The sequence below is a fragment of the Nelumbo nucifera genome, chromosome 3 (genome assembly GCF_055504915.1).
Source record: "Nelumbo nucifera cultivar China Antique chromosome 3, China Antique-T2T, whole genome shotgun sequence".
Classification (NCBI taxonomy): Eukaryota; Viridiplantae; Streptophyta; class Magnoliopsida; order Proteales; family Nelumbonaceae; genus Nelumbo; species Nelumbo nucifera.
This window is the reverse complement of record NC_142651.1, coordinates 22,237,220-22,342,751: the sequence shown is the minus strand read 5'-3', so window position 1 is coordinate 22,342,751 and position 105,532 is coordinate 22,237,220. Positions and strand designations below refer to the sequence as shown.

Sequence of the window (105,532 nt, the reverse complement as noted above, 5' to 3'; positions counted from 1 at the left end):
AAAATAGGTCTGAAATGGTAAGATATGGCCCGATCACTCGATGTGGTTAGATGATTTTCAATGCCTAGCCAAAGCCCTAAAGGCCACTAAAGGTTTTTGAAATGACATGCGTTGCCCCTTTTATAACCATAAACTTTAGTAAGATAAAAAAGGTCGGAAATGGTTAGACATGGCCCGATCACTCAATGTGGTTAGATGATTTTCAATGCCTAGCCAAAGCCCTAAAGGCCACTAAAGGTTTTTGAAATGACATGCGTTGCCCCTTTTAAAACCAATTCAAGCCCTAAAAAAAACACCACCTTCCGCCATTACCATCTACATCACGTCTTCTCCAGTGGGAACTGTGGGCATCGACAGTGATGGTGGTGTTCTGTAACGTTTGGAGGTTGAAGAGGTATGATGGTTCTACTGTATATTGTCATCTGAGAAGGAGTCTAAGGAAAGGAGAGAGAAGAATAATGAGTAGGAAAATGGGGGGAGAGAGAGAGAGAGCGGGGGGGGGGGGGTTACCGCCACTAGGTCAGTTTTGATGGCCACAGTGCAGGGGTGAAGAAGAGAGGTGGTTTGGGTCTCTCCATTTGCCATAGGAGGACGAAGTTGTTTCAGTTACTTGGGTGATTCAGGTCCAGGTTCGATGAAGAAACAGACGAGGAAGAGCACCCTCCTGTTTCTAGGGCCAAAATAACAAAATAGGCAATTGTTAGACGTTAGAAGAACACCCTAACATAAATGCTCTTATATTTTGAACATCTGAAAAGGCATAGAATCTACCACTTTTTAGACCAGACCTGGAAAATAACATTTTGACTTCAGAGTTGTCAAATGCCACCTTAATATGAAATATTAGTTGTATCAATGATTTATTAAGGCATTTCTAGGTGCACAGGCAAGGCCCAGGCATAACATTTCTATGCACTTAAAGTTCAGGTGTGCATGTTTGAAAATTTGTGCATTTATTCTTTTCTGTTCATTTTTTTGATGTCAGACAGTTGGGCAAAGCCCCTGGGTCCTGACCAAGCCCCTTGATGCAAGCCCTAACATGTCCATATTAGAGTCTTAAATTCTTAATCCCTATAAAAAAGATTTTATAATTTTAATTGTTTTTTAGAAATATCTTTTATTATGCTGAATAAATGAGTAACATTAGCAAATAGTGTCATTCATTCATACTAGTAAAAGATATTTTTAAAAAATAAATTAAATTATAAAATCCTTTTTAGAAGGATTAAGAATTTGATACTTTGATATGAACTTGTTTTGGCTTGCCTCACGGGGCTTGGTCTTGTAGAATCAAGAATTCATAATGTTTAACATCACATTAGCTATTGAAGTAATGCAATAGGGAAAGAAGATACAAAGATTAAGAGTTTTACATGCTTAAATATGTTTTATATATTATGCTTAATTTTATTTTTAAATATGTTTTATATGTTATGTATATTTATTTTAATTTTAGATAACAGATTTTTAAAGCATTTATTTTAAAATTTAGGTTTATATTTTTAATTAATATAATGTTTTACATTTTTACTTTTTTGGATTTTTTTTAACTTTTAGCTCTATTTTTTTTTTTTTGCATTTTTTCTCCTTGCTTTAAAAAGGCACATTAAAAGCGCACGCCCATGGGTGCGCATCGCCTCATGCCTTGGGTTCAAAAGCAGATCTTTCAAGACTGGTGAGATGCCCTCAAATCAATAAGAATATATGCAATGCAAACATGGTAACCATCTACAAGGGCTATCCCTTGACAGCTTTTCGGTATTGAGGAATTTTGAGGCATATAAAGCTAGAAAACAGTGTGGTGAAAAAACACGAGTTCAAGGGTGTGGTACTTCAGCCACTTGAATGGCTCTCAAGCTTCTAGTCGGAATTTTGCCCCAGCTGTCCATGTTATTTACTTTTAAGCCATTCCATATAAGAAGTGTTATTTTCACTCTTTTTCATTAAATGTCATTCCTTGCACGTCACCTTCATAATTTCTTAATGACTTAAGCACCCAAATGCTCACTGTTAAAAAGAAAAAACACCCAAGTGCTCACCAAATGTGAACCAGCAATGGAGTTAGCAGACTGAGGAGTCTGATTTCTAGTTGCAACTTATTTGTCAAATGCTTTGCTTCCCTACTCCGGTGCTCAAGGTGTCATGAACCTTTTGATTTTCAACCAGCATTACTGTTTGAAATCCTCTTGTATAAACAGATTTCTAAGGTGCCATCAACCTTTCACCTTTGAACCATGAAGCACTGCTTGGAGTTAAAATTAAGTGCTTATTTTATTTTTGCACTTTCACCTTTGCTTCCCTATTCTGGACCACACCATTAAATACTTATTGGTGTTTGGGAAATAAGTGCTTATTCTAAAAATAGAGGCTTATTTTTTAAGCCTAAATTTTCAGTTTTTTTAAATGTTTAAACGATAAGCATTTATTCAATTTTTTTTTATCAAAACTGTTCCCGTTTAATTTTTATAATTACATTTATACTCTTAGAATGTAAAAATGTAGAGTTTCTTCTCCATTGAGTGTTTCTTTCCTTTGCTCTTTGGAACATAGGTTCAACTTGTACCGCACAGTGAGGGATCATCCGAACCCAAATCGTATTCCTCTTCGTAATGATCCCAGTTCGAAGGTAAAACAATTGAGGAACCACGAAATTGGCAGTTCTTTTCTCTGGTTTGTTTTACGGGTGGCTTCTTTTGTGTCTCCGGCTAAAGTTGCAACTGCTGGCTTATCACTGTTGTTTAGTCATTAGAGCGTGTAATGAATGTGAAAGACTGTGTACAGTGTGAGGCATTGTTACATGTGAGCCAGGTTTAGCTGAAAGCTTTGGCTGTTCAGCAGGCTGTGGAATTAATGATAAGGTTTCATGTCAGAAATAAAATACATGGGGTCTGTACTTTTCAGTGGGGCCCATGAATTTATTATTGGCACAAAATCTCATCATTGATTCCACAGCCCCCTGGACAGCCAAAGTGTTTAGCTAATCTGAATTAGGTGCATATTCTATTTAAGGTTTAGCTAATCATTGGGGATATCTCCTGTGAAATAAAGAAAAGAAGTACAGAAATATTCCTGATGCAAGGCTGTAAAGGCTGTTTGAACGGTGTTCGAACAGGCCTTGTGCTGACTGAAGCCGTTCTCGTTGTTTAGCTATCAACAATATCTCTTTCCCGCAGTAATCAATGGGACAAAAGGAAAAGAGCGTGTACAGTGTTTACAGAGAAGCGTGTTCTCCATTCAGATAAGCTTTCTTTATCTTGACGACAGGAGGCTCATGAAACAACAGTGGATTTATAGGAGTGGAGGAGGAGAAGCTCTGAACTCATATATATAGAGAGAGTCAGTGAGTGAGTTACGGCATTCCGTTGCGGCTCTTTGGGCTGTGGGATATTTTTGCGGGTGACGGTTATGTTCTGACCACCAAACACTTATTTGAAAGATAATTAAGGACAAAAGAGTCACAAGTAATTATTTTTTAAAATAAGCACTTGAAAAAACTGGTTGTAAAATTTTATTAAGTGCTTATTTGAATAAGTACTTGTTTTTAAACACTTATTTTTAATATAAATACTCTCAAACATGTCTTTTATATAATAAATAAAGCTAGAAATGAAATGGATAAAAAACCATCTGACACCAGGGTTGGGGGGTTAAGGGAAAGGGGATGGGTTACCCCCTGTTGTGTAGCCCCATGAAGCGAAAAAAAAAAAAACCCATCTGATATTGATATGATTCTTTTCTCATTCTCATGCACACACAGCAAAAACAGGAAAGAAAGCTAATCCCAATAGTCTACAAATTCCTTAAGACTGTTAAATATCCAATTCAGTTAAAATGGTCATAAATTAGTCAACTGACCACTCACTTGAGCGCCATTTTGATGGCATCGTTAAAATCATGGTTTTCAAAACCGAATCGGAAAAACTGGGAACTGGTCCGTTTTCCCTAAAAATCAGATTTTCCCCAAAACTGTTGATTTTGGCCAACAAACTGCTAAACTGGGTGGTTAACTGTCTGAATAGTTTTGATCGTCTTTATTTTTTTGAATTTTTATTATTTTTTTGTTAGAATGGGCCGAGTGCTCGGTTCAAATGGTCAGACCGTTTGACCCAGTAACCGGACCCCTGACCGGTTTAGTTTTAAAAACATGGTTAAAACATTATGACATCTCCCTTTCATTATATGCATACTAGTTGCTTTAAGCAGTGTGCAATGGAAACCTCCCAAACGCAATGCCAAAGTTACGTTTGATGCTCTCTATGTGATCAAGTGGGGAATGTGCTGTGGGTTGTGTTGCTAGGAATTGGATGATACATCAGTTGGGAGTATTAGCGAAACATGGATATTGCCACGATCAACATGGCTGAAGGCCTGAAGCATGGGCAGCTTTATTTGCCCATAAAATTGCTTTAAATTTCACAAGCATGGTTGTGTTAGAAGCTGAATCGAAGCTTATTACTGATTGCCTTAATCGCAAGTCTGAAGTGCTTTGCACATTGCAAATGTCATCGAAGCTGGTCACAAGATCTGCAACGACGTTAATCTGATGAGCTAATACTGAAGCTAATCAGGCCGTGGATTGGCCATGCTAATGTTTCTGCTGATCTTTCTAGTTCTAGGTGATAAAATAACTATTGTGATTGTGGTACAGAGAGCCAACCGAATGGCTCTCAGACAACATTACAGATGTTGTGCGATGATGATAAAGAACTATTGTGCATTATGTGTTGTGTATTTGGTGCCGGACGAGTATGTTTTTTACTTGTATGTATGTATAACGCATGAATGTATGCTACTTAAAAGAATGAAAATAAAGATGCAGAGAATGCGTCAATGAAATTGGGTTTCAACTTTTTTCCATTCTGTTCAAATGCACGCATCTTTGTCACTGTTTGTTTCATGCAATGTTTTAAAGAAGTGTAAATTTCTTAAATTACCCTTATGGATTAGCTAATTGACCAAATGTATTTTTACTGTTTGAAAATTGATTAATGCTATTTTTACTGTTTCTGACAATTGACTAACTCTACCCTTACTCTTCATTCGCACGGTGATGTATGCATTCTTTTAAAACCTAATTTTACCCCCACTTCTCTCCCCCTCTTCCTCTCTTCCCTTCTTTTTCACCAATACGAGGATTCTCATAGGAGACAATGGCTTTGCTGTACAGGCGGCAAGAGATGGATTCCACTCTAGAGTCCAAACTATCACAACTGCATCTCTCTTTGAACTTGCAGTTATTGGAGGAGTTCTTTCTTGAAACTTTGAGAAAAAAAAAGAATGGACAAATGATTTACAGTGGTCTCAGAGGTTTCCGACTGGGCACTGGAGGTTCCAGCGGCGAAGGTTCCAGTGGTTCCAGTTTTTTTTATTCTCTCCCTTCTCTTTTTCCTCTTTCTCCAGGTGGCACGGCCTCGGTGTTTATCATTCCGACGTTCAGCTTCTGCCTTCTCTTTCCTCTTGTATATGTTTTGTTTCTTTCTAACTTCTCCCTTGAACGAAAAGTACTCCCAAACGCCAAGCCATCTACCTGAACCCATCTTCCCACCTTGCTCCACTGCTAGTATCTACTTTTGTTGGCAATTACAGGGAGGAAGAAATATATGCTATTTTAAGTGATCAATGGGAAGATACCGGTATGGGGGTTTTCTATGAATATAGTTGAGCATTTCCCCCTTCTATACGGTTTGTAGGGTTGAATCTGGGCAGCTACTTGGATTCTAGCCACTGGTCGGCAGTGCCCCCTATGCCTATGGCTCTGCCTCGGGTGGCTAGAAGATCAGTGCTCCAAGTGTTTTTTTATGGCTCTATCTCGGCGGTGCCCCCTGTTTGACACCACTATCTTTTTGCATTTAATTCTCCGACTTTCTGTTCTCCAAGTAATCATTGTTAAGACTGCATGTGGGAAGGAATATAATTTCTTGACGGGGAAGGTTGGGTTCCTCAAAAGGGGGTTGGGGTGCAGTCTGCACTAGGTTGTTCAACCCCTTGGATACGACGAAGTTTACACCTAATTAACAACTCTGCACTGAGTCAAGTAAAATTCATCCCCTGAAGATTTGTTTCTCAAAAGGCTCTGAATTTGCCGGTTGGGTTGAACGGCGATGGATTTGCTCGACAACCCCTCTACACCCAGTTGACAACTCTGCACTGGGTCAACCATATTTGCCCAGTTCCAAATGTGTCCCTATAAATGCAGTTAGGGTTTTGATGAACCAATTTTTCTTGTTCCTTGTTTTATTTTGAAAATTTGAAGATAAAGGATAAAATAGTCTTTTTTGTCTTTTTATTAACCGATGCTAATAGTAAGGGAAGTATTAGTCAATTGTTAGAAACAATAGGGGTAGTGTTAGTCAGTCAATTTTCAAACAGTAAGGGTATACTTAGTCAATTAATTAAATTATAAGGTTAGTTTAAGAAATTTACCCTTTAAAAAATGACTCGGAACCGGAACTGTTCTAGCCACTGGTATCCGGGTCAATGGTTCAAATGGATGGCATGTTCTAACAAAAATAAAATAAAATAAAAAAACAGCCAAAAAACCATTGAATGGGATGAACAGGTCAATGGTTTAATTGCCAGGGTCAACGGGTCATTAACCAATTCAACAGTTTTTGGCTATAGACTTAGTTTGGAGTAAAACAGAATCAGTTGCCTAGATGGTTCCTGGGCCAAACGGTTTGACTGCCCGAATCAATGGCGGTTCGAAAATGTTGGTTTCATGGACTCTTCGATGAAGTTTCCGTGTAGGCACCAACACTCCACGGATTCTGATCAAATTTAAAGAGTTTTTTCCTCATTTTGTCCTCGGAATTATTGGTAGTGAATTATTGTCAAAAACAAAAAAAAAAAAAAAAAAACAATCGCTAGAAAGAATTCTCAAATGGCATGATGCAGCCACTTTGAACAAAACATTTCCAAAGGTTACAGTGGAATGACCAATGGAATCGGTACATATAAACTACTCGGTTGAACCATCAAACTGGTGGCCTGAATAACTTTGTGGTAGCGACGTCAGACTCAGTTTTTGAAAGGTTGGTTTTATCCAATTATATGCCATCATAGACTTTCCTGTAGGTTTCTTATTCACCTTCCAAAGACGAGACAAAGTGCCACCCAGAGACCAAAACCAAGTCTGGACAGACCCATCCTATTAGTCTATTGCTTGTATTTAGTTTCACCTTTCTTACTCTAATGGGCATAGTAGAATTCAATACTAGAAGCAATCAAGCAATAAGTAAAGGTCCCTTTCCTTTAGATTGGACTACAATGTGAAGAAACGGAATTATTTTATTTGGGGGAGAATTGTTTGATTGAGCTATAGATCAAAGGTCATATATGGACCAGCTTTGCTCTGTAGAAAGTTGTATATATTGCTCGATTGTTTAATTAATCCTCCCACTTCTTTTGGTGGAGGAGCATTTGGATAGACGATATTGCATATATGATGTTTTGTGTTCTTTCCACGTCAAGATTTAATCCATAGTTCAAGTGGTTTACCAAAACTGTGAAAAATAGGAGAAATTTATACTTCAAATCGGAACTAACTATCTCCACCAATGCTAAGCAGTAGTTTCTTTCTTCTGCATTGGTGTATAGTAACTTGACTTCTACAAAAGTGAAGTTTGGATACTAATGTGGATTAAACACAAGTGAACAAAGCAAAGCGTCTGTAGTGTAGTGTGTACTAATGAAATAGTCTTATGGGAAAGTGTTATGTTAAACCACAGATAGATATAATAATAGAAATGTCTAAATCATGGCCTGCTGGAAAAGAACTTTTGTCCAACTTTTTTCTGACTGGTTTCAGACTTTAAGTCCTCGGGGTTTCGTGCTAAAAATTCTGTTTCCATTCAATACTTATTGGCCAATGTATTAATTAAGTAATAAGAAACATGTTAATCCATAAATTATTCATACAAGTTACGAACCTTGAGAATATCTTCACAAACAAAACCTTCAATGAATTGTTACAATAAGAAACACACACAATTGTGACTACATGTGGTTGGTTACATCAATCTTATTTCAGCCATTATTCAGTTCTCTATCCATTGTTAAATTATGGACACTTTGAATTATTTCTTACTATTTCAATTCCATGCCCCAAACCATCATCCCCTATGAATGCAATGTGAACAGTGAACTCATATTTCTACATGAAGTACAATTCTTTCTTTCTTTTTCTTGTCGATCATGACCCAACTCTGGATCTCAACTTGCCACGTGGCTTAAACCAGAGAATTCAAAATTCAGAACCAGCCTTCAAGTGGCTTCGCCATAGTTTCAAATGTCTGTGAAATTTCATGAAATTTCGGTTTTGGATTACAACCATCATAATGAAATATGAAATAATGAAAATATCCAAAAAAATGTCTAAATTTTCGAAATTTTGGTCATTCGTTTCATCTGAAATTTTTGAATGTATTATTAAATTAATAAAAATCCATATTTTAAATATCACAAAAAAAAAAATCATCCTAAGTTCTGGAATTTCAAAAAAGTTCATCAAAGACCAAGAGTTCGAAATTGCCGAATAATTAGTGGCCATACCTTCAAGTAGTAATTCAAAATTCATGATTTGTTTCTTCTAAATTCTAATTCAAATATGGGACCCATTAAAATACTGGCCGCGTTTACATGAACAATGGACTCGCTGGGGCCGTGTTCTCACCGCCACCGCCCACTAGTCCACTACGAGGTTACCGCGTTAGAGACATCTCTGTTGCTCCAAACTCCAGGCTCCGTAGTCTATTAGACTCTTAAGCTACAAGTAAGCGCCCGTTTGGGAGAGGTACAGCTTATGGCACAGTGGCTTTTAGCTTGAGGTGGGCTCTCCCTCACACCAACGGCCTATAAACTATTAATTATGTTTGGTGAAAATTCCGGAGAGCCTAAATCGGTGGTCGTCATTGTCCATCTGAGAGGGCTGAAGCACAACTTCTTGCGTTTCGGGTACACACGAGACCGGATCTGCTATTCACACAGGGCGCCTCACAATGACTTCACAGATTGGTGTGAGACGTCCTAGTGAGGAGCAGATCCCAATTCCGTGTACACAGGCAGCAAAGTCATGTTTGGTGAAACATCCGGAGAACCCAAATTTGTTGTTTACAGTCATAAGTACTGTCTGCATTGGTTTCTTTAGATAGCTTATCAGAGGCATTTCAATAGAGCTGAACTGACTTGGCTAAAAAAAAATACTGACAGGTCAATTTCTCATCTAATTAGATTAGCTGAACGTCCTAATTGTGTAGCAGGTTGTGAATAATATTCTACACCAATAATAAAATACAAGGGCCTACGGTGAAATATTGAATGACTGTGTTAGGAGTTATCATTGGTTTCACAGTTTGCTTAATAGCCATTGCCTTTAATTTAAATCTATCATCAAACATTACTTAAGGATGTGTTTGGTTTAATATAAGAAGTAGAGAAAGGTAAGAAAATATTTACGAACCTTGTATGGATTTCCTTATCTTATCTTTTTCTTCAAACCAAACATAACCTAAAGGCAACCGAGTGGGGGCTCAATTGATATGTTAACTAAGTTGTCCCAGCAGAGATGGAGATTTGAATCATGCTACAGCTACCACCTACTTCAGAGAAGATTTGTTAGAGCGTTGTTGGCTTGCTGTACCATGCGACTATGCCCAGTAAAAAGAATTATGCTATGCGACCATGCCCAAGAAAAAGAATTATGACCCCTATGGATAGAAATGCAAATGAATTGAATCAGATTTGAATTAGGGTATATCCGAATCCGATCCAACACTGTTAATTACAGATTCGATCTGATCCGAAAATTCAATTAGATATGATACACATGAATCTGAATTCGAATCTGATTGGAAAGTTGGATATTCGAATCTGATCCAATCCAATTTGTTTTCTTTAAAAATCAATAAATTATTAAAAGAAAAATAAAATATCCCGATTTAAATAAAAAAAAAACAAAAATACAAGTATTTTTTAATTATTTTTATTATGGATATACATATTTTTTTATATAAATAATATATTTATAAATAAATAAATAGTATATATTATATATTTATATAAATATATATATATATATATTGGATCGGATCTTCTGGAATCAAATAGGGGTGATCCGAATTCGACCAAATAGAATCCGATCCGATCCCTTTGCACCCCTACCTATGGGGGACACAGGCATACAATGATACAATTAACCAAGAAAAAAAAAACTTAAAGGCTGTTTGTGTAGGATTCACCTCAAATTAATGAATTTAATTTGAGGGATTCACTTCTTCAGCCTCGTTGAATTATCGGAGGGCCTCAAAATAGCTGGACAAGCTTAACTGAAACTTGGATTAAATCCTCCCTCCAAACAGACCCTAAGTCCGAAAGCGTAAAACAAACGACTGTGATGATGATGATTGATGAGCCCTTCACTCGTTCGTCTTGGTTATCAGTCATCATGTATAAAGGGCAAACGGACTATTCAGCTGATTGTTGGGTTCAGGCACGGACGGACGTCTTCAAAGGTTCTTGAGGAACAGCAATCAGCAGACGCAGCGCAAACATGGGCAAGAAACTGGACGCTCTACTTGGAAGAACCTTCAAGGCGTCCAAGTTCAAAGCTCTTGTTAACCTTGCCATCTCTCGCCTCGCCGTGCTGAAGAACCAGCGTGAGGTCCGTGGCTCCCAAGCCCGGTCAGACGTCGTCCACCTCCTCAACCTCGGCCACCATGAACGTGCTCTCCTTCGGGTAACTTCTCAACCCTCTCTCTCTCTCTCTCTCTCTCTCTCTCAATGACTTGACGTCTCGTGTTACAGGTTGAGCAAGTGATCAAGGAGCAGAACATGTTGAACGTGTTTGTTATGATTGAAGGATACTGCCATCTCTTGATGGAAAGAGTCGTCCTCATTGAGAATAACAAGTCAGTTTCCCTTCTATAACTCTAATAAATTCTCATCTCTTGGCTTAGGATCGAGATCAAGGCTTCAGTTTTCGTCTTGCTCATTACTAACATGTATTCACTTACAAACGTCCATACAGACAATGCCCTGATGAGTTGAAGGAGGCGATATCAAGCTTGATTTTTGCTGCTTCCAGATGTGGGGAGTTCCCGGAGCTCCAAGAGCTTCGTGCCATCTTCACATCAAGATTTGGCAAGGAATTTGCTGCCCGAGCAGTCGAGTTACGCAACAATTGTCAGGTGAATCCTAAGGTAGGGTGTGTTTAATTTGTTCATTTTAAGCTTCCCATTTCTGCTTTCTTCTCTCCGAACGAGTCATTTCTCTTTCTCTGGATTTTGTAGATCATACAGAAGATGTCCACACGACAGCCAAATTTGGAGAGCAGATCGAAGGTGCTAAAAGAAATTGCTTCGGAGAACGGGATCAGTCTTCATCTCGAGGAAGTTTCTTCTGATACGAACAAAGTGATCATATTATGTTTGTAAATAATAAAGTAATTGTATTATATTGTTTGCTTTAAGTATTAAACAGGCACTTTAATCTTGATATGTGATGACTGATGATTGCAGCAAGAGAGAATGGACCAGGAACAGAAGCAGAACCATCACAAGCCTGACTTTTCTGCTAACCTGGAAGGTGCTAAGCTGGAAGAGAACATACATAGTTGGACCGATGATATAGAAAAGGATGAGCAATTTTCTGGATCAATGAGAGCAAGGAAGAAATACAGAGATGTTGCTACTGCAGCTCAAGCTGCTTTTGAATCCGCAGCTTTTGCGGCAGCTGCAGCAAGAGCCGCCGTGGAACTCTCCCGGTCTGAATCCCATGACAAAGATCCCGATGACCATAGCGGTTCTACTCCTCGATGGAGGAATGAATTATATACCGATGGATCGTCCAGAGCTGAAGTTGGGGTTCCCAGTGGGAGTTCTACTGCAAGGGAGGATGAAGTTGAACGGTTGACTGCTGAGTTGGCTTCTGAGAAGATTCATCCTGTTGATGATTCTGGTTCTCAATCGGAAAGTGAAGAACTTAAGAGCAACTATGGGAAAATTAATCCAGAAGAATTCAAAGAGAGTAAAAACAAATCGGAATTAGAGAGATCACCATCTGATTCCAGTGCGGACTCAGATGGTGATGATGAGGGAAGGACTGAACAAGGTGCAATTCTATGGGTAAGGCACTCTTACCTAGGTTTTAATTGGAAGTCAAGATTGCCAGAAGTTGGAGCCCCAAAAGTACGAAAATTGAATGCCACGAGCAATGAATCTTACTCAGAAGACAGTAGCGGTGGTAAGCTTGATTTTCCAACCCAGAAGAGCCCACTAAAGTACCAATCTGATCTGCTTATGAACGCAGAGATAAGTAAGTCAGGATCTGGATATGAAGATGTTCCCATGTCATATTCTGGTTTAGGAACATCTCGGTTTGAAACTACGCATAAACTGGATTCAGATGGGCAAATCTCTCCACATGATCTGAACATAGAAAAGAGGCCCGTCTCTGTGAGGACCAGAGGTACATATCGGTGGTAAGACCTAAGACGTAAACAGAGTAAGAGCCAATAATTTGTTCTAGGGGCTTCAAATATTCAGTTATGGTCTATTGTGACTTGCGGTATGGAGCTTTGTATTATCTGTAACATTTATGAATATGTGAAGTTTAATGTGAATGCTTTGCAAGGATTTGCATCGTTTAGATGGTGACAATAGTTTGGTCTATTTGCGAATATGGAGCTTTAGTCATGGCCAAAATAAGCACCCATTACCAACTCAGACTGTCCACATATTGACACAGCCACGATTGGTCATGGCCCAGAGATTATTCCATTAAGACACAAAAGAAAATCCCAGCTAATAGCGAAGAAAACAAAGAAAATCCTAGCTGTTGCAGAGGAGAGAAGTAGATTAACATTGTTTTGACTTTTGACATTCAAGGATCAACAGGATATTGTTAATTCCAAGCTTTGGTCCATACAAAGCAGGTTAACATTGGAAAGTCTCAATTAAACCATTAATCACCAATACAAATATAATTCTTTATGATTGTAGAGCGGGGCTTAATATAAGGATAGTTTGGAGAATGGATACATGATACTGGTCTGTAAATTTTTTCCCCCTCTTCTGAACCCCAAAAAGCATGTATTATGGCCTTGAGGTATGCCTCAACATTCTAGAATCTAGTTCTACCCTACCCTTCAGCACTGCTATGTTTTGAAGATTATGAACTAAGTAATTAACAGAGACAGGGATTCAGGATGGAGAACCCTAGAGCTATTCAAGCCATGCAAAATATACATGGAGCTGAAGCAGATACTTGGGTACACTAGGAAACCTATACACTTGAATCCCTTGATGGAGTAATATAGCATAGCAGATGAAAATCATTGGCCTCTACCACGCTTCTTACCCTGTTGCACTAAATCACATAATGATTGGAAACTCACTCCAACATCTTCATCATATTCAATTCCAAGTTCCTCCTGAAACAAGTTAGCACCAGTTGTAAAAATCTTGCCATGAGACTAAGTATAGACACATAAAAGGACAAGGAATATAAAGTCAACCTTGAATTCTTTAAGGTCCTTGGGAGAGTTCTCAGTAATTGCATCCCATAGATCTTTGAACATCCTTTTACGCTTTCTCCATTGGCTGATTTTCTCCAAATAAATCTCCTCAACCATCTTCCTTTCTTCTGGTCTCACCAAAGTGACACCTTCTCGCAATTTCTTCAGTTTTCTCTCCATTTCCTCAACCTGATAAATAATGAGAAGGTCCCACAGGTTATCTATATTTGTTTGACATATCTGAACTAGATGACTTCAAAAGATATTGGATACCAATGTATGCCTTACTTCAGCTCTTAGTTTAGCTTCTTTGGCACGTATTTGTTCAAGTGTTAAATTTGACTGCAAGGCTCTAATTTCTGAAACAAAACAAGATGCAACAAGAGTATGTGGTCACACAGCAACAAGACTGTCTTATACTCTTCGTTTCAAATGCCTAAGTTAATGCAATAGCAAAGTCAAGAAACCAATTAGCAATAAACAAGTTATTGTACATGCAATCCTACAACTTCAGTGGATTAACCAAGAGAATATGAAAAAGAATACCTGCTTCAACCTCACTAACTGCTTTCTTTCGATCTTCCAAATCTTGTTGCAGTTTGGCATTTTCTTTTTTCATTCGATCAAGCTCCTCACTGTTGGGAATGTCAAACTGATCTTGCCGAGCAAGGTATACCTTCTGCTTGCCATATTCTTTGAATGAAATTCGACCACTTTCAGAGAGAGAATCCAATGCTTTTTGAACAGCTGTCTTTTTAAGATTGTACTTTTGTAAAGCATCAGCAACATTTTGAGAATTTAGTGGTCTGTTTTGCTGAAGGGAAAAAGAATAAAGATGTTAATGCAAGAACAATGCAACTTAAATAATAGTATCACACAGTCACACAAGGATTTTCAACTGCTTCACTAGAGCAGGAAAATTACTCTTAAATGGTTGCATGATGGAAAAATATTTGAACTTATGAAGTACTCTTGCTGATAGAATAAGTTCAAACTTCATGCTACATCTTTTTCATTTCCGGGTACAAAGGAAAAATAGGCTACACAACACAGGGACAGAAGAACCCTAGCAATCCATCAAAGAGAAATAACAAACATCCTTGGGAAATATTTCATACTACATCTGAATAGGTATAAACTGCCCTTTGTAAGTTGAAGACAAAAAAAAAGTTCAGTATTAATCCACCACAAAAGCACAATTTCAGGTGGAACTAATTTCACCTATAACTCATTCCAGATCCGGACATCTGGAAGCCACTGCAACTGAAATCATTTCATTATAGTCTTCCCCTGGCAATGGATATGACCATCATCTAAAATCAATGCATTAACTGTATACAGAAACTAGAAATGATCTTTCTTTTATGTCCTAAAATAACTATTTCATTGCACAAATCCACTTCAAATACTGATGAGCTCATGCTCTGAAATGTTAATAAAAGGTTCAAATGAAATGGTTTTATTCCATTTTGTTTCCAGCTGCCCCACAACTATCTAATCCAATTTAAGACCATTGTACCAATATTGGCCCATATTCTGGAATACTGAAACATAACAATCCCAAGCTATTTGACACTAATTAATATTAAGGCTGTCATTGCATATGATTATACGGTTTATCTTATCTTCCACTCCGTCTACTTTCTCAGTACAGTAAGATTACTAAAAATTATCATCGTCTATGCCTTATCCCAACTATATGGGGTTGGCTTGTAAGATTACTAAAGATACTTAACCAAATTTCCCCATGACATGCCAGTCCTCACTAGGCAAAAAGAAGACAACCTCTTATTAAGAATAACCATTAGAAGGCTCTGAATCTACTATGGAATAGAAAAGGAATTGTCATATTTCATGAGCTTGGGTATCGGCTTCAACTCTCCAAAAGTTTAGGATAAAGCGTCCCCTCATGTAGTCAACACCTGTTGAACTCTTCATACATGCAGTAGAAGAAATTTTTACAAAAGTTCCGCTGTAACAGACTGGAGAAGCATTAGAACTGACAAATAATGAAAAGCAATGCTTCATCCAATAAATGATTGTAGAAATGGAAGAGGATTCAATCCACCAATATGTTCATATACTAATTTTTTTGGATCTAATAGTATTGCATCCACATCTTGCTCCACCGGAATTCAAATATTAAGCTGCATCATGAAAATAGATAGCTGGGCTATGGTAAGCTACTATTCAAAATGCGTTTTTACTTTTTAGGTCATCCAGCAGTAAAGTCATGAAGTGACAGGTTCTATGAAAAAAAGACATGAACTAAGCAAAACAGATCTAGTAATCAGAACTCCGCAACTCAAACGAACACTCGAGAATTTATAATATAGATTAAGTGAAAACACGAAGAAAAAGGCAAAGGGCCTCATTACGATTAAGAGGTCTACCAGTGGGAAATTCGTTGGAAGATTTACGAGGGGTTCTTACCTCATTTACGAAATTGAGCACGATACCTGAAAATTTTAAATAAGGAACAGATCATTGGTGAGTAACATTACCATAGAAGGCTTCACTGAGTAATCAAGAGAGATTCAAAAATGAATTGGAGCAGAAATTAATAAATGAGATTCAGAAACGTAATGCAACTGCATCGTTGTCCGAAGGAATCGACTTTCAGGAAAATAAATAAAAGATCGCAGTTGCAGGAAAATAAATTAAAATTGGGGAGAAAGAGGGGAAAGTGTTTTGCTATACCTTCAGCACTATCGGACTTTGGTGCCATTTGCAGAAGCGCGGGAAACCTGTTGCTATTTGCGACCCTTTTATCACACGGATCATAGAATTAACAATTAAGGTTAAATTACAGATAACATCCTCTACTTTGGAGTATTGGTACTTAACCCCCGACTTTTCCTTTGCGACAAAGGCCCCCTCAACTTTCATATTCTCAAACTCCGTAACACTTTTTCTCGCACAGTTGCACTCCGGTTGTTTGCGAGTTGCGACAAAGGCCCCTGAAGATCTGCTACCCACAAAATGTTCCTAATATGAATACGTAGCTGTTATAAATTTATAAGCCGTGGGTAAAGAAGTGAGAACTGAGAACAACTTGTGCCTTGTGGGTAACAGATAAGAACCCGAATGCACATATCTACAACTGCAAATGGATCTAATCCTATTCGATATGGGTAGATCGGATCCAAATTTGATTCATTTATAATCGAATTCAAATAGGATAATCGGATTTTATATGGGATTCTAATCGAATCCGGATTGCACTAGTATATTGAAAAGTATAAATAAATTAAGCAAAAAAGTAATCGATATATTATATTTATTAATAAAAATTGACTTTGATACGTATTTCATGAAAAAAATGATTTTTTGGCTATGAACAAAATGAAGGGAAAAATGAATCCAAATTTAATTGTATGAAATTTGAATTTATTATAATTTAGTAAAACTATAACATACTATATAAACTTCATATATATATATATATATGAGAAATTATATTTAAATCGAATCATATTGAATTATATCAAATCAGATAAAGGTGGAAATTTGTTTCAACACTCGTGGCTTCAGTGTCTGGTTGCTCTTTCCCAGGTCATTTCTGATAAAAATGTTCTGATGATGATATTGAGCTTGGAATGAGAGATGTATTAAAGATAGGCAGGTCCTTGTGCATTGGATTGTGATGAGAATGGAGGAAGCTGAACTTCAAACAATCTATCAAGGAGTCATTTTTTGCTAAGCGATTTGCAACGACCATATTCTTATCTGCTCGGACTCCCTGATGGTTATTCAAGCGCTCTAAGATCATGCATCTCTTCCTTCTTCTTGCTTTTAGCTTTTAACTAAGACCAAGAAACTTTTATTGAGCTTATCTTCCTTTTCTTTTTGTTATGTAAATAGAAAGTTTAACGCCCTGGCTCATCCTATAGCCCAAAAAGCTAAAACTATGAATCAGGACTTATTTTCTCTCTTTGTATCCGGATGTAAAGGACTATATCGACTTTTCTGTGGTTGAATAGATCCTTTTATTTATTAAAAAAAAAAAAAAAGATAGAGGTGGAAATTATAAGCAGACAAACAGATACCATTTGCAGCCCTACCATAACATAAGAGCATAGACTGATGAATGGAAATGTAGGAAATGTCGATCCTATCGTTTGAGCCCTTTGGGTGGGGGTTGACGCATTAGAGTCTATCTCCTCTCAGCAAAAAACCCATTACAAGACGTTCCAACATGATCAATGTCCACGCATCTCGTACAGGTCTGGATCACCTACCAATAAAATACATTCCAACACTCTCCCAACATGATCTAACACTGCATATTTCATACATGGTGGGTTTCAGTCTCATGGTGAGTGTGCTGTGTCAGATCATGTTGGGAGAGTGTTGGAACATATTTTATTGACAATTGATCCCAACTCATCTTGTACATGGTTGGTCTAAGTCTTGGGACATAGATCATGTTGGAAGAGTATTGGGACAATTTTTGTTGGAAGAAGATTCCAGGTCGACATATTACAGTCCATTTTATTACAACTCATAAATTAGTTAAAAGCTTATGGTCTGTTTGGTTTGTAGTTGGAATTGGAAAAGGAATCAGAATCGGAATCAGAATGATCTATTCCCATAGTCTGCTTGGTTCAGATAGAAATTAGAATGAAAGTTAGAATTAGCAGGAATGGGATTTCATTCCCAAAGGAGGGGGAGGGAATGGCCATTCCCTCAAATGGAGAAATGCCAATCCACTAGGAATGGGAATGGTATTCCGATTCCGCCCAAACAAACAATTGGAATTGGAATAACCCATTCAGATTCCAATTCCAGGCCCCTGTTCCTGTGAACCAAACGGGGGGTTAATGCATAGTTTGAAAAGCTAAGATTAATTGATTGATCTTAAAGATGTCATTTTGATGGCTTAAATTTTTGGCTTATTTCGTAGGTCATTTTGATAGTTTAGATCTTAAATTTGATACTTGACTTGAATGGCCAAAGATTGGTCCAAGTTTTCTTACATTGAATTGATGGCCAATATTTGCAGAAAAAAAAAAAATCGATAACCGATATTAATTCTTCACTCTAAGGCTATTTAACTGTTTGGTTTGATAGAAAATAAGAGAAACAGAAAATCAGAGGGAAAGTTCTTAACAAATTTCAGAAAATTCTTTTAAGAACCTTCCCTTTACTTGTTATTTTTCTATTAAACCAAATATAACTCTAGGAGACCACTTTGTAAATCAAACCCTTCAAGTATAACAAATGAGGGATCAAGCAACTTACCCTTTGCAATTAGACTGCATCGAGGGGTTTCTCGTTGCCAAATCACGCTAGCCCTTGGCAATCCAACAGTGATCATTAATCCAAAACAATATGATTTTGCTTATGCGGTAGGATAAATGATCACTGTCGGATTGCCAAGGGCTAGGGTGATTTGGCAACGAGAAATTAATGGAGCATCAAAATGAATTCAGTGAAAGAGAAATTAAAGCAACAGTCTTGGGATAAGGTCGAGCCATTATCCTATTGATGCTTTGGGCTCAGTTTGGAAGGAGTACAAATAGAAATATGTAGAGCGCAAAACCTTGTCTTTTGTATGTATTTGCAATGTACATATTTGTATCTATATTCTTTCCAAACTGAGCCTTTAATTCCAAATAATGGAGTAAATCATTTTAAAATGGAGTAGATTATTAGTATTAACAAGGCCACACCTACACGGAATATGAAAATGGAATATCAAGTATTATCAGTGATTAATGAGAAATCCAGTAAGGCAGTAACAACTAACAAGAACATTTCTGCTCTCTTAAATGGATGCTGCATTTGTAAAATGGCTAAGCATCTATTCGTCATTTTAATTTTTAATAAAGAAGTTGCTTTCAACTCAAAGGGAGATCTGGAAGTTGCTGTTCCAGTGATCTAGTTGAATGCAAAGTAATTTGCAAAAGAAAATGTCTAGAAACACTAAAAAGTACCAAGAATAATGGACAACTGTTGATTCCAATTGGGTGATGAACAGAAATATAAAGCAGTGACACAAGAAGTACCAAAACTAACAACTGCCTTTGAATGAAGAATCCTCTAGAGTAAAGATTGCCCTACCACTCTGAACCATTTATAACACAACTCCAGCAGAGTTTCGAGTTATACACAAAGGTTAACATATCCCAAAAAGACACCATTTGCATAGAAGAAATGAAATTAAAGAATAGCCTTGTAGAGGGAAACAACTCAAACAAGACAACCCAAAGAAAGAACTACAAGTCTGCTTTCCAGTGGATACAGATTCCTCATCATACTGTAGCCCCTAACTGACAAGGCTTAAACCAACATAGGAATATATAACCCTAGGTACGTATCAATCAAGAACAGCAAAAAATCTCACAGTACACTTCCACACACATGGAGAAAGAGATTGCAATGAAGATGGAGATCTGACGATTACTGTCTAGAACATTGCACAGAGCATAAATTTGAGATAATTCTTCCCCTAAATATTAAGAGGGTCAACCTTGGGGGTTTTATCCACATGCAAAAAGGATAAAAATAAAATAAGATTTATATCATAAAACCATATGAACTTCCATGAACCCATTCCCATAGAAATATCTAACCATGAACAAGAATGCTTATGGTCTTATGATAAGATCCGCACCATATTATTGTTCTGGAGGCAATCTGATTATGTTGGAAGGTGAAAAGAAAGCTTCAACAGAAAGTTGGTTGCTGAAGAAAGAAGTAGTTGTATTAGCAAGGATAATAGATGATTTGCTTATGAAACTCTATAGCAGTGAACTCCACCCCTTCTATTTGATTTCTATTTTACATTAGAGATTTTTTATGAAATTGTAGAAAGTGACTTTTTTCAGGATCTGATGGACAAAGCATATGACATCCCTTTGAGAAGAAACATGCACCAATACATCTCACGCTATAGTGCCCAGATACAGTATACAGATATGGACACAGACATGGATAGAGGAAATGGGGATATGACTCTCCATTTCCTAAAACTTTGGATACAGATAGAGTAATGGGTATCCTATGTGTAATATGCTTATATCATGCATATTTAAATGTCATTTCTCAAGATTTATGTCTTGCCAAATTTAATTAAATTCCTAACACATGAAGTGCAGATATTTTTATAGAATCATATGTTAAAACATACCACTTTACTTCATTTAAAGTGCTAATGATATAGAGTACATCTAGAAGTATCCAGGCAGTATCTGTTATTGTACCCTATGAGTATCTAGATGTAATGTAAATGTAGAATATAGAAAATACACTGAAAATTATTAAATTAGCAGCCTAAAATTATTCATTGGTTGGTCACTTGCTCAATATCCTACTCTAATAGTTCAATTAAAAAGGCATGCCCAAGTACATGGCATTTTTCTTTTATGAATAATTATAGAAGATTTAGGGACAGAACTGCAACATTTTCTGGGAAAGGAAATGGTATTAAAATCTGCAAAAATACTTTCAATAACTTTCCAAACAATGGAATTCATCAAAGAAACATATACCTTGTTCGAGTTCATCTCACATGAAGGTCAAAGAGTATGCTCTGGGGAAAAGAAGTTTTTTGCACTTCTACATTGAATACCTTCCAAAAGACCCTTACGTGGGTTGTAAAGGCATCCACTACATCCTTATACAAACAAATGACATTGACTGCTTCCTCACTGAGTGGTGGGGTGGGAAGAAGGGAGAAAGTGTATTGCTACATGCAAGAAAAAGAGAACTCAAAACATGCAAGTGTGTTATATAAAGTTGACTTTACCAAGCTTAATTCTTTTTCTTGGTTTGCTCTCCAATAAGTCTTCCATTATATCATCTTCACGTAGATCACTGGAAATGCATCTGAACACATTCTCAAACATCTGCACTCATCTTAAGATTCTGTTCTTTGCCTTCAAATTCAAGGAATTAAATGTAACAAACTTGGGGGGCTAACCATTGAGTTTTGGGACACAATTACTTTATACCAGATAGCTTCTGCCTCCCCCTCCCCCCAAGTTGAATTCTAAACATAACTCTGTCATAAAGAAGAACAATAACCACAAATGCCATGATATTATTTGCACTTTTGAGATAAAATGATTTTTTGCAGAATAACCACCACCTATGAAGTAATACATGCCGAAAATAGAAGACCTAAAATAGCCAACTTCATATATTAGAACCAAATCTTAAGACCTCTGCATTGCCAAAATATAGAAAACTTGTGTTAAGAAAATGATTTCATTAAAAAAAGGGAAATATAAATAGCCCTAACAACTACAGTGTTATAGTTTACATAAACACAAAAATTCAATAATGCATGAGAATAATCTACAAACACAGACATGTGCTGAAATAAATATCCCTTTTCACGAAATATAAGTTATGATAAATTGCCGCCGCTTTGCTGCCACAAATTGATGATGTCAGTAGCCTGATTAAGAAGGATAATCATCCTCTTCTGAGATATCCATGGCTTACTCTCCAACAGGGACTTGAGCTCTTCCCAAGCATCCTTCCTCGGCCAAAAATAGTAAGGACTTAGAGGAATGGTCCCATGGCCTGGTATCTTCTGGTCAAGCGCAAGACCAATGTTCTTCTCCATCCAAACGAACTTCAATACAAGTCTCGGTTTCTCCATCGGTTTCACAACCACTCCAAGCTTCTACAAATTCAACCAAACGAGAAATAAAAAAGAATGAATCACGAATAGAGAAGGGACAAAATTGTTAAATTGATGGATGCAAAGAGAGAGAAGGGGAGAGGAAGGTAGTTATAGACCTCTTTTTCTTCAAAGGGTTCGGATTCTTGTGGCGTTGTAGAGGCTGAGTCCTCAGTGGTTGCTTCTTCTTCAATGGCTTCAGCTGCAGAAGCTGAAGTGGATAGTCTCAGTTGTTTTCTGTTGGGTCTCCGTATTAAGTGGACAAGCGGCGATAGATGTAAAGAAGCGGGCTTGGGGTTGAAGGAGATTGAAGCATTAACGGGATTGAAACCAAATTTTTGAGGAAAGGAGGAGCGTGTGAGAGCGAAGCCATTAACACCAGGTTGAATCGCCATCGATAACATCTTGAGTGGAGAGAGAGAGAGAGAGAGAGAGAGAGTTTCTATGTAGAAGTAGAAGAAACCATGGTCTTTCACAGGTTGTGTTGCGCTTTGGCGAGTTCCCGACTCTGGATAAGGCACCAAGGGGTCAGAGAGTCGGGGGGTGTTGCTATTTTTAGTTTTAGTGACACTTCAGAGCCGTTTTCTGAAGCAACGATGTTTTCTGGAGAAAGGCACCGGTTTTATTTGGTACTATAATTGTTTTCGGCATTGATCCACATATCATGATGTTATGACATGGTACAGTTGGCAACAAGGATTCTGAAAATAAGAAAACAACAAATTCAACGTTTACTCGAGCCATGCTTTTCCAAATTCCAATGCATAGCCATTTTCCAGAATAACGGTTCCAAACGAGGCTGTGTTTCTTGGCACACCGTTTTTCTGATGTGGCGCAGATGTGGAATCGTTTTCTAAACCATGCCAAACACCGCCTTAGTGTGCTGGACTGCTGGATCGGGCATGATTGGAATTTGAGAAATTAAGGGTCCGTTGGCGTTTAATTCACAATCGGAATCAAAATCAGGATGATAGGTGATGGTGCACAATCCGGTCGATCCTAACTGTCAATGACTTTGCCTCTGACTTGAGCAACAGGGGGGCTTGAAACGGAGAAGAAAGTGGGGAATCTCTGGGGAGGAACCCGGTGAGATCACTCTAAAGCTCAAGTTAATATTCTCTCAAAGGCAAGATAAAACCAGATGGCGCAAAGTTCACATACCTTGTCCTCGGGGGGTAGAGAGCCTTTTATAACCACTTCGCGCACTCACTCCTAGGCTCTTGTCAGGTCGGGTATGATTACTTATGTGCTTCTGCCAGTTCGGGTGTCATCACCTCTGCTGAGACAGAACCGCCACTGCTCTTTGTCAGAGCCGTCTCTGTAACTGAAGATGGCGGTGGCAGGTGGCCGTTGGAGTGCGGCTGTCAAGCGTCAGACCCCTAAGTCAGTCAGGTACGCCACCCCTAGATACGGACTCTTTCGGTGTTAGGTACGGTGCGGTTTGCCTAGTTCGGCGTCCTAGGGGCAAAGTGCTGGAGTGGTGTGCGAGGTGAAGTCTTGAGTTCGGACAAAGGTGTGGCCCGAACTGCCGTGGGGCAGGCCAGTTCGGGTTGTTGCCCTTTGTGTTCGTAAGGCTCGGGGCCTAAGGGAGAGCTCGGTCTCCTTACTAGGAGTTCGGGTTCCTTGCAGGGAGTTCGGACCGCTGGTTCCTCCTTTCGGAGCTCGCGCCTTGGCGAGCTGTTGTGCCTGTTACCTTTGCCACGTATTGAGTGGTTACGAGGTCGGGCCAAATCTTCCTTCATCAATAAGGGAATGCCATTCCATAAGAAATGGGAATGAGATTTCAATTCCGTCCAACTGATTAGTTGAGCCATTCGGATTCTAATTCCAAACCTCTAAACGGGCCCTACGTTTGAGTAGTGCAGCTGTGCAGCATTGTGTTTAAATGAATTTTCAATTAAGTTTAATAGGTAATATTTAAATTTTATTAATGTAATTATTTTTGAATGGATTTTAAATTAATAAGAATTAGTTTTAAAATTTTATTAGTTTATTCATTAATTTTTGAAATTTACAATCATATATTGATTATATTTTCCATTTTAATTAAAGTTTTTTTTTTGGTTTCATGGAGCTATAGAACAGGGTAGCCCATCCCCCTCCCTTAATCGTTTAACCCTTGTGGCACGAGATTAATGTTAATTAATTATTATAACATTATTTATATGTTAAATATATTTGGATTTGTCTATATTTATCTATAAAAGTACTAATAGGTGTGGTTGGGTTCTAGAATTTTCACTAGACTAAAATACCCCATCTTGAAGGTTTGAATCAGTGAAGAGCAGTGGTAAATATGTAATTTTGTTTTTTTCATTTAATGCTTACTTATTACAAAAAGACACAAAAGTTCATTCTTTTTGTTCATAATTATAAAACAAATCAGTGGCTAAAATGTTATCTAACATTCCCATTTAATGCTTCTTAGGGAAAATACACAAAAGTCCCTCTTTTTGTTTAATAATTGGAAAACAAACCATGGTAATTGTTGAAACTTACCTTAAAGTTTTTTACCCTTGCCCCCACCTCCCCTAAAGTTTGGTAATTACAATCACTTCCCTAAACTTTTTGACACTGTTTCAAATAGACCCCCTTTGTAAAATCCTCTAACAAGAGACATGAAAATGTCCAAAATACCCATGTATTATTATTGAAGCTGGTTTATACATAAAAAACAATATAAACATTATGAACAACAAAAAAAGAGAGCTTAAAGTTGCAATTTTACCTTTAAGCAATTGATTATGAAAGACAAATTTGGAAATACATCAGTTTTGAAAAAGAGATTAGAAGGAATTGAGGTAGTGATTGATATGAAGCAAAGATTGAAAAATAAACATTTTGGTCAAAAGTAACTACGGGGTATTTTGGACATTTTTATGCTATTTGTTAGAAGATTCTAACAAATGGTCTACTTGCAATTATGTCAAAAAGTTCATGGGAGGTGATTGCATTTACCAAACTTTAGGGGGGTCAACAATGATCAAAAATTTCATAGAAGGTTTTAGCAATTTACCCTTTCATTTATTTAAATTAAAAAAAAATGGAAATGCATCTTATGTTCTCAATATCCAATGTTGAATCACATTAACCACCATGAAAATATTTCCAACTTACAAATGGATGAACAATTTATTCTTTAAACTATTTTCTTGTTTTTAAAATTTTTTTGATCTATTTTTATTAGTTTAGTTCTTGATTATTAAGGTAGAAAATGATTTTCTCTTCTTTATTCCCACCATATGGTGGGTTAATTTTTCATTTCCGTTACATTAAATCCCACATCCTTGGATGGCAAGATATTTGCAAGAGTAAGTGATATTTTTTTATAGTAATTCATTGTAAGGTTTTCAAGGGTTGAAGGAGCTAAAGTTGGATTTATCATATAGAAGTTAATTCTTGCAAAGGTAACAAGAATTCAAATAAAATTCTGATGAAGTTAAATGATAAAAATTATTAATTTTATTAAAGAACCATAGTAAACAAGAATAATAAAAAATTTATTAATGATAAACAAGAACAATAAGAATTTTATTAATTCTCATTACCTTTGCAAGAATTTTATTTGGACATACCTTTATATTAATGAGCCATAATAAATGTAATAAATAAGAATAATTTTTATAGATATAGAAATATAAAAAATTGAAAAAAAATTAAAAATATATTATGGACTATCATCATCACAAAATTTGTCACGTGCAAAACACATACACAAATACCAGTATTATTTAAAAGGGTATGGTAATTGAACATAATATATAAATAATTATATCTAATCAAATATTTCAAATCTTTATATCTTACTCAATTGCAACAATAAAATCTTGTTTAAGTTTATTTTAATTAATTTTTCTAGGTGGAAAAAAACAAAGTATTAACAATTAATATTAAACGGGTATTGTATTAATTTTAACTAAAATGGGTTTTTTGTTGATTTAATAAGTGATTCGTACAAAGAATGGGTTGTTGATTTGAGCAACGTATGAATCCTATATTCAATACAATTAGTAAAAATGGATTGAACCCATATATACAATAAAGGTCACCGTCCAACTTTCAGAACCCGTATCCAATATGGGTTGGTATTCATATTCACTATTCAGCCTCTATTTTCGTATGCAGTACGATCAGTTCAAAAAACGGATCATACCCCAATTACATATTCTTCTTCACCCGTGAATAAAAATCGGGTTTTCCAAAACCCGATATGTGATTCAATCGGCACTTTGTCATCTTCCATTTTCAGCCTTCCCTGCTAAAAAGAAAACTCAGCAGTTGCATTCCTTTGTAATAAACCTCATCTAGTAGGAGCCTGATTTTTTCAGCAAATTTCCCTACATTAGGGTCATGAATTGAAAGCTTTTTTGGGTAATTTCCTATTATATCATAATTTAAAATCTGTTCCCTGCCTACTTCCCTCTGAAGCCAAATATTCTCTGCTACAGGTCGTTAGAAGGCAATCATGGCCTGTTAAGATTGTCATCATTAGGTTGTTTCGAGTGCTGACGTGGCAAGGCTTGTATGAACAAATCTTCTGTTAAGGAAGGCCGAATGGAATAATAAAGCGAGCTATTACTACTTACATTTGTTTTTTTTTCCTTTTCTATCGTCGTCGCCACCATAGCTCGGGGTAACCCTAGTCTGTCTTCTCGACAACGAGAAAAGATCCGTGACATCTTGGTATCAGAGCTAGCAGTAGCTCGGGACGACCAGATGGCCGGCGTGGATGAACGTCTTGGCGGGCTGGAAAGGACGCAAGAGACCATGCAACGGACCCAAGAGGCTCTGCAACGCACCCAGGAGGCCATTCTCAAGCAACTAGCAGAGATCACTGAGCGACTGAATTGCCTGGGCTTTTGTGCCGATTCCCCCGAGGACTCTAACGCTCGTGGGATGTGTGCACAACTAGGGAGACAAGGAGAAGGATCATCTCAGACCGGAAGTGGAGTGGGGAGACACCAGAAGTTCTGGAAGGTGGATTTGCCAAAATTTAGTGGAACCGGCTTAGAAGGGTGGCCACTACTGATGGGGCAATACCTGAACATTCAGGAGATTCCGAAGGAAAGGTGGGTGACAGTGGCGAGCTTGGGTTTTGAAGGCAAGGTGGTGGAATGGTATAGCTGGTTCAAGGAGTACCAGCCGAATCCTTCCTGGGCACAGCTGGTGGCGGCCATGGAAACTCATTTTATCGACCCACAGGGGAGTAACTATGCTGGGAGGCTATCTAAGTTAAATCAAACAGCAACAGTTCAAGACTACATGGAGGAATTTCAGAGGCTGTCCAGTCAAGTAAAGGGGCTGATTGAAGATTACTTGGTGGGATGCTTCGTGTCGGGGATGAAAACAGAGATACGAGCTGGAGTGGAGAAGCTGGAACCCAAGACCTTAAGCAAGGCTTTCCGGCTGGCCTTACTGGAGGAGGAAGAATGGAACGCACGTAGAATAGCGGTGCAGGTGGAGTTACCCAGAAGCTGACCACCCCTTAGAACTTTAGCACCAAGATCTCTCATTGAGGGGAAGAAGCCCATTCCGCCGGACATTCGGAGACTAACCCCTGCCGAAGCCAAGGAAGGAGGGGTTGTGTTTCAACTGTGATGAAAGGTACGTGTCAGGGCATCGCTGTAAACAGCAGAAGCTGTTCTGGGTTTTGGCTGACCCGGATGACACTGAAGGAGAGGACGATGAAGAAGGACTGGAGACAGAGGCAGAGACCTCTCTGCATGCTATCAACGGTACAGACATCCCCCAAACCATGCGGATCCAAGGGACAATCAATTCCTACCTAGTCATTGTGCTCGTGGACAGCGGTTCGTCTCACAATTTTCTGGATCCCAGAGTGGCACACAAGGTTCAGGCCCCAGTATTGGAGGACACCCGATTCTCTGTGACTGTTGCTAGTGGAGAAAAGCTCATCAGGAGTGGTAAGTGTGAGGGAATCAAAATTAAGTCTCAGGGCTTCCTGCTTCAGGCCGATTTTTACTTACTTGACCTCCCCGGGTTTGACGCCATATTGGGGGTTCAATGGTTGCGGACATTGGGGGATGTCACTTGGAATTTCTCCAAGTTGACGATGAGCTTCCTTGACAAAGGCCAGCTGAGATTGCTGCACGGGTTACAGAAGAAATAACCAGAGATGGTGGATGAGAAGAGAGTTCGGAGGGATCTGAATAGAGCCTGCTTGGTATACCTTGTGCAGCTCAACCTGAGGAAGGAAGAAGGCAGACCCAGTTCCAATCTGCAAATAGCCCTCTCTAGTACAACTATTGGAAGAGTATGTTAATGTATTTGAAGAGCCGGCTGGGTTACCCCCACACCGCCTGGTCAACCATGCTATCCTGCTGATCAAAGGAGCCCAACCCGTCTGTCAGAAGCCTTATCGGCATCCTCACTTCATGAAGGGAGAAATTGAGAAGGTTATCAAGGAACTCCTGACCAAAGGTATGATCCGACCCAGTCACAGCCTATTTGCTTCCCCAGTTCTGTTAATCAAGAAGGACGGGGGATGAAGGTTATGTATATACCGAAAAATCAATGACCTTATGGTCAAGGATAAATACCCCATGCCTATCATAGATGATCTGTTAGATGAATGATATGGAGCCACCATTTTCTCGAAACTGGACCTTAGGTCTGACTACCACCAGGTGTGGGTCAGAGAGGAAGATATACACAAAACAGCTTTTAGAACTCAAGGACATTATGAGTTCTTAGTGATGTTGTTTGGTCTCACTAATGCCCCCTCAACCTTCCAGGCCTTGATGAATGAGATATTTCAAGACCTATTAAGGCGGACAGTGCTGGTTTTTTTAGATGACATCCTTGTTTACAGTAAAAGTGTAGAGGAGCATGGGAATCACCTTCAAGAAGTACTTAACCGCCTGTGATGCCACCGGTTGTATGCCAAGAGAAGCAAGTGCAGATTTGGGGTAGCACAGGTGGACTATCTAGGACATGTGATAAGACAGCAAGTGGTAGCCGTTGACCCCGCTAAGGTGAGCTGCGTCCAGGACTGACCTACCCCATGAACCATATCAAAACTAAGAGGATTATGGGCTTAACTGGGTATTACCATAAATTCATACAGAATTACGGTAAACTGGCCAAACCACTTGGGAGCCTGGGGGTGGAATTCAGAAGCGGATCAAGCATTTCAAGAACTGAAATTGTTGATCACTTCAGCCCCGGTGTTGGCTCTCCCAGATTTCACGAGACCCTTCACCTTGGAGTGTGATGCCAACGGAAATGGGATAGGGGCAGTTCTGTCACAAGAAGGGAGACCCATTGCTTATTTCAACAAGAGTCTCAGTGCTCGGAATTTGGGGGGGGCAATATATGACAAAGAGGTGATTACGGTGGTTTCGACCATACAGAAGTGAAGGCAGTATTTGTTAGGACAGAAGTTTGTGGTCCAAACAGACCACTAAAGCCTGAGGCACCTGATGAATCAGAAGATAAACACCCCCTTCCAACAGAAACTGCTGAAATGAATTATGGGGTTGGATTTTGAAATACATTACCAGAAAGGGAGAGAAAACTCAGCCGCGGATGCTCTATCCCGGTTCTCTTCAGAATTGAGCTCAGTATCCGGACCAGTTCTAGATTGGTTTGATATGCTCCAAGCAGAGCACCAAGAAGATCCCCAGTTAGTGGAATGGGTCAGGAAGATTCAGCAGGAAGGGGAGAAAAATAAATACAAGCCAAGGATGGACTAATATGGTGACAGGGAAGATTAGTGATTGGGGAACAATCCCCATTGAGAAGACAGTTATTTGAAGAACTCCACTCTTCCCCTGTTGGAGGACATGAAGGCTATCACAAAACCATGAGGCGTACCCAACAGGTCTATTATTGGAAGGGGTACAAAAAACAGGTAAAAGAATGGATTAGGCAGTGCCAGGTATGCCAGAGAAACAAGGGAGAGAACTTGCCGATTCCAGGGCTGTTGCAACCGTTACCAATGCCAGTGAGGAATTGGATAGAAATCTCCATGAACTTTATGGAAGGGTTGCCTCCATCCAAACGAAAGATGGTCATCATTGTGGTGGTGGACCACCTATCCAAGTATAGTCATTTCATTACTTTGCATCACCCCTACACTGCACAAGAGGTGGCCCAAATTTTTCTCTGAAGTTTTTAAACTCCATGGGATGCCGACCATAATCGTCAGTGATAGGGACCCGTTGTTCACAGGGCTCTTTTGACAAGAACTGTTCCAGTTGCAAGGAATTAAACTCAGTTTGAGTTCCTCTTACCATCCACAGACGGATGGCCAGACTGAAATTGTCAACAAAATGATCGAGACTTACCTTAGGTGTTTCGCGGGTGAGCGGCCTCAACACTGGGCCCGTTGGTTGCCTTTGGCGGAATGGTGCTACAACACTTCACACCATTCCTCCACCAACACCACCCCCTATGAAGCAGTGTATGGACAGCCACCACCAACCCTCCTCACCTACGTGCCTGGCACTACCCGTGTCCAGGCGGTGGAAGAAGAGCTAAAACAGAGGGACCATGCTCTTCGTATTCTCAGGGAGAATCTAAGCCGAGCACAAAACAGGATGAAATGATACGCAGATTAAAAGAGATCTGAAAGAAGCTTCCAGGTAGGAGATTGGGTGTACCTCCGGCTACAACCGTATAGACAGATGTCAGTGACTATTCGGCACTCCCAGAAACTTGTTGCACGGTACAACGGACCATTCCAGATCCTGGCCCGAATCGAGGAGGTTGCATACAAACTCGCCTTGCTCGATAATTGTAAGATCCACCCAGTCGTGCATGTCAAGTTGTCAGGGACCCGATTCGGATCCAGACGACCCTACCGCCCACAGCATCCAACGGGTCTCTTCTTCCTTACCCGAAGAAAATATTGGATAGAAGGATGGTTCGGCGAGGTAACCAGGCTGCCACGGAAGTGCTAGTCCATTGGGAAGATTTACCGCAAGCGAACGCTTTGGGAGCTCTACGACCACCTCCGTCAACACTTCCCGAATGTCCGACTCGAGGACGAGTCAACGATCAAGGAGGGGGGAGTGTCGTGATCCCTACCTACGCCCCTCTGAAGCCGAATATTCTCTGCTATAGGTTGTTAGAAGGCAATCATGGTCTGTTATGATTGCCATCGTTAGGTTGTTACGGAGGTTGTTTCGAGTGCTGACGTGGCAAGGCTTGTATGAACAAAGGGAGACCGAATGGAATAATAAAGCGAGCTATTACCACTTAAATTTGTTTTTGTTTCCTTTTTTTTTTTATCATTTTCTTCCTCTAAAGTTTCCCCTTCGAGCGGTGTGGCTACCATAGCTCGGGGTAACCCTAGCCTGTCTTCTCGGCAACGAGAAGAGATCCGTGACAAAATCGCAATTGATTTGAGTGTAAATGAAACCATTTAGTTGGAGGTGGGAAAGGGAAAGAGGGCTCCTTCTGAGGTGGCAACTTAGAGAAAACTGAAAATGGCATAAGGAGGAGAGGTTAAAAATGTTGGGTTGGGTAAACTGTAAAGAGAGAAAGGAGAGGGAGGCCATATAAGGTAACCAGTTTTGTTTTAATATACAAATAATAAATTCCCCTTACAACTTTTCACAATTTAGCTCGTTTTCTACTTTACCGAAGATTTCTCTCCATTTTTTAACTCTAACCTGGCTCTATCTTTATTCCATCCTTCCTTGACAATGTTGTTAAAATCTTAATGAGTCAATTCTTCAAATTTGAAGAATCCCTCCTTTTTATGCATAATAACAGGATTTGGCTATAATATGAGCCAGAAGCCACATTTTATGAAATGAGAATATCATGGTTAAGTTACCTAAACACAATAGACTCGTTATCCTATTTATAATGTTACACCATTCTTCAATCGAAAATTCTTGAATTTTGATAAATAACCCCTGATTGGCTACCACATTCATGATAATGATACTGGATATCATGATAATGATACCAGATATCATATCAACTGGTATCATGATATCATATCTTTTCTATATCATATTCAAAATTAATCATGTTAAAGATATTATATAATTTATTTATTTATCAATGGTGCTAAAGATGTCATGTATGAGAATTCACTTAATCATTGGTCATTGCACATTGTCCCAACTGAAGCAGGGTAACAGGGCTATGGTTTTTGGATGGCATAAGACTGACTTTCGAATTCCCTTATTATCAGTTTCCCTTCTTCATCAAGTCAGATTACCAGTTATACCAATAAAATAAAGGGATAAGTGGACTGCAATCCATCTCAGAAATCTGAATTGCAACCCCCTCTTAGTCTATCAGTTATACCAATAAAATAAATGGAAAAGTACGGACAGGCCTAATGCAGATTTCTAATTTCCATTGCAAATCTATAAACATTCAAAAAGTCAAAAAATTACACTTCATGCACTCATACCCCTCAATTGGCATCAATTCTGAACTAGCACCTACTCCAACTATACTTTGTACCTATTAATTATGACCCTTCACTAAACTGTCATTCTCCCTAAAATAAACGGATTGGATATTATTATTTCTGTACTGGACTCATAGTGGACCAGATTGATTTGGAACAAATATCAAGACTGTAGTACTACAAACTCCCATCATATCTAATAGTTTATTCAATACTTCCAATAAAATAAATGGAGAAGTACACTGCAGATTTCTGAAATTATAACCCCCCATAGTCTACTAATAGCCCCCCCCCCCCCCAAACCGCATCATGCTGATGGATTTGGCATCAATCCACGGTCAGAATTCATCCAACCTGTACGGCGAGACTAAGATTTATGAGATGGGCTGAATAGTCATTCTCCCAATGGAAATATTCTCATAGGATTTTTACGATAAAGTCAGGGTTAAAAAATTTGATACGCCAGTATGAGTGTATCGAGCGAATCGATAGTGTTTCAAGCATTTTTTTTTTATTTTTTTTGCAACCAGTTCAGAGGGGGCAGTTTAGGTCTCCTCTACCCCCTGAACCGGTCAGACCTCCAATACACCCACTGTAGGGGCATATCGGAGGAGTCCCAGAACGATACGTATCGGCCGATACGGGTTGATACATGTCGATACTTTGAACCTTGGATAAAGTTCAAAACATCAAACGTAGTGATATATCGGACACGATTTTGAACCAACCGAAACACTGTTTACAGGGAGTTAGGGGTGTCTGTTTAAATATAAGAAGCCCTCTAAGTCCTAATATGCTTAACCCTGAAATATCAGTCCGTAAAAAATAATAAAAAATAAAAATAAAAAATAAAAACATTTTTAACCACGTATAATGCCAATCTTACATGATACCCCTTTTAAATTCCAGTCAATTTCTCAAAGGGTTGTTAATTCCATCCTCATTGAATTTTTCTCTGCATACTTTGTATGATCGCTTCATATACATAGCAAACTGTGCTACATTTCTTGTTAAGTCTGTAAACACAGAATAACATTAACTCAGAGAAAGCCTTGTCTCAACTTTATGAGGTCAGCAACATGAACCCTGTTCCGCTCTGTTCAGTACCATATGCATTATTAAATTATGGACCCTCAAATCATATCTTATTACTTTCAACCCAAAATTCAGAATGCAATCTTAAGTCCATTTCTTCTAAGTTGACAAGAATGCCATTGAACATGGGGAAACTGGTTACATCATGACCATGCCTCAACATGGTAATTACCAGCCCTCTCCAGTGCCCCTAGCCACCTCACAGCAGTTTCCCTTGTCACTCCACCTTCTTTTGCTATAATGTCTTCTAGGCATGACAAAACATCCGCAGGCATTTTGGTTGAAGAACCTGCAACATACACAGCAGCACCTGTACTCAATAAGTTCCAAAGTCTTTGGCTTTCTTCTTGCATCTTATGCTGCACGTAGACCTTATGTGGCTGGTCTCTTGAAAAGGCAACATAGAAACCTCCACCCTTGTCTTCAGAGAGTACCCCACATCCTTGTGCATGAGACAACCAAAAATCTCTGTATAGGAAATCATTCTCCTCATTTCTGCAACCAAAGAAGAACATAACCGGACCGATAGACGAAGATTGATTTTGCACTGCTCTTTCCTCTACAAATGCTCGAAAAGGTGCACAACCAGTTCCTGGGCCAATGAGAATGAGGGGGAGCGATGGTGGTGGGGAAGGAAGTGAACTTTTATGGAACCATACTGGAATGCAAACTCCTGCTCATAACAAAATAACCAAGAACATCAGCATAGAAGATGTATAGGGATTTACTGTTTGCATTGAGAATATCACAAGTTCTATTAGTATGCTTGTATGCATCCATACTTTCTTGAGGATCAAGTCCAGCCAACCATGTTGAGCAGAGACCCATTCGCTTTCTCTTGAACGGTGTCACCCATGATACCACACTCACAGTCAGATGTACTTGACCTGGATGAGCTGAAAGAGAAGAAGAGATGGAGAATGCTCTGGTTTTTAATGGAGGAACCAGCTGCACTAGCCATTCGAATGGCAGTTGCACAGATGGAAAGTCCTCTAGCACCTGCAACACTGACAATCAGTTCCTGAATGAAGCAAGTTCAATCTACTGAACAAGTAAAAGCAAAAGGAAAGTTAGGAGGTTATTTAGTATTTAAAAATAGCTTTTTATATATAAAATGTTATACATTGAAAGTCTGAAAATGAAAGCCTAGCCATCCCCTCTTAACATTTCAAGTTTTAGCTTGATTTACTTGTTCCTAAATTGCTATACTTGGTACTAAAGTAGACCAGATTATAAAGAATCAAATGCATGGCTGGACGTCTAAGTCTGAAATCAAAAGATGAACCAAGCAGAAAATGTATATTCATTTAGAACATGGATGAAGGAAAGAAGCTAGTTTACCTCCAGGACAGTTCTGCGTTCCTTCTGATTGTACTGATATAAATCATCTCTCCCTTCAGGTGAGGCAAAATATTGAAGCCTTTCCTTCTCATGCTGTGCAGTTGCAAAGAAACTCATGACCTGGAGACACCGTATCAGTATACTTGATCACTAAATGAAATGCACAACCATTTTCTGGCCTTCAGTAAAAGCAGAACAGTTGGAATAATTTAATAGAAATTAGGAAAAACCATATTAGCAATAAAGCCTGCAATCCCGTTAATTCCTTCAATTAAACAACAAGAAATTGTAGAGTCATATAGGATAAGTACAATTCATTTAAAGGAAAAAAATAACTTCCAAGAAAAATACATACTAGAAGTTGCATCACTACCTATACATGGATGCATGTCTATGTTGGCATGAATATGCGTTATCTGGTAAGCAATAATAAATTAGCCAGCCATAGTTCATGCACAATGTGCACAGGAACTTTTATAATCCAGTTCCATAGATTTTTCTTTTTTTTTCTGATAGTTATAGTTCCATAGATTTTGTTTTTTTTTTTTGATAGGTTATAGTTCCATAGATTTTATATAAGCTCATTTTTCCTTTACCAGATAAGTTGAATCATTTGTGTGCTCTCCTGCTGGTTCAAAACAAAAAAGAAAGCCTTTTTATTGATAACTATAACTTTTAATGATGTAGTGTAAATACATACAGAAGTATTATAACAAACAGTGCAAATTTCAAACCCCTGGACTGCATATTGCAGCCCCCGCCCCCCAAATACACCCTCGATTCTCTATTCCGGAAGTGTTGTATCCAAGAACATCACTTCCCTTAGAGCCCAACCTTTCCAAAGAATCTGCTTGATCATTTACTGATCTTCTAATCCATCACTAATCTAGCTTATATTTAGGTATGGCAGTATTTCCATTGTTATCAGTAATCTAGCTTCTCTTTAGGTATGTCAGTATTTCCATTGACCTGCATTATTTCCTTGCAGCCAGCCTACAACCACTTCTGAATCTCCTTCAATTTCCAACCTATCACAGCCAAGAAAGCCATTTTTCCAATTGTATTGTAAGCTCATAACTAGTGCCACCATGAAACCTTAAAACTAAAGGATCAAGCTGCAAAGTGTGAACACTTAAATATTTTTTATGAATGATAATAAATTCATTAATTCAGAAGCAGATTTAGAGTGAGTTCATACAACATCCCAAGGAGAGGAGCGAGCTGCAGCCCCTCCTTGAATCTTACAAGTAAACCAGGAAAGAAAAGCAAGAATCACAACTGAGCCCAAAACAATTCCTCCCTATTTACCCCTTGCTTATCTAACACATTTGACAAAGTATTTGCTGATCTCCCCACCCACTGTACAGTGACCAACATATTCCTTGTCCACCAACTAAATTTCTTCATTTCATTCTTGTAACGCCACATAGCCTCTTCAGGATTTTTCAACCAACCCACCACCACTTTGGAATCCCCCTCGATTGTTAGGTGTTGTACCCCCAGCTGGTTTGCAAATTGCACCCCTTGCACAGCAGCTAAAAGTTCTGCTCTGATGGAGCCCCCAATTCCCAAGGGACCTGAGTAGAGCAACAAAATCTCTCCCTTCTCATTTCTCAAAGCACCCCCCATTCCGGATAATCCTGGATTACCATGCTATTTCCATCAAAATTCAACTTCAGTGAGCCTTCGGATGGAGGAGACCAGCTTGTAATTGATGTGTCCTTTAGGGATGAACACCTCGCTACTGCTGACCAATTCTCCAAAGGTCATTAAAGAAGAATTGATGAAAGATTTCCAAGGTCTTCAGCCAAGGTATTGCCCTATTTAACACACAGTCTTTCAATTCCTAACTGCTCCTTTCCTTTTCTTGAAAAATTCTAACATTCCTTTCTTCCCAAACAGTCCAAATCAAGGCAGCACGAGCACATCTCCACATAATTCTCCCTATTTTTGTAGGCCAATAAAAGGTAGAATGGTTGAAGAGCATGTGAACTTCTGCTGGTAGACTCCAACTACTCCCAAACAACGAAAGTAGCCAAGCCCAAAGGTGGGAGTTTCTATTAGAGGTTATGCGAAACTGTGGATTTGGGGACAAGTGGTGTAGTTGGATTTTTGGGTGTATCAGTACTTGTCACTACTCTATTCTGGTAAATGGTATGGTGAGGGACTTTTTCCAGCTTGCAGGGGTGTCAGGCAAGGGGATCCACTCTCACCCTTCCTTTTTACCTTAGTAGCTGATGTGATTAGTAGGATCATTACTAAGGCTGACAGTGAAGATGCCATTAGGGGTTGGAGAATAGGGAGACACCAAGTCCCCGTCACCCACCTTCAGTTTGCAGATGACCTAATGATCTTTTGTGAAGGAGGTTTTAGCGAAAAGGTAGCAAACCTAAAGGAGCTAATCAAAGGATTTGAAAGTATTTCTAATTTGAGAATAAATTTGGAAAAGAGTTGCATAGCGGGTATAAATTTGGAGGTAGGGGAGGTCGAGGCTAATGCGGAGTGTCTTGAGTGTTCCACCTCTGCTTAGCCTATGTCATACTTAGGGCTTCCTTTAAGGGCAAATCCTAGGAAGAGTAGATTTTGGACCCCAGTGATAGAAAAGTTTGAGAAGAGATTAGCTTCATGGAAGAGGAATTATGTCTCTTTAGGAGGGAGAATTACCCTAATAAGAGCTACCTTGGCTAACTTACCTACCTATTTTTTGTCTGTTTTTAGGATACCAGTTAGGGAAGCTAGGAAACTGGAGAAGTTAATGAGAGATTTCTTATGGGAGTCGGGACAAGAAAAAAATGATCACTTGGAAAAATTGGAAAAATTGAAAAATTGGGAGGGTAACTAGAAAAAATCAAGCTCTGTTAGGGAAATGGTTGTGGCGATGGCCATTGGAAAGAGAGAGATTGTGGCATGAGGTGGTGGGAAGCATTCATGGGAGGTCAGAGAAAGGATGGGATGTTGGTGTATCAAGGCAAGCTAACCTAACAGCACCTTGGAAGGTCATTCACAACACCCTTCCTCAATTCCTCAATTTTATCAGGTATGAAGTTTGATCTGCCAACACTGTTCATTTTTGGGAGGATATTTGGGTAGGAGACACACCTTTAAAGGATTTGTTCCCTTCGCTATTTTCTGTTTCTTTGTACAAAAAAGAGGTGGTCTCAAAATTTGTCTCACCTTTGGGAACACCCTTAGATCCTACTTGGGATTTTGGGTTTCGTAGAGGACTTAGGGGTGATGAAATTGAATCTTTTTCTATCTTGCTTGGTTGTCTTAATCAGGTTTGTTTGGATCCCTCCAAGCTAGATAAGAGGGTATGGACTCCTAGACCCAATGGAACCTTCACTTGTGCTTCTTTCTTCAAGTCCATCTCTCAACTTTCTACTCACCAACCCTTTCCATCAAAAGAAATTTGGTGCAATCCAGTTACCCAAAAAATTGTGGCGTTTTGTTGGGAAGTATTCCATGGGAAAGTACACTCTAGATAACCTACAAAAGAGAAGACCTTTCCTCTGTATTTCTCCTAATTGATGTATCCTTTGTAGAGCTCACGGTGAGGATTGTTACCACCTATTAATATCTCGTGTGAACACTTAAATATTCCAATACTTTTAATTTCTTATTTTACTATTTTGAATAACTAATTTTTATTTATGCATGCACCTCAATGCTGTGATTTCTAAATTGTTTAGGAGTTATTGCATACAATTCCATGCCCCCATCTTTCAGTGGTTTTGTATATTTCCCTCTATGCTTTTCAATTTTGCATTGATTCTTTTATGTTTTATAGATCTGTTGTAAATGTGATCCTACTGTTAAAATTAGTCTAAAATTGTTATTTCAAACCATAATGTGACAAAACTACCTTTAAGTCACAAAATCGAAAATGAATTGAAATTCTTTTTTATATTTTCTTTTAATTCAAAGCTCTCTGCACTTCCATCTTTCTTTTTGTTTTTCAGTGTATCAATTTCCATTTAAAATGAAAATTTCGGGTTTTAAATTTGAAAATTGACAAAAAAGGATTTTTAAAATAAAACAAAGAACTTTTGTTCACTGTTAGATTTTGGGTAAACTAAAAGTCTATGTTGCCACTTTGTAGGGATGCAGAGAAGACCATCTACAGCACTAATCTGTTACAAGTTGAAGGGGCTAGAAGAGCTAGGGGCAGACCAAAAGGACATGGGGTGTTAACAAAGGACATGGCACTGAACAGAATGGAATGGCAGAACAGGATTCATGTAGCCCATATAGTTGGGACAAGGCCTAGAAGATGGTGATGGCTAAAAAAAGGGGTGTGGATGCAAAGAAGCCCAGTCAGATCAAAGAGGTCTTGTTCAAATGTAGAAATAGTAGAAAAAGTTACACCCCTGCCTTCTAGTATGGACTATGGAGGGGAACTAAGCAGCATACACAATGCACCACAAAGAGAAGAAAATACAATGCTAGTAAATGCCCATATTCCCATAATAACATCACCCTTCACCCTTGGCTTAGCGCCTCCAAAACAGATATATTCCCTCCATGATTCTTGTAAAAGGCCATCAGCTACCTCATCCACATTAACAAGTTAATCAATCTCAATGTCCAGGATCCAAGCTGCAGCCTCTGAAATCAGTTTAGTATGAAGTTACAACTGAGCCCAAATACAATTGTGTCCTATTAATCCCCTGCTTGGTTAAGGTTTCAGCCAACCCATTAGCCAACGCTTGAACCCATTGTATCCTTGTAGTCATTTTGCTACTTAACCATTTGAATTTGTTGACTTCATCCACGTAGACATCACATGTATTATGGTAGCAGGTTCTTTATACTGTATGACCACCCAATGATGCCCACTGCCCAGTACCTCTTACAAAGGATGCTATTTCTCATTGCAAACCCTCACTGTTTGTGTTTTTTTTTTATCAATAACAACTTCAGCAATTTTATTAAAATATCACAAGAATAGTTACAGCAAGGGAAACAAACACTCTTATCTTCCAAAAACAACTTAAGTCCTCAAAGAAAGAAAAGGAAAAGAAGAAGCAATTTAGTTACAACTTAGCCTAAAACATTACATCCCTTTCTATCCCCTGTTTAGCTAGCCCATCAGCTAGAGAGTTAGCTGTTCTTTTAACCCAACTCATCCTGATTTTCATTTCCCGCACCAGCCACTTGAATTTTCTCCTCTCATTGCTGTATTTCCATAATTCACAGTTGTCTTTTCTCAACCACCCTATCACCACCTCCGAGTCCCCTTCAATTATGATTTTTCTAACATCCATCTCCTTAGCTTTTTGAACTCCTTCCATAACTGCCAAGATCTCAGCTCTAAGAGAATCCCCCACTCCAATTGGACTTGAGAACATGGCTGAAATGACCCCATTCTCATCCCTAAAAACACCCCCAATCCCTGATTGTCTAGGATTCCCCCTACAGCTCCCATCAAAGTCCAATTTTAGGAATCCAGCAGGTGGTGGTGTCCAAGACACCTTCACAACTGATTTGGACTTCATGCAGCTTGCAATCTCACCCCACTTCCTCAACATGTCATCCACTATGTAGTCTGTGAATAGCTCTAAAGATTTCAGCCATTGTACAGCCCTGATATGGATCACAGCCCTCAATTCTTCAGCCCCTCTCTCTTCTTCCGAGAAGATTCTAAGATGTCTTTCTTCCCATAAAGACCAGCATACTGCAACTCTCAGTCCTCTCCACATAGTCCTTCCCCTTTTCATGCGCCACCTGAAAAAAGAAGGGGAAAATAGGCTCCGCAAATCTGATGGAGGATTCCACTTGCGCCCAAAAAGAGAAAAAGCCCATTCCCAAATTGACTTTGCAAATTGGCACGACAGCAGTAAGTGAAAACTAGTCTCCCCATCCGCTTTGCAGAGAACACACCAATGAGGTGACAAGCATGTATTAGGTCTCTCCTTTTGAAGCAAATCACCAGTATTGAACCTTTCTAGATAGGCTTCCCAACAAAAACTGCCAACCCTAGGAGGAATTGGTCTGCACCAAACCTCATTGGTCGGGAAAGGGGAGGTTGCAGGACTGGTGAGCTGACATAAGACTTTGAAAAAGGAAGCATAGGAAAAAGAGCCCATGGGGGTCAAGGTCCAAGTTCTAGAGTCCACCTTAGAAGGGTCAATGAAGACATTATCAAGAAGGTCAAGGAGGCTCAAAACACTGGAAATCAGAGTCCCTCACAGCCCTCCTCAAACCCAGGTTCCACCCAAACCCAGAACTAGAGGAGGAAGGGGTGATGAAAAAAGAAATTGGCTTATTTTTAAAGTCAAAGAGAGCATACAAAGAAGGAAACAAGTCCTTAAGTGGAACATTCCCCACCCAAGTTTGTTCCCAGAATTTTATGCAAGTACTAGAATTCAAGTCATACCTGACAAAGTGGGGTGAAGACTGGAAGCAAACCATGAATGGCTTTCCAAGGTGAATTGCTTGTGGACCTTGCTCTGATTCCAGCATCCCATCCATTCTGCTCCATCACATGTATGCTTGCCACTATTCTAGCCCATAGCTTCTCCTGCTCTAAAGGAAACCTCCACAACCACTTTCCCAAGAGGGTCGTGTTCCTTTTCCCGATGTTCCCAAGCCCCAAACCTTCACAAGCTTTACTCCTGGTCACCACTTTCCAACTAACTCTATGGTCCTCTTCTCCTCTCCTGGCTCCCAAAGGAAATCTCTCATTAATCTCTCCAACCTACTGGAAACCTTCACTGAAATTTTGAACACTGAAAGGAAATAAATGGGTAAATTTGCTAGCATGGCCTTGATCAGTGAAGTCCTTCCACCAAAGGAGAGGTAATTTTTTTCCAAGAAACAAGTCTTTTTTCAAATCTCTCCACCACCGGATTCCAAAAACTCTCTCTCTTGGGATTATCACCTAGGGGCAAACCTAAATAACTCAAAGGCCAACCTGAAACTTCACACCCAAGCACTTTTGCGTTCTCCCTAACCTCTCCCTCCTCCATATTCATGCCCACTACACAACTTTTCCCGAAGTTCACTTTCAAGTTTGACATTTGCTCGAAAAGTTGAATCACTAATTTCAAATTCCTAATGAACCTCACATTACCTCCTTCACAAAACAAGATCGTATCGTCAACAAACTGTAAGTGAGTAAGTGGGATGTCCTCCCTACCAACCCTCACTATCTGTGCTTCATAGGTTGCATATATGTAAAAGAGACCTTCCAATTTTTGAAACTTGACAATCCAACACAGTGACACCATATACTATTTACATCTTTAACACAAGCAAGTGATTTAATATAGGCAATCTTCCTTTGTAGTTGAGCTCCTACCTTCAAATTTTATTATTAATTTTTTTTATAAGTACCAACCTTCAAATTATTATACCTAAGCATGTATACCATTTACATAGCTTCCTTCTTTATTGTTCCTTTTCCTTCCCCAAGATTTGTAGTTGCTTCATGTTTGTGTGTGTGTGTTGATCTGGCAAATGCATGTAGTACTTAAAACACCTAAAACAAATGATTTCTGCACTTCCAACTCCCCAATCATTTTTTATCATTAATATAATATTCTTTATGCATCTATGAGATTTATATGGATTTCCCACTTGTATCTGTGCATACCTTATTTTATCCTGCATATCTATGTCATACTAGAAGTGACTTTCCAGCATACCTATATTGACATTGTACTCATGGCAATTATTACTGCCAATATTGCCTTCCCACTTCATCCTTCCATCCATCTTCAACTAGATTTTGGACAATGATACATTTAAAACTTATTAGGATGAAAAGAACAAAATATATGCAGAACTCAATATGCACACAGGGGGTGGGGAGGCATGATATTGACAAAAGTTAAAATTCAGTGTCCTAATAAAACCAAATATGTTGAACATACAATATTCTTGCCTCAAAGAAGTAGTGTCTAGGAGAAGCTGATGCAACATCCATTGTCAATTCCACAAATTTTTTTAGTCTGATGGGCAACCTTGAAACATTTTTAAGAGAATCAGGAAGAATATTCTCAATTCCTCTAGGCTGAACCTGAAATCAAGCAGATTATTCACCTTTCAATGAAAAAAGTATAACCAAACACCTTAGACTCCAATTGAATATTTCATACAAAGAAATAGAAAAAAAAAATACTGTTAAAGTATCCATATCCCAAGAATGATTTGGAGGGAGGGGGACAACAGATATTTTAAGTAACAAATAGCCAATAGGTAAAACTGCTTCTGATATTGTTCTTGATCATTATATATCTATCCATCTATCTTATTGAAAGCCAATGGTTTACTTATAAGAGTACTGTTTTTCAATTGTTAATAATGGGCAAAGATAAATTTTTTCTATCATTTATATAAAGGTTATTGTGCTGGGCATGCAAGTAGACTTTTGCAACAAACCACATTCAATATTTTTATTTTCTCTGTTTCTTCTTATTCTGCTTTTTCTTCTCTCCTCTTCACTATATAAAATCTCAAATCTCTAATAGAGGTCAACTACTTTGTATCAGAGCAGGCCTCTCTCTCATCATTGATCACTGTTAGGTTGATCAGATGCTGACATCATCATTGCGGATTGCTGATGTCAACAGACTGTACCGCTGTACAGTCAGCAACATCCATCAATGGAGAAAAACCAAGCCCTGATCAAGCATAAATCTGGAGTTATAGAAATTATCTATCGTCCTACTATGAGCAACTATTTCTGTCCTGCTATGCTTTTCTTTCAGTATCTATTATTTTTCTATTCCTAGCAATGTTATAGAAGCTATCTGTTGCTCTGAATGGAAGAAATCCAAGGAAAAAGAAGGATGCTTTATTGAAGAATCATACTTGGGAACTGGCTAGTCTTCCACAAGGAAAAGAACTTATAGAATGCAAGTAGGTTCTTAATGTAAAATATAAGACTGATGGATTGATTAAGTATAATTCCAGATTAGTGTCTAAAGGCTACACTTAGATTGATGGGGTGAATTATTGGGAAACATCTACACTTATTACAAAAATTTTCTAGCATCCTACCTAGATGTATAATATGGCTTCTTAAGTGGAGACCTGGGCATAAGTGTGTATTTACCCCTCCACTTCAGCTCCAAGTTCCTGGAAGTGAAGGAAGGTGTTTTTGTTGAAGAACTCTGTGTATGGGTTTGAAATGTATTGATCACACTCTTTGTGGTTAAAGAGTCCCTTTTTGGTTGCTCTGGAACAAATAAGACTTTAAGAGACTCTAGAAGAAATATGAGCTTCTGCTTCTAGTAGCAACGTGCAAATTAATCCATTCTAAGAAGAAATATTTGAATATCAATCTCATTGACCTCATTGGTATCATATCAAAGCCCATCAACAAATCACTTTTTTCAAGAAATATAAGACATCTAAGTCTTACAAATAAGAGATACATTCATTGATAACAAAAAAAAAACCATGAATGGTGACAGATTGATAATAAAATAGAATCTTGGGTCATGAATAGTGATCTAATTGATGATGAAGAAAGAGAATCTTGGTTCAGTTCCCCACCTTAACTACAGGAAAAAAAAAGGATTAATCAAATTCTATCGAGTCTAACTCATAGTGATCATTTATCAAAGAATGACTGCTTATCAAATAGTTGAACGACCAGGATCAATTTATGTATGAAACTTAGTTGGCCAAAAACATAGTTTTTAAAAGGGTGTTTAGAAGATTTCAGGGATAGTGGAGGACATTAATATTTGCATAAATATGGTTAGAGATTCTTTTGAATGCCAAAGGTTAGGACAATACCCAATCTACCCCTCACATGACCTTAGATAGCTGGGACCTAGAACCAACATTGGGTAATGGCCTTTTTTATTCTTTTGAATTACTTATGATTCATGTTTCAAACTCCCGTGATATTATACCATGACAATCAGGCAATTATCAGTACTTTTCATTATCCAATTCCAAGTAACAGATCCAAACACACTGAAGATGGGAGAGAATATCATCTCTAGTTAAGTATTTTTGTTGTTTATGAAATCAAAAAGTTAACTTGATGATATTTTCATATAAGTAATTGTCAAAACCAGGACTAAAAAATATTCTTGACAAGATGGGCATGGTTGATATCCATATTCAAATTTGGGGGTTTCAAGTAATTTATATTATAAATAGCAGGGATTGACTAGGGTGATTTGTTGTGTCAGAACTATGGGCATCTCTCTTTTGTCCTTTGATGATATTGGGAGTAATTGGGGTGAGGTGGCTAAGAGTTCTTCATATAAGGAGCTGGTTTGTGCTCTTTGGTCACCTCTGGATGATGATTCCATTAAAACTAAACTTTGAAGGAAGTAGCCAAGGCAATCCAGGCCCCTCTGGAATTGGAGGGGTGTTTAGGAAAAAAAGGCACATTGTTGCTTTGTTTTCAGGACCAGTAGGCTTGGGGGATTCAATTAGGGCTGAATTCTTGGTAGTACTTCAAGGGGTGCAGTTAGCAAAAGAGTTAAACTTAGACAAGATGATTATTGAAGGTGACTCCAAGATTGTGGTGAGATGATTACAGAAGCTGGAGACTGTTAGTTAGGTGTAGAGAGATGAAATGAAGAAATTTAATTGGCTTTCTAGTAACATGATAGGCCCCCAGTTAACCTTACGTATGCTAGGAGAAAGAAAAGGCAGCATAAGGGGGAGATGATTAGACATGGGGCATTTATGGAGGAGGTCAGAAGGGAATAGGAAGAGTCTTGGGGCATTTATAGCTATGTCAGTTATGAATAAGAAGAGTTTTGGGGCATTTATAACTAGGCCAGCTGGGCATTTATAGAGGGCGTCAGTTATGCTATCAGAAGAGTATAAGAAGGGGCTTTGGGGGATGGGCAGTGACATGTTTTTCTTTGAGTGAAGAATATTGTGAGTGTTTGGGAGAGTCGGCGGTCTCTCGAAGAACCGATCAACTGTTAATGTTTTCTGCTGAATGAATACTAGTTTCTTTGTTGATATTCGAGTGTGTGAACGCTGCTGTAAGTCTGTGAACTGCGTGTCAAATTTCTGGGTCATATCAGTGGTATCAGAGCACGTCTTTCCTCGGCCATGGTGACAGCTAAGGAAGTGGCATCGCAGGTGGAGGGTTTCGAAGAACGCCTGTCTTCTCTGCATTCTGGATTCCGTTTGGAGATGGATGGCTTACGCAATGAGTTTCAGCGACTCGATCCAGATAAGGTAGCTGCTGGACTTTCGAAGATCTCGTCCCTGGAGAAATCGGTACAATCTCTGGAAAGAGGCGTTCAAGATTTGGTGAGACGTTTTGATTTGTTGCTTCAGCAACAGGCCTATTCAGCTCCTTTGTCTACAACTGACATTGCTCCTTCTTTAGTCGCATCGAGTCGTGCGGCTGACAAAGGGAAGAGTGCAGCTTTCCCGACGTCTTCTTCAATGTCAGTCCCGAAACATACTTCTGATTCACTTCCTCGGAAGTTGGAGCTACCTATCTTTGATGGGGAAAATCCTGACGGCTGGTTTTTTCGCGCAGAGCGCTATTTTGAGATTAACGGCTTGCTTCCGGCAGAGCGTCTGCGAGTTGCAGTTGTCTATTTAGAGGGCGATGCATTGGCGTGGTATTACTGGGAAGATGGTCGGCGACCTTTTCGTGGTTGGACAGAATTCAAAGAGCTCCTCCTTGAACATTTTCGATCGACTCAGGAGGGTAATTTACAGGAGCAGCTCTTCTCGTTACATCAGTCTTCTACTGTTAAGGAATATCGTCGCCACTTCGAGGTGCTCTCTGCTCCCTTACGAGACATGCCGGTAGTCAGTCCAAATAAGAGCAAGTGTTTTGGGCTGATAGAAAACACCAGTTATTGGGGTGAATCAGAGTCCCGATGTAGGGATTATAATGGGCACTTGGCAACACTGACATCAGCCAAGAAACTAAGTTTTGCTGGAAAACTCTGCGCTAATACAACAAGAGGCTGCTGGGTTGGAGGAAGAGGCTTCAATTCTACAGGTGGTTTTAGTTGGAAATGGTCTGACAATGCAACACATTGGAATGAGTCCATTCCCCCTGGGGCACCATTTCACTCCAATTGCTCCAATTCATCATGCAAAGGCATTAATCTAATCAATACCGGTACATCGGTGACTAATGGCCAGCCAACCCTTGTGGGTGAGAGATGCAACAACTCTCATGAGTTCATCTGTATGCTTGATATAGAGAATAAATGCTACCACCTGCATCGCCACGAGGAGTATCTTATCATTCTTGCAACTCTTAGTGGGATGATCCTTTGCACAACTTTGGCTGTTGTAATTTGGTTGCTTGCATACAGGAGGAGCAAGAGGCGCAAAAGGTCTCGCAAAGCATCTAATCCATCAACATCTGCATCAGTTACCCCATCAGGGAAAGTCTTCAGCAATGAGGAACTGAGGCCAATTACAAAGAATTTCAGTGAAGGTAACCGTCTTGTTGGAAATGCCAAGACTGGTGGCACATATAGTGGGTTTTTTTCCTGATGGAACAGGGGTAGCAGTCAAGAGATTGAAAAGGTCTATCTTTCAAAGAAAGAAGGAATTTTATTCAGAGACTGGAAGAGTTGCAAAGCTCCGTTATCCTGCTGCCGTGTGCAGTGTGTGTCCATCCACTATGCCTGGAGTTACTGATTGGAAGTGCTTATTCATTGGCAGGACCTGCCTGATTTTGAAGATTCTTGGGAGCCTTTTGACTTACTTCAAGACCAATTTCCTCATTTTAACCTTGAGGACAAGGTTAGACTTTGGGCGGCGGGTAATGATAGGCCCCCAGTTAACCTTACGTATGCTAGGAGAAAGAAAAGGCAGCATAAGGGGGAGATGATTAGACATGGGGCATTTATGGAGGAGGTCAGAAGGGAATAGGAAGAGTCTTGGGGCATTTATAGCTATGTCAGTTATGAATAAGAAGAGTTTTTGGGCATTTATAACTAGGCCAGCTGGGCATTTATAGAGGGAGTCAGTTATGCTATCAGAAGAGTATAAGAAGGGGCTTTGGGGGATGGGGGGTGACATGTTTTTCTTTTGAGTGAAGAATATTGTGTGTGTTTGGGAGAGCCAGCGGTCTCTCGAAGAACCGACCAACTGTTAATGTTTTCTGCTGAATGAATACTAGTTTCTTTGTTGATATTCGAGTGTGTGAACGCTGCTGTAAGTCTGTGAACTGCGTGTCAAATTTCTGGGTCATATCATAACACCACAGTGAGGATACGATGGGAGAGAAGATCAACCAACATAGCTGATTCTTTAACTAAGCAAGGGGTTAACAGGGTTCAATTATATTGAGCTAAGTTGTAACCTACTTTTTGTTTTTCTTCTAATTAGAGATGTGTATCTGACACCTCTCTTTGTGATGCTTGTACAGCTGTATATTTTGATGTCTTATTAATAAATTGAAGTTACTTATATATATATATATATAAAGCAGAGGTGGGCAACCCCAAGTCCTTTGGCTACCAAACATTAGTCTTCCATTTGTTATTTTCTTGTTCTTTTTCTCTTATTTCTCATATTTCATATTATTATTTAGACTTTAGATCTCTGAAACTCATTCCTGATAAACTAAGTACAAATAATATACATGCAAATACTGAGAGAGGGAGAGAGAGAGAGAGAGACGTACTGTGATGAACAAATCAGGGTTTAAATCACAACGTTTAATGAAAGCATCTACTGCAGCTGCATTTTGACTAGGCAGAACCTCAAGAACATCACCCACTTGGTATTCAATAACCTGAAGAAAATTCAATAGATATAAATGAATCCAAAAAAAAAAATCACATAGCACTTTCACTGAAATGAATTACTTCTCGTCTGGATTAAGTCTGTTAATGGGCAGATGTTGACACAAGGGCTGAAGCTAGCTAAGCAGCTAGGACTTAGGCATATTGAGGTAGAGGGGGACTCAGAAGTGATCATCTCCTAGGCTACAAACAATAGAATTACTCCGTGGACCTTCAAACATGTGATTAGAGAAGTGGAAAAGATTGCAAAGGAGGTAGAGGCTGAATTCAAATGGGTCAGAAGGAGTGCAAATGGGCTAGCTGATTATCTTGCCAAACAAGGGGCACTGAGGCAACAATTGTTTTGGGCTGCACTGTAAAGTGGGACAGAAATATGTTCTAATTTGGGAACAGAACATTATTCCCATCTACAAGCTGTAAAACTTTATTTTAAACCTATTTTAAATAAAACTCTCTTTTACTGATCAAAAAAAAGAAAAGTGCAGATGTTGATACTAAACAGATTAAACAAATCAACCTGTTTTTTAATGCAAAAGTACATATTGGGGCTTACAGATGAAAGAGCTTCAAATTCAAAATGCCGCACATCTTTTCCACAGCCAGACTTGGTTAATCTTTGATTTGTAATCTACAAAAGTGAATATATAATAATGAAATGATGAATATGTAAGATTATCTAGAATCTGAAATTAGTAATTTACCATTTTGCACTACAAGCAAAATAATCAACAGCAGCTGTCCAGAGAATGAGAAAAAAACACATATAAAGAAAGGATAGGGAAGGAAACACTTGTAGCATGTAATGTACTGCATATTAGACAGCATCATTGAGAAAAGAATTACTGCAGAGCCCACAGCCCGACACTGCCTTCAACACCCATTATAGAAGCCTGATCAGCACTTTGGTTGCATCTGTATTGTTTGAAAACACAATGAAGCTATGGCAGAGGGTATCAGCCTTAGTGCCAAGAAATGTCAAACTAGACAAGTACTTCCTATTTTATTTGTGATTCTAGTGAATCAAGAGCAGTGCTCTTCATCCGCATTTGATGAAAAATGTAAATCACAATAAGAATGACTAATTGAATTTCCATTTTTGAGGACTTTAAAGGGGTTACCATGGTGGCCATGTTGAAAAAATGACAGGTGGTAGGTGGGTTTGCTTAGTTTTAGTGTGTTATGTTGGAAGCTTCAGTTTTACCTTTGACTTGTCCAGCTATGTAACTGGTTGTATCCACATATCCATAAGCAGTAGACCTATGAAGGGAGTGGCAACTTGTGGACCAATTTATTTTAACTTCTTCTTTTTTATCAATAACTCACAGATTCCATTAAGATTAGAGAGAAATGATACAAGGGTACAATAAAAGGAAGATAAACTCTCTTATCTCACCTTCCCAAACAAGAAAACAAGAGAAAAAAAAATTACAAGATAGCCCATAATAAAGAGTCCCTAGTTGCCCCTTGTTTAGCTAACCCATCAGCAAAGGAATTAGCACTTATTTTAACCCAACTCATCTTCACCTCAATATTCTTAGTTAACCAATTGAATTTCCTCTTCTCATTGCTGTAGTTCCAAAAATTAATAGTATCATTTTTCAGCCAATCCACTACCAATTTAGAGTCACCCTCTATGACCAATTTGGTGATGTTCAGTTTGATTGCCCTTTGAGTTACTTGGAATTTAATTTGATCTTCAAACAAGCAAAAGAAAACAGAAAATAGATGAACATAGAAGAGAAGAGAGGAGATCAATGAGAAGGGGAAAGAACAGTCTACAATCCCCCATCAACTGCCCACTTTCTTATTTATATGTTGAGTTACAAATCAGTGATCACAACAAAACATTCTATCCACCCCTCATAAGTAATAAACAGAAAAAGACATAAAAAACCTAATATAAAACATCCAGTGACAATCAAACATAAACTAATTTATTCTCAACACTTCCCCTCAAGCTGAGCATAGATGTTAATCAAGCCCAGCTTCATAAGATTATCCTCAAACCACAGTTTTGCATCTCCGTTGGTAAAAATGTTGGGCAACTTTTTCTGGATAAATAACAGAATAACTTTATTGATAGAAATAAATTGTTACAAGATGTTTTCAAAAAGAAAACCCACTGACGTTTATCCATGGTTAACCTTTGTTTTTGACAATAAATAAAAGAAGAATATTCATTAAAACAAAAACAAAAAAAAAAAAATAGGAGAAACAACCCTGCTCAACAAAAGCAAAACAAAACCAATAAAAACTCAAATTCGCCCAACATCAAGCTTACAAAAAGCTCCCTCACTCCAACCCCAACATGACAATCTTAGCACACTCTACAATCTATCTCCCAATATCCCCTTAATTCAATGATCTATTTATCAGGCAAAAGCAACTTTCTCCAAAATCCAAATAGCCATAAAAGCAATTACACACGTTTGAAATTTTGCAATGTATCAGTCCATATCAGCCAATACGTTGCATTGCATCAAGGGCCCAATACACAAAACATACAAAATCTGTATGTTTTGTTTATTTTCGTTAAAAGATTGACAATGTTTCCAACAAGCATGAGGCTTGAGTGCGTCACCTATACCATTTTTAGGAAGCAGTGAGGCCTAATCTTATCATGACTGAATTTCCCAGGGGACATCAAGCGAGCTCTCTCAATCTGCATCTCCATGCACTTTAAATCTGAGGCAACCACAAGGAATATTTTCTTGTTGGTAGGTTAACAAGTATTTCCAACTTTTTATTGATCAAAAGTAAGTATTATAAATGTCTCAAAAGATGATTTCTTTAGAAATTGGAAGGGAGTAGTTGACTCATCTACAAACAAGACTATTAGCAATCATCATTGAATTCTACCAGAAAGCAGATTCATTGAGATCAACTTTGAAGGAAGCAGTTTGGGGAATCCGGGTTTGTCAGGTATAGGAGTGGTATTCAGAGATGATGAGGGCAAAATAATCACATTATTTTCAGGCCCAATTGGATGGGTAATTCTTTAAGAGCAGAATTTTTGGCACTAATGGAGGGAGTACAAAGAGCAAGAATTTGGATCCAAGGAAGCTAATCATTGAAGGAGATTCCCAACTAGTAGTGGACTGGCTACAAAGTGAGGAGACAAAAATGTGGAGTTACAACAAAGAAAGTAAGAAATTCAGATGGCTAACAAAAGACATGGATGTGGGACTACAATGAGTTAAAAGAAGTGCCAACTCCTTGGCAGATTCTTTAGCTAAACAAGGAATGGGGAGAGATCAATTGTTTTGACCTCAACTGTAAGATAAAGAAAACTTTTCTTGGGGAAAGATAAGAAGGTTTATCTTTAATCTTTAACTGTCAGTTTGCTCACATTGTAATCACTACTTGTGATTCTCTTAATGTAATTTGCAATTATTGATCAAAAAAATAAAAATGAGAAAGTCCCCACAAAAATGTGATCACTCATGGAAAAGATCATTCATTTCTATGTATTTGTGAAAATGGAATCATTTCGCCTAGGCGACTAGGCACCCTTGGCTGGGCGCCTCACCCAAACGCCTCGACTTTTAGCAACTAGGCACCCGCCTAGGCGACAAAAATGACAAGGCGGGCGCCTTTTATAATATCATTTATATTGTTGTATCTTATTAATGTATGTGTTAATACATTTTTTATATGCCATATATCAATTATATTTTGTTTTAATGTTTTACTATTGAAATTTAAAAGATCAAAGGGTTTTGAGAAGAGAAAAAGAAAGAAGGAAGGAAAGAAAAGAAAAGAAAAGAAAGGGGAAAGAAACAATAGAATAATAAAGTTCTTTTTTTTCTATTCTCTCTCTAATTAAATAAAACAGAAACTCCATCCTTGTTTTTTTTTCTATTTTACTTTCCATCTTGAATATTTATCATATAAAGTTAATAACCTTCTTTAGCTGCTAATTAATATGAATTTGCTCTATTAAATACTTATTATAGTAGTATTATTTTTGAAAATAATGAAATTAATATATGTTAAAGATTTTTATCTTTTAGAGGAGATGATTTGCCACATTTTAAGAGGAAATTTAACGTTCTTAATAAAGAGAATTGCTATTTTTCAATTAGCATACATGTTGAATGGTATATAAAACTAGGAAACTAGCCAAAAGTCAGTTTTTCATATTATAAAATTTTTATCGCCTAGGCGACTAGGCGCCCCAGTGTCGCTCTTTCATATTATAAAATTTTTATCGCCTAGGCGACTAGGCGACTAGGAGCCCCAGTGTCGCCCAGAACCGCCTAGACGCCTTGAAAACTATGTAAGTATAGTTTAAGAAGTAAGGAACATAGATAATTCTGATCAACCCACTTATCTGACTACCCATCAATTTGGATAATCCTGGTCAACCAACTTTGACAAACAATTTTCTTAAAATAATTGTGCTTGACATGAATGTAATGAATTATATGTGGTGCTTAAAACATGGAGACTACAGCCTAGATAAAATTGTTTAACTTTTAAAAGAAATTGCAACTTCTTTCAAGAGAAAATATCTGGATTATTTTTGCCTCAGACCAATGTATATAAAAAAGACCAATAAGTCCAAAGAGATGATATCCAACAAGGCATTGCCTAGGCACCTGCTTAGGTGTCACCTAGGAAACGAGGCACCCTCGGTGGGGCGCCTAGCCTGAATACCATGATTTATATCAAAAAGGCCCCTGACTAGGCAATAAGACACCCACCTAAGCAACCAAAATCACAGGACAGGTGCCTTGTTGTAGTGGTATTAGTACAGCTGCATCTTATTGGTATGTGTACTCATACATCCTATCGTGTATTTTATATTATTTATGATTTTTTATTACTTAAACATAAAAGATTCAAGGATTATTTATGATTTTTTGTAACTCTCTTAAATTTTATATTAGAATATAATTATAGCCGTCTTTAGTTGCTTATAATTTTTTACATGCAATTGCTTTATTGAATAATTATATTATACTATTGTTTATAAAATATTGGAATTAGTTGATTTAAAATGTTATTGTCTTTTAGATATGATGTTTTGACATGGAAAATTAATGTTATTATTAAAAAGTACTGCTGTTTTTCTTTGTAACCTAGGCATTTAGGTGACTAGGCACTCCATTGTCACCTAGAATCACCTATATGCCTTGAGTCCTTGACAACGAAGAGCTGTAGTATGACAACCTAGGGTTGATATCCCATCTGGTTTTCTTTGCATCTCTTCTCCTGTACCTTGTTCCTTATTTAGGAAATTGCTCTTGATCTTTTAGTTTTAATTAATAAAAGAGTAGCATCCATCAAGTTGCAATGTAAATCTGAAACTGTTTGCATAAATTGTACCAAGTAAATTGCTGCAAGTAATTAATTACCTGAGACAGTTGAAAATAGTGGTTGCACTTTGTCAACATCATGATAAATGATTTCAAATTTCGGAGGGTCCAAAACACTCATACTGGGATTTATAGTCTCCAAACCTCTTGGAAAGAATGTAGGATACATTTGGTTAAGCAGAGCCCACAAAGATGACAACCAAGGATCCAAAGCACCTTCGTACCTATGGTTAGAAGCCAAACCTCAAGTCAATTAAATTCAAACCAAATTGAATAGATAAAAACAGGGGCCAAGACCAATCACACCAAGAGGGTTGGGACTTGAGAGGGAACCATGCAGAGGCAATAATAAAGACTGACAAACATGTTACAAGTTAGAACAGCAAGAAACCATGGAACTCAATCAAATGAAACCCCTTTCTGCAAACAGTGAGAAAGGTATACAAAACTAACAAGATAATAAGAACCATAAGCATTCTAAAATTACCTGCATAAGCATGAAAGTCACCAATGAATAAGATTAAAAAAGACAGTATATCACTTCAGCACATAAATTAGCAACCAAAACCTACCACAAGATGATTAGCATGGTAAAGAAAACAAAATGTTCTCACTATCAAATTCATAACTTAATTGAAAGTCTGCAGCCACAGAAACAACAATGGAAAATCAATTGTCCCAATATTATTTTACCTTCAAAAAAATAATTGTCAGAACTCAAAAGCCAAAAATTATTGTAGAGAATGTAGAGAGTAAAAACCTTGGTTGATGTTTTTTTATTATTTACTAGAAACATGAGTACATTTGTCTTTTTAACTCATGATTTAAAAGTATACATACTCAAAGAAGAGGGCTTCTACCCAATAGATTTTTCTATCTTAAAAGGCAGTGAGGTGTAGGAGTGCAACTTGGGGTGGCCCAACCCGAGCCTAAATTTTACACAAGCCGGGCTTGGATTTCTGGTCCTTGGGTTGGGCCTGGGCCCAAAACCCTAGTTTTTCTTTATTTTCCAGGTTGGGCCCTGGCGTAGCCCTTGGGTAGCCTGAGTCTGGCCTGACCTCAGCCCAATCCTAGTCTGACCAAAGCTTATGTTTTCCAGGCTAGAGATATCAAAGAAGGAGAGGAAGAGAGAAGAGAGAAGAAAAAAATTGGATTCAAAACTTTTGGCTGGCAGTGCCAACTATTAATTTTTATATTAGGGCGACCTAACTAATAATAAAAAATAAGGGAAATTACAAGAGTGCCCCTACAGCACTAAAGAACAGAAACATAAATAAAAACTAAGTGGCTAACTGATTTCAACACTCCCCCTCAAGTTGGGACATAGATATCAATCATGCCCAACTTGTCACATAAATCATTGTGTCGCGGATGATGTAATCCCTTGGTAAAGATGTTTGCAAGTTGATCTATGAAACTGACATATGTAGTGCACACTTCCCCATTTATAATTTTTTTCCCTAATAAAATGCTTGTTAACCTCAATATGTTTAGTTCTATCATGAAGTACTGGGTTGGCAGCAATGTTAATAGCAGCTTTGTTATCACAATACAAGGATATGGGGCCATCAACAGGAAATCTCAACTCATTCAACAAGTTCTTCATCCACATAACTTCAGCCACTCCATAGGACATTGCTCTATATTCAGCTTCAGCACTAGACCTCGCTACAACATTCTATTTATTGCTTCTCCACGTGACTAGGTTTCCTCCCACAAAGGTACAATACCCACTAGTAGACTTTCTATCATCAACTGATCCGGCCCAATCAGCATCTGTATACACCTCAACCTTCAAGTGACCATTCTTCTAGAAAAGTAAACCAGCCCCTGGGAACTTCTTTAGGTACCTAAGGATTCTATCGGTTGCCTCTTAAGTGTGTAGTCTTGGGAGCATGCATGAATTGGCTAAGAACACCCATAGCATAAGCAATGTCTAGCCGTGTCATAGACAAATATAATAGTCTGCCCACAAGTCTCTAGAATTGTTTCACATCCTTGATAGCCTCACCTTGACAATCACCTAATCTATAATTTGGATCAATGGGGGAGTCAGCAAGCTTGACTCCAAGTTTTCCTATATCCTGTAATAAATCTAGGATGTATTTTCTTTGAGAAATGAAGATCCCCTTTTTCGAATGGGCCACTTCAATTCCAAGAAAATACTTCAAGGGACCTAGATCATTCACCTCAAATTGAGTGGCTAGGAACTCCTTTAGTCTTTGAATTTCCACCTTCCAATCGCCTATGATCACTATGTCATCAACATACACTATCAAGGCTGCAATTTTCCCTCTCCTTTTTTCACAAATAATGTATGATCAATCTGACATTTTTATAACCAATCTATTGTACAGCTAGATGAAACTTGCTGAACCAAGCTTTCGGTGATTACTTTAGTCCGTACAAGGACTTCTTTAACCCAGACACCTTTTTTCTTGGTCTTGGGCACAGAAACCAAGAGGTTGCACCATGTACACTTCTTCTTCAAGATCACCATTTAGGAAGGCATTTTTAATATCGAACTGGTGGAGATCCCAATCAAGGTTAGTAGCAAGAAAAAAAATGTCACTGAACAGTTTAATGAATTTGTAATGCCATTGACAGAAAACAAATTTATAGGTAATTTCGGAACATGTAATACATTAGAAAGGGTAAATCCAAAAGGAAGGATTATGATTCATTGACCAGCTATGGTGGAAAAAGAACCATCAACTAAACTCACTTTGTCCCTACTAGATAAAAGTTGATAAGATTGAAAACAATTTGACTTACCTGCCATATGGTTTGAGGCTCCAAAGTCAATTATCCATGGGGAATTAGATGAATGGGAAGACACATGGAAGGTTGTGGCAGAATTACCATTACTTGAAGTAGATGCAAAAGAAGTCGAGGCAGGAGGAGCAGAATCCATCTGGCGGATTGCTCTCCCATACAAATCCAAGTGGTCACGGAAAGAATTAATGATATCTTCCCGGCTCCCATACAAATCCAAGTGGTCACGGAAAGAATTAATGATATCTTCCCGGGGATTGGCAACGGATGGGCAGTCTTGGTTAATAGCAATAGATGACTGAGGCTCCTAAGGGGCCAAGTTTGTTGTATTGAACTTTTTCTGACTCTGCTGTCTTGGCCTCTTATTCTGATCTGATTTCTTACTCAACTCCTGGGCCCACTTTGGCTTTCCATGGAGATCCCATCAAGTATCTCGAGTATGTCTGGCCTTCTGGCAATGAGTACACCATAACTTATCCTTATCATCCACTCTCTTCTGGAAGTCACCCTTCTTAAAGGAATTATTTCCCCCTACACCCATACTCCCTTTAGCCACTAAGGCAATCTGCTCCCTCTCGGAGTTATTCATCACACTTCGCCTGCTCTCTTCAAATTGAACTAGAGCATACACTTCTTGTACTGAAGGAAGATCTTTCCTTCCTAATATCCGAACTCTAAAAGACTCATATATAGGGTTCAGCCCCAAGAGGAAGGCAAAAACCCGTTGTTGGGAAACCAGAGACTTGTAGACCTTAGCATCAGCATCACACTTCCAATCAATGTCCTGATAGTGACCTAGTTCTTTCCAAATTGAGGTCAAATCTAAATAGTAGGCTGAGAGGGTCCTCTCCCCCTGCTTGGTAGAGGAGGCAGCTTGCAACTGGTATATTTTGGCATAATGGCGTTGCTCTGAATAGGTAGACTTTGCCTGCTCCCAAATCTCAACAGCTGTTTCAGCCCACATGAAGGTCTTCCTAACTGGAGGCAACATAGAAAGTAACAGCCATGACATCACCATGCTGTTTTCCTAATCCCACCTATCATGTTCTACCCCCTAAGACTTCGGTTCTTTAGTTTCACCATTAATATAGCTTACCTTCCCCCTAGCTGTTATGTATAGTTTGATTCCCCTTGATCATTCTAGGTAGTTAAGACCATCAAAAGGTATCACAGCCATGGGGAAACTCATGTCAAATCCCCCACTCACTCCACCTTGACTGGACTCTGGAGGACCCACTAGACAGGATATTGGTTCAGTTCAGCCATTGTTCAATTTCAGTTCAGTCCCCAGTTCAGCCACAGTTCAATCCCCAATTGAGTTCAGCCACAGTTCAGTTCAGTTCAATCCTCAATTCAGTTTCAGTTATGTATAAATTTTAGGGATACAACACATCTACTGCATACACACCTACTGGAAAAGTTTCCAAGAAATATAGCCGACACTGTCTTACAGTTACAGGTCATTTAGACCTACACCGCCCAGTTTTCTGGGTAAAAAAAATCAGGATCACATGATCCACAGTTCAAAAAGACCTAGCAGTTTCAGGTCATCTAGACCTCCAAAAAAAAAACACCTTACCTGGGTACAAGAGAGGATTACACGATCCATAGAAGAAAGACCTGTCTTCGCGGCATCAGATTTCCCTTCTTTTAAAAGTTTCTTGGCACACAGCCAAGGAAGAAGGGAAGGAGACTGGTAGAACCCCCTTCAGATCAGTCCAATCTATCTACTTCTTGATCAGATTCGATCCACAGCAAGGAGAAGTCAGAAAAAAGGAAGACTTGTCACACTCTTTCTAATCTCAGAAAGCCTGCTCTGATACCATGTTTTCCATGCTAGAGATATCAGAGGAAGGGAGAAGAGGAAGAGAGAAGAGAGAAGAGAGAAGAAAAAATTTGGATTCAAAACTTTTGGCTGGCAGCGCCAGCTATTAGCTTTCATATTAGGGCAACCCAACTAATAATAAAAATAAGGGAAATTACAAGAGTGCCCCTGCAGCACTAAAGAACAGAAAAATAAATAAAAAACTAAGAGTGGCTAACTGATTTCAACAACTTGATCCAACTACATACACACATACATGTTGAGCCTATTTAACGGTCTAAATTATTTATTCTAAATAGGTTTAGGGTAACTTTTTAAGGCATTAGGCCCACCAAACTATCAACAATGAGTTGACTGACGACCTTGTAGCCTATCTGAACAAGTTGTTCATCCAAAATGCCAAGGATCTAACCCCTCTAATGTGGTCTCTCACAGCCATGGCCTTCTACATTCTGCATGCATCCAATATTCTAATGACAACCCAAGAGTCTCTCTCAAATTCAAATCTCTAAATTCTTGGAGACAAATCCAGTAAGACTGGTATTAAGAGTGAGGAGCTATCCACCTTGCTAGGGAGTGAAGAAAATACAAGAAAAGTACTCTTAAAATTAGAAAAAAGAAAGAGGTTGAGCATTTCGAAGGCTTTAAGCTAAAGCGGTGGCTGCCACATCTGAAAAAGAGTTAAAGACATTACTAACAGTTCGTACACTAAAAGAAGGCTATTACCAAATGTTGGTCCAGCTATCAGGGATCTTTTTTATTGATAACTTAAAACTCCATGGAAAAGTAGGTACAATGAAGCACAGAAACCCACATTTCTGGTCACAGCCACCAGAAGCTATTTGGGATCCTAGGAGGGGTGAACTGGATAAAGACCTAAGCTTTGGCCCTTTTTTTTGCACCAACAGTTTCAAACTTTTGTTTTTTTCCTTTTTTTTTGTCACGAATATCTTGAAAGGGAAAATAAAGTTTTATTTTTCATATGATTCAGCATTTGATAAGAAACTAAGAAATCAGACACTGGAATTCACACTAAAAATTCCAGTGTCCAACACAGACATGGCATCCATTTCGAAGTGACCATGCAATATAGTCTTAGACTCAACAGCTGAGGCAAACAAATATGCTTGTTATTAAACATGATCAGCAGATTCTAAAGTCCAAATTTGTTCAACATGTGATCACCAAGAACAAAACTGAGAAGTCCAAAACCTTATTCATCAAGCATCAAGCATATAATCAAGTATAGTAAACCATATTTTTCCATAATTACCCAGAAGGGTGTTGATCATCTCCAAGACCTTTTTCAATTATTGCCTTTGCCCCAAGATTTGAAAGCCTTTTATCAAGTTTCTTTGCAACAAACTGCAACCAGGGAAAAAAGACAATGTCAACAGTATTTAGATATTGTTAGTCATTTATGCTTTTTATTTAGACTATTGTCCCATTTAGCATCCACAGGTACAAGCAGAAATTACTAGTAATCACTCAAAGGAAGATTGCACCTTAAAATCCTAATGCGGAATTGCAGATTTGTACTTCTGTTTTCTTTACTCTTTCTGGTGGTTGGTGAATGTAAGCAAGGAGCAAGAAAAACAAGTGTTCAAAATTATGCATCAGCAGACAACATTTTCAGTTTTTCACCAGCATACACATTCCCACATTATTATCCTTTGATTTACCATGGTTTTAAAGGCTTACACCAGAAAGTGAGGTGCCAGAAAAAAGTCTCAATTTTCAGACTTTAGTCATGGATCTTGGGTCCTAAAAGGCTAAAACTGAGGATTTTCTGGTATATGCAACTCAAATCTTGCTCCAAGGCATAGTCAAAACATAGGCCTCAATCCCTTGAAGCTGTCTCAAAAATCATTTTGTTGCCTTTCTGTTTCTTATCTCCATTTAGAAGAAAAAGAAAATTGGAGGCTAAAACCAAAAGAACTGTGTTGTTATATTATGGCAAGTAAAACATAAATAAGAATGACATAAGTTCTCGTTCTCTTTCTTTTATGAATAAGAAGATTTTATTAAAAAGAGATAAAAAGATACAACTGTTTAGGGAGAGGCACGAGCTGCAACCTCTCCCAACAGACCAAAAAGAAAGACAAATTACAACTATGCCCAATACAATTGTTCCCTATTTGTCCCTTGCTTGGCTAAACTGTCAGCCATAGCATTAGCTGATCTCCCCACCTATTGTATCCTTATACATATATTCCTAGTCAGCCACTTGAAATTTTTCAGTTCATTTTTGTAACACAAGAATACATTCTCCGGGTTCTGCAACCACCCCATCACCACCTTAGAGTCACCTTCTATTAGTAGTTGTTGCACTCCTAACTGTACTGCAAAGTGTACCCCTTGGAGGGCAGCTAATAACTCTGCCCTAGAGGAGTCCCCCTCACCTAGAGGACCGGAGTATAAGAGAGCCACATTACCACTTTCATTCCTTATAACCCCTCCCATTCCAGCAGAGCCTGGATTACCTTGACTGCTGCCATCAAGGTAACCCCTCCCATTCCTTATAACCCCTATGTAATATCAGTCCTTTAATTCCTGTATGGTTCTTTCCTTCTCTTGAAAAATTCTGGTGTTCCTTTCTTCCCACAGTGTCCATAGCAAAGCTGCTCTTGTGCACTTCCACGTTAATCTTGCTCTCCACTAGCACCAAGGAAAGGTAGACAAATCAAGAAGCAAGCTTACAGCTGTTGGCCTATTCCACCTGCACCCAAAGATCAAAAAGAGCCAATCCCACAAATCTATAGTAACCTTACAGGAAATTAGTAAATGGTAACAGTCCTCACCATGAGACTTGCAAAGAGTACACCGGTTAGGTAAAATACAAAGATAAGGTCTTCTCTTTTGTAGATAATCGAGGGTGTTTATCTTCCCATAGTACACTTCCCAACAGAAAGCTAAGACCTTAGGGGGAATAGGCCTGCACCAGACCTCCTTGTAGGGGAAAACTTGTTGTACTTCAGAGAAACAAAGGGCCTTAAAAAAGGAAGCACAAGAGAACTGACCCGATAGCAAGGGTGTCCAAATTCTTTTGTCTGATTCAGAAGGATCCAAACAAACATTTTCAAGAAGGCTCAAAAGGCTAGTTAGGTTCTCAATCTCTTCATCCCTTAGACCTCTATGGAAACCAAAGTCCGAAAGAGTCAAGGGAGATTCCAAGGAGGAGAAGAATTTTGGCACAGGCTCTCTTTTATATTGAGAAAAATTGAACAATGACTGAAAGAAATCATTCAAAGGAGCCTCTCCAACCCATATATCTTCCCAAAAAAGAATTGAATTACCAAAGCAAGCACCGTACCTAATCAAATTGTGAAATTAAGGATGAATAATGTGAATTGCCTTCCAAGGTGTAGCCATGGTTGCTCACTTCGATACCCCAGTATCCCACCCGTTCTCTAAATATCCATGGATACTTCCTACCACCTCATGCCATAATCTCTCTCTTTCTAAGGGCCACCTCCACAACTACTTCCCCTAAAGTGTTTTATTCTTTTGCCCAATGTTTTTTTTTATGAATAATAATAAGTTTATTGATTCATAAGCAAATTAGAGTGAGTTCATACATCATCCCAACGAGAGGCGCGAGCTGCAGCCCCTCCTTGAAATTTACAAGTAAACTAGGAAAGAAAAACAAGAATCACAACTGAGCCCAAAATAATTCTTCCCTATTTACCCCTTGCTTAGCTAACACATCTGACAAGGTATTTGCTGATCACCCCACCCACTGTACAGTGACCAACATATTCCTTGTCAACCAACTAAATTTCTTCATTTCATTCTTGTATCGCCACATAGCCTCTTCAGAATTTTTTAACCAACCCACCACCACTTTGGAATCCCCCTCGATTATTAGATGTTGTACCCCCAGCTGGTTTGCAAATTGGACCCCTTATACAGCAGCTAAAAGTTCTGCCCTGATGGAATTCCCAATTCCCAAAAAACCTGAGTAGAGCAACAAAATCTCTCCCTTCTCATTTCTCAAAGCACCCCCCACTCCGGATAATCCTGGATTACCCATGCTGCTTCCGTCAAAGTTCAACTTAATTGAGCCTTCGGGTGGAGGAGACCAGCTTGTAATTGATTTGGCCTTTAAAGATGAACACCTTGCTACTGCTGACCAATTTCTCCAAATGTCATTAAAGGAGAATTGATGAAAGATTTCCAAGGTCTTCAGCCAATGTATTGCCCTGTTTAACACACAGTCTTTCAAATCTTGGCTGTTCCTTTCCTTATCTTGAAAAATTCTGAGATTCCTTTCCTCCCAAAGAGTCCAAGTCAAGGCAGCACGAGCACATCTCCACATAATTCTCCCTATTTTTGTAGGCCAATAAAAGGTAGAATGGTTGAAGACCATGTGAACTTCTGCTGGTAGACTCCAACTACCCTCAAACAACGAAAGTAGCCAAGCCCAAAGGTCTGCAGAAAAGGGACAAGATACTAATAAATGGTAACAATCCTCACCGTGAGCTCTACAGAAGATACACCAATTAGGAGAAATACAGAGAAAAGGTCTTCTTTTGTAGGTTGTCTAAAGTGTTTACTTTCCCATGGAAAACTTCCCAACAAAAAGCCATAATTTTTGGGGAGACTGGCTTACACCAAATTTCTTTTGACGGAAAGGGATGGTGAGTAGGAAGTTGAGAGATGGACTTGAAAAAAGAAGCACAAGTGAAGGTTCCATTGGGTCTAGAAGTCCAAACCCTCTTATCTGGCTTGGAGGGATCCAAACAAACCTGATTGAGACACCCAAGCAATAAAGAAAGAGACTCAATTTCAGCATCCCTAAGTCCTCTATGAAACCCAAAATCCCAAGTAGAATCTAAGGGTGTCCCCAAAGGTGAGACAAATTTTGAGACCACCTCTTTTTTGTACAAAGAAATAGAAAAAAGCGAAGGGAACAAATCCTTTAACGGTGAGTCTCCTACCCAAATATCCTCCCAAAAAAGGATAGAGATGCCAGAACAAACTTCATACCTGATCAAATTGAGGAATTGAGGAAGGGTGTTGTGAATAGCCTTCCAATGTGCTGCTAGGTTAGCTTGCCTCGATACACCAGCATCCCATCCATTCTCTGACCTCCCATGAATGCTTCCCACCACCTCATGCCACAGTCTCTCTCTTTCCAAAGGCCATCTCCACAACCATTTCCCTAATAGAACTTGATTCTTTATAGTTACCCTCCCAAATCCCAAACCCCCCTCTTCTTTACTTCTGCAGACAATTTCCCAATTAACCAAATGATCCTTTCTCTCTTGTCCCGACTCCCATAAGAAGTCTCTCATCAACTTCTCCAGCTTCCTAGCTTCCCTAACTGGTATCCTAAAGACAGACAAATAATAGGTAGGTAAGTTAGCCAAGGTAGCTCTTATTAGGGTAATTCTTCCTCCTAAAGAGATATAGTTCCTCTTCCATGAAACTAATCTCTTCTCAAACTTTTCTAACACTGGGGTCCAAAATCTACTCTCCCTAGGATTTGCCCCTAAAGGAAGCCCTAAATATGGCATAGGCCAAGCAGAGGTGGAACACTCAAGACACTCCGCAATAGCCTCGACCTCCCCTACCTCCAAATTTATACCTGCTACGCAACTCTTTTCCAGATTTATTCTCAAATTAGAGACACTTTCAAATCCTTTTATTAGCTCCTTTAGGTTTGCTACCTTTTCACTAAGACCTCCTTCACAAAAAATCATTAGGTCGTCTGCAAACTGAAGGTGGGTGACGGGGACTTGGTGTCTCCCTATTCTCCAACCCCTAATGGCATCTTCGCTGTCAGCCTTAGTAATGATCCTACTAATCACATCAGCTACTAAAGTAAAAAGGAAGGGTGAAAGTGGATCCCCTTGCCTGACACCCCTGCAAGCTGGAAAAAAATCCTTCACCGTACCATTTATCAGAATAGAGTAGTGACAAGTACTGATACACCCAAAGATCCAACTACACCACTTGTCCCCAAATCCACCATTTCGCATAACCTCTAATAGAAACTCCCAGTTCACCAAATCATAGGCCTTTTCAAGATCCAATTTACAAATGAATCCTTTCCTACTAGACCTTTTCATTTCCTCCACACACTCATTCGCAATTAGAATCTGATCTGTTATTTGTCGCCCTTGAATGAAAGCCCCCTGAGTTTCACTAATAATGGTAGGGAGGACTGTTTTGATCCTCAATGAGAGCACTTTAGCCAGAATTTTATAGATGCTTGTCACCAGACTAATAGGCCTATAATCTTTTGGGTGGTTGGCATCATTCTTCTTAGGTATCAAGGCCAAAAAGTTGGCATTAATTCCAGGGCTTATAGTGTGATTGTCTGCAAATTCCTTAAAGACTTCAGCTAGATCCTCTTTCAACACCTCCCAACAGTCTTGATAAAAACCCATTGTAAAGCCATCTGGACCCGGAGCCTAGGATCTATCCATTAGAAAGACAGCTTTCTTAATCTCTTCTTCCTCGAAATCCCTTTCCAACCACCTTGCCATTTCTTCATCAATTCTTGGCCAATCCACCCTTTCCATGACTGTTCTCTCACTCAAAGGCCTTCTATAAATCGATTTGAAGTGGTCCACAAATTTTCTGGCTATGTCATCCAGGTTGGTAATCAACTCCTCTCCTATCTCTAGCTTGGTCACAAAATTCTTTCTTCGTCTCCCATTTGCCAAATCATGGAAGAATCTAGTGCTTCCATCGCCTTCCTTAATCCACTTGTGTCTAGATTTTTGTCTCCAACTAACAAATAAATAAATAAAAATGGCCAAAAACCGTTGGATAGTTCATACGGTTCGACCACCCGGGTCAACGGTTTATTAACCAAATCAACGGTTTTTTGCCAAAAGACGGTTCTAGGGTAAAATGGAACCGGTCAGGTGACAGGTTCCCAATTTTTCTAGTATGGTTGTCCAATCCGGTCCTATTTTGAAAACATTGCATATATATACATGTATGCTGACGTGGCATGGTTTGAACCATTCAACCCGGCCAGTCAAACTGGTGACCCAACCGGTCGTTTTACTTTTACACACCACCTCCCACTTTACTAGATGATCCATCCTGCATTCCCCTGATTCCCATAAGAAATTCCTCATTAGCTCCCCTAGTTTATTAGCTTCCCTAACAGTAATCCTAAAGACAGACAGAAAATAGGTTGGAAGGTTAGCAAGAGTGGCTCTCTAGGATTGAGGGAGTGTTCAGGAATGAGGATGGGATTATTACTACCGTGTTCTCAAGCCCAATTAGAGAGGGTGACTCTCTTAGGGCTGAGATTTTTGCAGTTCTGGAAGGAACCCAAAGAGTAAGAGAATTAAACATCAGATGCTTGGTCCTTGAAGGGTACTCGAAGGTGGTGATTAGGTGGCTGAAGGGAGGTGGTGATTAGGTAGCTGAAGGAATCCAAAGACAACAGTGGTTTGTGGAGCTACAGTAATGAAAATGGCTGAGTAGGGATATTGAGGTGAAGTACAGATGGGTGAAGAGAAGTGCTAACTCAATTGCTGATGGGTTAGCCAAGCAAGGGGTGTTTAGGAAATCTTTTTTTGGGCTAATTTTTAGTTTCTTTCTTTTTTTTTGTTGTTGGGGAGTTAAAACAGTTTACCTCCCCATTTGTAATTAAAGTTTCACAAAACTTCTTCATTAGTAAAGCTTATTGTTATTGATCAAAAAAAAAGGTTAGCAAGGGTCGCTCTAATCAAAGTAATTCTACCTCCCAAAGAAATATAATTCTTCTTCCATGAGGCCAATCTTTTTTTGAACTTTTCTACAATCGGGCACCAAAACCTCTCCCTAAGGTTTGCCCCTAAAGGAAGTCCCAAGTAAGTCAAAGGCCAATTAAAGATAGAGCATTCTAGGCAACCTACAATAGCTTCAATCACTCTATTTTTCCAAATTCACCCCTGCTACACTACTCTTTTCAAGATTGACTCTTAAATTGGAAATCCTTTCAAATCTTTTCACCAACAGCTTCAAATTCCTCACATTCTCAATATCTCCCCCTTCACAAAATATTAAGATGTCGTCTGCAAATTGAAGATGAGTAACCGACACTCCTTCCCTACCTATTTTCCACCCATTTATGAGGTTCTCCCTATCAGCCTTTGATATCATTCGTGAGCACATCTGCTAATAAGGTAAAAAGGAAAGGTGATAAAGGGTCCCCTTGCCTTGCACCTATACAACTTTGGGGAAAAAATCCTTTACCACCCCATGAACCAAGACAAGTGACTAGAACTGACACAGCCCTGGATCCACTTACACCACCTTTCTCCAAACCCACATTTTCTCAGAACTTGTAACAGGATTTCAGGCTTTTCAGCTCAAGCAAGAACCTACAAAGCCTGCAGTTTGGTTCTTCTCAGTATATCAAATCACAATGAAATTCAACTCCATTAGTTGCTACTTTTTCTTATCATAGAATTACTTGATTCAACAAAATATGCAAGTTTTATTAAGGTTTAGTATCATCTAATTTCCTTTATTTCTCTCCTGTTGCTTCTTCTCTTGGATACTTGGATTTTCTGCATATTGTGCGACTATAACTGTATAAAAAAGCACATCAAACTGAATTAGGATCTTGAGGAAATTAAAAAGATCCAACATGGATGTAAGGGGCTGAGCTTATGAACATTCAGATGTGACTTCTGCTTTCAAGCATTTGGCTATTTGGTTGGTTCTTGACTTATTTTCAATATGGTTGGTTTGTTACCTTATGGCATACAAATTGTTACCTATAAAGTTTGAAACTTTTTTCATTCATGCTCTATTTGCAATATTAACCTGGTGATTTATATGTAAAACAATATATACAGCAAAAGGAAGATCATATCAATCCATGAACTGAAAGTGTTGAATGTCATTAAGCTCCTTAGATAAAGGACTGCGAGTAAGGAATGTTGAATCTTGCCAGAAAATTGTAATGTTCTAAAATGCTAAGTTAATAGCCCAACCTGGAAGAACTCAAATAAATTTGGTAAATAACAAATCACTAACTGAAGTATCAGGATGTACACATATATATCACTAGCATCAAATTTATTAATGATAAAGATTCAACATGATACATACACTTTCCTCCAATAGGAAGGACAGAATAGCTACAAGAGAATAAACATACAAGATCAATCAGAATTGATAGATGATACAAAAAATAGTGCCATTCTGGATCACTAGATGTCAGCACCCCAGTTTAATTGTCACTACTCACTACTATGCATCCAAAAACACTATCATTTTAATGGTACATTTATATTTTATTAAAAAAGGTGTTTTAAAAAGTAGGTTAAATAAAACTTGTATAACAAACAGTAAAACGGTAATGATACATCACTGTCATTGCAAATTTACTTCAAAATGCAATGGAACTAATGAAGGGGATTAGACAACATCTAAGATGTCAACAGTTCAATCAGGAAAGGGAAGCAAAGAAGAAAGGAAAGAAAGGAAGAAAGATTGCAATAATCCCAAAGCTACAAACATAAATTAGGAAATCGTTACATTGTATTTTTGGTAACCAGAATCACCCAATCCAAAGACAGCAAAACTAAGTCCTCCTAGCCAAGGCGGATTGAGACGATCAAGATTTTTCCGGCAAAGAAACCTCCAAAATGCCTATAAAAGGGGAAAAGTAGAAAGTCAAACACTGAATCAATGATGATGTATAGGGTGGTTTAAAACATCTATACACATAAACTGATAAAACCAACCTTCATGGAGTCCGGGGCATCCCCCTGGCCTGTGGTCGAAGCAATAAACATCACAATTTCCTCATTCGAAAGACAACTCTGAAACAATAAACAAGTCAAGCTTTGGAAAACATTTATGTTTTTAAGGAATTACACAAACAAAAAAAAAAAGATCTTACACACTGATAATGGGAATAATTCCCATTATCATCATTGTGGAAAATTCATATTTTTGTTCATAGATAATGATATAAAAACATGAAAACCCAGGAGAGCATCCGATTGTAAGGGAGATACAACTATCTTACAGCATCATATTCATCCATGGAGAGGAGCAGGGCAGGACACCCAATCCGTTCAGCTTCACGACCCACGCGTTCTGCAACATCTAAAGCATTCCCGGTCTGCGTCGCATATAGTATCAGCAGCCTGGACTTGTTCTCCTTGCATGAATTGACTTCAACCAACAATCAAAACACAGCCTCAGTGTCCTATTACATGCTTTTAGGAATTGAGGTTTTTTTCCTAGGAATTCTCATTTGTACTCGCCATAAACAAATCAGTGATGACTAAATAATAAGAGGAAGGAGCAGATACAATGTGCAGAACTTGACGTTAATTAGAACATACCCATGGTCGACGACAGAGACGCAGGACTCCCCTGGACACCTGAATTTGGGGAATTACTCCTCCCTGCTGTATGGGCGACTGGGCGAGTCCTCGGGGTTGGCTCCGAGAGCGAGATTTAGGGCTGCAAACGGATCGACACAAATCGGATATAGATACATCCAGATACCAGGTTTTATTTCTTTTGGAAAATTCCCCATTAGTAGCGTGTATTGCGCGTGCGCCGCATAAACTTTAAAACGCAACAAATTCAATATCGTGTCAATTGAGTGCCTGCCGTTAATTAACGGTTAAGTGGCATTACTAAGTGTATTCTTACTGTTTAAAAATTGATTAATGCTATCAAAATCTATATACACGTAACACCATTTTTTTTAAAACCCAATATTATATCTTCCTCGTCCAATATTACCCCTCCCTCGTCCCCTTCCTCCGGCAACCTTTTCTCAAACCTCCGGTATCTTCTCTCTATTTTTCTCTCTCTTACAACGAATAAATCTCGATTTCTTCAAGAAAATCAAGAAATTATCTATACGAGGGATCTCTGAGGGCGGGCAGGGCTTCCGCAAGAGTCTCCCCCTCTTCCTGGTCAAGATAGATGGAAAGGAGATTGACTGTTTCAGGGTGGTTCCGCCCTCCCTCTTGCGATTCCCAGCCCATGGTGGTGATGGTTATGGCGGCAGCTACAATAGTTGCTGTGAAGTGGTGAGATACTGTAATAGACGAAGGGGAAGAGCCTCCCCCCTCTTCCTGGTCAAGATAGATGGGAAGGAGATTGACTGTTTCAGGATGGTGCCGTCCTCACTCCTGTGATTCCGAGCCCATGGTGGTGGTGGTGGTTATGACGATGGCGGCAGCTACAGTGGTTGACAGTGGTGAAATACTGTAACAGGCGGGCAAGGCTTCCGCAAGAGCCTCCCCCTCTTTCTGGTCAAGACAGATGGGAAGGAGAAATTTTTCTCTGTGTGAATATAAATAGAGAAATTTTCTCTCGTTCTCGCCGATTTCCCGCATCCACCGCTGCCCGTTTCTTCCACTGTCAATTATCGGCGCTGCCAACCAAGGAGCACATATCCACAATAAAACCTCTGCTAGAGGACCTGGGAAAGAAGAAAAATTAATGGGTTAAGATGCTTCTGCAACTTTAACAAAAATGCCTTGATGTCTACAGGAGAATAAGACAAGAAAATGGATGTCTACAACCAAGGAAGAATGTTCCAGGGTTTCGTTTCTGTCATGATTGCCTTGGAAATAAAAGGCATTCCTTCAATTTCACAGACGAGGTAGCGCTCTCTCTCTTCCCCTTCGTTTGTTACAGCAACCACTATAGCTGCTGCCAGCGCCATAACCTTTGGATAGAACTAGGTCAGGGTTTCGTTTCTATCAACAACGAGGTCACCTTTCAACAGTTGAATGATGTCGGTGCATTTGGCTGGAATTCTCTCTCTCCTTCTTCAACCTCACCTCCCCTGTTTTTCCTTCTCTGTCATTGCTGCTGTTAAGAGTAGCAGCGACAATTTGGCTAGAACCACCCTACCCGCCCTTCTCTATTTTGAGAGATTCCTCATATTGATGATTTTTTATTTTCTAAAGTAAATCCATATTTGCTCTTCCGATCCTAGGTAAGAGAGAGAAAAATAGAGAGATATAAGAGAGAAGACAAGGGAGGTGTGATAAGGGGTTTCTAGAGGAAGGGGACGAGGGAGGGGTAATATTGAGTTTTAAAAGAAGTTTAAATGTCTCGTCGTCTCACATGTATGCGGTTTTTTATGGAATACTAACGGAGTTAGTAAATTAACTAAACCATGAGGATGCTTTAAGAAATTTACCCCTTTTTCTATAAATCATCTAAATGTTGATAAAAATTAAATAGTTCAAATATTTGCCTTCAAGAAAGTCAGATTATCATTAAACTTATTCATGGACCGGACTTTCCCTCTTTATCAACAAAAAATGTGCAAACTCAAGCCCGAGCCCAGCCCTTATATAAAGCCCGAAGCCTGACCTATTATACAAAAATGTATTATATTTTATTGTATGTTTATTATATTAATTTTCATTGTATTATATTAAATTAATATATTAATTTAATAATTGTTTAATAAATTAATAAACTAATTTGTATTTCCTAATAGTAGATTAATATTTATTAATAATTTAAGAAACAAATATGATATATATATATATATGTGTGTGTGTGTTATATAACATAAATGCTTTTTTATTATATATAATAGTATCGGGCTCAGGACCGGGCAAAAGCTCAAGCCCGGTCCAAAAAATGACCAAGCCTAGTATTTAAAGCCTGAGCCCGAGCCCATGGGCCTAAACTTTTGTCCAAGCTCGAAAAATAACAAGTCAAGCAGCCAAGCTACCCGACCTATGGACAAGTCTAATCACCATAATGCCCACTTAGATGTGATTCCAACTTTCTGGAATAGAAGATGTAAGGATTTGAGACTATTCAATTTTTATCAACGTTTGAATGGTTGATAAGGAAAATTAGATGACACTCGAAGGGTATTTGCATCTTTTCAAATACCACTTAACAATTACTTAACATGATGGTTAATGCCAAGTAATAGATTGGCATGTTTAGAAAGTTCAGCATTAAATTGTCATGTGTTTAAAGTTTGGTGACTAAATTGCCTTTAAAAAAAAGTTTAGGAACTAAAGTGACACTAGGCCCAAAGTATATGGTACTAATCTGGAATTTTCCTTATTCTTTTCTATTCGAATACAAATTGAACATTAATTCTCACCATATTTAACCAAATTCAGATTATAATGAATATTAATAAATAAATTTAAATTTATTAGATATTATATATTTTAATCAAATATAAAATCTACTTCATGGGGCCAGAGGTAGCCCACCCCCTCCCTAAGCAAGAAATGTAATTTGAACTACTATATCTCTACTCATTTAATTATCTCATAGAGTATTAGTGTTCATTTGGTTCACAATCGGAATCGGAATGGCCTATTCCCCTTACTAGTTTGATTCATACTTGATGATGTTTGGTTCATCAAGAGGCTCAAAACAGAAACAACCATCATTTTTAATTCTGCCCCTAATAAAAAAAAAACATGAAAAATTCAAGTCCAACACAATCCAATTAACATGTAAAAATATAAATACAAAATTTGAGATTCAATTAACATATAAAGATATTAAAAACATGAAAAAAAAAAGAAAATGCATGTAATAGGATAAACAACATAAAAAATGCAACCCATTCAAAAATCTTTAAAATATCCAATTCAAGGTCACTTGCACCCCATTAGTCATCCAAAAAGCAACAGGCAGCCTGAGATCCCTTCAGAGATCGTCTTTTGCTTCCAATATATTAAAAATCTACCGGTGAAGAGAAACTTTAGTTTCCAGTGGTGCCCCAAGGAAGGAGAACTTGGCTGCCCATGAAGCAGCAAAACTTGGTTTTATTTCTGATTTTACTTCTCGTAACTCTGTGCATGTTAGTCTTTCAGTTCCGCTGTATCGGGATTTCCTAGCGCTTGCTTAGGTCTGTCCCCTTGTTTGCTTCTAATGAACTTTATTTATCACAAAAAAATAATAATTAATTGAAATTTAAAACATTATAAGGCAACCAGTATATATTGTATTTACTAAACCCCAATTTGAAGATAGAGCTTAAATGAACAAAGCTGAACCAATTTTGACTCATAATCCAGTCAGTTTGGGCGGTAAACAATGTGCATTGTATTTGCTATAGATTAATCGAGGAAAATGGCCCAAGGTACCTATTTTCATCAAAATGAAGTTTATATTTTTATATTTAAAAAACACGGCTATAATTTTGTATAATTATGAACTCGTATAATTAATTAAAGATGTAATTTTATAATAAAAAAAATACAATTTTATAATAATAGTATATGAATGAAGTGAAACTAGTATTGGAGGAAATAAATATTTTTTCTAGGGCATAATCAACTATATATATAAGCCATTTTTAAAGTAGAAAACTAGCTCGAAAGCCAAAATAAGGTTTGTTACCATTATTAAACCATACAAAAGAAAGTGAAACATGTGATTTTAACCACAAATAAATAATCCAACAACAAAGAATTTGGTTAGGTCTTGCTTATTTTTCTTTTTCATATTTCTTCTAGTTAGGTATTGTTATATATATATATATGGCAATTTTAGATGTTGAAGATAGTAATATACATCCAAATTATGTATTTTTTTATTTTCGTATTTCTTTAATTTTTATTATTTAATTATAACATCATGGCTTGACCCATCAGACATAGATGATTGAATTGCTTACCATCACCTAGACACAAGGACAATTTCATTTTTTTTTGTTCAACTTTGAAAAAAAATGATATTTATTGTTAAAAGTATTAAATATAAATGTAATAACAAAATTGATTGGTGAGAAAATATATAGGTGTTGGCACCTCAAATATATGACTTAATGATAGGGATTTAAATGAGGCAAAAAATAATAGTTCAAATTACTTTTTTTTTGCACTCACAATTAAAAAATGACTAAATTCAAATTACAGTTTTTACATTTGTTATATTTTCATGTGCATAAAATAATTATTGTTTATGACACTTGTTTTTGTTTAATATGATGAATTTACAATATTAGATATGTGCCCAAATGCTTATTTTCTTTTTTTTTTGCAAAATTTATGTATTTTTCATTTTTATTATTTAACTATGAAATCAAATATTGGCACATTTTAACTAAAAGTTGAACTACTAATATGGACCAAACAGAAATAAATTCTTTTTTTTTTGTGGTTTTAAAAATTGTGTTTCATTTATGTTATCAATATAAAAAATTATTGTTTATGACACTTATTTTTGTTTATTATGAGTAATATAAAATATCAGGGAAATTGTCCACATGGATTCACTCAATTGACCCAATATGGTCAAATTGGCTTATCCACCACTTGGATTGAAGAATGGTTTCATTTTTTTTTTTGGATTAATTTTAGAAAAAAGGATAAATTGTTGAAAACCTACCTTGAAATTTCTAACAATTCCTGAAATCTCCCTTAATGTTTGCTAACTGTAATCACCTTCCTTGAACTTTCTAAGTTGCAATGAGATCCCATCTCTTAGAATTCTCTAACAAGAGGCACACAAATGTCCAAAATACCCATACAGTTACCATTGAGGCTGGTTTTTTCATAGCACAATGCAAACTTTATGAACAACAATGAGAGAGAGAGAAAGAGAGAGAGTTTGCATGTTTTTTGGGATTTGCATGAAGGGGAAATATTTATAAAATAAATCAAATTTGGAAAAGATGTTGGAAAGGTTTGGAGTAGTGGTTGATAGGAAGGGAAATTTTGGAAAATAAACATTTTAGTCAAAGTAACAAAATGGTTATTTTTGACATTTTCATGCCTCTTGTTAGAGAATTATAAGAGAAGGGGTCTATTTGCAGTTATGTTAAAAAGTTCAGGGGAGGTGATTGCAATTACCAAATTTAAGGGGAGGTTTCAGCAATGGTTAGAAACTTCAGGGGAGGTTTTAGCATTTTACTCTTTAAAAAACATGGGTTTCATGTTGTTAAAAAAGTATTTGATAATGATAAAGATTTAATTATTATAATTTATTAAATACAATTTAATGTGAGAAAATGTGAATTTGTTCCTTAAATATAAAGCTTAATGCGAAGAAAAGTAAATAAGGTGAAAATTTGTAAGGGATATTACATTATTAGCCCTAGTAATTAAAGAGGAACTAAAGTAAAAAATAGGGGTAGTTTAGTAAAAAATAAAGTTCCACACCCTCAATGATACTTTTAATAGTACTACTAAGCATGCATGTGGCAATTCTATATGATGATAATGATAGTAATAATATATCCAAAATTTTTCTATAAACTTTTATGTTTTTATATTTTATACTTTTATTATTAATCAGATGCAGATTACAAAATCAAAATTTGATTACATAAATATATCATCCAAACACGTGACAATTTGATTGAGCTGTGAAGTTTCAAGTATCACTGACAAGCCTACATACTTGGTAGGGGTGCAAATGGATTGGACCGGATTTGAATAAGGGTATATCTGAATCTAATCCAATACTATTAACAATAGATCTGATTGTATTTCATAAACATGGATTTGAATACGAATCTAACGAGGGAGTTAGATATTTGGATTTGATCCATTCCAATTTAATTTAAAAAATATTTAAAAGTTATAATATAATAATTTAAATAAAAAACAACAAATATAAGTATATTTTCATTATATATATATATACATTTCTATAAAAAAATAAACAATATAACAAAATTACAAAAAATGATATAAATAATATATATATATATATATATTCGGATAGGGAGTGATTAGAAATTGATCCAGTTTTTTACTAGATCCTATTATCTAACCTAATTGAAGATATGGATTGGGGATATCTGAATTTGACAAAAAAGGATTGGATTGGATCATGATCCCATCCATTTGCACCTCTACTACTTGGGTAGACTATTCATTTTGTAATGTTTTATTTATTTATTTATTTGTGTATCTTTTTATTGTTCATTTATCAAAAAATGTAAGATTTAAATAGGGTGAATGTGGTGAAAATTAGTAGTTCAATGTATAATTTAAACCTCATAGTTAAATAGGGACTAAATTCAAAAATGAGTATTTTAGTCGAATAAAATTTTCACAATCTTATTCATATTTTTAAAAGTAGTGCAAATATAGAATTATAGATGTGTTCAATTTTTACTATAGTATTTTTTTTTGTATTTTTGTGTGCAAAACTAATTTTGATATTTTACACTTAATTTTTGTTTAATATGATAAATATATGACATTTATACGTGTGTCTTAATGCTTTTTTTGCAAAATGTATGCAGTTTTTATTTTTATATTTATTTATGACATTAAAGTTTAATACATTTAACCCAAAAGTTTAACTATTTGTTATTAACTTTTATATTTTTCAGCCAATTCTAAATCATGTATTTCATTTTCATTAATAATTGTTGTTTATTACACTTAATTAATTTGATTACATAAATGTGCCTAATTTTTATACATTTTTTGTAATTTTCTATATTTATTTATATTTTAAAAATTTTATTACCTAACTATGACTTCATAGATTGATCAATTTGATTTGGATGGTTGAATTGCTTAATCACTACTCGGATAAATAATTGTTTTATTTTTTAGTCAATTTTAAAATATATGGGTTTATATTATTAAAAATAATGACAAATCTAATTAATAACATTTATTAATTATAAATAACTTAAAAATATATGATTTAATAAGAGAATATGGGGTTTAATAACTTAAGTATATAAGACTTAATTAGAGGAGATTAAATGAGGTTGAAAGTAATATTGAAGTTACATTTTCAACCTTACAATTAGAGATGTATGTGTGTGAATATAGTGTGGAACTTTTTTTGGACTAAAATTTTATTTCTTTGTTTGAGAAGGGTATAAAAGTTATTTTGTTATAGCTTGAATGATAGTTTTTATAGCTACTATAATGGCCATATTTGTATATTTACTCAATCTCTAATTGTAAGGGTTGAAAATGTAAATTGAATTATTACTTTTCACCTTATTTAATCCCTTATCATTAAGTCTTATACTTAAAATTATTAACTCCCATTTTCTCTTATTAAATCATATATTTAAGTTATTTTTCACCAACGATATGAATTGGCTAAAAAACATAAACATTATTTATCAAAGTGATGGCTAAACAATTCAACCATTTGAATCAAATTGGCAAACCTATGCAGTCATAATTAGGTAATAAAATTTTTAAAATATAAATTAATATAAAAATTATAAAAATGTATAAAAAATTGTACACATTTATGATATTTTTATTAATCAAATAAAAAAAATAAGTGTAATAAAAATTACTTTTTTATTAATAATGAAAATGAAATACATATTTCATAACTGACCAAAAGTGAAATTATTTTACTATTTGGCAAATATCAATAGTTCAACTTTTTGGTTAAATATATTAACATTTAGTGTCATAAATAAATAATAAATAATATAAAATATAAAAATACAAAAAATAATAAAAAAAACATAAATGTTGCAAAAAAAATACATTCAGGCACATGTATAATATTAATTAATTATCATATAAAACAAAAAGTAAGTGTAACATTTCAAAATTATTTTTACACAAAAAATATATAAAAAATTGAATACATCTATAATTCTATATTTACACTGTTTTTTAAAATATAAGTAAGATTGTTGAACTTTTGTTTAACTAAAATACTCATTTTTTAGTTTAATCTCTATTTAATTGTGAGGTTTAAATTGTAAATTGAACTACTACTTTTCACATCATTCAATCCCCTCTATTTAAATTTTACATTTTTTGATAAATGAACAAAATAAACAAATGATTATAAAATGAAAAATCTAACAAAGCAAATTGACTTGTCAATGATATACTTGAAACTTCACAACTCAATCCGGTTATAACATATTTAGATGAGGTGTTTATGTAATCATATTTGGATTTTGCAATATGCATCAAATTAATAATAAAAAACAAAAAGCATATAAAAACAACAAGTAAAAATACATAGTTATAAAAAAATTTAAATTAATTATTACTATCATTATCATCATCTAGAATTACCACGTGTATGCTTACTTGTTTTTTTTTTTTGACTAAAATTACCATCTACTTCTTTGGTTGAGAAAGGGTATAAAAGTTATTTTATTATATATTTAATTCCATCTTTGATGGCTACTAAAATGCATGTATTTGTGTATTTAATTATTCTCTAATCGTAAGAGTTTAAAATGTAACTTCAATTATTACTTTCCACCTAATTTAATCATCTCTTATTAAGTCTTATAGTTATTGTATTAAATACAGTTTTTTATTATTAAATCCTATATATTTAAGTTATTTTCACTAATAAAGGCTAGTAATTAGATCTATGCCAATATTTTTAGCAATATAAACCTATATATTTTAAAACTTGCTTAAAAACTAAACCATTTTTTATCTAGGTAGTGGATAAGCAATTAAACCATTCGAATCAGATTGATTAACCAACAAAGTCCTATTTAGGTAATAAAAAATTTAAAAACAAATAAATATAGAAAATTACAAAAAAATGTAGAAAAAATAGACATATTTATGGTATTTGTATTAATCAGATTAAAAAAATAAGTGTAATAAACAATAATTCTTTTTATTAATAATGAAAATGAAATACATAATTTAGTAGAACTAACAAAAAATTAATAATAAATAGTTCAACTTTTGGGTTAAATGTATTAGCCTTTAATGTCATAACTAAATAATAAAACTTAATAAAATATAAAAACATATAAATAAAAAAACATACATTTTGCAAAAAAAAACATTTAGGCACATGTATAGTATTATATATTTATCATATTAAATAAAAAGTAAGTGTGGTATATTAGAATTATTTTTACACAAAAAAATATAAAGAAAAGTGAACATATCTATAATTCTATGTTTACATTATTATTAAAATATGAATAAGATTGTGGAGCTTTCTTTTAACTATAATATTCATTTATTGAATTTATTCCTTATTTAATTTTAGGGTTTAAATTGTAATTTGACCTACTACTTTTCACCTTATTCAATTCCCTTTATTTAAATCTTACATTTTTTTATAAATCAATAAAAGAAAAAAAGATACACCAAAAAGAGAAAACACTACAAAACTAAAAGTCTAGCCAAGCAAGTAGGCCTGCCAATGATACTTGAAAATTCACAACTCAATCTGATTATCACATATTTGGATGATGTGTTTATGTAATCATATTACGATTTTGTAATTTGCATCCGATTATTAATCAAAATATAAAAATAAAAACTACATAAAATTTATAGAAACTTTTGGATATATTAAACTATCATTATCATTATCTAGAATTATCACGTGTAAAGCACGTACATGCTTAGTAGTATATATGTATGTGTGTATGTATACATACGTATGGATATATATGTAATATAAAATAGGGTTATTTACTAAAACACCCTTATAGTTTCATAAATTTAATAAAATATGTCATATAATTTATGCTTTACTAAAACATCCCCCATAGTTTGCAAGCAATTTACTTAATTGACCTTCCATTAGATGATAGTGGAAAATGATAGTTTTAACCCTAACATCCATTCAAATAGAATTAATGAAAATAAACTAAAAACAAAATGCCATTTTTGCCCATAGTAAAACATGGACAACCACTCCATTATTCTCTATTTGGTCAATTTTGTTTTCTATGCAAAAGTGTTAGGGGTTGGTTCTTTTACAATAAACAACTATGGATTTGTATCCTTTAACATTTTCCATATAGTTTAGGGGTATATTTGGAAAAAACAATCATGGGTGAACATTTTCTACTTAGTTTAGGTGATCATGTTATTGTATTCAAATGGGAAAACAAATATTTCTTAATAAAAGGTAGCTTAAGTAAATAAGTTGCAAACTATAAGGGGTGGTTTAGTAAAACGCAAACTATATGGTAGGTTTAAGCTTTGTGAAAATATAGGGGGTGTTGTAGTAAATGAACATATAAAATAAAATGCAGATATACACAAAAAATTCCAACTTCATGTGGATTGAACATGAAAACTTTAAATTACAATAACACTTATTATTATTATTATTGTTGTTGTTGTTGTTATTGTTGTTATTATTATTATTATTAAAATTTCACCATGAGTTTATTTGAAAAGTTGGATCATTGACCCACCATCTAGATAGGAAAATAGCTTTCTTTTTAAATAAGTTTTAAATTATATATTTCATCTACATTATATAAATATTTTTTTACTTATTACACTATATTTTTGTTTGATATAATTAATATATAACATTATAGATGTATACATTTTTTATAATTTTAATTATTTGTATTTTTTACCTTTTAAAGATTTATTATTTAATTATGATATCATCGGTTAATTCATTTGACCAAACCAATAACCTACCACCCAAAAAAAGGACAATATTTTTTTTCAAAAAAATAATGGAAAATAGTTTGATTTTTAGGTTGAATTTTTTGTATTACATTTACATCATTGATAAAATTAATTCTTATGTATAATATTTTTTTAGTTCAATATTATAATATTATAAATGTACCCAATATTTTATTTTTTATAAATATATAACATTAGATATGTGCCCAAAATTCTATCTAGTTTTTTTTTATATTTTTGTGATTATTTTTATTTTCTATTTTTAAAAAAATTATTATTTAACAATGTCATCATTTCATTTATAGGCTGATTTTAAATCTGACATACCATTTTCATAATTAATAAAAATACTTCTTAGATTCTATACTTGTTTTTATTTAGTATAATGAATATACAATATTAAATATACACTTAATTCTTTTGTTTTTTTATATTTTATATTATTTTATTTTCTATTATTAAATTATGACATTGTTGATTAACCCATTTAAGCCCAAATGGTTGAATTACTTACCCACTACCGGGAGGGAAAGAAAATGGTTTCGTTTTCAAAATATTTATTTTTATAGTAATAAAGTTAATGTTGTGGATTTAATTAGTGGAATTTAATGATGAGAAAAATATATGTTCAATATAGGATTTAATGAGAGGATATAACTTAGATATGAGATATAATGAGAGAGAATATGAAAATAGTTTTATTTCAAATTGGTTTTAAATTTTATATTTCATTTCTATCATTAATAAAATAATTCTTATTTGTCATACTTATTATTGTTTAATATGTCAAATAAATTATGTTAAAAGTGTTCAAACATTTTCTTTATTTTTTTTTATATTTTTGTTGTATTTTATCTATTTTTTTATTTTATATTATTTAATTGTGACAATATTTTTTTTGGTATTTAACACAAAACACTAACTTTTCAATAGGTTGATAATTGTGGCAACATGAGTTGGCCCATTTGACCCAAAATGGTTTAATTTCTTACCACCACCTAGATGAAAATACTATTTTTTTTCATGTAGATTTTAAAAGTATACATTTTTTTATGTTATTAGAATTATATATATATATATATATATATATATATGTAACAAATAGAGGAACGAAAAAAGCACGAGAGAAAATGAGATAAAGAGGAAGAAAAGATGAGGGAGAGAGAAACCAGTGGTGACTTTAGTCTGGTTTGGTTCTTCAAACTTTGGTGGTGGAATGGGGGGTTGACGAGAGATGATGGATGGAGGATTGGACAAAATGAAGGATTTGAATGGGTTTTGAGTCATTTCATTTTGGTCCCATTAACCGGTGGGAGTGGAATTCCAAATCCTCGGGTTGGGCAAAAAATGGCCATTCCCTTAAATGGGGATTGCCATTCCACCCGAAAAGGGAATCAGATTCCAATTCCGCCCAACCAAATGCCTATGATTGGAATTGACCATTTCTAAATTGGTTTCCAAATCCCAGTTCTAACAAACCAAATAAACCCTTATATTTAGGGTAATAATTCTCATTCTCATTGAATTATATATTTAAATTATTGTTTTTACTAATATATTGTATCAGTTAGATTTATATTCAATACTTTTTAATAATATAAATCCCCTCAACTTTGTCACAAATAAAAGTTCAAAGGGGTAATTGCTATTTGAATGTTGAGAGTCTAAATGGGTTTTACATGCAATATGGGAGACATTGATTTAATGGGTTACAAGGAGAACTCAACTCAAATCCTTACAACATAATACATTTTGGGAACAAGGTTTTAAAAATCGGACTGGACATGGAACTGTTTTGGCTATTGGTTCTCGGGTCAAACGGTCCAATCATCTAGTTTAAATGGATGGCCCGCTATGATTAAAAATAAAAAAGAAAATGGCCAATAACCGTTGTCCAGGTTGACAGGTCAACGATTCGACCACTAAAGTCAACGAGTCACTGACCAAATTAATGGTTTTAGAGTGAAATGGAACCGATTGGCTAACCATTTATTGGGTCAACCAATTTGACTATCAGGTTTAGTTTGATTTTCAAAACCATGTATTGGAGAAATAAATATTAAACCATAATACAAGGACAAATACATACTACGTGGTTAAAGTGGAATTTACCCAATGAGATCGTAGATTCTGCCATAAAATTTTGACAGGCTTGCAAATTTGGCCCAATGAAACAATGGATTTAGGTAAATATTTGGTAACACTCATCAATCCAGTTGCTCGGGGCATTGTACTATAGTTGACAAATCTCATTGAATTTGACGGTCTACGCCTCTATCGGGCCGCCTGATAATTAGGGAAGGTGGGCTTATTTTTTAAACAGAATCGGGGTAATCCAAAATGAATTGAAGCCGATCAATTAACTGGTTGATCGATTCAGTTTGTCGGTTTTTTATTATTTATAATATATATTATAGAAAAATATGTAAATATATAATAAACAACTATAAATATATAAAATATTATATTTTGAATAATAAATAATATATTATATTATATATATATAATGTATATTTATTAATTTAAAATGTATAGAAAATATAATATATATAAAATATATATGAATATATGTATACCGATCGGTTCGATTAATTATTGATTTTCTATTTTAGTTAACTGAAATCAAACCAGTGCCTTTGTTTTTTAATACCGAACCAAAACCGAACCGATAAAATTGATTAACTGAATTTTCGGTTTGTTCTGATTGATTTTTTCGATTCGGTTCAGCTTTTCTTGCTCACCCCACTTAAATCAGCATTGGTATTTGAAAAACTTGCTTCTTAAAAGCTAAGACCCATGCCATACAGTGTTAAAAGATGCCAATGTTCCATAGAGGAGTAATTACATGCAGTTGTCTAATAAAAGAAATGTTAAGACTACCATACCATCTGAGAAATTTATAATCAATCAACATCATAATAAAAGTGGTAAGTGGTAATCAATCAAGTTGTATTTATCAAAATATAGAGGGGTTTTTGATTTGTCAAAACTATTCCCGTATCTTGTTTATTGGCAGCATAGATTTTCTCATAATAAAAAAACTGATTTGTTTGTGGATGAATTTAAATAAGGTTCGGCCATGATATCAGAAAAATGTATAATCAATAAACCACTGTCATAAAAGTGGTAAGGAATGAGGAAGTATTGACAAGTTTTTAATTGGTCAAGCCTTTCCCTATCATGCCTCTTCGGCACTCAGCAGCAGTGGTTTTCTCGTTGTTTAAGTAACCTTGTTTGATTTTTATTTTCTAATTTTAAAAACCACAATAAGCTGACCTGAATAACCGTATTTATTTTTTTGATAAATAAAGATAGATATATATTAAAAGCAAAAGCTGAAAAGAGCCAATTACAGGATAAAAGCTGGAATCACAGCTAACCTCCCTTAATGTTTGGTAATTGCAATTATTTCTCTTGAATTTTTTTTGTATAGTTATAAGTTGATTCCTTTATTAGAATCCTCAAACAAGATGCATGAAAGTAATTAAAATATCTATGACATTACTTTTGATCAAAATATTTATTTTTTAAATCCTTTTTTCACATCAATTGGTACCTCAAATCCTTTTTATTTTTCCAAAATTTTATTTAATATCAATCACTGTGTAAAGCTGCAACTTAATTTTTTTTTGTTCATAAAATCTTTTATCTGTATTGTTTTTTTCCCCTTACAAACCAAACTCAATAGTGACCGCACGAGTATTTAATATTTTGGACATTTTCGTTTATTAGATTTGAAGAGAGGATTTAGTTGTAATTGTGTCAAAAATGTCTAAAGGAGGTGATTTCTACAATAGTCAAAAACTCCAGGGAGGTTTCAGCAAGTTACCCATTTTAAATATACGGAATAGATGATGAACTAAGAAAGGAGAAAGGCAAGCCCAGCCCACGGCCTTGTAGCTTTTCCTCCTAATTACCAAAAAGAAAAAAAAAAAAAAAATCCAGGCCCAGTCCATTTTGGTGCGTCAAAAGAGAAAAGGCTCCCGGGTGTGTGAGATTTGGACATATGAAAATCCATGTCGTAGAAGGTAGAACCGTAGAACCCGTCCCCCCCTCCCCACCTCTCTCAAAAATCATTCTTCGACGGGGAACGCCATTTCGAATCCGAGGCAGCATTTAGGGAGCCTTTCCAAACGGTAATACGATCTCTCCTTCTCCCTCTCCCTCTCCCTCTCCCTCTCCCTCTCTTTCTCTTCCTTCCAGACATTCAACTTTCCAGTTTTTATTTTTTATTTTCAATACCGAATTACCGATTCTGCTTCCAACCAAATATAGGACGCTCTGATTCTAGGGTTTCAATCTCATTTCATTTTTTCCCCTGCATTTCGCCTTCTGTTTTTTTATAGGGAGGAGAAGTATTTCTTAGATCTTAGAGGCTGTTGAGATCATGTTTTCAGAAGATTATTTTTCTTTGTTATTTTAAGCTCGCAAACGAACAATTTGTAGATTTGTGGAAATAACTCCATCTTTGTGTGGGATCTGGTCATTGTTTGCTTAGATATTCTTCCTATTTGTGGCCGAGCTTCTATTTCTCTCTATATTTCTCGGAATTCTATGGTATTTATGTTGTTTGATTTGAAATCTTCAGATTCAAGAACTCAATATTCGCTCTGATTTGTAACCCAGTCAGGGCCCATGTTGAAGAAAGTTCCTTTCCTGTTCTATTGTTGTTTATTCGTTCCTTCCAATTACTTATGCGCCCTCTTGAAATGATCTCTGCAGCTGCCGAAAATAATTTCGTAAAGATACAATGGCTATGATCGATGAGCCGCTGTATCCGATTGCCGTTTTGATAGATGAGCTGAAAAATGAAGACATTCAGCTTCGGTTAAACTCCATCCGTAGGCTCTCCACAATTGCTCGTGCGCTTGGTGAGGAGAGAACAAGAAAGGAATTGATTCCTTTTCTCAGCGAGAACAATGACGATGATGATGAAGTACTTCTTGCCATGGCGGAGGAGCTGGGGGTATTTATTCCCTATGTAGGGGGAGTGGAATATGCACATGTTTTGCTTCCTCCACTGGAGACTCTTTGCACCGTTGAGGAAACTTGTGTAAGAGACAAAGCCGTGGAGTCATTATGTCGGATTGGGGCTCAGATGAAGGAGAATGATCTGGTTGACTGGTTTATTCCTTTGGTGAAGGTAGTGTAGTTGTCTTGTGTCTGATGTTTGATTTTAATTGGTGCTTGTTCTTATCTTTCTTTCCTTTGTAGGTTGATTGGTAATTATATGGAACATTTCCTTGATGTTTTTGGGATGTTGTTTTTTTTTTTTTTTTCCTATCATTGAGAAACATTATTATTGAAAAATCAGCCACGTTCTTTTTCTGATTTTCTTTATAGAGTATCCATGCGCAGTTGAACCTTTTCTATATGACACATGATTGTGGTCTTTGGTACAAACTAGATTATCCCATACTGCTGTTTCATATGAAGGAGATGTTATTCCCAAGGTTTATCTATGTTAAGGATCCCACCCCGACCTAAAAAGAGATGAAGAGAAAATGGAAAAAAAGAAGAGATCCGTGGCTTTTTAGTAATCTGAATTTTTGTTTCAAATAGAAGCCAATTTTCATTATACTTGTACTCTTTCTGTCAACCATGCCAGTGATCTCTTTTTGATAAATGTTTTCGAGGTCATCAAAATTCAATTTGTTTTACATTTTTTTTTGTCATGTGAATCACACTATACTTGTTTGGTGATTGTCTCTTTAAGACTTTATATTAAACCTATTGTGTATGCCTTTATTTTATTTTAACGCAATCATTTATTTTGACATGTGATGCAACCTACTTTCAGAGGCTGGCAGCTGGTGAATGGTTTACAGCTCGAGTTTCCTCATGTGGACTCTTTCATATTGCCTATCCTAGTGCACCAGAGATGTTGAAAACAGAATTGCGGTCAATATACAGCCAATTGTGTCAAGATGACATGCCAATGGTCAGAAGATCAGCTGCTTCAAACCTGGGAAAATTTGCTGCTACTGTTGAGCCCACCCATCTGAAGACAGACATCATGTCTATATTTGAGGATCTTACACAGGATGGTATGTTGATCTTTGTTGTAAGGTTGTTTAAAAATGATATACTTGTTTTCAGAAATGTTCTCCACCAATTTGACTGCATATAAACACTTCTTGTTGATTCCACTTTAATTCTGAAGCTGTTGGCATTCTTTTGTTTTTTTCTATATAATCAGTAGTCGTCTTCTTGCTGCTTGATGTTTTTGTGTGAAATAGAGTTCCATGGATACTTTGCAGTAAAAAAAAGACTGGTTTTGCAACATTGTTGTCACAAGAGGGTGTACTGCTATAGATTTTCCTTAGCATAATAGCATCTCTATGGATAGATGCTTGCAAACCATATGGCATCTATCTGTTGCTTGTCAATGGTAGAATTCCGGCCTTAGTTATCCATACTTATCCTGTCAGTGGCTGTCTCTTTTGTTTTCCTTGCAAGAGCTTGCTTGAGTTTTTGGTTAGAAGCTACTCTAGGATTCTATGGGTGATGTTTCAACTTCCAATTAACCAAAAAAAGGGCTTCAACATTGCATGTCAGATAATTTATCATGAAATGTGAACATGTGAACTGTCAGTTTTGTATCAAGAATTCCTTATTTATGAATAAATTCTGTCCACTTGATTCCCTATCTGATGTGTTTAGTTTTGCCATTACATTTGTGCAAATTTCTTTTATAAGTGAATTAAGTAGTAGATTGTATCAATTATACTTTATCTCAGATCAAGATTCTGTCCGGCTGTTGGCTGTTGAGGGTTGCGCTGCACTTGGGAAGTTGTTGGAACCTCAGGACTGTGTAGCCCATATCCTCCCGGTCATTGTTAATTTCTCTCAGGTATATCCATAGCAGATGCAGATAAGTTATTCTACTGTTCCAGGCCATTCTTCTCTCTCTCTCTCTCTCCCCCTCATGCACATGCATATTCAGCATATAAATGTTTTCTAGAATAAATAACTTATAGTTGCTTATATATAAATATGTTTCTTGTGGCCCAATTTATACCTGCTCATTTCAGTTTTTGTTGGCTGATTCATGCATGCCAAAAGTTCCCATTGTTCATTCAATTGTGACTTCATTTTACAATGTTATGTTAAGCTGTAAACTATTCTCACTTCTCAGTGACATGCACAATGTTATCCTTAAAGTGAAGGATCTGATTAATTCATGGCATATACCACTACATTGATCAAATTATATGCCTGCTAGCTCTTTTCACATCTTTCCATGATTTGCTGTAAGGTTACTGGCTACCAATGTAGTGTCATATATTTGAAACCCATCATGTACTATTATTATGTAAATGGAAAAAGGCTAATCCCTTCTATATATATATATATATATATTTTGTGCCAACTTTTCTTTGCTGGGGTATTGACAAGTATAATACCATTTTTTAATTAGTGACAATCTATCACTAAAGTGAGTTTTCTGTCTGGCTATTTAATCACTTTTTGTGTACAAAGCTGTTTTTCAATCATTAACAGATCAAGAGGGAATTTTATCCAATAATATTAGGAAAGGTACAGAAAGTATAGACTCCCTCTTGGGAAAGATATGGTAAGCTTCCTGGCTTAGCCCTAAATATGAATCTGACAACATGCCTTCCTAGAAGACTGGGACTCTGATACAAAGAATCCCTTTCAATCCCATTTATTGCCAGTCTTCCCTTTCATTTATTGATTTCCTAACCCAATAGAATAGGTGCTTGGTCTAGATTCTAGAGATCTCACTTCCCTAATTTCGTGCTGATAACATCCATGGACGTTCTTCTTAATTTGCACAGACATCTAATCACCACTTTTGAGTCTCCTTCCACTTGCAAATTAGAATGGCCTAAGGAGAAGCACAATCTCTGACCTTCGAGAAGTAATGGTACCTTCACCTGAAGAACTTTCTTCTCCCAAAGGGCCTAGTAAGCTGATAAGACAAGTCTCCTTATGAATGGAATTTCCTTACTCTGTTAATTTTACCACTCACATGGCTCCTTTTTCCCACATGACTATTCTATGATGTACATTTCTCATCAAGGATAGTGGTGTACTTGGTGGTTTCACACCATTCCATAAAGAATCAATTCCTGCTGTGTAGTTGAGAGAATGGTTTTAAACTTCCATGGAAATTGAATATGAGATGTTTCCACTTCCATGGCAACTAAAGTGAAACTTAAATGGTTGAAGCTTATGTCAAGCTTCCATAACTTGTCAATTTTCTATGATAAAAAAACATAATAAATACATGATTTTCATTAACATTTAAGCATGCCACCTAAACGTCTAAAGAACACAGTCTCTCTAAAGCTTAAGAAAACCAGTAGACTAAAACAAGAATATTTGAAATTCTTCAATGGGTCTTGTTTTTTTGATAATTCTTAAATGAGTTTTATTTACTGTGAAGAAGAATATGAATCATCTAACAAGTAACAATCATGGCTACAAATTATATATTATGGATTGTTTGGTGTTAAAAATATAGGACATGTGCAGTGATGTACATTGATTCCTGTGTTTTACACTCCCTATTTTTAATTAGTTGTTTTGGTTGTGTGCTAAAGTATGTATTGATGTCTATTCTATCTTTTTTAAAGATTTATCGTTAACTTTGATTTTTTCAAAGTTTCAATAATTTTACAATGTTTCCATGAACTTCCGTAAAATGTCATGAATTATTTGACTTCCACTTAGACTGAAGTTTACACCATAATTGAAGTGTAAAACATTGGTTTAGATATGAAATAGCTTTTTCTGATTCTATAAAATCTTTCATTTTTCTTACCTGTATTCCCTTCCTTTTGAGTAGGATAAATCTTGGCGTGTTCGCTACATGGTTGCAAATCAACTATATGAGCTTTGTGAAGCTGTTGGGCCTGAGCCTACTAGGTAATTCAGTGTATTAAAAATTTTGCCATTATTCTTGGTTATTTTGGGTATTTGCCACTCTAGCAAGTTAATTGAACATACTATGTTTCTTTAGTCTTTTATAACTATTGTAGTGGTGGATTATGTCCAGAGAATCTACTCCATTGAATTATTCTTCATAAGTTTCTTAGAAATTCTTCAGTTTCATTTTTTTTCTGTTTATTTTATTGTTACCATCCCTGTCTTTTTGGCATGTTAAAAGAGTGTTTTTTACTAATTTATCGTTTTGAATATTTTAATTGATGGTGGATTTCGTATTGTTGTAAGGACGGACTTGGTTCCTGCATATGTTCGGCTACTTCGAGATAATGAGGCTGAAGTACGTATAGCAGCTGCAGGAAAAGTAACTAAGTTTTGCCGTATCTTGAATCCACAACTTGCAATTCAACATATTCTACCTTGTGTTAAGGTATATCTACTTAATTACATTCCAAGGTTGTTTTATCCATGTATAATAATTTTTTGTTAGTTTATGTAGTTATGACTTACCTGAGTATATGAGATACTGGTATTGGTTTCCTATCTCTTCCAAGCTTGAGCTTGAATCAATGTAATCTTTTGTAGGAGTTGTCATCAGATTCTTCCCAGCATGTACGTTCTGCTTTGGCTTCGGTAATAATGGGCATGGCACCAGTTTTAGGAAAGGTAAGGTACAAGGGCACATGTAGCCACTCTCAGTTGAGAAGAACAAAAATGCTTTAGTAGTGTTTTCTGTAAAAATGGCCATTACCCAATGCTTGATCTGACTATACGGGTTGGGAGGTGTAGACTGGATATGGCCCTAACTTTGGCACAGGGTGCCTTCTCTAAGATCCAAATTCGTGTTCTTATACTTGCCAGTCATATCTTTTATAATCCCTCCATGCAATGAGCCAATGACGCCTTGGTTTATTTAGCACTCATAGTCCTAGTTTTCAGTTGGCTCGATGGTGTTATTTCACATGGATCATTGAATATTGTTCTTACTAGTAGACTACCTAACTCTTATTGTATTTCTTAAAAGCATCATGGCACCCTCTTATTTATTTATTCTTCCATGCTGGACTATCTAAATCCTACTTGATGGTTGATGCAGGATGCAACAATTGAGCAACTTCTTCCAATTTTTCTTTCCCTTCTAAAAGATGAATTTCCTGATGTCCGGCTCAATATCATTAGCAAGCTTGATCAAGTGAACCAGGTTAGTCCTCCAGGAGCTCAATCTTAGTTGATCATACATTTAGTTACCCCAACTGGCCATTGATAGGTGCATTTTAATATTTTCATTTTTACAAAGTAATTGCATAAAAAATAAAAAAAAACTGCTTCCGAGTTCCAAGGTATTAGTTTAGAAAATAGTTATTAGCAATTCTTCCATTAAACGGTGTTTAGAAAATAGGGATACAATTCCAGATAATTAATATGTTAATTGTTACTAGCAATTCTTCCATTAAAGTTTATCAGCAAAACTTCCCTTTTCTTGTCTTTTTTAAATGGTGTTTATATCTCTTTTGCAGGTCATTGGAATTGACCTGTTGTCCCAATCCCTGCTCCCAGCTATTGTTGAGCTCGCTGAGGACAGACATTGGAGGGTTCGGCTTGCAATTATAGAGTACATACCACTATTGGCAAGTCAATTGGGTGTAGGGTTTTTTGATGACAAGCTTGGTGCTCTTTGCATGCAATGGTTGGAAGATAAGGTTTGTTAGCTTCTAATTTACATGGCTAACAGAGAATTGGTACACGTGGGACAGCTCAACTGTACCCTTTCTTGCTTTGGTTGTCCTTTTATCCTCTATAATTATTATCTTAGCTTCTTCAGATATTATGCTTGATTATTTTATTGTTGATTTTGATTTCATTATTTTTTCTTGATCTCCATCCTATTTTTGTTAGATAGTGGGAAATGAAGTGTATATATGTTGGAAGGGGTTAAGCCAGGTCCATTTAGAGATGTATACATGGGCCCGTTACACTGGCAGTCCTTATCTTAGCCCTGGCCTGTTTAATATGTAAGCTTGTGGGCTAGGCCAGCTTTGTCTGCCCAATATCATAGCCTTAGTCCAGCCCAAAGTGGGCCACTTTTTAAAATCCCATTTGACTGGCCTGGCCCTATTTGCAACCCCATGCAACAAAAACCAAGTATGATTGGGCAGCTTATAATGTTTTTTTTTTTTTTTTTTTGGATTATTGACAATCATGAATTTTATTAAGTTGTTAAAAGGAATAATGTACATTGATTAATGTGCGAAGCACCCCTTCAGATAGGATACCCTTGCTAGCTCCCCCTTGTATAAACTCATTCCTTTGTTACAAATATAATGGCTAGGATTCCTTTTTTTTTTCCAGTAATATCTTTTTTAGCTTATTATGGTGGGTACATTTTACAGGTGTACTCAATTCGTGATGCAGCAGCAAATAATTTGAAGCGTCTTGCAGAAGAGTTTGGTCCTGATTGGGCAATGCAACATATAATTCCACAGGTCTGATATTCCCCACCTCCCACCTCCCACCACCACTACTATTATTATAGTTGTTATTATTTCTTTGTCCACTATTCCTGAAACCATAAGGTAGCATTTCTGCAGGTTCTGGAAATGATTAACAATCCTCACTATCTTTATCGGATGACCATTCTTCATGCAATTTCTCTACTTGCCCCTGTTATGGGTTCAGAAATCACTTGTTCAAAATTGCTACCAGTGGTGATCAATTCATCAAAGGACCGGTGAGCATCTTATTTCACTAGCTTTAGATGCAAGATCGAGAATGTTTATTCAAGGTTGTGCTTGGGCTGCTGGTCTTAATATCTTGAACTTTGTAGGGTACCAAACATCAAATTCAATGTGGCAAAGGTGTTGCAGTCACTCATTCCCATAGTTGACCAGTCTGTAAGTAATGACACTGAATTCTTATGATGCTGTTGTGCATTGATGTGTATCTGCTAAGTTTGGATTGTTCTTGGGAATTTGCCTTATAATGTAGGTGGTGGAGCAGACAATCCGTCCCTGCTTGGTGGAGCTCAGTGAGGACCCAGATGTGGATGTTAGATTTTTTGCCAGCCAAGCACTCCAGACAAGTGATCAAGTCATGATGTCTAGCTAGACGTGCTTGTTCAGGATTTTTTCCCTTTCTGATTTGGAAGTTCCAGCTGAATCCACATTTGTCTTGAAGAAACATGTGACCTGGGTTGCTAGAATTTCACCACATCAAACCTCATTTTTTCCCATCTTTTCTACTGCTTGGAGTGCTTCCTTGTTTTTGTATCCATATGGCTAACATGTATTGAGTTTTCAGTTGAACTCCATTCAGTGCTAGTGCTATGTCAAAAATTTACCATTTGTGCCTCGTTTTAACTTTACACCGAGTTGTATCACTACCAATATCAGGAAAAAGAAAAAAGAGAAAATGCTAATCCATATTGACATTTGAGATACTGATTTAGGTTGGACGTTAGAACAATTTCCAACTTTTATCAGTGAATATACATTATTTAGATTTTGGACACCGATTTACCAAAGGTCCAAGGACAAGGGAAACACTTCAACTTCCAGTGCAGTGCAGGGTTGTGTTTGGTACCATTGCTGTTTCTAACCGAAAACAATGTTTTGGTAATTGATGAGAAATATATGTAGTGACATCATATCGAAGAGTCAGTTCAACTGGTAAAATGCATGTGGGGCTGATTATTGCGGTTTATAGTTGAAATGTTAGTTTTGATGTTTTAGAAAAAATCTGCATTTTATATTTATCAACCTTTCAGGTACAAAAAATCTCACAAATCTTCATCGATCAACCCAAAACGTTTCAGTTAGAAACAACAATGGTATCAATCACAATTATATGCAACAGAATCACCTATGAAGAGCATGGTGTTACTATTGGCAGGTATATATTTATATATTACTTGTGCACTATAGCTATTAACCTGTTACTAGTCATATATATATGAAATCATGAAAAAAAGTTCAAAATGCAACAGGAGTAGCCGTAAGGAACTCTCATAACCCACTGTAATTAATCACTATTTATAAATATAATTAATAAAGTATATCATTATTAAATTTCAATTCAAGACTATGTACAAAAGAATTACCAAAATTTCTCGACATTACTTTGGCAATAATAAATAATAAAAAGTCATAAATGTCTTGGTGGAGAGTGGAAACCACAGTACATACAAATTGATGAGGTATAATTTGGCTCGTCCAATGATGAGACGACACGTAGAGCGACTGAGTGATATGGCGATACTTCGGCAATCTCGGACACCTTAGTAGTCTTAGTCACATCGGGCACCTCAAGTCACCCATTTAGACCGAGGTTTGAATAACTCACTACATCCGTTGACCTGTCGGGGTGCCATGTAGCCTCCTTATAGAAGCAAGCCCGCTGTTTCCAATCTCTTCGGGACCACAGTGCATGCCAATGGATCTTATCTTCACCCCACTTGAGTCGGACGGACCTGGATAAGCCTGATCAGCTTACTCGGAGTCCATCTTTGGGTGCGAAACTGACTCCAGGTTAGACGGGCCAGTGATCTTGGACATGCATCGTGAGGCCCACAACAACTTGCTATATAAAGGCTTCGCCTCCAGCCTCGCAAGGTACACGCGATTTAACTCTCACACTCTATTACTTCCAAGCTATCAGCTTTCTCAAACTTTCAACGCTAACTTAAACATCAGAGTGCCCACACTGAGTAAAACATTCTGAAACACTCTGATCTTCTTACCCAACCACGTAACTAGTCCGACATCTGAACTGCATTCCAACAGGGAGCGATTAGATTGCGCTTCATCACAACAATATTTTGAGAACTGGACAATGGGGTTGACTGAAAACCGACCAATGTTTTGTTTTATTTTGGGGAAAGGTTGTACTGTGAACATGATCATCAAATGTGAGGCCCACCCACATTATCCGCTATACCATGTATGAATATCATCAAATGTCTTGGTGTAAGAACTCATACTATACCTTCGATGGTGAAATGTCAATAGCTTGCTAAGCCTTGTGAATTCCATCACCTCCAAATTGACGGAACTAACCCAGCTCCCACTGTTGAGGATTCCTCTCAAGCTATGACTATAATTTTAACTTGTTTTATGTTCATACTGATATGGAAAACAATTAATATTATAGAACTAGGGTTTTCTTTTTTGATGTATAAACTCAAACATATGTACCACGTGAGAAGAGGGTGACATGGCCGATAAACGTAAATCCTCTGGAGCTGTTAAATAAGCCATAATCCATGGAAGGCTCATTTCATCATTTAGACTACTATCCAACAGTCCAACTTATATTGTCAAGTGTATGAGCCATGAGTGATGGGGTGGATCCATATTTGATCCAATTATATATGGATCGAATTTGGGTTATCCTTAAAAGGTATCAAATTCATATTTGAATTTGGACAATCGGATACTGTTTGCAGTGTAGTGGGGGGAGGACCCATGGGCTCCTAGTCCTTTTATTCTACAGCAGCTGCTTGAGAGGAAAATTTAATTAGGTGAAGAAGCTGTTTTTTGTGGACGAATGTATCGGTGTAATTCTTTGTTTTAGGCTCTATTTGGAAGGATTACAAATACAAATATATAGAGTGCAAAATCTTATATTTTGCATTATTTTGCATGGATTTGTATTGTACATATTTGTAGTTATACTCCCCTTCCAAACTAAGCCTTAGGTGCTTTTGCATCAAGCGCAATTTGATGGTGGAAATCAGATTGGTCTACAAGAATTTTATTTCCACAATTTCTTTCCTTAACTCAGAGGCAGAACGCAAAAATTGATGTATTTTGAAGAAAGGGTATTTTTCAAATTCACACATGTTATCATGCATGGAAAGATGTTCCTGATGCACAGTTGTAGTATATTGTGGATAGGTGTGGATAGAGTTTTTGTGGGCAAGAGATATAAAGTCCTATTGGGCAGTTCTGGAGTCCCTGAGGACAAATACAGATGTAGTATCTTGTACACTAACCAATAAAAATTCATCAAAATTCACTAGGATGATTGTTAGTTGTTCCCTTAAGGCTCAGTTTGGAAGGAGGATAAATACAAATATGTAGAGTGGAAACCTTTTATTTTAATTGTATTTGTACTGCACATATTTGTATTCGTACTCTTTCCAAACTGAGTCTAACCGTAATTTTTTGTCCCATTTTTCAGTATTAGCCTTACTACTGGTCATGGATGATTGGTTTTCGGATGTTTTAGTTTCTATATTTATAGTGTTATAGATTTCATGGCCGGGCCAATCGGCCTATTTTAGATTTGGTTTCTATTGGGCTTCAGTGGCATACTGTATTCAGACTATTATCATACATATGGAGACAAGAAGACCATACTTGTTCTTATTGGCTCATTTGTGTGCGTGTTCTTTGCATTTTGGGTTGCATCTAAGATGATGAAAAACAAATGATAAAATGATTTCTCAAGAAAATATTATTTCAATGTGATGAAAATGGTGTTCCTTCTTTGATACAAAATGCCTTCTTGTGGGATCCAAGTCCTTTTCATCCATGCAAATCTATTTTTCAGGCTAACCAAACATCAGAAAAATTAGAAAAATAACTTGTTCCCCATTTGGATATGATTTTCTGATTAACGTTTCTTTTTTCCTTCATTTTCGTAGTGTTAATCATATATAGCATTAGAAATCAAGAAAGTAAGATGCTTTGGCACATAACACATGACACCCAATCTTTATTTTTATTTTATTTTTTTCCTTTTAGTTGGAAGCAAATAAGTGCCACTAAGCATTGCATAGAGCAACTGAATAGGAAACACACCCCCTGTTTGGGGAAATACCAAAAAGACAATTCCCCCAACACCCTGATGCATATAAACCAATGTAAAGGACTTAAATCCATCCAACCAAACATGAATATTTTGGTATTATATATGAAGTCAAAACACCTATGTGATGCTTACATAGACTCTAAACAGGAACACGATACCACAGTTCCAAACACCCTCTTTATTGTGCAACCTGATGCGGTCAAAGTTTTAAAATTTTTATGCATAAAGCAACTTTAATAATTTGTTTTCTTTTTATTGCATTTCGATCTTTTTCAAACTTTGGCTGTTTGGCCTTTAACAATTTATTTCATTAGGCTTTATTTGGGTTGAATGAAAAGGTAGAAAATTTATACAAACCAAAAACAGCCTAAACGAATTATTTATTAAAAGGGTTTGATTATGATATGGAAAAGATATGATATCTGAAAAATTTTTGACTAATCAACTGGAATCATAAACGTGATAGCCAATCAAGTGTTAAAATTCATGGGTGGATTTTGATTGGTCAAAACTCTTCCAATACTATATCTTTTCCGCATCATAAATTTTCACTTATTAAAAAATTCACCTCATTAAACAAATAAGATAAGTGTAGAGGGATCTATAAACGGGTTACGAAAAGTTAGAGGTGGAGCCAAAATTGTTCAGTGGGGGGAGTGCACTCTGTTGGGATGGGAATTAATGCGACCTTTAATTTATTGCAAACCTGGTCATTTATGTATGTTTGACATTTTAACAAGAGAGCCAACCTAAGTTGTGATTGGATAAGCTTCACTATTTGTGTTTTTAGAGCACAAAAGCACAGAATTCTATAATTTGGGGCTTAAAAGTATTTACGTTTTAGACTAATGTTTTCAAAAATAAATCTTACCAAACGCTCGCTTAAAACATTTTTTTGGCTCAGCTATTATTTTCCACGATCAAAAGCTCAAAGCAAAAATTTATCCAAACAGAGCTCTAGTTCTTCGTTACAAAGATTGAGTGCATGACCAGCTTCTAGTGGAGCAGTGGGAGGCTGGGAGCAAGGTTGTTATGTATCCACTGTGGAGGTTATTGATGCAAGAGGTGAGTGATGGAATATTGGAATTAGAAGAGATCGACGCGCACATGTTATGTTAGTACTTGTGAAAGATAATTGCAAAAAACAATTCTTTTAGCAGGGCTTTTAAAATCGGACCAGATGTAAAACCGTTTTGGGTCAAACAGTTCGATCATCCAGTAAAAAAATAAAAAAGCAAAAAGTTATTGTCTAAATTGATTGTTTGATGGCTCAACCGCCTGGATCAGTGGATTGTTGACTAAATTAACGATTTTTAGCCAAAAATAGTTTTAGGGTGAAACGGAATCAGTGCCTAAGGGAGTGTTCTGTAGTGTGGATGTGGAATGATCCACACCACACCCTGTGGCAGTGACCAATCCACACTACATCACAGTCCATAACTGTTTTGAATTGTGGACAAACTGTGTGGATAGGACCAGCCCACACCCATAGTGGTATTCTGTAGTGTGGTCACACTTTTTTGATTCTATGTATCTCATGTACATGGAATTAATGATATACACAGTTAATCATAAATATGTAATTTTTGCATTTTGTATGATAAATATTTAAAAAAATGCATCAATGAATTAATATTAACAAAAAAATATCAATTTTTTTTGTTAAAACAATAATAAAATAATTAAAAATATATAAAATATATATTAGATATTTAAAAAAATATTATTTCATTGATGCCGACATTCCCAGTGGTGGCCTGAATGGGTTTGTTTGTGCTTTGCCTAATAAGTTATGTGGACCTGAAAATAGTAACTTTCATATTCGAAGATCAGCTCTGCTCTCATCTGAATGAGTATCATCCTATTGCACCTAAATAAGTATTTTATTTCATCACTATAATTGATTCTTTGTTTTCTTTTATTTTTTCAATTTAAATTCTTGTAGTTGAGATTATTGTGTCATATGACCAATTCTATTAACAAGTAGTAATAATGTCAAGGACTGTTTGAATCATAGGAAAATGTTATAAGTGGAATTTTGTGCAAATTCATAGGTATAATTTGGTTTTAAGTATTTTCTACTTGTTTTTCATAGAATAAAAAGAAATCTAAAGTTTGTAATAGAGTTAAATAATGGAAGAAAAGATGATCAACATAATAGGAGAAGAATAAAAGAGAGAAAGGAGAGAAAAAGACTGCAACGCAATACCCATAACTAAAGAACACGCATGTTGGAGATTGTGACCACCAACCTACCAACGCAATACCCAGAAAGAAACAAAAAAAAGGAAAACAACGTAGAGGTTCGGTGAAGAGAAAAAAAAGAGGATGTTAAAGATAAAAAAAGGATGCAACATGGGTCTTACCTTCGATGAAGAACTTGGACAGCACCAGTGGAGCATAGTAGAGGCAATGGTGCACAACAACAGAGGTTTGGCGGAGGAGACCTTAAACAAGATGTAGGGTTATAGATACTGTGCGCAAAACACATTATCAAAGGCAATCTGTGGAAGAAATCCATCCACGAGAAGAAGCCATTGCCGAGAAATTAGGGTATGGACGGGACTGGTCCACAAGATAATGTGGACCAGTCCCGTCCACAGTGAACCGAACGCTACTTCCATCTCGTGGCGTGGACCAAAATGATCCATCCACGAGATGTAAACAGTACCAAACAACACCTAAGTTTTTCGGTCCAGTGCAATTTTCAAAACCGTGCTTGTAGCTGTAGGATCATGTGGGTTTTGTTTGTCGGCAGGTAACCTACTAGGCAAAATGGCAAAATGGCACTTTTGTATTCATTAGTAAGAAAAGAAAGGAAAGAAAAAAGTGAAGACCAACATGCTATCATCACATGCCTTGTTCCGTTTATAACTTGTTTATTTGAATCTTATTTTCTGTCAATTCAACAATCTGTATGTAAAGTTAAACCCTCTCTTCACCTAAAACATGTGCTCTTGTTCTTTCCTAACGTTTAAGGATTTTGACTTGTCATTACTCTACATATGCATCCTGCTGTTCCCACCTCTTAATCTGTAATATGTAATACCAGAAAGAAAAATGGTAAATTATAAATAACCACCGGTTTGTATTTAAGGGGTGGTAACAGATATATAGTCCCCCAAACTTTGTTTTGTGAGTGGGCCTCCCTAAATTTAGATTCCAACGCTTTGGCCCCTTACTAGATTATTAAATTGTCCATTTAAGAATCTATGGGTTAATAATAATAAGGTCATGTTTGGGAGTGCTTAAAAATAAGTGTTTATTTTGGTGGGGATCACACCATTAAGCACTTATTGGTGTTTGGGAAATAAGTCTAAAATAAGTGCTTATTTTAAAAATAAGAGCTTACTTTTTAGGCCCAAATTTCTATTTTTTTTTTAAGTGTTCATACAAATTTCTCCCAAAATTATCCATGGTAAAATTTTTAGAATACCAATTATATCCTTTTACAAAAGCAATTTTACAAAGGCACTTTTATAAAAGTAATTTTGTGAAAAATTCTTTTACAAAAGCACTTTTAGGAAAGTCCTTTTACAAAAAACACTTTTATAAAAGTACTTTAATATGAAAGCAGTTTTATAAAAGTATTTTTATGAAAGTAGTTTTATGAAAGTACTTTTAGAAAAGTACTTTTACAAGAGCGCTTTTATGAAAGTACTTTTATAAAACATTATTATAAAACTACTTTTACAAAAGCATTTTTATGAAAGTACTTTTACAAAAGCACTTTTATGAAAGTACTTTTATAAAAGCATTTTTATGAAAGTACTTTTATAAAAGCATTTTTATGAAAGCACTTTTATAAAAGCATTTTTATGAAACCAGATCTTTTGAAAGGCAACAAATCCACTGATACATCATGCTTTGATTATTATTATTATTTAAAAATACCATATACAACGCACATATACATTTAATAATTTACCTAAAAAACACAAAAAACAAAACTTAACCAAACCTGACGTTTTGAATTCAGTTAATTAGAATTAACCCACCCTAGGTTGGTTGCATCCCTAGTTGTAGTCTTGTAGATGTAGATACACAACATATATAGGCATAAGCCTACCAAAGATATGGGTATTAAGTGGACTACTGCAACTGTTGGGAGGCATTTTTTTTCCTCTTGCAAAGAATGGAAGCCATAAAATATTTTGATTGGTTAAAGTGTTTCAGGCGTGGCACCAATAATGATACCTTTGTAGTTAAAGAGAGGAAATTGTGGCATCCATGGTGGATAGTAAAGCCACGCCTCCTTGTTTTCGAAAACTTTTGTACTTTCCAATAGGCCTGTTCATGTGTTGGGTTCGGACTTATCTTTTGCCAAATTTTCAATGAGGCCTGAGCCTGATACAGTGTAAGTCAAGCCCAATGCCCGATCCATAAACAAATCTACTTTCCAATAATGTAGCTTTAACATCCACCCTGAATGGGAGTAAGTATATTCTCTTTCATATAAGGAGCAAAGACCAGCTCCTTAGCCCCTTCATTGTAAAAACATTGTTCTCTGTACTTCAACTGTTCAACATAACAAGGCAGAATACCATGTGTTGTTCACCACTGAGGCAGAAGTACAAGCATAGTTGCAATGGATGTTTCCCTCTATATATATAAGGGCAAGTTCATGAGCTACTACTATAAACTCAAACAACAAATGAGTAGCCATTTTCCTATCCCAAGTATCCATCCAGTCCTTCCAAAGCCCTAGTTGACCAATATTGGGTAATGACTCTTATTTACTTAGAAATGACTACAAAAAACATAAAGTGAGTTCACTTTTGCTCCCTTCAAAGAGGAGGAAATATTTTTTTTTTAACGGTGGATGTTAAAGCCACCTCATCCCATATATATTAATATTACCATAGCAGATACGATATATACCCACTTGCCACTTGGCATCATCCCTGCATATTTTAAAAGGAGCCAAAGTTGTTCTTAAGGCGAAAAGTGGGAATGACAAGCAAATCACTAGACCTTGACATCGATATGCCGAACTTCTCCGTCATGTCCAAGGAATCTGCTGCAGGTAACATGGCATTAGGAAGCCTCCAGTCAAAGCAGTGCACCAATTGCGCTAGCACTAGGCGAACCACAGTGAGGCCCAATTTTATAGCTGGGCAACCTCTTCGACCTGAACCAAATGGGATAAGTTGGAAATCCTGGCCAAACACATCTACAGTCGAACCTCTAAACCTTTCAGGGTTGAATTGGTGAGCATCTTCAGACCACACATTGGTGTCCCGCCCAATAGACCAAACGTTTATAATGACTCGAGAGTTCTTGGGTATGTGGTATCCATTTACAGTGGTGTCTTCTATGGATTCTCGTGGGAGTAGGAATGGGCCTGGAGGATGAAGCCTCAAGCTTTTCCTTCACCACCATGTCCAAGTACTCTAGCTTTGCTAAATCATCCTCCTCCACCGCCCGGTTCATCCCAACTACGCGCTGCAGCTCCTGTTGGACATTTTTCATTACCTGCTCATGCCTGAGCAGCTCCGTGAATGCCCACTCGATCGTGGCTGCCGATGAGTCTATTGCACCCCCGATAATGTTCAGTACGTTTGCTTTGATATCCGTCCGATCCATGTTGCAATAATCGCCAGAGGACTGTTCATGTTGTTCATCTTTCGACGACGACGACGCCTCTGCCATCAACGACAACATTGTATCCACCAAGTCCCTATTGTGGTCCTTCTCTTCTTTAGCATCTTGTTCATGCTGGTCGATGATCTTCTCCATTATCTCATCGAATCTCACTCTGACTTCTTTCATCCGGCGAGCCAATCCCTATACCCAATTTCCATGAAGAATTATATTCAATTCCTAAAATGTAACACTGTGGACAGCCAAACTTTTCTCTTTCTATTAATGGCTAGATTTATGAGTTCTGACTTGTAGTCAACTAGTCATGGTTTTTGAATCCTCATTGACCCGGGGTGGTCGAAACTTTCAACCCAGGAACCGGTCACCTAAACGGTTGCTCCAGTTTGCAGCTAACCCGGAATTTCTTAAAAATTAGACCACTGATTCCGTCAGCTAACTGCTAATCCGTACATTTGAACCACTAAATTAAATATTGGGATTATAACAGATAAGGGCAACTTTTGGGCCCTAATATCAATAAAAGTAATACTTTTATTTAAATTTAAAAAACAGGTTGTTTTTTTTTTAAATAATAACAATTAAGGGCAAAAACATTGTTCATCTTCTTCCTCTTGCAATTGAGTCATCAGAGCCGCCGCACGCCGTCGCCTCCGGTAATGCCTCCGCCTATCTCCGGCAATGTTGCTGGAGGTAGGTAGAGGCAGAGGCAAAGGCGGCGGTGGCAGCATTGGTGGCCATTCCTCTGCCCAATGCCTCTACCTTTGCCTCTGCCCACCTCCGACAACATTGCCGGAGATAGGCAAAGGCACTGTTGGAGGCAGTGGCGAGTGGCGGCGCTGATGACTCAATTGCAAGAGAAAGAAGATGAACAATGTTTTTGCCCTTAATTGCTATTATTTTTTAAAAAGTTAACTTACTTTTGAAATTTAAATAAAATTATTACTTTACATTTTAATTAAATTTTATTTTTAATATTTAATATTATAAAATGATGATCCATTTGGACCAGATGAATGAACCACCAATCCAAAAACTGATGGTCACAATGGTTCCATTTCATCGATTTTTAAAACTTTACTTGTAAGTGAAATTTTTGGTAATAACTTGAAAATGAAATAATCAAGTAAAAGCACAATTATCAATATTTAAATCTTGCATCTATATTAATAGTTATATTGAGCTAATAATTAATTACTTGAAGTTAATTTAAGGGTAAAAGAGTTAAAATATACCCTGAATTTTTATAAATTAACTTAAACATACCCTGAGTTTTTGAAATAGATGTAAATATACAATTTTACCCTTTTGTTAAAATGTCAAGGAGGGAAGATATTTTTAAGGAACTTGCTGAAGTAGATACACTAATATAGTTTAAACAAAAATACAGTTTTACCAATGGCCCTTCCATTTTGGTCGGACCATTCTTTTTCTTTCCTTTTTCTTTGACACTATTCGCTTTGTTCCTCCAAGATCTTTGCAATTGCCTCCACTCAGAACTCGTAGAAACAAACCTCAAGAACCTTTCTTGAGTCTCCTGATTGTGGAATGTGGACGAATGCGGGTCTCCAATTTATAATTTATTGGGGCCGGCCGGAAATGCAAGTTCGGTTGCCAAGTTCGCAACAATAATAAAAAAGTGAAAATTATTTGTATCGATCCTGGGCAAGTTCAATGTATCGACCTGTGTTCGTGTTTTTTAAGTTTTATTTATTTATTTTTTTAAAATTAGTTCAGGGGGTTGGTTTAAGTCCCGGTTACTCTTTGAATTATGGTCTGACCTAATATAACCCCTGAAAGAGAGTGTCGAAAAGTCATCGACACAATATATAACAACTAATACAAGCTGATACGTATCAATACTTGAACCTTCATCCTAGGCTTATAGACAAATACAAAAACCACCCTTTTATTATGTTCTAATTTTAAGTTATTTAATAGATTCTATTACCAAATGATCAATAAACCTATAACTCAAATATGACCCTATCAATTAATTACACAGATGTTTATAATGTGTGGCTATAAATTATGGTGTAGGTTAGAGTAAAAGATGAGGTTTTTATGATGAAAATGCACAGAGAATATTTATTATTATATGGACAAAAATATCCTTTGTACATAATTTTAATTTTGAAGGGCAACAAAATTAAGGTGTAGATGAAATTTGAAAAAAATCAGAAAATAAATATTTTTGGACAAAAAAAATCCTTTGTTCATAATTTTTAATTTTGAAGGGCAACAAGATTAAGGTGTGGATGAAAATCGAAAAAAAATCAGATAATATACTTGATGAAGAGAAATTTGGCCCGACCTCGCGATCGCCCGACACGTGGCAAAGGCAAGCAGCTTGGGACAGTAGAGCGCCCAAAGCGAACATCGGAAGCAAGTCCAAGCTCACTATCGAGCCCGAACTCCAGACCGCTGTACTTAGTTTGAGCTCCTTGTTGAGAGCGAGCTCCCTGTTAAGGGTCCGAGCTCCATAAGTAAAAATCCGAGCTCCCTGTTAAGAGCAAGCTCCCTGTTAAGGGTCCGAGCTCCCTAAGTAAGAACCCGAGCTCCCTATTAAGAGCAAGCTCCCTACTGGGAGTCCGAGCTCCCTATTAAGAGCGAGCTCCCTACTGAGAACCCGAGCTCCCTACAAGGAGCACGAACTATACTGGGCCCCAAACCTCACAAAGCTGACCCGAGCTGGCCCATGGCAGCTCGGAACACTCCAAACCGAACTCAAGACACCTCGCTCGCCACTCCAACACTTCACTTCCAAAGCACCAGGCCAGCCAAACGTACCTGACACCAAAGACGTCCGTATCCAAGGGCGACGTACCTGACTGATTTGGGATTTGACGCCTGACAGCCGCATTTCAAACGGCTTCCTGCTACCGCCACCTGCAACCGTCGTCACTAGCCGCAGAGACGGCTCCGACAAAAGGAACAGTGGCGGTTCTGTCCGGCCAGAGGAAATGACATCCGAATTGGCAGGAGTTCAGAAGTAATCATGCCCGACCTGACGGAAGCCTGGAAGTGAGTGCGCGAGGTGGTTATAAAAGGCTTCTACCCCCCAGGAACGAGGTATGCTAACTTTCGCGCTATCTGGTTTATCTTGCCTTTGAAGGATTCTAACTTGAGCTTCGGAGCCCTTACGCCGGGTTCTCCCCGGAGCTTCTCTTCTCCCTCCGTTTCAGGTCCCTGTTACTCAGTTCAGAGGCAAGATCATCGACAGCTAAGACCGGCCAGATTGTGCATCATCAATTGGCGCCGTCTGTGGGAACGCTTCAAAAGGCTTCCCTCCAAAACTTTCATACCCTTTTCTTCTTCTCTGAGAAACTCAATACTCATGGTCGTCAAAACACAGTTTTCACAAGAATTAATACAAGACTTAGATTCTGTCTTCCAAATCCTGCGTCAGTATAACATGAAATTGAACCCCAACAAATGTGTCTTTGGCGTCACCTCGGGCAAGTTCCTGGGTTACGTTGTCAATCGACGCGGCATCGAGGCCAACCCAGACAAAATAAAAGCCATCCTAGATATGAGACCACCTCAGAAAATAAAAGAAGTCCAAAGGCTAAACGGCCGCAAAGCAGCTCTAAGCCGCTTCATGTCCAAATCGGCAGATCGCTGCCTACCCTTCTTCAAAGCAATCAAAGGCAAAGGGTTCGAATGGACCCAAGACTGTCAGCTCGCGTTTGACGAGCTAAAAGGCTACCTCGCCAGTGTGCCAACCTTAGCTCGGCCCGAGGAAGGCGAAGTCTTAGAACTGTACCTCTCGGCTAGCGACGAGGTGGTCAGTTCGGTACTAGTAAAGGAGGCAGACCGGGTCCAACGACCCATATATTATGTTAGTAAAATCTTGCAGGGAGCAGAGACAAGGTACCCGCAGATAGAAAAGCTAGCGTATGCCCTGGTGGTAGCTGCACAAAAACTCCGCCCGTACTTCCAGGCCCACACCGTCATCGTCCTGACCGACAAACCTCTGAGACAAGTTTTACTCAAACCCGAGGTTTCCGGCCGGCTGACGAAGTGGGCCATCGAACTCAGCGAGTACGATCTCCAGTACAAGCCAAGAACTGCCATCAAGGCCCAAGCCTTGGCAGATTTTATCGCAGAATGCACATTTAGCCTCGAAGCCCCTGAGCCGATCGAGCCCGAGATCCCTAGTTCGGGCGAACTCGGAGCTCCCAAGCCAAACGAGTCCGAACCCCGTGAAGTAGCAGCCAGTGTAGCATCCCTCCTGGTTAGATCAAGCGCGAACTGGGATGAGGAGCCCTGGATCCTTCACGTAGATGGCTC

At 37.0% G+C, this 105,532-nt stretch overlaps 5 protein-coding genes and 1 pseudogene across 11 annotated transcripts; 2 read left to right on the top strand and 4 right to left on the bottom strand.

Annotated features, from left to right (window-relative positions):
• The first annotated feature begins 10,430 nt into the window (after positions 1 to 10,430).
• Positions 10,431 to 12,607, top strand: LOC104601677 (Regulator of Vps4 activity in the MVB pathway protein). Its single transcript, XM_010265119.3, has 5 exons — positions 10,431 to 10,732; positions 10,801 to 10,904; positions 11,024 to 11,195; positions 11,286 to 11,408; positions 11,514 to 12,607. Exons 1-5 carry the CDS (start codon positions 10,547 to 10,549, stop codon positions 12,477 to 12,479), a joined length of 1,551 nt encoding a protein of 516 aa, XP_010263421.1. The 5' UTR covers positions 10,431 to 10,546; the 3' UTR covers positions 12,480 to 12,607.
• Positions 12,608 to 12,931: 324 nt separating this feature from the next.
• On the bottom strand, positions 12,932 to 16,286 carry AHP2 (Tat-binding protein 1(Tbp-1)-interacting protein (TBPIP)). 2 transcript variants are annotated; one of them, XM_010265107.2, is made up of 6 exons: positions 16,211 to 16,286; positions 15,944 to 15,969; positions 14,057 to 14,324; positions 13,799 to 13,869; positions 13,511 to 13,699; positions 12,932 to 13,426 (listed from the first exon to the last, which is right to left on the bottom strand). In XM_010265107.2, the coding sequence occupies exons 1-6, from the start codon at positions 16,236 to 16,238 to the stop codon at positions 13,328 to 13,330; spliced, it is 681 nt and encodes a 226-aa protein (XP_010263409.1). In that variant the 5' UTR covers positions 16,239 to 16,286; the 3' UTR covers positions 12,932 to 13,327. The 2 variants fall into 2 exon arrangements, with proteins under 2 accessions (XP_010263409.1, XP_010263415.1); XM_010265113.3 differs by lacking the exons at positions 15,944 to 15,969; positions 16,211 to 16,286 and adding an exon at positions 16,015 to 16,133.
• Positions 16,287 to 21,705: 5,419 nt separating this feature from the next.
• On the bottom strand, positions 21,706 to 22,737 carry PSRP3/1 (Ribosomal protein PSRP-3/Ycf65). Of its 2 annotated transcripts, none has more exons than XM_019197662.2 (2): positions 22,265 to 22,737; positions 21,706 to 22,145 (listed from the first exon to the last, which is right to left on the bottom strand). In XM_019197662.2, exons 1-2 carry the CDS (start codon positions 22,547 to 22,549, stop codon positions 21,867 to 21,869), a joined length of 564 nt encoding a protein of 187 aa, XP_019053207.1. In that variant the 5' UTR covers positions 22,550 to 22,737; the 3' UTR covers positions 21,706 to 21,866. The 2 variants fall into 2 exon arrangements, with proteins under 2 accessions (XP_019053207.1, XP_010263402.1); XM_010265100.3 differs by having other exon boundaries at positions 21,706 to 22,148; positions 22,265 to 22,731.
• Positions 22,738 to 33,383: 10,646 nt separating this feature from the next.
• Positions 33,384 to 70,550, bottom strand: LOC104601624 (Flavodoxin family protein). Of its 4 annotated transcripts, none has more exons than XM_010265040.3 (13): positions 68,927 to 70,550; positions 68,605 to 68,753; positions 68,318 to 68,395; positions 68,109 to 68,222; positions 59,884 to 59,975; positions 54,050 to 54,234; positions 51,277 to 51,374; positions 49,243 to 49,317; positions 48,569 to 48,679; positions 42,863 to 42,997; positions 34,978 to 35,097; positions 34,419 to 34,635; positions 33,384 to 34,309 (listed from the first exon to the last, which is right to left on the bottom strand). In XM_010265040.3, the coding sequence occupies exons 1-13, from the start codon at positions 68,928 to 68,930 to the stop codon at positions 33,780 to 33,782; spliced, it is 1,908 nt and encodes a 635-aa protein (XP_010263342.1). In that variant the 5' UTR covers positions 68,931 to 70,550; the 3' UTR covers positions 33,384 to 33,779. The 4 variants fall into 4 exon arrangements, with proteins under 4 accessions (XP_010263342.1, XP_088757120.1, XP_088757121.1 ...); XM_088900994.1 differs by having other exon boundaries at positions 42,852 to 42,997; positions 68,927 to 70,548; XM_088900995.1 differs by lacking the exons at positions 51,277 to 51,374; positions 68,927 to 70,550 and adding an exon at positions 42,572 to 42,699 and having other exon boundaries at positions 42,852 to 42,997.
• Positions 70,551 to 83,908: 13,358 nt separating this feature from the next.
• Positions 83,909 to 92,189, top strand: LOC104601618 (uncharacterized). 2 transcript variants are annotated; one of them, XM_010265027.3, is made up of 13 exons: positions 83,909 to 84,051; positions 84,638 to 85,058; positions 85,716 to 85,962; positions 86,656 to 86,768; positions 88,731 to 88,810; positions 89,117 to 89,258; positions 89,414 to 89,494; positions 89,925 to 90,029; positions 90,346 to 90,528; positions 91,219 to 91,311; positions 91,417 to 91,556; positions 91,653 to 91,719; positions 91,814 to 92,189. In XM_010265027.3, exons 2-13 carry the CDS (start codon positions 84,666 to 84,668, stop codon positions 91,931 to 91,933), a joined length of 1,764 nt encoding a protein of 587 aa, XP_010263329.1. In that variant the 5' UTR covers positions 83,909 to 84,051; positions 84,638 to 84,665; the 3' UTR covers positions 91,934 to 92,189. The 2 variants fall into 2 exon arrangements, with proteins under 2 accessions (XP_010263329.1, XP_019054194.1); XM_019198649.2 differs by lacking the exon at positions 83,909 to 84,051 and adding an exon at positions 84,288 to 84,472.
• A 7,903-nt stretch (positions 92,190 to 100,092) lies between these two features.
• On the bottom strand, positions 100,093 to 102,137 carry LOC148801023 (cytochrome P450 71AU50-like; annotated as a pseudogene).
• Between the last annotated feature and the right edge of the window lie 3,395 nt (positions 102,138 to 105,532).

Bases quoted from the DNA above. Each gene is read 5' to 3' on its own strand.
- LOC104601677 (XM_010265119.3), top strand. From the start codon at position 10,547: ATGGGCAAGAAACTGGACGCTCTACTTGGAAGAACCTTCAAGGCGTCC. The intron at 10,905-11,023 runs GTCAGTTTCCCT...ACGTCCATACAG, and splicing joins GTCCTCATTGAGAATAACAA to ACAATGCCCTGATGAGTTGA. The intron at 11,196-11,285 runs GTAGGGTGTGTT...TGGATTTTGTAG, and splicing joins ATTGTCAGGTGAATCCTAAG to ATCATACAGAAGATGTCCAC.
- AHP2 (XM_010265107.2), bottom strand. From the start codon at position 16,238: ATGGCACCAAAGTCCGATAGTGCTGAAG. The intron at 13,870-14,056 runs GTATTCTTTTTC...GTTTTGTTTCAG, and splicing joins AGTTAGTGAGGTTGAAGCAG to AAATTAGAGCCTTGCAGTCA. The intron at 13,427-13,510 runs GTTGACTTTATA...AACTTGTTTCAG, and splicing joins AGGACCTTAAAGAATTCAAG to GAGGAACTTGGAATTGAATA.
- PSRP3/1 (XM_010265100.3), bottom strand. From the start codon at position 22,549: ATGTTATCGATGGCGATTCAACCTGGTGTTAATGGCTTCGCTCTCACA. The intron at 22,149-22,264 runs GTCTATAACTAC...TTGAATTTGTAG, and splicing joins AACCCTTTGAAGAAAAAGAG to AAGCTTGGAGTGGTTGTGAA.
- LOC104601624 (XM_010265040.3), bottom strand. The intron at 68,396-68,604 runs GTAAGATAGTTG...TTATTGTTTCAG, and splicing joins CCATGGATGAATATGATGCT to AGTTGTCTTTCGAATGAGGA. The intron at 68,223-68,317 runs GTTGGTTTTATC...CCCCTTTTATAG, and splicing joins ATGCCCCGGACTCCATGAAG to GCATTTTGGAGGTTTCTTTG.
- LOC104601618 (XM_010265027.3), top strand. From the start codon at position 84,666: ATGGCTATGATCGATGAGCCGCTGTATCCGATTGCCGTTTTGATAGAT. The intron at 88,811-89,116 runs GTAATTCAGTGT...TATTGTTGTAAG, and splicing joins GTTGGGCCTGAGCCTACTAG to GACGGACTTGGTTCCTGCAT. The intron at 89,259-89,413 runs GTATATCTACTT...AATCTTTTGTAG, and splicing joins ATATTCTACCTTGTGTTAAG to GAGTTGTCATCAGATTCTTC.